The sequence below is a fragment of the Pelodiscus sinensis genome, chromosome 1, assembly GCF_052426305.1.
Source record: "Pelodiscus sinensis isolate ZL-2025 chromosome 1, ASM5242630v1, whole genome shotgun sequence".
Classification (NCBI taxonomy): domain Eukaryota; kingdom Metazoa; phylum Chordata; order Testudines; family Trionychidae; genus Pelodiscus; species Pelodiscus sinensis.
In genome coordinates this window covers 292,573,803-292,679,801 of record NC_143052.1, presented here as the reverse complement: position 1 = coordinate 292,679,801, position 105,999 = coordinate 292,573,803, and the positions used below count along the sequence as shown (strand labels likewise).

The 105,999-nt window shown below is 45.3% G+C and overlaps 1 protein-coding gene across 2 annotated transcripts; it reads left to right on the top strand.

Moving 5' to 3' along the window:
• The first annotated feature begins 43,263 nt into the window (after positions 1–43,263).
• On the top strand, positions 43,264–86,577 carry RUBCNL (rubicon like autophagy enhancer). Of its 2 annotated transcripts, none has more exons than XM_025182108.3 (16): positions 43,264–43,464; positions 56,591–56,692; positions 58,830–58,950; positions 62,640–63,329; positions 70,834–70,919; positions 73,007–73,214; positions 74,856–74,960; positions 75,575–75,617; positions 76,342–76,474; positions 77,301–77,446; positions 79,200–79,264; positions 80,753–80,991; positions 81,932–81,993; positions 84,567–84,720; positions 84,824–84,914; positions 86,086–86,577. In XM_025182108.3, exons 2-16 carry the CDS (start codon positions 56,621–56,623, stop codon positions 86,193–86,195), a joined length of 2,325 nt encoding a protein of 774 aa, XP_025037893.3. In that variant the 5' UTR covers positions 43,264–43,464; positions 56,591–56,620; the 3' UTR covers positions 86,196–86,577. The 2 variants fall into 2 exon arrangements, with proteins under 2 accessions (XP_025037893.3, XP_075775137.2); XM_075919022.2 differs by lacking the exon at positions 43,264–43,464 and adding an exon at positions 45,306–45,591.
• Positions 86,578–105,999: the final 19,422 nt, after the last annotated feature.

Genomic DNA, 105,999 nt, shown 5'->3' with positions numbered 1-105,999 from the left:
GGCCGCCGCGTCTGAGGTTGCCAACTGGTCCGCAGCATGCGTACACCTGGGACAATGCCGGTGCACGCCTCCACACCACCTGAACAGGGCGCTTGCCGCGGGGGCTTTAGGGTGGGGTTGCGGGGCCCCATCACAGTGGCAAACCCGGCAATGATGTTGTCCAAGTCCCCAAGACAGACAAGCCTCTTCAGTAGCTCCGCATTGATGGCCCTCACCACTTGCAGCATGAGACAAATAGACAGACAGAAACCAGGGAATTAGGTCACCTAAGTGCTTGGGAGGAGAACCCTCCCACCCCCACCTCCAACCCACCCCTTCCCTTGTCAGGATGCTCCCCTTATCTGCATCAGTGCAGGGGTGGCCAAGGAGCGGTCTCCAAGTGCCACTCCATCCCCCATTCCCTCTTGCCCTTGCCTGGCAGTCCCCCTTTCACAAACCCACCACTCAGCAGGACCTGTCCCCTGAAATTGACTTACCTCCATCAAGAAGGCCCCAATGATAGACCTCCCCATGCCAAACTGGTGTTCCATGGAGTGGTAGCTGTCGGGGGTGGCCAGCTTCCACAGGGTGATTGTGACTCTCTTTAGGGGGATGGCGCGCTGCAGGTGGGTGTCCTGGTGTTCCAGAGCAGGGGGAGCCAGGCACACAGCTCCAGGAATGTGGCCTTCTACATCCGGAAGTTGTGGAGCCAGCGGTCATCATCCCCAAGCTGCATGACGAGCTGGTCCCACCAGTCCGAACTCGTCTCATGCCTCCAAATCTGCCTGTCTCTGAAAAAGTTGGCGGACAAGGGCAGAGCTCCTGCATCCCAGAGGAGGGTCTCCTCGGTGCGGTCCGGGTCCATATGGGGCAGGAGATTCATGACAGAGTCATGCAGATGCAGCAGAAGCTGCAGTATGGCAGCGTGGGGCCATTGCCTGCCATGGGGCAGCTCAGGCTCCATGGCCAAATAAAAGGTGAAAAAAAGCAGAAAAAAAAAACCAAAAAATAAACTGCTGTGGTGTCCGAGGAAGCAAGGCAACCAGAGCAAGCACTGCAGCAGCTTTGCTGTCCCTCTAGGAGAGAGGCAAGCCAGAAGCAGGAGCAGAGCAACGGCTGTCCAGAGGGACCACTTTAAGCACGCATCTGTGCAAAGGGCAGGCAGCAGCACCTGGAAATAAAGGCTGCCCCCATGCCCTACCAGAAGCTCTTCCGGGTGTCTTTTTTTTTTTTTTTTTGACAGAGTGTCCTGGAGTCTGGGTGCTCTTTTTCAAAAAAGCAGATTGATTTTTCGATCCGCATAATGAAATCTAGACACTCTTTTTCAACAGAGGCTTTGTCGACAGACACTGTCAACAGAGGGATGCAGTCTAGACATAGCTCTGGTGTTTACCCAGCTTATGACTGCTAATGTAGAAACAACTATTCCCAATAACAAAGTTTTGACAGGTGTTAATTAGAACAGGAGGCTTTACACTACTGGGGCATGTCTACACTACAAAGTTAGTTCGAACTAACGGACGTTAGTTCGAACTAACTTTAATAGGCGCTACACTAGCGCTCCGCTAGTTCGAATTTAATTCGAACTAACGGAGCGCTTAGTTCGAACTAGGAAAACCTCATTTTACGAGGATTAAGCCTAGTTCGAACTAGCTAGTTCGAATTAAGGGGTGTGTAGCCCCTTAATTCGAACTAGTGGGAGGCTAGCCCTCCCCAGGTTTCCCTGTGGGCCACTCTGGCCAACACCAGGGAAACTCGTCTGCCCCCCCTCCCAGCCCCGGACCCCTTAAAGGGGTACGGGCTGGCTACGGTGCCCGTGCCAGGTGCAAGCCTGCCAGCACCCAGCCAGCAGACCCTGCACCTGGCACGGATCGAGCCACCCACCTGATGCCCCCCAGGCCTCCCCCTCTTCCCGGGACCAGGCTGGTGGCTCCCGGGAGCTTGCCCGGGACTGCAAGAGGCGGGCACCCGCCTGGGCTAGTGCGGACATCATGGACCTTGTCCACGACCTCCGCACTAGGCACAGGAAAGTGGCCGGCTAGGGCACGATAGCTGCCATCCTGGCCACCCAGGAGCAGGTGTGCATGAAAATCAAGGGGGTCCACTGAGACCCCCGACCCTGAGCCCTGAGCTTACAATGGCCGTCCCGGGTCAGACCAAAGGTCCATCTAGCCCAGTAGCCTGTCTGCCGACAGCGGCCAACCCTAGGGACCCTGGAGGGGATGGACCGAAGACAGTGACCAAGCGATTTGTCTCGTGCCATCCCTCTCCAGCCTTCCACAAACCTTGGGCAGGGACACCACTCCTACCCCCTGGCTAATAGCACTCCATGGACCCAACCTCCATGACTTGATCTCACTTCCCTTTAAACTCTGTTCTAGTTGTAGCCTTCACAGCCTCCTGCAGCAAGGAGTTCCACAGGTTGACTCTTTGCTTTGTGAAGAACAACTTTCTGTTACTAGTTTGAAGCCTGCTACCCATTCCTTTCCTTTGGTGTCCTCTAGTCCTTCTATTATGGGAACTAATGAAGAACTTTTCTGTATGTACCCTCTCCACCCAACTCCTGCTTTTAGAGACCTCTATCCTGTCCCCCCTCCGTCTCCTCTTTTCTAAGCTGAAAAGTCCCAGTCTCTTTAGCCTCTCTTCATATGGGACCTGTTCCCAACCCCTGATCATTTTAGTTGCCCTCCCCTCTCCCATCCTCTCTCTTCCCCTCTCCCACCTCCTTTTCCCAGTCTCCCCCAGTTTTGTTCAATAAAGACAGATTCCATTTTTGAACACAATTGTCCTTTATTTTGTATATCAAGAAGAGGGGCTAGGGAAGGGTAAGTGGAAGGAGGTGAGGGAGGAATGGCGTATGCGCCCCCAATGGGGAGGACTGGGCTAGCTCTGCGGGCTTCTGGGGGTGGAAGCTCTCCTGTAGCCCCCCAATTGCCCCCTCTCCCCAGATGGCAGCCTGCGGCAAGTGCAGCTGGTCTGATGGCCGAGTGCTGTGATGTGCCCAGTGTGGGTACTCCGGGCAATCCAAGCCAGGACTGCTTTGCAAGCAGGACACCCCTGAGAACTTTAAGCACAGCCCTCGGCTAGCCTGAGACAGCATCTCCACACTCTAAGTCCTTCTCTGATGCCCTGCCGGCACTGCTTCCGGCCATCCTTAAGCCTGGTTCAGGGTCCACTTAATGTGGACATGCTAGTTTGAATTAGCAAAACACTAATTCGAACTAGTTTTTTAGTCTGGATCCGTTAGTTCGAATTAGCTTAGTTCGAATTAACTAATTCGAACTAAGTTAGTTCGAATTAACGTTGTAGTGTAGACGTACCCCTGGATACTTGCAGAAATATTCTCCATTGCAAGTACAGAATTTCTTGATGAGTCTTTTAAACACTTTGAGTAACAGCTTTTGTTCATCTAATATTTGGAATGACTAGAATCATACTATCACTTTTCTAGTGAGTGGTAGTTGATAGGTAGGTCCTGCAGATCAGCATCCCAGTGAAGGCGAAATCAGAGGTGCAGAATCCGGATTCTTTCTTCGTGCAACTTGTTATTTTACACTCTTCACCGGTGTTTCTCAAAGTGGTCTGTGAAGCATCAGATACAGAACTTTTTCCCCCTTCCTGTACCTCAGTTTATATTTTAGGTGCGCAACTGTAGACTAAGCCGAAATTTAGTCTTTTCAGGAGTGTGTGTGATTTTATATATATAGATATATATATATAGAGATAGATATATATATATAAAATCACACACACAGTTAACTCTGAAATTACAATGACAACATATCTAAATAAAAACATTTTCTCTCTCTTTCTATATATATTGTATCAAAGTTCCTTCTAATCTTTTCCATCGATGAGCAGATTTTTTCCATCCATGTGCAGAATTTTTATGTGAACCGAGGCATGTACAAAAGTGTACCACCAGCAGAAACAAAAAAATCCCTATTTGTGGGCACTCTGCTAATCAACTGGGCATCATATGAATCTCTCCTGAGCAGCTGTACAGACACACAGCTTACAGGTGTAAGGGGACTGTTAGCCCCTTACTAAAACTCTGTGGGAGTTTTTGGTTCACTGGCTCCCAGTATCAAAAGGGGAAGGGTCCATGAGAAATCAGGGCCCTGAGACTGACAGACCCCAGAGACAATGGAAAGCAGCCAACACTCCAGCTCGGCCTGATTGACAGGTTGGACAGGCCAGTGAGGAAAGCAAGAGGCCAGGCCCCGTCCTCCCTGTGAGCTGGGACATGTTCTGGGTCTCTCTGAGCAAGGAGAGAACTGAGACACAGCTAAGAGGAGCAAGCTGTGTGGAGAAGCAGTCCTGCAGCAACAGAGCCAGGTACACACAGCCCAAGGAGTGCAAGTTGTGCTGAGGGGCAGTCCTACAGGAACAGAGCCAGGCCCACACAGTCCAAGGAGCGCAGACCCTGTATTGAGCAGCAGACTGGCAGTGCTCAGAGAGCCAAAAGGGACAGAGAAGCAATGCAAGGAGCTGGAGACTGGCAAAGCAGCACAGCCTGCAGCTGGGTGTGGTGAGCAGCTGGGACCAGCAAAGTGTGGGGTGAGGCTCTGGGCAGGGAGATATCACCAGCCAAGAGGCCCAGTAGGCCAGACTGGGAGAGGGGTCTGGCCACTTAAAGCTTGAGGCTGTGTGGTCATTGCCAGAGCAAGTGTGTCCAGCATGCAGCCCCCTGCAGCACATCCAGGGCCTCTAAGGAAGAGACTGTGAACTGTCCTTATACAGTAAACTTCCGATAATCCGGCACCTTTAGGACCCAGGGGGTGCCGGATTATCAGCTATGCCGGACTATCAGAAGGGGGGGCTATGAGGGGTCTGGAGTGGGGTGGGAGGGGATGCCACCCCAGACCCCTCATAGCCCCCCCTTACGATAGTCCGGCTCTGCCCCAGGCGTCCCTGATTCAGCTGCTGCTGGTCAGTTTCAGCAGCAGCTGAATGGGGGAAGCCTGTCGGGCTGCCCCAGCACTTCCGGGTTCCTGATGGTGCCGGACCATCAGGAGTCCCGGAGCATTGGATGTCGGACTAATGGAGTTTTACTGTACTCTGCAGACTGCTGTTTTGATGTCCCCATATCTCTGCATCCCATCCTGAGGTGATGTATACCCAGTCAATATGGGGATAGTTGAAATCCCCCACTATTCATGTTTTTTTTATTTTTATAGCCTCTCTAATCTCCCTTCGCATTTCATAGTCTCTATCCTGGTTAGATGGTCGATAATATATCCCTACTGCTATATTCTTATTATCAGAGAATGGCATTACTACCCATAGAGATTCTACGGAACATTTTGGTTCTTTTAAGATTTTTACTTCATTTGATTCTATATTTTCTTTCACTTATAGTTCCACTCTCCCACCAGCACGACCTGTTCTCTTCTGATATAGTTTGTACCCTGGTATGACTGTGACCCATTGATTGTCCTCATTCCACCAAGTTTCTGTGATGCCTGTTTTATCAATATCCTCCTTTAATACAAAGCATTCTAGTTCACCCATCTTATTATTTAGACTTCTAGCATTTGTATATAAGCTCTTCAAACATTTCTCACTATTTATCTGTCTGCCATTTCCTGATGTGTTAGACTCTTTTTCATTTATTCTGCCTACCAAGAGCTCCTCCATGGAGCCATAAGCTCTTCTAGCTCTTCCAGAGCCTCTTCTTCAGATTCTGGCTGCAGTTTTCCCCTCCAATTTGTTTCTCCTAGCACACCTTATCTGCAGCCCCACAAAGTCACAAGACCGCCTCATGAACCTTGTCCTAGTACTGGCCAAGATGGTCAGCCATCACAGCAAGAAGAAGAAGTTGTTCAAGGGAGTGCTATGCCCTGTGGGGCCTATAGCCAGTCCCTTGTCTGATCATGCCTCCAGGCAGAGTTTCTCTAGGCAATGTCCAATGATTCCTCAGATACTTTGGAGGGGCTGTGGGCACAGTCCAAGGTTCTTTGTTGTGCCTCCTTCTGATTCTCTCTTTCGGCTCGTGTCCCTATTTTTTCCATTTGTTGCCCCAGGACTGCCATTGTGTTGGGTTTCAATGGTTCATCCTCCTTGGTTGAGGGGATGCACCTTTAATTCTGTCTCAGGACCCACAATAGGTACATTTGGTGCTTTTCCTCAATTTGTCCTTTTACCCTCCAGCAAGGAAAATTCTGACTTGGCGTCTTTCCTACCATGTGAGAGAAGGCGGCATACATCCTGGCATCAGTTTCAAAGTTCAGCCCAGTTAGCTGAGTGAGAGAGGTCAACCTTGCCCTGCCTACCATGCCGGGCTCCTAATTCTATGTCCTTAAAGATATAGTGATGGGATTTGCTTCCAACACCACTTATTCCTGGGACTGCTTCCTCTCTACCAATATCGCCTTGGTCCGTATTTGTATAATATCACATCTTTAAAATCATAATGGGCCAACCCATGTGGCAAAGGTAGGCTGACTTCTAGGCTTCAATGCCCTTAAAGGGGCTGACTTCCTTGTCACAACATCTGTAAGTTCAGCTGACAAGCATTATATTTCTATAGCAGCTATGCATTGCAGTCACACAGCCCCTTTACTTTCTTTGGATAAAGCCCTGCAGGATTTATCTAAGCAGAACCACTGCTGATGTTGATGGGAAATTTCCCTGTGTAAGAACTGAAGGATCTGGCCCTCCGCTGAATTTCAGAACAAACATTTTAATCCTTTATCTCTTCTGTATTGAAATCAACTATTCTATTGGGTGAAGTCCTGGCTATTCCTGTATTTGAAGAGGACATTTATACCTGCCTTAGTTTCCAAAGAAGGGATGTTTCCAGTCCTCAAAGCATAGGAACAATGTACTTACATGCTGTGCTTTTTTTTTCTCCATGGCATCCTCATCAGTAGCCTAACTGAGGGTTTAAGAGGAGCAACACAGCTGGTTCTGTTTTGTGACTCAGTCCTCCTTTCCCACCTCTCCCTGCCATCCTCTGTGGGCCTTAGTGGTGGTCTGCTACTCTTTATAATTCAGCCCTCACAAAACACCACCATCTTCACTTAATGAAACCTTGCTCCCTTCTGTATACCCACTAGAATACTTTTTTTTCATTCCCATTTGATGCAATCAACTTGGAGTCTGTCTGCATCTCACCCAGAAGAGTTTGCTTTGACATTGCTGGGGGCATTCCACAGCCAGCAGTTTCAGAGCCAGCAGCTGCCTCCATTAATCCATAAGTGATAAAAGGCCTTCCTTGTATTCATTTTAGAGATTCAACATTCATTCAGTGGCTGATGTGTCAGTACATTTCCTCCCCCAGCTACATAATTTCTATGAGGGCTCATGATTCACTTGCTCACAAGCAGATTCATGTTTTCCTGATATTTATAGTCATAACTCATTCTGCTTTTATGCTAAACTACATGGTGCCTACCATCATGATCTTACCATATTTCTCCATGTATGTGCATCCAAGTAGATTATGAGTTGTCAAGCATATAAATGTTCTTTTAGACATCTGGCTGTTGGGATCTTATATGAAGATAAAATTATTTTTATTCTTAGGCTTCTTTATGACACTCATCACTATCCAAGTGAGGCACACTCACACATGAATTTGTCCTCTTGAGGTAAGGAGCTGTTATTATTCCTATGGGGAACTGAGTCAGAGGGAGATTTATGACATTCTCAAATGTCTCCATTGATTTGGGTACCCAAGCTGGGATAACTGGTATAAGGTACCACTCTTCAGCTTCGAGGATTGGAAACTTCCCTTCTTTGGAAACTAAGGCAGGTATAAATATCCTCTTCAAATACAGGAATAGTCAGGTCTTCACCCAGTAGAACAGTTGGGTTCAATTCAAAAGAGATAAAGGACTAAAATGTTTGTTCTGAAATTCAGCAGAGGGCCAGATCCTTCAGTCCTTATACAGGGAAATTTCCCATCAACATCAACAGTGGTTCTGCTTAGATAAATCCTGGGGGGAGGGGGTTATCCAAAGAAAATAAAGGGGCTTTGTCACTGCAGGGCAGAGCTGCTTTAGAAATATTATGGGATATTCTTTTTAGGTGTGAAAACAATGAGTAGTCCTGTGGTACCTCTGTGACTAACAAAAATACATATAGTATCATGAGCTTTCGTGGGCCAAACCTACTTCTTCAGATGAACTGGAGTAGAAATAACTGGAACCCAGAATTTATAACAGAAGGGGGGGGGGGGAGAGAAAAGAAAGGGAAGGCTAGCTTCATAATGCAACATCCAGTTAATGTCTTTGTTCAACCCCGGGGGAACAGTGTCAGATTTGCAGATGAATGCCAATTCTGCAGTCTCTCTAATTGGCTGTTGAAGTTCCTTTGTAGAAGAATGGCTACTTTTAAATCCGTTAATGAATACCCAGGTAGGTTATAATGTTCCCCTTCAGGTTTCTCTGTGCTACCATTTCTGATGTCTGATTTGTATCCATATTAAATGATGATCACATTAACACGATCTTATACGGGAAACCTATCAACTGCTATTCTTACCTACATGCCCCTGGCTTTCATCCAGGACACATCACAGGATCTACTGTTTACTGCCAGGTCCTAAATTTAATACCTCATTTATATTGAAAGCAAAGTATGGGACGTGACCAGCCCACTTAGTTAGCCTCGCTTGCCCCAGCCCTACAATTGACAGATGCTTTTTTTCTCCCCCTTCTTTTTCTGTTATAAATTCTGGATGTTGCTGGACCAGACAGTCCCAGATTTGGGAGGTTCAACCTGTACTGGACTTGGAAAAGGTTCAGGAAAGGGCAATAAACATTATTAGGAGTATGGAATAGATTTCACCTAAGGAGAAATGAATAAGACTGGGACTTTTCACTTTGGAAGAGAAATGATTAAGGAGAGATATGATAGAGGGCTATCAAATCATGACAGGTGGGAAGAAAGTAAATAAGGAAAGATTATTTATTCCTCATAACACAAGAACTAGGGGGCACCAAATGATTTAAAACAAACAAAAGGAAGTATTTTTTCACACAATGCACAGTCAACCTGTGGAACTCTTTGCCAGAGGATGTTGTGAAGGTCAAGACTATAGCAAAGTTCAGAAAAGAATTAGATAAATTCATGGAGAATAGATACTATTTTGGATGAGCAGGAGTGGTGTTATCTGGCGCTGGCTGCTGTTGTAAGACAGAATACTGGGCTAGATAGACCCTTGGTCTCACCCAGTATGGCTGTCCACATGTAAGTACACGTGATCCATGTATTTTTGTTAAATTCTACCACATTATATTAAAGCATCCTATTGCAGCTCATTTGAGGGATGGCATTGGCCTCAGCTCAGAAGTGGAGAAAGGGATAAAGAGTACATGTTTCCGCATTCAGTTATGTGGTGAGGGGAGGGGAAAAGAGGATAAGATATTGTATGCAAAAACATGTTTGATGGACATTTATTTAACATGAGAAGCCTGTGGGTTTTTTCACCAGTCCATACACCAAAGAACACTCTCCAGTCATGTGATTTCAATCCCTTTCTCCTTCAGGGATTAAAGTGCAACAAGACTCGTTTTTGTGTTAGTTTTATTCCTTTAAAATTAAAGTATTTAAGATTTATTAGATCATGAGCTTTCATTGACAAAGTCTAATAAATGTGTAAGTCTAAGGTGCTACAAGACTCCTCATGGTTTTACAGTGACAAACATGGCTACCCCTCTGAGACTATTTAACAGAAGTTCAACGTGTCAGTCATGTCCTTTCTCCCAGGCCCTTGGGTCTTCTGCAGAGATCTATTTCCTCCCTGCAGGATTACACTCCCCTGGCCACGGGCCAAACCCACAACTGCAGTTAAAAACCAGCCTGAAACATTAGTGCCAGTGTCTAAGTATGCACTAAGAGACAGCCTAGTCAGACTCTGCCCCATCCCTTCTCCCCCATGCCAGCCACAACACCCGTGGAGCCATAGGGGTACAATCCTTCCCCCCAGCAATACCTTCCACAGCATGAAGGCAGTGATTGGTACAGACATGGCTGCCATGAGTGTTAGGGAGGACAGGAGTAAACCCTAGATAAGGGGACACTTGATTTACCTGCTGAAACCACATGGGGGCCAGGACATTCTGAGCTGCTCTCCCTCCCTTCTTCTGATACCATTCCTTGGCCTATCCTCTGGACATGAACCCCCTCCCTCCCCCCCAACATGGGGGAGGGTTCCCTGGGTTATTTACCTGCCTGAGGTGGCAGTGCCACTCGTACTCGAGGAGAGACGACACTGCTCTACTGCTACTGCTGCCTCAGTGGGTGGGAGTGGGGAGAAGCCCCATGGCAGAATGGGTGAAGACAATGGGTCACATGAACCAAGCTGTTCACATAGACCCTCCCATTTTTAGTGGGACTGGTGGCCCACCTACAGCTACCCCATGCTTTGAGCAAGAGTAACTCCATACCCACCTCGGATTGAGGTGTCTAAATCTAAATTCTAGATGATATTAAGATCCTCAAAACCAGTACAGTGCTGCCACCTAGACATGTAAGCTAAGACCACTGCAGGATGGCTTTTGTAGATGCCATTCTTAGGTGCCTCTTTCTCCCCATGCATTGTATCAGGAACATCTTTTGCTTCCTTCAAGCAGGATTAATCTCAGGCCTTCTATCTGGGACTCACATGTAAACAGAGTTCTTTCCCCTCACCAGAGACATCTTCCTACTCTCTGGGTACAACCTCACCCTCACTTCTGAGGTGTTTGCTGGCCTTATATAAGGCTAGGTAGTCTTTAAGCTAGCCTCAGGCAGCTGATGAGCAGATGGGGTTGGTAACTCCCCCATTGAACCAGCCACCCTGTGACAAATTGTTTCTCAAAGGTGTGTCTACACTTTAAGCAGGGGGTGTAATTCCCAGTTTGAGACAACATACTCATGAAATCTGTCTACAAATAGAATGTAACCATAGCAGTATGAGCTGGGACCAAGATATGTACCTGAGACCCTAGGCATTTTGTATCCATGTGGGACTCTACTCGCAGTCTCTTATGTGGAAAGAACCTTCCCCCCACCCCAGTTTGATGTCTAGATATAACAATGGTCAGAGAAATTCTAATGACGTGTCGCTGATCTGCAGTGGAATATACTATACTTTCTTACTATTATTTGTAATATCAGCTCTTCCCTTAATATTAAAAAAAATTCAAGGTTACTTTATGACAGGATGTATCAGTACTGTAAACAATTCAGTGTTTTATTGTGATTGCTTGCTGGGTTCTGTAAGTGACTATCCTTCAACATTCATAGCTTCAAACAACAAATCACCCTGTCAAAAGCTAAGGCTGGAGGCCAAGCTTTTAGGCATATCCCAGCAAATGTAGATCAGTAAAAATTATTCCAGAAATGGTATAAGCTGGCTCAGTGTGACTTCAGCTAAGGAGACAGGCTACATATCTGTCACATTTCTTCCACTGTAAGGTAATTTGGCAGAAATCCAATAGCTCCAAACTACCATCAAGCTCTTTTTCAGAATAGTGGATGCTTAAAACAAATTAAATGTTCCACAGGTTTTTTTTCCTCTTGCCACTTTTAGAAACAATCATTGTTTTCTTTCTTCCTGAGAGGCTATGCTGTGTGGTAAGTCTTATCACATTTAGCTCCATCCGTCAGGTCACGTGTCAGCACAAGGGCAAAGGGAAATTCAAATCAACACAGCCCTCACTCAGAAGGCCAGCTTCTGAAACAATGCTCACCAGCCAAAGCTCCTGCTGTAGTTTGAGTTCTTGCAATGCCTCATTGTCTGTCAGCCCCAAAGTAGACATGTTGGTCAGCAAAGCCCTGCAAATATTCTCCTATTAATCAAGGTTTACAGTACCTCATATAATTGTCCTTCAGGAGATGAGGGTTAAGTTGGACCATACAGACCCAGGCCAGGATCCACAAGGAGAACTGGGCATTGTGATGCTCACAATCTCAATACATAACTTGTAAGTGCCTAGAAAACTCACTGAAAGAACATTGTGATCCATAAAGCCGGAGTCAGGCACCAAGGCCCCTATACAATGAATGGGGAGAGGCAAGACATCAAAAATGCAACCCAGAAAAGTCCACACACTAAGAGGGGAGCTGCCTAAGCTAGTAAATGGTAGATGCTAATTAGAGAAGGGTGTCCTGCTCCACCAGTGACACTAGGACATCAGGCTCCACCAGTGACACTAGGACATCAGGTTCCAGTTCATGCCAAGCCCCCTGGACATCACTGAACACTGCATAGCATGAAACCAGTCTGGCTCGCCTGTGCATTCACATTGCTAAGATTGGGATGTGTTTAAGCTTGATGAAATGTTTGTAAGGTGCCACATGTATTAATCTCACATCTATCTGTAGTCCATGGTATATGGTATTGTTTAAGTGTTCTCTTTGTAACTATAAAATGTTTGCTTAGACTGGAAACCCCCACAGCTAGGAGAAGCATTGCCAAGTGTGAACTACCAGTCCATCACAAGCAGTGCCTTCTCCCCAACAAAGGAAGTGCTATATAGAACCTCAGTTGCAGAATGTCAGCGAACAAAGGACTTTGTTGATTGCTTCCCCCACACCCACGAAGAGTGTACTTGCACAAGCTCTTGTCCCGCAACAGCTTGAATGATGGGGAAGGGAATACAAATCTCTCTTACGGAGAAATCATCATTGTAATGGGTTGAATCACAGAAGTCCACTTGGGGTTATCCGCTGGTGTGCTGATCATGCCACCAATGCCCACCTTCCTGATCTCTGCAACTCCACATGACCCTGTCCTTCTGGGCCCAATCCTCTGGTCTCCCCACCAAGCAGGAGTTGGGGTAACCACCCCCCTGCAGAGCAACACAGACACTGAAACAGTTCAGCTCTGGGAAGGCTCAGCTATAAGGGCTTACCACTCAGGAAACCAACCCTCTAAAGGAGCCAAACCCCCAAACAAATCCGTCTTACTATGTGTAAAAAAATGTACACAGTGAAAGCTCATAAGGCCCACCCACTTTATCAATGAAAGCAAGATATGCATTCTGGTCACTTCACTCCCCCCTTCCAGATAATTATTTACACTGATCTTGATACTAAAAGTGTTCTTATTAAATATAAAAGTAGGATTTAAATGACTGCAGTGAAAACAGTCAGATCCAAGTAAGTTACTAAATTAAAATGATCAAAAAAAACTTCGCTAGTTCTAATCCACTAAGAAATTTGTTGTGTGTAAATTCTTACCCTAATAGCTCTTCTTATCTCAGGTAAAAAGTTTCAAGTCAGAGTTGATCTTTACTCTGACTTGGGTCTACAGCTTTTCATAGTTCTTCATTGTCAAGTATCCTCTTCAGGTGTGTCAGGCAGTTTCAAAAGCCAGCTGAAGACAAAGACCAACGGCTTCCCATTGGTAAAAATTGTCTTTTCCCCAAGGCAGGAATCTTTTGTTCCACACTCCCCCTCCCTATGGAAAAATACCAGGTTCAAGAGGGATTCCAGTACCAGGTAGCATGATCACATGTCTTTCTAGGACCAACCACAGCTTGTGCTTACAAGACAAACACAACCATCCACAGGTAATTGGTTTGAGTACCTGAAGTATCACTAATGACCCTCATTAGCACATGTAGAACTATTAACAGATCCACACTTCAAGTTTTAACTTCACATACAAGAATGATATATCCACAAAAATAGGATACACACATTCAGCAGATTGTAACTGTAAAACTAATATGTTACATGATCTGTTTTGCATAAAGCATCTTCAACTTATTCTTATTCATAAGTCAATTCATATTCATATTCATAGTCAATTTTCATACAGCATGAGAGGTGCCCTGTGACTATCACTATGCTGCTTGGAGTTTGGAGACTATTCTAAGTATGAACAATGGATCCTCAAGCTGCTTAGCTTGAAATAGCTAAGAGACTTATGGAGCTTACACACTGCAGCAGCTTCACTTACATTTTGGAACTGTAGTCTGTCACTTATTGGGGTGTACATTTTCCTGTTTTAACCTTGTACATAACTCCTGTTGCCTTTTCTTGGTCGATAATGTTTTAGTTTGTTTGTTACTGGACTGGCTGCAAACCTTGTTTTTGGTAAGAGATTTAACATACAACTGACCTGGGGTAAGTGACTGGTCCTTTGGGACTGTAAGTAACCTGAATGTTGTTGTGATTTTTGGAGTATGGTACCATCTATCACAAAGGCAGGTTTGCCTGGGTGATAAGGTACATGGGAGTGCTCAACAGAGCTGTTTGTGACTCCATGGTTAGGCTGTTACTGTGCTTGAGGAGCTCACTCTTGATTATGGGTTGGTGAAATCTAATTATAGAACACACAGCCAGCTTAGGCTCTGGTCTGTAACAGTTTTCAGTGAAATTAGCACCCATGTTTGTGAGCCACACAAGGCAGCCTGATACCACCCCTCCGAAGGAGATAAGCATTTAAGTATAGGCTGCAAGGACGCACCTATCTACTAGCAATCCACAAACAGAAACGCCTCTCCTAAAGTCAGACGGCTTAGACAGTCTCACATTTCTTGGGCAAATGATTTAGGCTCCTTCCCCACTCCACAGCCAAAGGAGGTGATGGTGACTTTACAATTTTTTGCAGTTTAGAGCAGTCACCTGGATTGTGGGAGACCTGGGTTTAATTCCTTGTGAGGAAGAAAGGCTTTAAACAGGGATTTCCTACACACTCAGGAGCTTGTTCTAACCACTGAACTATGGGGTTGTGGTGGGAGTGTCCCTCAATTACTTTTGCTGAAGCTGTTCCACTTTGGATAACTACTTGCCTCATTGGAGCAGGGGAGATAGACCCTAGGTTACCAGCTCCCAGATGGTTGCCATAACCACCAGCCTATAGCATCATTCTCATGTACTCACTGTCTCTCTGCCTGGTCTCATATCTCTTTAAGTATATATACACAATGCCACTGTTTCAACAGAAGGGATTGGGGCTGTGTCTAGACAACAGAGTTTTTTCTGGGATACCTCCAGTACCCAGGAAAAACTCTGCCATATCCAGGGAACACATCTACTTTTTTGGAACAGTTTCCGAAAAAGTGGACACATTCTTTTGGCATCCCTGTATTCCTCATTTTATGAGGAATAAAGGGATCTTCTGAAAGAGATTGTTTTCCCCCACATTTGGCCCCACGTAGACGGGCCAAATGTTGGAAAAGCCTCTTCTGAAAAAACAAGTGGAAAAAAGTATGCAAGCAATTTGCTTATCTTTTTCTGGAAACCCCCCTGCAGTGTAGACAGCCTGGAAGAACCACCTTTCACATCAGACTATGTCCTAGCCAAGTGATTAGAGCATTCCTGTGAGACTAGAGCTACATCTTTCAAAAGAAGCATTTCCGGAAGAGATCTTCCCAAAAATACTTCCACACTGCCAAAGCGCATCAAAAAGCAATCTGCTTTTTTGAAAGATAGCGTCCACACTGAATGGATACTATCTCGCATTTAAGCTGTGATTATTATGGACAGAGCGGCCACCAGGGCACCTGTGTTTTTTCCTCTTTCCTCTTCTTTTGAAATAACTCCTTCTTCCTCATCCACACACGCATTTTTCTGAAAGAGCTCTTTCGGAAAAGGCTTCTTCCTCGTAGAAAGAGGTTTACCCCTCTGTTCTTTCAATTTTTTTCTGATTGCAGTGTGGATGTGAGTGAAGTTATTTTGGAAAAACTGAAGTTTTTCTGAAAAAAACTCTGCAGTGTAGACATAGCTTAGGAAAACTCTGGTCAAATCCTATCAGGAAGAGAAGCAAATTTAATGTGGGTCTCTTGCAATCCAAGTGAGTATTCTAACCTTTGGGCTAAAAGTTATAAGGTGTGCCTACTTCCCTCACTTCCACATTTTGAATAGTACTGGGGTAAACACCTTTAGATTGGGCTCCATGGGTAGTTAAGGACTCCTCTGCCTACTTTTCCTGGTTTGTGGATAGTGGCAAGGCTCAGGTAAGATATAGGCATATGGACACCTAGATGGAGGCAGCAGAACACATGTTCAGAGGTGGCAATATAGGGAGGCAGGGAATTTCTATCTTGAAAGTTTAGGCATCGAGTGAGTTTAGGCACCTCCAGAGTTAGCCAGCAGCTGAGACACATTTTTGTGGGACTGGGACTCATGCCTAAGTACGTCTGTGGATCTGCACCCAAATCATGCCCAAAAATAAAAGCCAGGGATGTCTGAGGTGGTTGGCTGCTGCTGTGGGGGCTATAAACAGCTATGCCTACACTGCTGGCTTTTGCCGGCAGAGAATATGCAAATCAAATGCTGATTAGCATTTTGCCGTGTTTCATTTGCATAATGAATTCAAGCCATTTTTGCGCAAGGGGTTTTTGCGCAAACACAAGCAGAGTGGACACTTCCTTTTTGTGCAAGACTCTCTTTTTGTGCAAGATCCTTATGCCTCTCCTGGCATGTTTAAGGGGCATCATTGACTTGAAATAAAGTTAATGCAAAACAACCTCCCCAAACCAACCAACCAGACAAAGAGCCCCAAAGCTGAACATAGCACCACACCTGCCACTGAGTCCTCTGCCAATTTTTTTGGTTTTAAAAACAACATTTTTCTATCTTTTAAAAAAGGGGTGGGGAACTTGAAGCTAAGGGGCTGGATGCAGCCCTCAGCTTGCCTGGATCCAGTCCCAGAGGCTCAGGGCCTTCCTCCCAGCCTGCTTCTGCACTCTTCCTCCCACCCAGACCCCACAACCCAACACCTGATTCCCCACAGTGAACCCCTTATTTTTGGCCCCACCCAGAGCCAAGGAGGACTCAGGAAATCTACTAGCCTGGGATGACCCTCCCCAGGCTCCGGTGTGTGAGGGGAATGTGGAGAGTGTCTCTGAGTTGTGCACCCCACCCCCAACTGGTTCTGGGTGGTGACTTCTGGTCCTGGCGACGTGGCAGCAGGCTCCGACCTTTGACTTCAGCCTTTCAGCCTCCTGATTGCTTCGCAGCAGGCATTGAGCCCTGGCTCTGGCCACATAGGCTTCCCCTGCCATTGCCCGGGACCTTTGCTGCCTTCCCCAGTTCCCTCCTCCCCCTTCCATAACATCCTAGGCTCCACTGCCTCCCCCTCCAGCCCCCATCTAAGCTTAATTTAGCCTGAGGCTTGTGAATATTAACAAACATGCAAGTATCATTGTGACAGACTCTCCCTGAGATGCCACCTGGAACGGGGGTACCGCTGAGCCCTCTGGCCCACCACCCTAGGCTCCCTCTCACACTGTGCTGCTGTGTCAAGCTGCAAAGCCTTCCAGCCTGCACTTTCACCAGTATTTACACAGGTAGGGGGACAGCCACATGCAGTTACATGCAGGCTCACTAACCATCAGCTTCTCAGACTGCTAGGACCCTAGAACAGTACACCTTGTCCTGGTCAAATCTGGCCAGTATTTGGATTTAATACCCGGTCCGTCCCTTCCTCAATTTGAGTAGAACAATTCACACTTGAGATAACCAAGCAACGATTTTCCCCAACACTCCAGTCAAAGCTCACTGGCTTGAATTAAAACATAAAAATAAGTCTATTAACTACTAAGATAGGTGACTATAAGGGATAGCAAACAGATCAAAGCAGATTACCTAGCAAATAAAGAAAACCACAAACTGAGCTTAACGTACTCGACAGGATGAGAATTTGCCAATTCATATACAATCTGAGTGATGAACACGCTGGCAGAATCGTAAGGCACAAACAACCTTTGCTTTGCAGCTTGGATTTCTCAGGTTTTCATACAGAGGCTAGAAATCTCCTTAGCTGGGGACCATCACTTCCCCCAGTTCAGTCTTTGTTCCTCAGAAGTTTCCCGGTGTGTTGTAGAAAGCATGAGGGAGCATTATGATGTCATTTCCCCTTTTATATCCTCTTCCCACTTGCTGGAAAGCTCTTTTGCTGCACCCTGAATCAAACAATTCCCATTGTGCAGTGCTATCGTGGAGAGGTTTCTATTGTACACAGTTCCTGGTAATCCTTGTGCTTTTGCATATTTCCTCAATAAGTCATTCACATTGTTTGGCCTTGTTACTCTTGTACCTGAATGGCTGCTTGTGGGTATTTTCAACCTTACAACATGTTTCAGTAGCTCATACAGAGCCAAACTTCGTAACTTCACACATGATGATAGCACACACCATCCAATGAGATGTTCATGTCTAGCAGATCAAGACTTTTAGAATGGTGCCATGGTGTCACAATCACTTTTCATAGAAGACTTAATAGCTAGCAAGCCCAAACCACACTGATTCATGAAAGAAACTCATCTGTATCCCATTCTGCTTAATTCTGGTGATGACAATGTCTTTCCATAACTTTTTGATGGTTTATATATTATCTCTTGGGATACATTATATTTGCCTGGAAACACATTATCTACACCTAGCAGATGATGTAAATAACACATAATTATAATGCATATGCTCATACTTCAGTATGACAAGCTACCAGTAAAAGGCATAACAGTTATAAAACAGCTACAAAAATGCACTACCGAGGACTGGAGTGAGACAATCACACAATGAAAATGCACTGTTCCTGGGAGTGACTTAAACTTACCAGTGTCTTTCAGCTACTTTTCAGTGGTCACAGATGCAGAACTCTCATGCTAACATTATCATCTATGGATGGATGGATGTTAAAGCTAACAAATAGCAATGCTTCTAATCCCAGATAGTTTAAATGTGCTCAATCTAAAAGAGTTAAAGTACATAGAGATATAATAGGCATTTAGCTAATCTGTAATTCTACAGACCTTATGCTATAACCCAGGGTTTCCCAACCTATGGGTCAGGACCCACATATCGGTTGCCATTACATTTCAAAAGGGTTGCCAGGTATCTCCCCAGGTGGCTCTTAAAGCGCAATTCACATTTTTTGAATTTCTCTGGGTCACCAAGTCTTCCTGAATTGTCAAAATGGGTCCCCATCTGGAAAAGGTTGGGAACTGCTGATATATCCTTATGGGAGACACCCAGCTGATGGTCATCTTCCAGTGCCTAATGTTAAGATCTGTTAAGATAGCATCAATGAGGGAGACATTGTATTTTATGCATTTTCCCACGTTATCAGAATTACAAGTGCTATTAATGTATGTAAATAATGATCCACTAGGAAAATGTGTATTGCTTATCTATCCTTACGTGGTCTATTATTCATATGTTAAGCTGCATTATACAATACTTAGGGATATTGGACCTCATTGTGTTACCCCAGCACTTTGTGCAGTCACTTACATGAGTGCAGAGCAGGTATGAAACATGACCAAATCAAAATGTATGTGCTGTCCCATCCCGCCTCATGGCACAGGGCTTTCCCAGAAACAAAGGTGCACAACCAGGCCACTGCTTTGCTTTGGCTATCTAGGCTCACAGGAGGTCTTCTGGGGACAGTGGGTAACTGGGTGTAAATTGGGACAGCCTCTGGCTATCCCCAGAATCTAGGGGCCACAAATGTGACATTTGCCCTGCCATTGCACTTTTGCTGAGCTGCCCTGAATGCAGCAACTTGGCCCAAGTTCTTAGGCCATAGCTCCAACAAGGCATTTGAAAGAACTTTGCCGTAAGGAAAAAAAATTCTATCACAGACATGGCTGGAAGCCCTGTTATATTCTTGAGCTGCCTCTGCTGTGCAGCATTCATACTTCTGCCAGAAAGCATTGCTAAGAGGAAGAAATATGTCTAGAAGAATGTTTTTAAAAATTACATTGGTTTGGTGACTATTCTCTAAATTAGATTTAATTCAGAATCTTTTTCCTTTTCAGAACAAAGTGTTTTGGTGTCCTTTTGCTTTGAAGAAGGGGAGAGAGATGGGTGAGAAGTTATTCTTGCTTTGAAGGCAAACACCATCAATCTCAGTGTCAGTGTGGCAGCTGTGCAGTAAGCATGCTATGGGAGACCAGAGCAGAGAGAAAGAGAATGATTTATTGCTTCTGTCACATATCCATTGGGCCACTATGAGCTGTATGATGCTTAACCGTAAGCAATGGAAGACGTGATGTGCTTTGGACTTTGTTGTATTTTTTTTTTAAACTTGTTAACTTACTAGAAGTGGTTTGCATGGGAACTTTCACACTTAAAAGACTGATTCTAAGTCCCCTTTGTTTTCTGTAGCCTTTATAGTTGCCCCATGTATTGTTAGTTGTATTGCTATGTATACAGGAGTACAAAAGCCTTTGCTGTCTTGTTCGGAGCAATATGGTTCACCCTTCATAGAAGTAGGTTGGAAAGACAATGTTGCTTGGCTCATATTTCCAGGGATGGATTAAAAGACCCTTATTTACACTGTGACTTTCAGGGCCCCATGTTATTATGCCTGCTGGTAATGAAAGGCCCAAATGCTTTGTGAAAGTAGAATTAAGGATGCTCTTTGCTAACTCCTACCTTTCCAGAATGTGAAGAGTGACTAAGCTTTGACTTCTGAAAACCAACAGAATCAGAAGTTATGATGGCATCCATTTAAACCTAGAAAATCTGGCAGGGTGGATGTGGGTCTCCTGGTTTAGTTCATCAGAGGGCATGTTGTGACCCCTTCCTGTCACTTCTGTTCTTGATTTGAAAATTACCAATGATGGTGAATCCACAAGAACTTTGGTAAGTTGCTCCACAAGGGAACCCGGGCCCACCCTGCTCCACCGGGTCCCAACCCAGGCTCAAAGAGCATTGGGATTACCTACTGCTCCCTCTTGGTGGGGACTCCTGCCGAAACACATCAAGGATACCCTCCCTGTTCCCCGGTGGTAGTTTTTCACTGGATCTCCGTAGCGGTCGCTGCCTCTTGGCCTTTCAGCTCCCTCTATCTGGACCACGGGCTGTAACAGTACTGGAGCTCCTTCTAGGGAACCTTCCCCTTCACTGCCCAGCACAGACTGAGCTGCTCCCTGGCCTTTTATACTGCCCCAGCACTTGGAGCATGTCCAGTCTGCATGAAGGTGCAGGACCTCCTCCGCCCATAGGGTTTTCACTCCTCCCATTCTAGTGCAGGGTCTGCCCACCCCGTCACACCTACCCTTTTCCCAACTGACGCTGTCTATATTCTAACACAACCCTCATCCACCATTGTTTTCTTTTGAACCAAATTGGGAGGCAGCTGAAAAGTCACAAATGAACAGGCTGTCTTCTCTCTTGAAGAGCTACTGTCCTCCTGTGACACATCTCTCTGTTAAACTAACTGGATTGAGCTCCTTGAGTCTAGCATGCTTTCCAGTCCTTTAATCACTCTCATGACTCTTCTGAACACCTCCCAGTTTTTCAGTATCATCCTTTAATTGCTGACATGAGAATTTGACACAGTATTGCAGTATTGGTTACACATGAGTCAAATACAGCGGTAATATAACCTTCCTACTCCTACTTGGTATTCCCCAGGTTATGTGTCTAAGGCTTACATTAGCCCTTTTGGCCACAGTGTTGCAGGATAGAGTCCCTTATCGTGTAAATATGGCCTATGTTCTTTTATCTTAGAGGAATCCCCTTACATTGCTTATGCTCAATTTACCAACTGATCTATAACATTCTGTAAAAAGATAGTCCTTGTTTCATCTGAAACAAAATACAGGACTATGTAGCACTTTAAAGACTAACACGATGGTTTATTAGATGATGAGCTTTCGTGGGCCAGACCCACTTCCTCAGATCAAATAGTGGAAGAAAATTGTCACAACCATATATACCAAAGGATACAATTAAAAAAAATGAACACATATGAAAAGGACAAATCAAATTTCAGAACAGAAGGGGGATGGGGGGGAGGTAAATGTCTGTGAGCTAATTATATTAGAGGTGATAATTGGGGAAGCTATCTTTGTAATGGGTAAGATAACTAGATCCTTTATTCAAACTCAGGTGTAAAGTGTCGAATTTTAGCATGAATAACAGTTCAGAGGATTCTCTTTCAAGTGCAGTCTTAAAAGGCTTTTGAAGCAGGATGCAGGTAATTAAGTCGTTGAGACAATGTCCTTTCTGGTTGAAATGGCAAGAAACTGTTTTTTCTTTGTGATCCTGTCTAATATCTGTTTTATGGGCATTGATCCTTTGGTGAAGTGTCTGAGACGTTTGTCCAATGTACATAGCAGATGGACACTTGTTTCATCTGAAATTTATATCTGTAATTATTGTTTTTTTCCAGGTCATTGATACAAGTATAAATCATAAGACCAAGAACCAATCCCTGTGAGATTCTACAAGAAACACACTGGCTTGATTACAACAGCAGATTTATTAGATACCCAGTTTTGAATCCATTTAATGTGTTCCATGTTGAATCATTCGAGTCTTAGTTTAAAAGATACTAATCCAATGCCTTACAGATTTCTAAGTAGGTATTACTTGTGTATCAGCCAAATTTGTCATCTCATCAAAACACACATATGTACACACTTACAATATCAAGTTAGTCTGGCAAGATTAATTTTCCCATGAACCCATATTAACTTAGATTATCTTTATTGCCCTCTTAATTCTTTATTCAACTGAGTCCTAAAGCAGCCATTTCATTATTTTGCCCAGGATTAAATTAGTTTTGCAGGCTTCTAGTTACTTAGGTCATCCTATTTACCCTTTTAAAATTGGTAACACAACACTAGCTTTCTTCATGTCCTTTGGAATTTTCCCAGTGTTCCAAGACTTACTGAAAGTCAGGCACTGTTCAAAGAGCACCTTGGATAGCTCTTTTTAAAGTCTTGTATATAAGTTGTCTAGAGCAATTGATTTTAAATTGTTTAACTTTAGTAGCTGTTGTTTAATATCCTCCTTAGTTACAGATGAAATGGGAAATACATCATCATGTGATATGAATACCTTGTCTGACTTTTCCTCAAATGAAGAAAAGAACTATATATTGAACAATTCTGCCTTTTCTGCAGTATTATTGACAATTCTATTATTTCCATGTGTTAATGGATCAAGCCATTTTTAAAGTTCCTATAATTCCTAGTACTCTTAAACTCTCACTCTTTTTGTCCTTGATTCTGGTGCCTAAAGATGTCTTCTTGTATCCTTTTAAAGCGACGAGGAGTCCTGTGGCACCTTATAGACTAACTGAAGTGTAGGAGCATAAGCTTTCGTGGGCAAAGACCCACTTCGTCAGATGCAACTGACGAAGTGGGTCTTTGCCCACGAAAGCTTATGCTCCTACACTTCAGTTAGTCTATAAGGTGCCACAGGACTCCTCGTCGCTTTTGCAGATTCAGACTAACACGGCTACCCCTCGGATACTTGTATCCTTTTGCATCTCTTATCAATTTTCTACTATTTCTAGTTTCTAATTTATATTCATTGCTATTAATGCCCCCCTCTTTTAAAAAATGTATCTTGCTTTCTCCATTGTGGTTTCTTGGACATTTAGTAAAATATTCTTAACTCAAGAACTAATTATCATTCACATTTTTGTATTGATATTTCTCTCCCAAGTGACTTGACTTGCAATTGTTTACAGTTTTATGAAAATTGGCCCTTTCAAAGTACCAAATATATCTATTACAAAATGGAACTTTATCCCGGATGCATATCATGAAAGTAAGTGTTGATCATTTTCACAAAAGCAAGCATTAATTTGTATCTGTGTATAGTTCTTCTTTATCTGTCAAGATGAGGTCTAATATAGAATTCTCCCATCTTGGTTGAAATACTTATTGAGTTAAGAAATTGTCATCTGTAATATTTACAAATTCCAAATACATGTTAGTGCTGACACATTGCAACAGATTCTTAAGGAGTCGTCCTGTTCTCTAGTGTAATTTTTATGCAATAGGCAACAGATAATACCCTATCTTTAGTGTTAGCTGCTAGAACATTTATCTATGGACATTCAAGATCACTTGGTTCTGAGTTATCAGTGAGTCAGAGACAGCTAATTGTGTTTTTGACAGAGTGTCACTGCTCATCCTCTTTTGCCCACTTGGTCCTTCCTAAATAGGCTATTATAATGAGTGACTTAAACATTCCAGTCATGTGCATCATATTCCACTAATACCAACTAGTGAATTTATGCATATATGTGAGCAATTCCAATTCCTCATTTGTTACCAAGGCTCCTAGCATTGTTGTATAGACAATTAAAGAACCTTCTCTTCTGGTGTCTTGATTAAATTTTGTTCTTTGATATTGTGCTAATTATTTGTTCACCTTTTCACCTTCCCCTTTGGTTGTGAGCTGAACATCCCCCTGATCAGTTTAGTCCCCTTGTCTCTTTCTGTTAAAGGTGGAGGCCACCCAAACTGTACAATGCTCTCCCCTCATAGAAGATGGGCCAATATGCCACATAAATAAAACCCTTTTCCCTCTCACACCATTTACCTAGCCAACAATTCACCTTGAGAATTTTCTGCCTTCTCTCTTCCTTCTCTCATGACCCAGGAAGGTTCTCCGAGATGATCACCTAGAAATTCTTTCCTTCAACACCCTTCAGTTATAGGGTTTCATGTGAAGCTTTGAGGTAGCATGCAAAGCCATCTTGTTAGTTCAGTTATGCACTACCACAGCTTTGCTTGCCGACTTCAAAAGCATACTCAATAATGCACTTCTCATCTAACCTCTTGGTTCTGGGAAGAAATCTTGATTCCCATTCTGGTCCCACACTAAAGCAGGTTGGAAGCACTAATGGACACAGAATTCAGAGCTCCACAAGAAACGATTGGAGCTTATAGCTCTATATTCAAGGGAGAGGGCTTATTCCACTAAGTCACCATCCAATATGGTATCCACTGACTGGATAACAATAGTTTTCCAAGGTATGAACTGTCAGAAAGCAGAGTTGCTAATGCTTTTATAATACGGTTACTTTTGAAATATTTCTAAAATGCTCTTTGGTACTAATCAATAGTAAATCTCTAGGGCAGTCTACTGTATATGAGAGTTGTTGCCTTAGAAGGGCTTCCCTGACTCTGCTAAATAAAAAAAAAATTTAAGTTAAGAATCTGACAGTGTTATGATCAACTCATTTTAGATGAGGCTGTATCTTGGGAGCCCAAATTTTCACAACACCCTACCACAGCCCTCTTGTGACATACCAGTTTTCAAATCAATGTATGTGGCTTTTAAAGTGATTTGAATATTAAAAGCAGGGCCTTATGAGGGAACCTATGATCAAATGATGTAAAATTTGACCACTAATTCTACCCAGGCCTTAATTAGGCGTAGCAATTTTTAAAATAACTTGTCTGCACATCGATTTTTGAACACCTATGGTGTCACCTCTTCTGCAGAAGCTTTGGTTTCCAGGAAAAACTTCCAAAAAGCGCCCCCACAGAATGCAACTAATGTGCATTATACCCATTTTTAAGAAAGACACCTGGACTAGACCAGAACTCCAACTCATATTGCATGGTGACAGCACAAGTTTGCTCATTGAAGTGTAACCGCCACTGGGCAGATTTGAACCTGGGACTTCTAAAGCAGAGTATAGGAGCCTCTACCCTCTGAGCTAAAAGCTGGCTGGCTGTTAGCCCATGCTGTAGAGGCCTCTTGATCTTAACTGTTGCTGTGGTCTAGGTACTCCTTGCATTGCTCAGTAACCATACTAGGGCTATGTCTACACTGGCGGGTTCTTGCGCCAGAAATATGCAAATGAGGCTAAGTGTGGAATATCGCTGAGCTTCATTTGCATATCTAATGAGCCACCATTTTTCGTGGAAGAGGCTCTTGTGCCAGAAGGAGTGTCTACAGTGCCCTGTCTTGCACAAGAAAAACCCTCTTGCACAACGCCGTTATTCCTGAAAAATAACGATTTTTCTATTTTGGTGGGGGTCGGGGAAGGTTGTACTGCTCACCCTTGAGTACCACACGGAAAATATACATCTCGTTTTCAAACAGATTCAAAGCCTCTCTTGTTAGCACATTTATCTCCCAAAATAATGGCATGGTCCCCTCCTTACAACATCTGTAGCAGCCCAGCCAACAGCCAGCTCCTCTAGAGGTCAGGCGACGCCTCCTCCATTCTCCCTGCCAGATCATAGATTGTGAGCTTCCCTTCTTTCCCCATACCGTGTCACTTCTACTGCCCTCCACCCCCACAGGGTTCTCTCACAAGAGAGTGAAGGAGGCCCAGGCCCTCCCACTCCACCAGCTCCCAGCCCAGGTCCTAAAAGGCTGTTGCCATGCCCAGACCACTCACTGGTCGCCCCAAGTTACACTCCCCATCCTAGATCACTTCCTCCCAAGCTGTGGCTTCCCCATCAGGGCACAGTCATAGATTTAGCAGTATCACTATAGCTTGCTGGGGAGGAGAGATATAGGAGGGGGTAGTTAAAATGGATCCTTACTTCCAGAATGGCCTTACTGATGCTACCAATGCTCTTCCCACATCAGCCTCAATTCCTAGCACAGCCTGTACCTTCCTCTTCCTTACCTGGGGGCTCCCTGTACTCATTTACATTGTCCCTTCACTAGTGCATGGCTGGCAGCTACTGAGGGGTGAGGCCTTCCTGCCCCAGAAGTGCCCCATGCCTTTCTCTGATTTAATGTTGTGTCTGTAAACCCCATCATAATGTTGTGTCTGTAAACCCACACACATAGGGTACGTCTACACAGCAGCATTACTTCATAATAACTAACATTATTCTCTTCAGGGGGTAGCCGAGTTAGTCTGTAACTAGAAAAACTTTAAAAACAATGAATAGTCTAGTAGCACCTTAAAGACTAACAAAACATGTAGATGGTATCATGAGCTTTCATGGCTCGTGATACCATCTACAATTCTACATGTTTTGTTGTTTTTTAAAGGTTTTTTTTAACATTATTCTGTTAGTATAACTTTAAAAACAATGAGCAATCCTGTGGTACCTTAGACTAACAAATATATTGTATCGTGTATATTGTATTGTACAGTATTTATTGCTTTTACTCTTACATATTCTTTGGATTCTCTAATTTCTACTCTAGGGGTACGTCTAGACTACATGCCTCTGTCGCCAGAGGCATGTAGATTAGGCTACCAGACATAGGAAAATGAAGCGGCGATTTAAATAATCGCCGCTTCATTTAAATTTACATGGCTCAGCGTGATAGTCTGGACACGCGGGGGTCGACATCAAAGGTATTTGTCGACCACCCAGATATACCTCATCCCAGGAGGCACACCTGGGTGGTTGACAAATACCTTTGATGTCGACCCCCGCGCGTCCAGACTATCGCGCTGAGCCGACAAACAGCTCATCAGCTGTTTGTCGGCTCAGCGTGGCAGCCATGTAAATTTAAATGAAGCGGTGATTATTTAAATCGCCACTTCATTTTCCTATGTCTGGTAGACTAATCTACATGCCTCTGGCGACAGAGGCATGTAGTCTGGACGTACCCTAGCTCATCTAATGAAGTGGGTTTTACCCAGGAAAGCTAATGATATGTTAGTTTTTAAACATAGGACTGCTCGTTATGACTATTTACTTTTGAGTAGGTAACTGTTTGAGCACCATCTGAATGAAGTTTGTTTGATTTTCAGATATTCAGTAGCTAACCCTGCCATCAGTAAGCAGTTTAGAAGTAAAGAGACTGAATCAGTGCTCCTTATCCAAGTCTCTGGTGCTGGATAATATGCATGGATTTGATCTGTGTGGCGTGGCTTTTCTTTAAATCACCCAATACTAAACATACACTGCAAATTTAAAAGGGTTCATGGTATGATGCCACCGGCTTCTCCAGGGCAGTGAAGATATAAGAAATAACATGCTCATTGCTTTTATACCTGCCATTAATTTTTGCACAATGCTTCATTATCCTTCTACATGCTGAACCACTCTAGTTTGGCACCCTTGGGACCTGATCGATGCCGAACCAGAGAATTTACTGGACCACAGGAGGTCAATGTTGTCTAGCAACATTACCAACACTTCCAATGCTTACTGGGCTCTTAGAAGATGTTTAGGGATAAATTAGAGCTAAATAACAGCACAGAACACTGAGAGCCAGGGCTGGTGGCTGTAAACAAACTTTATGGGACCACAGCAAACTTGTCCACTCCATGATAAGTGGACATCCGGCAAACTAAAATCATGCTGGACCACAGATGTTGCCAAACCAGAGAGTGCTGGACTAGTGAGGTTCAACCTGAACTTTTAAAGTGTGTTGGAGACATGGATTCTTTGCTTACTTCCTTTTTAAGGGCATGAATGCGATTTACATTAAACTAGCTCAAACAGTCCAGTGACACATTACAGTTGATTGGGTACCTGCAGTATCAGTGGAGTCTGGTTCCCTCTAGTGGACAAATGTAATAAAGCATTTCAGAGGGTTTGTTAGTCTGTTCCAGCAAAATCAAGGCGCCACAGTGTTTTATCCTCAGCAATCTTCTGAAGCTTAGAATTTTCCTCCTCCATCCCACCAGATTTGAGCACGAGGGAGTTCATTTTCTGGGTATGCATACTTCAGTGACCACATATCTTTTAAAGACGCGCTATCCTATTATTCCTAGAACATCACAGGTGCTACCATAAATTCAGTGTCATACCTTTATCTCAAGTATTGTAAGCCACCCTCTGATAACTGTTCTTGTGAAAAATTAATATTCAATTTCAGGTTTTCAAACATTTCCACTTTTGATAAAACTGGTTCTTGTTAAAGCAGCCTGACAGATCTTTGGTATGAAAAATGATAGAGTAAACAAAACAATGTTCTATTCTGTACAGATTACAAAGTAATTTTACTAGACATGGAAGGTGAATATTAGTTAACATATCAAGACTTTTAAACAAGGATGCTGCTGCAGTTTCCCCAGCTGACATTTGATATGCTTCCTTCAGACTTCAGGAAATGTGTAGCAGGAAGAATAGCAAAAATGGCTTAAGACTGGATTCCCCTTCAACTCACATTGAACAGATCAATGGACTAGCTTGTGGAATGAGTAGAACTATCATAATTGGACCCTCAGAGAGGGTAACAGTGGGCATTTTACCACTCAAGTACCATTGAATGGTCAAGATTACCTCAGCCAACCTCTTCAGAACATGCTTGAGAAATGCAGTATGAGCGGAGGCTTCCTCTTACGCCACAGAGAGATGTGCTGTGTAATTAGGTAAATTACCTCTGACTTCTTAGCACTCCTAGAAGACATTTTGTCCCCTAAAGTTGAGACAGGCTCGATTGCAACCAGAGTTATTGCTGACCACAGCCCTTCCAACTGGCCCTCCAGAGAAAGATTCAATATCTCATCCACATCTCAAGGAAAAGCCCCATGGTGTTCTTCAGTTTTGTTTTGTACATTGCATTTTTATAGGTTTATGCACACAACGTAACATTGTCAGGTTAGTCACATGGAGGTCAGACAATTTTTTCTGTTATCTCCAAATACCAAAGGGTCAAACAGCAAGTGATATGTACGATCAGCCCCTCAGGGCTTTTCTTTCCTCTACCTGCCTTCTAGTTAAGTCAGAAAATCTCTTAAGTAAAACTATGAACCCAATGCCCTTTCTAATCTCAGGACATCCAAATGTTTTGTGTCACGGGTTCAGCAGAGCACGTGGAGTCAGGTGCCCATTACAATCAGGGTGTTGTCAAAAACAGAAAAGGAAGCCATACAAGCTGAGTCCTTGGAGGCTTAATCTTTGTTTACATATAGATGCAATAAAAGGAAGTCATACCTGAAAATTATTGTCTGGTTGTTTGTAATGTTCAAAATAATTGTCTGGTTGTTTGTAATGTTCAAAGGCCAGCTTCTCTAGTCCTATGACTTTCTGTGACCTTTACTTATCCGCTCAATAAATCCTCCAGTTTGCTGTTATCAAGCATCTTGCTGCTACTACCAGTGTGAAATAAGTGGATTTTTTTTTCTCCTCCCATATACCTCCTTAATCATGGCCTTGTAAGACTGGAATGGGCCTTGAAAGGTCATCAAGTCCAGTCTCCTGCACTCGTGGCAAGACTAAATATTATCTAGATGATCCCTGACAGATCTTTATCTAACTTACTCTTAAAAAGCTCTAATGACAGAGATTCCACAACCTCTCTACACCACCCTGACACTTAGGAAGTTTTTCCTAATGCTCAACCTAATCCCCCCTTGTTGCAATATAAGCCCATTGCTTCTTGTCCTATGTTTAGAGGTTAAGGAGAACAATTTTTCTCCTTTCTCTGGTAACAACCTTTTATATACTTGAAAGCTGTTATAATGTCCCCTCTCAGGAACAGTTTCATTAATATTTATTACTAGGGACTGCCTTCCTGTAGTGCTCAGCCTTATGAGAGTGATTTAAGTGTCTTTGCCTTAAATGTATGCCTTTAATCCCAAAGGACTTTACAAGATATGTTTTATATAAGTGTACCACCTCCCCATCCAGTGAAATGCTTCCATCTGTATGGATGTGCTAGTCATTTAAAACACACAGAACTACTACACCACAGGTCAGAGCAGGAAATAAACACGTTCATAGCCACACTACAGTAACAATGTAACAAAGAGGGGTAGGTGGGCTTATAAACTAATTACTCAAACTGGAATTTAGCCCTAAAAAGGCTAACATCCCACTTCTGTGAAAAATACAGTGAACACACACACACACACACACACACACACGGTGTTCCCTCTAAGCTGTGGACTTGAGCAGCTACCCAAGAGATTAGCAGAATGCTCACAGCTGGCAGCAGGTATTTCTATTGGTGGTGCACATCTGCACATGCCTTGGTGCTCATAACAAAATGTATTCTGCACATGGGTGGAAAAAATTACAGGGAACATTCATAGAATCCTAGGGCTGCAAGAGACCTCAGGAGGTTATCGAGTCCAGCCCCCTGCCCAAAGTAGAACCAACCCCCACTAAATCATCCCAGCCAGGGCTTTGTCAAGCTGGGACTTAAAAATGTCTAGGGATGGAGAGTCTGCCACCCTCCTGAGGTAACCCATTTCAGTGCTTCATCACCCTCACAGTGAAATAGTTTTTCCTAATATCTAACCTCCCCCGCAGCAACTTGAGACTATTGCTCCTTGTTCTGCCATCTGTCACTACTGAGAGCAGCCTCTCTCCAGCCTCTTTGGAACCTCCCTTCAGGAAGTTGAAGGCTGCTATCAAATCCCTCCTCACTCTTCTCTTCTGCAGACTAAACAAGCCCAAATCCCTCAGGCTCTCCTCATAAGTCATGTGCTTCAGCCCCCTAATAATTTCTGTTGCCTTCTACTGGACCCTCTCCAAATGCGTCCACATCCCTTCTGTAGTGAGCGGGCGGTGGGGAGGGGAGAAAGGCCAGAACTCGACCCAATACATCAGCTGTGGCCTCACCAGTGCCCAGTAAAGGGGAATAATCACTTCTCTAGATATGCTGGAAATGCTTCTCCTAATGTATCCTAATATGCCATTAGCTTTCTTGGCTACAAGGGCACGCTGCTGACTCGTATCCAGCTTCTCATCCATTGTAACCCCCAAGTCCTTTTTTGCTGAACTGTTACTTAGCCAGACAGTCCACAGCCTGGGTATGTCTACACTACCCCCCTAGTTCGAACTAGGGGGGTAATGTATGCATACCGAACTTGCTAATGAAGCCCGGGATTTGAATTTCCCGGGCTTCATTAGCATAAAGCGGCTACACGCGGCACGGGCTAGATAGTTCGAACTATGTAGTTATTCCGAACTATCTGTACGCCTCGTGGAACGAGGTGTACAGATAGATCGGAATGGCTACATAGTTCGAACTATCTAGCCCGTGCCGCGTGTAGCCGCGCAGCACGGGGTTCGAACAAGCCGGCTTTTAAAAATGGCGGAGCCAGCTTTATGCTAATGAAGCCCAGGAAATTCAAATTTTCCCATTGAAAATAATGGAAAAGGTGGGGGTTGCGTTTCAAGCAGTGGTGTCTGTTGGGACCAGGACATAAGCTTGGGGGAGAAATGGGACTGGGTTACAGCAGGGAGGGGAGGTGTTTGGCTTTGGGGAAGGGAAGGAGAGGAGAGGGGAGGGGGATTGGGTTGGGAGTATGCCCCTGTGATGGGTCTGCTGGGACCCGCACTGTGTCCGGCGAGGGGGAAGTTGCCGGGGAATGGCGCGGTGAGCGGCGAACCCTCCACCGTTTTGCAGGGAGGTGGGGAAGCCCCGCACAGCCACCAGCAACGGGCTGGCTGGTGAAATCATGTTATTCTGGGGACAGTCGTGTAATTCAAAAAGCGTTCCCTAAAAAAAAACCCATGCTATCACGAAAACGTGTTAAGCGGGCACATGTTAAATGAGGAATTACTGTATTGTCAACTCCCAATATCCCCTGGGCCAGGAGTCTTTCTCCCCCATGTCCCTCTGCTACAAATACTGGGGGAGAGTCGCTGGAGTTAGACCCTCAGCTCCTTCTGTCCCAAATGGATCCTGGAGCAAAGGGATGTGGGAAGGGCCCTTCATGAAGATATGCTCCCCTGGCTGCTCTAGGAAGACAAGAAGGGACCCACGGCCAAGCACAAACCTGGCTGGAACTGTGGTTGAAACATGATCCCCTTAAAGTCCCAAGATCTTCACTGAATCAGGAGAAGACAGACTTGAGTCGAGTTCATCTCATTCCCTGTTCTTACTCTGCCTTCCCAAGGGGAACACTCCCAACCCACAGCCTCTGGCAGCCTATTGGAGCCAGCCTGCCTGACATCAGGAAGCTGGGATCAGAGTTTACTTACATCAAATTCAGGGAGGTAGATGGTGAATCAGAAAAGGGCTCTGCTGCTCCTTACAGCCTTGGCTCTTGTTATGCTTAAACGGAGCACACGAGATCTTTTATGGGGGAAAAGGCAGTATGCCGCATTTATTAAGAATACAACAGTTGCATATGCTTTTCAATCATACACACACAAGACATCATGCATACACAGTTCTGCCAGATGATATCTTAGGGTATGTCTACACTACAAAGTTAGTTCGAACTAACGGACGTTAGTTCGAACTAACTTTCCTAGGCGCTACACTAGCGCTCCGTTAGTTCGAACTTAATTCGAACCAACGGAGCGCTTAGTTCGAACTAGGTAAACCTCATTTTACGAGGATTAAGCCTAGTTCGAACTAGCTAGTTCAAACTAAGGGCTGTGTAGCCCTTTAGTTCTAACTAGTGGGAGGCTAGCCCTCCCCAGGTTCCCCCTGGTGACCTCTCTGGGCACAACCAGGAAAACTCTTCTCCTCTCCCTCAGCCCTGGGCTCTTAAAGGGGTAGACTCTGGCCAGACGGCACTAGTCAGCCAGTCCTACTAGCAGTCTCTGCCCCTGAGCCAGTGGCTGCATGATGAGCCAGGCAGCCAGTGCCAGCGAGACGTCCCCTGCCCAGTCCCCAAGCACCCAAGGGCCAGCCAGGGGCCGTAGACGGCGCGCGGCCTCCTGGTCTAGTGCAGAGGTCATGGACCTCATTGAGGTTTGGGGACAGGCCCCCAACGTCCATGATCTCCTCACTAGGAGGAGGAATGCGGCCGTCTATGGGCGCATAGCAGCCGCCATGGCCAGCAGGGGTATGTCTACACTACCCCGCTAGTGCGAACTAGCGGGGTAATGTATGCATACCGAATGTGCAAATGAAGCCCGGGATTTGAATTTCCCGGGCTTTATTTGCATAAGCCGGCCGGCGCCATTTTTAAAAGCTGGCTTGTTCGAACCCCGTGCCGCGCGACTACACGCGGCACGGGCTAGATAGTTCGGACTAGCAAGCCATTCCGAACTATCTGTACACCTCGTTCCATCTTGCTAGTCCGAACTATCTAGCCTGTGCCGCGTGTAGCCGTGCGGCACGGGGTTCGAACAAGCCGGCTTTTAAAAATGGCGCCGGCCGGCTTATGCAGGTGGCTCCAGCTGCGTGACACCCAGGGGCCATTGCCCAATAGGCACATGCTTGTGCAAAGAGACGTGACATGCTCCTGACCCCGGGGCAGGACCCAGCAGGATGCTTTCCCTTCACATGTCCCCTCTACACGGAGGCAGGGGACATCTCCCCTTCCTCCCCACCGCCCCGGCCACACTATACATGGCACAGGGACATGGGTGCGGTCTTGGGGCAGCTCCCAGTCCCGGGGAGAGCCAGACATCCTGACCATGGCCTCTGTACAAGCACAGCAGCTGTGACGGTGCAGGACATGGTCACCCTCACGTTGCGGAGTTGGGGAGGGGGCTGGGCATCATCCTCTGCGTCCCCAGGGAGAACTGACCCCTTCTCTTCTTTCTCTACAGCTGCACCAGCTGCTCGTGCAGGGCGCACCACCCCGCCCGGGACATGCTCCCGCACCCGCAGCCTGCTCCGGACCGCCAGCACAGAGCAGGAGTACAGGGACCAGCACCTTGGGGCCCTGCGAGCTGTGCACTGCACATTACAGGCGTGGATGAGGGAAGACCTGCAGTTCCGCCACGAGCTGCTGGCTGAGCTCCGAGGGCAGAGCACCAACCTGCAGCTCCTGCTGCAGAGCATGGTGCCCGTGCTGGTCCTGCACCTGCTGCCCCCCCCAACTGCTGTCCCTCCTCCCACTCCTGCTCCCCCTCCCACCTCTCCCTCCTCAACCCCCACAACCTCTTCCTCAATGTCCACACCCCCCACCTCAACCTCCGCACCCTCCAACCCATCCCCCCGGGGACGCCAAGGCCCCCTCCCTCGCCGTGCTGGGAGGCAGTTGGCCCGGCGAGACCCCCACCCCTGATCCTTCAGTTTCCCCACCCCCTCCTTTCCCTTGCTTCCCCCTTTCAGCTCCCTCCTCCCAGTTTTCCCCCTCCCCTCTCCCAGCCTCTCTCTTCCCCTCTCCCACCTCCTTTTCCCAGTTTCCCCGAGTTTTGTTAAATAAACAGAGTTTCTATTTTTGAACACACGTGTCCTTTATTTTGTACATCAAGAAGAGGGGCTAGGGAAGGGTAAGTGGAAGGAGGTGAGGGAGGACTGGGGCACGAGCCCCCGATGGGGAGGACTGGGCTGGCTCTGTGGGCTTCTGGGGGTGGAAGCTCTCCTGCAGTCCCCCAATTGCCCCCTCTCCCCAGATGGCAGCCTGCAGCAAGTGCAGCCGGTCTGATGGCCGAGTGGTGTGATGTGCTCAGTGTGGGTAGTCCGGGCACTCCAAGCCAGGACTGCTTTGCAAGCGGGGCACCCCTGAGAACTGTCTGTCCGGGGTGGGGGTCGGGTCCCTTTAAGCGCAGCCCTGGGCTAGCCTGAGACAGCATCTCCACGCTCTAAGTCCTCCTCTGATGCCCTCCCGGCACTGCTTCCGGCCATCCTTAAGCCCAGTTCAGGGTCCACTCTGTGTGGACATGCTAGTTCGAATAACAAAACGCTAATTCGAACTAGTTTTTTTAGTCTAGATCCGTTAGTTCGAATTAGCTTAGTTCGAATTAACTAATTCGAACTAAGTTAGTTCGAATTAACATTGTAGTGTAGACGTACCCATAGTTACCAGTCTAGAGTCTGTGTTAATCTAGTGGCCAGCTAAATTGAGCACAGAGTGGAGCAGGGCCTTTGTTGGTCGCGATCCGATGCTCCTCTCAAGATGGTGGCAGACGAACCCAAGTTCCATAGCAAAGCATCCTGCTTTTTATAATCCACTTCTCTTGTTGAAATCCATGGATTCCGCTCTGTCAGCTTGTGACTGGAATGTTATCTTGTTGATGTCAATCGTTCCCAAAACATCTATCGATGGCTCATCCTGTAATCAATCATTTTTTTGGGGTGCTTGGTCCGCTGTAAGGTCGTCAATCTGCCAATTATCCAATCATCTTGTGAGTAGGGGGTATACATCAATGGTTATAGATGGCTTCTCTGCAGTCAGGTTGTCTCGTCCTCTGGCCTTCGCCCACACTCGCTCAACCCCCTTCTTTGGCCATCTGGTTCTGAGCCGTATAACTTTGCATCTTATCTCGACACATTCACACTCCTCTCACACACAAGTAATGTTACAAGGACTTTCGAGGTTACAGATCTGCAATTGTAAATCAAGCAATTAAGGCTTTGGCCTTGCACATTAGCAGTATTCCTCTAATCTTATTAATATAGCCACAAAACCGAGAACTGTTTTTCTACTTTAGGACATTTACTAAACTTCAGAACAAAGAAAATAGACCTTCAACTGTAAGGACTTAATTTAAATGCAAAATATTAAATGTATGTCAATATATATGCCTTATATTGCTATATTATTGCTACATTACTACTATATTACTATATGATTATATATATTACTTACATTACTAAACCTAAGATAAGAAATATAAAAAGAATAAAACTTTCAACCCTAACACTCTCTCCGGGGACACTCTAGAGCTTATACAGAAGTTGACACATTGTAGAGGAAGGAAGAAGGTCAGGCTCAATAGACCGGTGCGCATGGTGTGCAAACGAGCCCACCCCCATTCCCAGTGCTCAGGGTGAAATATCTGATTCACTGAACATGGTGCTTGAGAAGGGAATTGTCAAAATGTGTCTTTGTCTCTCTAGACTGGGACAATATTCAGAGTTTGGGCTGGTCTCATCCTTTCATAACTCCTGACTCATGAACAGCTCCTCAGGATGGAAACAGACCCCTTTTGCCTCATTGGCTCAAAAGTCTTTGGTATGACAAAAGGAGGGATTGTGAGGACAGTTCCCCCTCACACACACACAATTTCAGCTCCATAGGAGAGAAGGGCTGGTTTCCTTCAGACCCACCTGGTTGTCTAGAAAGGTATCTGCAACTCTTCTGTGAGGACCATTTCCTGAATCTCACGGCAGGAGCAGGGGAGGATGAGCAATGGGTGTAGGAACTGAGGCTCTCACTGCCAAAGCTGTCCATGGCCCTGACTGGATGTTTCATCCCTTTGCCCTGTCCCTGAAGGAGGAAGGGCCCAACACACCACTGCCCTGACCAAGGACGGCCCACTGGGGTGCAGGTTAGGAGAACAGACTGGAAAATGGATTTCCTGTCTCTCCTTTTCAGTTCTCCCCAGTGCTAAGGTAAAGCTGCTCCTATCCCTCCTGACTATGCTCACCTTCAAGATGTATTGGAGCCTGTCTCTGTCTGGGGCTCTGCCAGCAGGTTCCCCCATATGGCTGGCCTTGTGCAGAGCCTGCAAAGGAAGGGACAGCCATGGGTTACAGTTGGGAGACTGACTGAGCAGGGAGCTATTGAGAGGGAGAAATTTCCCAATTAGCATCGAGACTCTGAGAAGTGGGAGGCTGAGAGGTCTCAGCAGATGTCCAACAGGATGGCTCAAGTCACCACCAGAAAGGATCAGTCTCAGAGCAATTCCAGCCCCACCTCTTTGTGAGGGCCTCCCACAAAGCCATGGAAGGGGGTACCTCTAAAGTTTCTCCTGCCTGCACCTCTGTACTGATTGGCTGATGTCGGAGTCTCTTTGTGAGGTCACCACCACCCTTCCCCAATAGGCTAAGGTCCTGCAAAAGGCTTTTGTGATATCATTGTCACACCCACCTCTCCCCTGAAAGGCTGATGTTCTGACCCTAGCCAGCCCCTCTTGGCACACTGACTGACAAGAAATACAGCATTCTCAAATGAGCTACCGAGCAACAACTGTTCATACTCATTAGTCAGCAACTATTTGAGAGGAACTGACACATTAAAGCAGTGGTCCCTAACCTCTTTACACCCAAGATCACTTTTTAAATCTCAGAACAAGCGAAGATCTACCGCCCCACCCTTTCCCCAACAGCCTACCCCTTTCGTGAAGCCCTGCCCTCTCTATTCTCCTCCTCTCCATCACTTGCTATCCCCAGCCCTTATACACTCTACTCTGCCACGTTTTTCCCCCAATTCTTATGTAGGAAGAGGTTTTTCCAACATTTGGCATGTCTAGAAAACCCCCTTCTTTTGGAATCCCCCTTATTCCTCATGGAATGAGGAGCATAGGGGTTACTGAAAGAGCATGTTTGCTCTTCCACTAAAAAAAGTGGAAGAACATCCCTGGATGCAGATGAGTTTTTCTGTGAGCAGGGGACAGAGTGCTGGGGTGGGGGCAGGGTTCTGAAGCTGGGGAAAGGGTTCTGCAGCAGGGAAAGGGTGCAGGGGGGGAGGAAGGAATGGGAACAGGGTGTGTGGGGGGAGAGGGAGTCCCCTGCACCGGCCTCCTCCCAGGTCTCCACCCCTAACCCTCCTCCCCTGCGGCGCAGGGAAGCCCCCGAGCACCTCCTCCGGGGCCAACTCACCCCTCCTGCAGCACAGGGAAGCCCCCGTGCACCTCCTCCAGGGCCGACGCCCGCTCCCGCAGTGCGCCCAGCATGCCACAGACCTCGGGGAAGGGAGCAGTCAGCGCACTTCCAGAACCCCTGGAAGTGGCGCGAAACTGAAGGATTTCCATTCACCCCGCGGGAAGCCGGCACTTCCTCCATTGTCACTGGAGGTAGGTAGTGGGACTTCTTGGGGGTGGAGGGAAAATGGGGGGGCCCGAACGCCTCGCAATTGACTGGTCGAGGCCTTGCGATTGACCGATTGATGACTACAGCATTAGAGAGAATCAGGAACCGTGTAGAGAAAATTGCCAAGCAGCACAATCAATCAAATACATGATTGCTTGTGATTTATTTGTTTGGTCTTAAGAGAATTAAAGGACCTCCATCTTCCTTTTCAATTACCCCCTGCTCTGTCAATCAGCACTTAGACTCTCCAAAGCATTCTCAGCAGATGTACTAAAGGATGGCCCAGGTCACCACAAGAAAGGATCAGTTTCTGAGCACTTTTCCAGTCCCATCTCTTTGTAAAAGTCTCCCTCAGTGTCAGCAACCCCTCCGACACACACACACACCTGTTTGGAGGAGGCAGGGAGGAATGGAAGATAGGGGGGGACAAGAGAAGACGAGAAAGAGGGAGGGAAAAAGGAAAGGGGAAACCTAAAAGAACAACCCCTCAATGTCCACAGTGATTCTACCAGATAAAACCCTTGGTAGGAAATTAAATCATCTTAATCTAGTGATTTCTATTCCTAGAATTCAGCTGGTAGCAGGTGAATCAGACTGAACAGAATCCAAACCTCTCTGAGACTTTTACCTTCCACACAGGGACTACAAAACTAGTAGTAGGGAAGGAGAAAACTCGAATGAGGTTCCTCCTCATGCTCACGTACATTAATCCTAATTCTTTCTCAATCCTCAAGGAGGGACCTTGAGAAGGAACCTTGCTACTGCAAAGCCATAGGAGTCTGTGAGGTTGGCCCTGCCTTGCACCTCTGTTCTGTCTGGCTGATGTCAGGGTCTCTCTATGAGGTCACCACATCCCCACCACTGTTCCACAATAGGCTGAGATCCTGCAACAGGCCTTTGTGATGTCACTGCCACACCCATCTGTAAAACAGAGATGTTCCTTTGAGACTTACTGATGAAAACTGCTGTAATAGGGTGAGGTGTTAATTATTATTGTCAACATCCTGAAGTATGGGGGCAGGCATGTTTGCTGAAATGTGAACATATACTAATGGATACTGCACCTCACGTCAATGAAGTACAGTTGTTCTGAGATTAATTATCAATAGCTATGAACAGGCATACTCATTAGGGAGTATAGTACATGGGGAAAGACACAGTTGGTGCCTTCTGACCCATCACGTAATGGGCTCCTTAGACGCAGCTGGTTGCAGTATTATTATGATAGCAGTTAAAGGAAAATAAATGTATGGATTGTACATAAGTGTATTATCCATGAATCATCAGAGCTCTGCCCCAATGGCAAATTCTCGTTATATGAAGGTGGCAAGGAAAGTCTGTGCATTTTCTTACTGCGGCCCCAAAACCACTGAGAATTGAAGAGGAGGGAAATATAAAAATGTGAACAGCCGTGTCATCTTCACTCCCACCCATCCTTGTCTGTGTATGAACCATACTTACCTCTATTGCTGTTATACTCAGAGACCTCAATCAGCATCAGAACCCCATGAGGTAGGTGGGGCAAGGACGATAGTTTTGCTTTTTTGGGGAGAAGCCTAGCACATGTTTGGGTGTTCAAACAAAGAAAACATCTGAAAAGAAAGGTTAAAATGAACACAAGCGTTCAGGCCTCTCCCCACTAATTGACACAGCTCCCCCTGACCTCAGGCAGCAGGAGTAAGATTGGGACTTAAGACACAAAAATTTTGGTGTAGGTTTAAGAGTGTCCACATGTGGAGCTATACTGGTAAAACTCGTGTGTAATAATTATGCCAGTAAATTTCCACCTGAAAACAAATGCCTCTCTCAAGCCTGGTTTCCATGAAACAAACATCTTTTTGTTTCATTCTTAACATTGGTTTTTCCCTTAATTTACCACTGCTGTTAAAATATCTTTTGTCCTTCCATTTTCAGTTATGGCCCCCTAGCTTTGGTTATTTCAGTCAAGTTTGGTGAGGGCATTCTTCCAAACAGGTCATTTCCCAGTGTGAAGTATTACAAAGTTTCACTTTACAATAAAAAAGAAAAAGAGAAAGAGGAAGCCCTTTCATAATGTACTATGTCTTACAGACAGCTGCAGTACAAATATAACAATCTCGTAGTCCTCAGAACAGCTTTCCCAAACCACTTGAAAGTTAAAAAGTTTATCTAATCTGGTGTCTTTCTAAGTATTTATATGGACTCCATCAACACAGTAATGTTTGAGTATGTTTCTATATATTAAATATACTAAAGACACAATAATTATTTTATAGTACATACATTAAGGAAAATATAACTTTTCAGAAGCAGGAACTTTAGGCCCCACTCCTGCAACTGGAACTGCACAAGAGGTCCCAGATGCCTAAGAAGTCAATAAATATTGTGGCTTCTATTTCAGGAATGGAGCCTTAGGCTTTGTCTGTAATAGACAAGTTGCGCCAGATTTTTAAAAAATCTAAATAGGTGCAAATGCCCAAATGTAATGCACTTACATCAGTTTAGCCCTCAGTTAAATTTGTTTAGCTGAACTGAGTAATTTACTGATGGAAATATTTTAAAACAATATAAAAAAACTGTCCTTAAGAAATGTTCATATTACTACTGAAGGAACACTAGGTATTTAAATACAGGAACTCCTGTTTAAAAATGAAATACAGAAGTAACCAAATGACTAACAGTGTGTTTCAAAGCTGCTGAACTGTGAACATCTGCATTTTGCTCAGCTGCAACCCATACAATAGCCCAACTCTAATTACATACCAGGTTACAGTAAAAATAAAGGGGTCCCAAAAAATTAGCGCAAGTATTGTATGTACGACAAAAACAAAGTAGGTTTGATTAAGAAATGACAACAACCAGGAGGCTTGATTTCACTGAAAATGAAGCAATGGGCAGCAATCGGCTATTGCACACCAGGAGTTTGATTGTTCTTTTTTCTGCTGGAGATGCTTATAATATGCTTCCAGAATAATTTCTTTGTAAAGGTATTTTCATAACAAAAGGAACATCATGACTCATCTTGGAATAAAAACTTTCAAGAAGTCATGAGGGTAAAAGAAATAGCGGAAGGGGCATATAGCATTATTGGGTATGCCTTTCATATACTAATGTAACCCACATACCTAGTGTGGTTCATAGTCCCATGCAGTGGCACTTAGACCACAGCAACAGATAAGAACAAGAGACCTCTATAGCCTGAGCTTTAGTTCAAAGGGTAGAGGTTCCTACACTAAACTCCAGAGGTCCCAGATTCAGATGTGCCTTGTGGTGGTTACAAGTGGGTCTCTGAAGCTTGGGATGTGCTTCCTCAGCTAGGGGAAGTATGTAACCCACACACCTAGGGTATGTCTAGACTACATGCCTCTGCCGACGGAGGCATGTAAATTAGACTGCCCGACATAGTCAATGAAGTGAGGATTTGCCTTTGTCGACCGCTCCTGTAAACCTCGTTTCACAAGGCACAAGGGAGCGGTCAACAAAGGCGTTCTCTGTTGACCGATCCGCGTCTTGACTGCCGCGCTGTGCCAACAATCAGCTGAGCCGGCACAGAGTGGCGGCCATTTTTATTTTAATGAAGCCGGGGATATTTAAATCCCTGCTTCATTTACTATGTTGGGTAGTCTAATTTACATGCCTCTGTTGGCAGAGGCATGTAGTCTAGACATATTCCTAGTGTGGTTCACTGTCCCATGCAGTGGCACTTAGACCATAGATAAGAACAAGAGACCTCTACAGAACGGGCTGAGAGCCAGCTGGCTTCATAGCTCAAGCTGTAGATGCTCCTATACTAAATTGCTTCAGATCTGCTCTGTGACGGTTATACTATCTATTGTGTGCACTCTAAAAATCCACATAATAATAAGGGGGCAATAAAGTCTAGAGCAGAGGTGGGCAACCTGCAGTCTCCTTCCGGGTTCTAAGTGTGGCCCTTGAGACATTTTGTTTACTGTTGCCCACATGCAGGACTGAAAGATCATGCTGATTTCCAACTGTATAATATTCTTCCTACTAAAGTGACACGTGCGTAACGCAAGGGCATGTGAAGTGAGGTATGTGTGGATTGTACACAACATTGCCTGTCAGAGCTGCACGCTCCCGCCGCATCCAATCAAAGTGCTGCTATGGTTCAGTTGGTGCAACCCACAAGATAACCCTATCTTGGGAGACCATCTTGGTTATGACAATCTTGCAGCCCACTGAGATGAAGGAGAGCCTCTCATGCAGCCCATTCACTGGCCTCGGTTGCTCATTGCTGGTCTAAAGTATCCTCATGTTCTGTTGCTCCATCATGACACTAGGGCTACGTCTAGACTGAAAGCCTCTTTCGAAAAAGAGTGTCTAGACTACAACCAGTACTTTTGAAAAAGCAAGCCGCCTTTTCAAAAGAGAGCACCGAGGCAGTCTGGATGCTCTCTTTCAAAAAAGCACAGTTTGCATTACATAGTGCTTTTTTTCGAAAGAGCACTTCAGCACTGGGATTCTGACAGCTCCATAGACCTTCAAACCACTGTGAAGGTCTATTGAGGATGGATCAATGCAGTATCTAAGCTGAAACTGGTAGTCCTTCATGTGTACATCCAGGATAACCAAGCCAAGGCCTTTATCTGTCATTCCACCTCCCTCAGCAAGGGCTCTGGTCAGTGTTCCCTCTAAACTGCCAGTCAGCACAGCTTCACAGGTGATTAATCAGCCACGGCCAGGGTGGGGCTGATTAATCACTTGTGAAGCTGTGGTTCCCTGCAGCTTAGAGGGAACATTGGCTCTGGTCCTTTTTGTTTGCATAGATTCTTAGATCTTAAACCAGGGGATAGTTTGAAAAGCTCCTAATCTTGGAGATGCTACATCATATGCAGTCTTCTAGAATTTTTAACAATTGGACCTCAGGGAAGAGGGGGTTTACAAGCTGGTGTGCATTACAGGAGAAGACAAATGGAAGACGGCCTTTCAAACCCACTATGGGCATTCTGAATATTCAGTAATGCCATTTGGTCTCACCAATGCTCCTGGGACCTTTCCACACTTTATGAACAATGAATTTAGACACATCTTGGAGTAAAATGCAGTCATCTGCCTTAATGAGTTACTTGTGTTTTCAGATAAACCTGAGTAACACTGTTACCACATTCACCTGGGAAGACTATGACATGGAAAGATTATATGTGAAACTGGAAAAATGTACCTTTGACCATCATCCACAATGTTAGAGAAGAAACAGGCAACCCAGGAGCAGAAGGGGTAAACGGAACTGCTTTATTGCCCACACACATTTACCTCAGACATTCAACACAACGTCTGAGTGGCAACCAACAGGTACCAATTAAATCCTTTTATCTGTTTTAGTATGTCTATGATAAGACATGTCTATCACTACTTTTCCTAAAACCTTATTTAGTAATGTTAACTCCCATAAAATGAATATTAATAAGCAGGTGATGAATATTATTATACCTGCCCCTAATTACCATTTTCAGAATTTTAACTTAAATTAATACTTTTCTACGAACACTACAAACCTTCTAAATCAGCAGGTTACAGAGATTACAAGAAATTGAACTCTGAAGATATTTTATACAGAGTCAATAAGGATAAGCAAAAGACACAACAAAGAAGAGCAGCTGCATGCTTATCTATTTTTCTAGGCTGCAAAAAAGAAGGGAAAGAGCATGTTCAAGGGTAATGCCTACTGTGGCTGAACTCCTTACCGCTATCCCAGCCCCCTATTAATTATTACATATCCCAACACACAGCATTTTTGAATAATATCCTTTGGCAAGAGGGCAATAGGATGTACCACCAGAAGGTGAAGGACCTCCACAGCTGGGCAATGCCTTTTTCAAAGGAGTACAAAAGAGTATTCATTTTTCTGGGCTTTGCAAATGTTTACTGATGATTCAATCATAGAATCAGAGCTGGAAGAGACCTCAGGAGGTCATGAAGTCCAGCTCCCTGCCCAAGGCAGGACCAATCTCAGCTAAATCAACCCAGCCAGGGCTTTGTCAAGCCAAGACTTAAAAACTTCTAGGGATGGAGATTCCACCTCCTCCCTAGGTAACCCATTCCAGTGCTTCACCACCCTCCTAGTGAAATAGTTTTTCCTAATATCCAACCTAGACCTCTCCCACTTTAACTTGAGACCATTGCTCCTTATTCTGCCATCCATCACTACCATGAACAGCCTCTCTCCATCCTCTTTGGAACCTCCCTTCAGGAAGTTGAAGGCTGCTATCAAATCCCCCCTCACTCCTCTCTTTTGCAGACTAAACAAACCTAAATCCTTCAGTCTCTTCTCGCAGGTCACGTGCTCCAGCTCCCTAATCATTTTGGTTGCCCTATGCTGGACCCTCTCCAATGCATCCGCATCCTTTTTGTAGTGGGGGAGCCCAGAACTGGACACAATACTCCAGATGTGGCCTCACCAAAGCCGAATAAAGGGGAATAATGACATCTCTGGATCTGCTGGCAATGCTCCTCTTAATGCATCCTAATATGCCATTAACCTTCTTGGCTGCAAGGGCACAATGTTGACTCATATCTAGCTTCTCATCCACTGTAACCCCTCAGGTCCTTTTCTGCAGAACTACTACTTAAGCTGGTTGGTCCCCAGCCTGTAACTATGCTTGGGATTCTTCCGTCCCAAGTGCAGGACTCTACACTTGTCTTTGTTGAATCTCATGAGATTTCTAGTGGCCCAATCCTCCAATTTGTCTATGTCACTCTGGACCCTATCTCTGCCCTTAAGCGTATCTACCTCTCCCCCCAGCTTAGTGTCATCTGCAAACTTGCTGAGGGTGCAATCTATCCCCTCATCCAGGTCATTAATAAAGATATTGAACAAAACCGGTCCTTAGAACCGAACCTTGGGGCACTCCACTAGAAACCTGGAGTTTTGAGTTCAGGATGTGCAGATCCAAATATTGCCTGGCTGAGTTGGAAGGAGGATGTAATAGGCCCCCTGCAGCCCTGCACTCAAGGCGGGTAATAGAAGCTGTTGCTTTGGGGGCAGCCTGACGCCCAGGAGGCAGCCCTGCACCCAACCTGCAAGCGAGGACCTGGAGGGCTGTAGGCTGGGCGGGCGCCGGTCCGCATCGGGACTGCCCCTGCCCCGCCCCACGCAACCCGCTAGGGAGCAGCAGGAGGTCAGGTCAGGGCGGGCCGCGGGAAGACTTGCGAGCTGTTGCTAGAGGCGGCAGCAGCCTGTCTGGCCGGGTGTGTGCGGCAGCGAGCGAGCGCCCCCCTCCCAGCCCGGCGCTGCAAGCGGGACTGCGCCCAACCCTCACAACCTGCGCGCGGGGCAGAGGCTGGTTGCCCAGCGAGGCTGATGCGCGGGTGAGGGGCCAGGCGGAGCGGGGGCAGCGCCGCGTCGGTCGCTGCTAATTCCAGTGGCGGGGCTCTGGGCCGGGGAGCGGCGTCGGGGCGCGACTGCGGAACCCGGGACAGGTAAGGAATTGCTGGGAGGAGGGGTGCGGGTCGCGGGGGGGGACAAGCGGAGGGGGGTGCCGGTCGCTGGGGAGGGTAAGCGGAGGGGGGTGCGGGTCGCTGGGGGGGTAAGCGGAGGGGGGTGCAGGTCGCTGGGGGGGTAAGCGGAGGGGGGTGCAGGTCGCTGGGGGGGTAAGCGGAGGGGGGTGCAGGTCGCTGGGGGGGGGGGTAAGCGGAGGGGGGTGCAGGTCGGGGGGGGTCAGGGGGGCTGGGGGGGTAAGCGGAGGGGGGTGCGGGTCGCTGGGGGGGGGGTAAGCGGAGGGGGGGGTGCTGGGGGGGTCGCTGGGGGGGTAAGCGGAGGGGGGTGCAGGTCGCTGGGGGGGTAAGCGGAGGGGGGTGCCGGTCGCTGGGGGGGGGGGGTAAGCGGAGGGGGGTGCGGGTCGCTGGGGGGGTAAGCGGAGGGGGGTGCAGGTCGCTGGGGGGGTAAGCGGAGGGGGGTGCAGGTCGCTGGGGGGGTAAGCGGAGGGGGGTGCAGGTCGCTGGGGGGGTAAGCGGAGGGGGGTGCGGGTCGCTGGGGGGGTAAGCGGAGGGGGGTGCGGGTCGCTGGGGGGGACAGGCGGAGGGGGGTGCGGGTCGCTGGGGGGGTAAGCGGAGGGGGGTGCGGGTCGCTGGGGGGGTAAGCGGAGGGGGGTGCGGGTCGCTGGGGGGGTAAGCGGAGGGGGGTGCGGGTCGCTGGGGGGGTAAGCGGAGGGGGGTGCGGGTCGCTGGGGGGGACAGGCGGAGGGGGGTGCGGGTCGCTGGGGGGGTAAGCGGAGGGGGGTGCCGGTCGCTGGGCGGAGGGGGGCTGATGATCGCGGCGGTGGGGATAGCGATGCCGCCGTGTGAGTGGGCACCGCGTGGCCGCCCGGAGCAGAGGCGGGCATTGCAGAGAGCCGGAGGCTTGAGGATCCCGGCCCTGCAGCTCGGCTGGTGCGCGCGGAAGCGGAGGCTGCTGCTGGGGTTCGGTTTCGGAATGACCCAGCGAAGGTTCCCGTTCTGCAGGGAGTGAAAGCAGCGCCTGGGGGGCTGAGCCGCGCCTTCGACCCCATCCCGAGAGCAGGGAAGCGCTGGCCAGGGGGAGGGAGGGGATAGTGGCTGGAACTGGACAAGATCAAAGGCAGCTCTGGCTTCCAAGTCTCTTTCTGTCCTGGCTGCCAGCCTAACCGGGTGCTTGCCCCAAACACTCCATTTCCTCCTGCCAGTGCTGATCAAAGCCTGCTCTGACCTGTGCCAGAAGCTGGCTTGCACTGGGGCTGGGTAAGAAAGGGCTCAAAGTAAATAGTCATAGCCACATTACCTGTCATTGTGTGGCATGGAGTGGCTGGACAGGTATCCTTGTAATTTGATTGCATCAGCTAATAGTCAGAAGTGGATGCTAGGAGAATCAGTCATAAGAAACCTGCAATACTTGTGTGAGATTAAAATGCTAGGAGAATCAGTCATAAGAAACCTGCAATACTTGTGTGAGATTAAACCTGTCCCAAAAAAATATCAGCTAGACTCCCAAAAGATATAACCGAGTCAGCAATGACTGCAAACAGTGTCAGTTAATGCTAGCTGAATTAGGAGTGGTACTGGAACACAACGGTTAAAATTTGCATTTGTTTTCTCAGTAGTGTGTTTTTTGTTTTTTGTTTTTTTACTTTAGCCTGTAAGTATTTTTATAAATTTCTTGCAGGAGGCTTACATGTTTTTGGTTGGTGAGAGGTTGAATTTCTTTTGTCAGTAAGATGCACACTAATATAATAGCATTTATTTAGTGTTTTATGTAACTCCGCCCCCCCCACCCAACTTACTGCACTTTATGCAAAGTTAGTGGCTTTCTTTATAGGTATAATATCTACTCAGTATTCCTGATCTCTAGAATCAGTTAATGTTTATCGTCCGTGGTCTGGAGGGGAGGAATGCAAATGGAAAGCAGGAAACAGGTGTGTTTGTGTGTGTATGTGTGTGTGTGTGTGTGTGTGTGTTAGTTAGCTGTCAATTTCTGAAGAATTTAAACCTGTGGGATTTTGCGGGGAGGGGTCTTTATGATGGCAAAGAATGTGGTAAATCTGTGGAGATATCCAGTCCTACTGTTGCCTCCTGCTTTTCTAAGGGCAGCAAAGACAAACTGGCCTAATTTGGTCAGCTTCAGTGCTGCTGCCCAGAATCTTTTGAAGGTAGTAAAATCATCAAGAATAACATAAGTCTCACTCTAGTGCAGCTTGGGAAAATTATGAAGCGTAGCAGAGTCAAGCTCTGAGAGTGTGTCTGAAAAATGTTGTGTTTTTAACATCTTCAGAGAGGTAGCTGAGTTAGTCTATAACTGGCAAAACTTAAAAAAACAATGAGTTGTACCATGAAAGCTCATGATACCATCTACATCCATGGTCACCAACTGGTCAATCACAATTGACTGGTCGATCACGAGGCCTCAACCAGTCGATCGCGAGGCGTTCGGGCCCCCTATTTTCCCCCTCCCCCGAGAAGCCCCACTACCTACCTCCAGCATAGTGCAGGCTTCCTGCGGGGTGGACGGAAGTCCTGTATGCAGCTTCACGCCACTTCCGGCTGTTCTGGAAGTGCACTGGCTGCTCCCCTCCCACAGCTCAGTGGCGTGGGCCCCGGAGGAGGAGTGCGGTGGTTTCCCTGTGCTGCAGAAGGGGTGAGTCGAGTGCAAGGGTTTCCCTGTGCCGTGAGAGCAGGGTTTGGCCCTGGGGCAGGTGTGCGCGGGGGTTTGGCCCCGGGGCAGACGCGCGTGGGGAGGAGAATCCTGGGAGGAGGCGGGTGCAGGGGACTCTCTGACCCCCTGTTCCCTCTCCCCACTCCCTTCTCCTCACTTCCGTGTTCCCTCTTCCCTCTCCCCACTCCTCTGTTCCCTCTCCCCACTCTCAGAAACCTGTCCCCACTGTCACCCTGTCCCCAGCCTCAGAAACCTGTCCCCACTGGCATCCTGTCCTCTGACCTCCCGGCACCGTGTTCCTTCTCCCCACTTCCCAGCCTCAGAAACCTGTCCCCACTGGCACCCTGTCCCCTCTCTCCTGTCCCCTGTCCCCAGCTGCAGAACTTGGTCCTCACTGGCACCCTGTCCCCTGCAGAAGCACCCACTAGCACCGTTCCCCAGTACTATGTCCCCGCTCCCACCAAAACAGTTGGGGCCACATTAATGAAGCTTCTGTCCTACAGAAGACTTGGGGAAAAAAGCAACATTATAAGGGTCGTCGATAGCAAGTGATGGAGAGGAGGAGAATAGAGAGGGTGGGGCTTTAAGGAAGGGGTAGGGCTGTAGATCTTGGCTTGTTCTGTCATTTAAAAAGTGACCGTGGGTGTAAAAAGGTTGGAGACCGCTGATGTTTTGTTAGTCTTGAAGGTGCTGATAGACCATTTGTTGTTTTTAACATGTTTGTCTACACTAGGACTTTTAGTTCATGCTAGTAACTAAGTAGTTGTTAGTTGAGAGAACCACATTTTCCCTAGCATAGGCAAAGCTTGAATTTATTCAGAGGAAAGCCAGGGTGAGGTACAAGCTATTGGAGCCACACTCTAAATTCCTGTTTTAATAGGCAAAAAGGATTCATTTTCAATTAGGTTTGCTTAACACAGTTAAAAAAACTCTCATTAAGGTGCTTGAAGTCCTTTTATTGCTGCCCTGTTGTTGCCAAAGGGTGTGTGTGTGTGGGGGGGGAGCGGAAATAACAGCTAACGCTGTTTCAAACATGTTAATTTGCATTTTAACTAAGGTTAAGAGGTCAGTTCAGTCCAATTGAAAAGTGTGTTGTTGGGTTGTTGGTTTTTTTTTACCTGAGACAAAGTGGGCTAGGTAATACCTTTGGTTGATGAAAATGAAAAGCTTTTGACTTAGACTTTGTCTATACTTCACAACTTTTAGCCACACAGCTGTGTGGCTAAAATTCAGGCAATGTAAACACAGTTTATTCACATTTTTGCTGACAAAATACTTCCAACCCCAGGAGTGGTGATTGCATTGTTGGTAGAAGGGCTTTTCTGTAGACAATGAGCCCTTTGCACTATTACTTGTCTAGGGGAAAACTTTTGTCTTTCGTGTGTGTGTGTGTGTGTGTGTGTGTGTGTGTGTGTGGCACCTGTGAACTTTGACAGTGACCAGGGTGAGGAACCTAGGGCCCAGGGGCTGGATGCAGCCACCTGCTTGCCTGGATCTGTCCCTGGAGGCATGGGGCTCCCCCCAGCATTTGGGAGCTGGTACTGGTGTTCCAACCCTGTGCCTCCACCCCCTTTCCAGCCCATTATTGCATCCCCTCTCTGCTCCTGCACTCTTACCACCCTCCCAGATCCACCACCTGCCCAAACCTCAAGCCTGCTTCCCAGCACCCACCTCCCACACACTGACCCCCTCATTTTAGGCCCCACCCAAGAGCCTGGGTGGGACACAAAATCTACTGGCTTGGGATCTCCCCAGGCTCTGTTGTGAAAGGGGAATGCGAGGAGTTCATGGGCTGTTGGTGCAGCTGGGGCTGGGAGAAGCAGGCTTCCAGCCCCACCTACAGTCCTGCCCCCTCTGCTGAAGCCCCACCCCCAGCAGGAAGGGGAGGAGGCGGGGTAGCACCAAGCTCACACACCTCCTCCCCGGCACAGGGAGGGGAAGAGATGCATGTGTCCAGCCTCCTCAGCCTCCAGAGCACCAGGGAGGGAGGAAGGCACATAGCTTGGCTTGCTCCTTCCTGGAGCACCAGAGGTGGAGAGAAACTATGTAGTTCCAGCCTCCGCAGCCAGGCGCATGGGGAAGGCAGGCACTGCGGGCAGAAAGACACTGCCTGCAGCAGGTGTTCTGGGGGTGGAGTGAGGGGGTGGCCGTACCTGGTGGTTTGGGAAGATAAAGCCTTCCCCCGCGTAGGCTACTGGATGCGTGTAGGTGTAGTTACTCAGGCAGCTGTTCAGCAATGCTCGCATATCTCTGACTCCATCGATGATGATAATCAGAAGGCTGCCTGCGTGTGTGCTCAGTGATGTGTGCTGTGTAGACTAGTGCACTTAGTCTTCACAGCAGACTCCAAGGGAGCCTCCAAAGACCACAAATCAGATAAGGATCGAAGGTGCCAGGCTAGGTTTATTGTTAAGCAAAATACATTAATAGTTGTCAGTAGACTCTACTGAACCACTGTGCATTTGTACTCCGTAACAATGAATGGCTCAAAATAATGGAACACATCCATTGCCCCCCGGGCCATTCAAAGACTGTCCCCCAAGACACCACCTTATATACAGGTACAAACACATCACTGCTGACCCACCCTCTGATGCTGCCAGGCTATCACCAATCACCTTGTGCCTCGTGATCTTATTAGACCATCTCCATCCATCATGTATCAGCCTCAACCTTTTCTTGACCCTGAGTTGGTATCCAGGGAAGTAAACATCAAGCTGTTGTCTTAGATCCTTTTCCTGAACTGAGAAGCAGACTTCCCGACCCCTCTCAGTGAGTTATGTGCTTATAATTCATGATAAGCCTCCCCTCCCCCCATTACTGCTCTCCAGGGGTTATACTGCATCAGCTTGTTTCATGTCTAGTTAAACAAACAAGGTTGTTTCCTGCTTATCTTAACAAAACATGGCTAAAGGAAAGTTCATTATTAGCTAGGTCTTAGGCCACAGACCAGACCTGTCCTTATATCTTATGTCCTCATCTTACTACTGTGGGGAGTGTCTTTCTGCTTCTCAGTTGTCAGCCATGTCAATGAGGTTTTTTTGGGTTTGCGGTTTTTTTGCTTCTCACTTCTGTGCAGCACCTGACAGATTTTTTTTTTTTTTTTTTGTGGGCCAAGGCCCCCTGACCCAAAAGAGGTCCTGCATCCCGTGTAGACAGAGTTTTACTCAGAATCTTCTTCATGTCTGGGAAAGGTACTCAGTTTCACAGTTAAACACAAGGTGGAACAGATGGTTTATCATAAATAGTTAACACCTATTCTAAGGGACCATTGAAAGTGAAGTGTCTCGTTAATACTCCCCCAGTCATAGGACAGAAAAAGGGATTGGGGGGTTACAGAATGAGATATAAATCCAGTATCTGACCACCTCCAGGAGGGGAGCTAATAGCATTGGGTGCTTGGTTCCTAGCTCTTATGCCCCAGTTTACACTGATGCTTTACAGAGCTGTACCTTGCTGCATTCAGGGGGCGTTCTCACACTTCTGAGCTGGAAAGTTGCAGCACACACACAGTAAAGCTGCAGTGTAGATTTAAGACATGATTTTTAGTGTGTAGTAGAGTTATGAATTGAATTTCCCAGACTTTTTTTTTTGGTGTTACACAGGCTTCCATTAGGACGTGGACTGACAGATCAGATACAGATGATGGTTTTGTGAAGAATGTCAAAGGGTATCATAGAATCATAGGTTTGGAAGAGACCTCAGGAGGTCATTGAGTCCAACCCCCTACCCAAAGGAAGACCAATCCCAACTAAATCATCCCAGCCAGGGCTTTGTCAGACCAGGACTTTAAAATCTCTAGGGATGGAGATTCTAAAATGTCCCTAGGTAACCCACTCCAATGTCCCCCCCCCCCCAGTAAAATAGTTTTTCCTAATATTTAACCTAGACCTCCCCCACTGCAACTTTAAACCATTGCTCCTCATTCTTCCATCTGTCCCCACTGAAAACAGCCTCTCTCCATCCTCTTTGAAACCCCCCTTTAGGTGGTTAAAGGCTGCTGTTAAATCCCCCCTCACTCTTCTGCAGACTAAACAAGCCCAAATCCCTCAGCCTCTCCTGGTAAATCATGTGCTCCAGCCCCCTAATCTGGTGTAATATGGTGTGTTTTGTCTCTTATTTTTCCTCTGTCAGTTAATACAACAGGGTAATGATTGTTTGGCTTAATATTGTTGGATCATTTAATGGAATGGACGAGATACACCACATATTGTACAAGGCTTGTACCAAATGACATTAATAACTCACTCCTTGAGTATTTTCCATTTTGTTAGAAATGCTTCATGGGCATCTGTACTAGGGTCATTATTCCCATGACCACTTGTTGGCTTATACTCAGCGCAATATTAAGCTGGTTTAACTACTGAAGTACCACCTGCTTTATACCAGGGCTGAATCTGTCCTAATCTGCTTTTTAAAGATGAACAGTGATCAGTGTTCTCTGTAAGACAGGCACTTGTGTGTCCGCTCAGGAGATATTCAGATGCTGCCCAGTTGCTTGGCAGAGCACCTGCAGTTCGGTTTTATTTCTGCTGGTGGTGCACATTCACACATGCCTTGGTGCACATTCGGGATATACAATCCCAGTTAATCAGTTAACATTAAGCCAGCCTAATATTTTCACTAGTTAATTGACTAAGCAGGATTTGAGCTGGGGACTGCTCCAGCCTATGTGTGCGGTGGGCTGTGGCTCCTCGCAGGCAGACGCTGCTCTGGATGCAGGAGCAGTCCCTGCCTGTGGGGCAACAGGGCCTAGTCTGGTTAACTGGAACCGGTAAGCCAGTGGTCTCCAACCTTTTTAAGCACGAGATCACTTTTTGAATTTAAGTGCAATCCAATATCTACCTCAGACCCAAATACCCTAGACCCCTGCTCATTCCTTCCTCCCTCCCTTTCCCACCCTCCCTCACTTTCACCAGGTAAGGGCAGAGGGTCGGGGTGCAGGCTCTGGTCTTGGATTAAGGGATTTGAAGCGTAAGAGGGGCTGATCTTGGGGCAGGCAGTTGGAGTGCTGGAGGGGGTTCTAGGTGTAGGCTCAGGGAGGGCATTTGGAAGCTGGGTGCTTGGGGGTGGGGCAGGAGCTTGGAGCGTAGGAGCGGGTTCATGCCTGGGGTAAGGTTTCTGGATGTGGGCACCAGCTGGGCACTGCTTACTGCAAGTAGCTCCTGGGTGGTGGTGCAGTGGGGCAAAGACAGGCTCTCCCTTGTCCTGGCCCTCCACCATTCCCAAAAGCAGCCAGCAAACTCCATCCCAAGTCTTGTTGTGCCCTGCGTCTGCTCTGTGGAGATAGGATACAGAGTGCCCTGACATCAGAACTCCTCCTCTCCCTCCCCTGCCCTGCACAGAAAGCAGGAGGCTCCTGAGGAGATATCTCCAAGGCAAAGGGCAGGAGATGTGCAGCAGTCTGAGGACGGGGCAGCTGAAGTGTTGCGCTTGATGGCCTCTTGGCCAAACCAGTTAGGAGCACCTGTCAGAGGCTCCAAGATCTACCAGTAGATCCTGATCTACTGGTTGGTGACCACTGCGGTAAGCATTACCCATTTAGGGTGATGCTCACTGGTTATCAAGCTAACTTTACATATCCCTAGTGCACATTAAAAAAAATTTCTGCACATGGATGAAAAAGATGAGGAAACATTGACAGTGACCCTTATCAGAAGATACTTAAGCATAAATCAGAGGCTATTTCTGCAACAGTACTTCTTTAAGTTAGCTTTTATGACGCCCTAGTCCTGCAAATACTTGTGTACTTTTAATTATATGTATCTGAATAATTATTTTGAAACCAGCCGTTGAAGTTATGCATTTATATAAGCATTAGGGTGCTAGATTGTAATCTCTGGGTTTGAAATGGATTTATTAATAAAGTACAGCATACATCCATGGCACTGTACAGACATCAATAAATATATACTGGACAATAAATTGGACTTTTGTAGCAGCTGATCTGGTTTAATTCAGTCTTCAACAGTGTTTTTAAGGCTTTCAGTATTCTCACATTGTATTCTGTTGCATGCAAAATAAAGATGATGATATCTTGTTTAACTACATGCTTTTGAACTTCTCTTTTCCAAACCACAGAAAGACCTGCAAGCCCAAAACTTTTACCTCCTCTACCTTGTCTCTTTAATGATTTATTTAAAACATTTTTATTGGAACATGATCTATTTCTGTGTCGTTTAATGGCTTCTTCTAAGGTTGGATAGTTTCACATAAAGTACTACGTAGATCTGTGAATACATCTATGGGTTACAGAATTTGATTTTTTAAAAATGTTTTTAATGGATAATACTGATTTTTTTTAAAAGCTTTTAAACATTTTGTTTGTTTGATTTAACATTTTCACAGTTGTGGGAAATTGGCGAGAGGTCAGACAATAATTATTTCCGAAGAGTATATGTTGAGATTCAAAATTTTAAAGCTTCATAAACATTAAAACACAAATGGTGAACATCATATGTCAGAATGTACCAAGTAAATTAAATATTCTTAAATCAAACTCATTTTCAAGCAGTATTTTTCTTATTTTCCTATCTATACATTTTGATTATCATTGATGGAAATAATGTTCTGTTTGTGTATACACAGTGAAATTGACATATACTGACAACATATTTATGTCAGTAAATGTCAATTTCACTCTGTATACACAAACAGAACATTAAAAAACAAACAAGCCCATTATTTAAATAAATAATGGACTTGTTTATTTTCAATAGACTCTAATTGGTTGCACTAGGGCAGTGTTTCTCAAACTGTGCTCCGCGGAGCCCCAGCGCTCCACGAGACATCTTCAGGGGCTCTGCGAGGTTGACAAACGGGAAACATCGATAGGTACAACACATACAATCAGTGGACCGCTGGGGCTCCGCATAAATTTTTATGCATGTAAAGGGTTCCAGAGCCCAAAAAGTTTGAGAACTGCTGTACTAGGGTGTTCTGAGTTCAGTAGATATGACACAATAAGGCCCTAAAGTGTTGTCAATAATAGGTTTTGGGGTTTGGGTTTTTTTAATGTTTAAACAACATCCACTGTTAATACCATGTTGTCCATGTGAGATAATGAACAAGGCTGAATAAATTAAAGCAACCTAGCCATTTAGACATATCACACATCAATGGAAGTGGGTTTTAGAATTAAGACGATTGGGGCTATTCAGATTGCTTGGAGCTATTTAGCTGTTTGTAGACATCAATTACATCCAGTTCACATTTTCAAGCTTTTCTTTCCTATCAGCAGGGCTAGAAACTTACTTTTAATGTGAAAACTGATTTCTTCATGTGACCCTTAAGAGCTGGACCTCATAATGCCTGTTCCTTAATTCAGCTCTGGTACTAACTGAGAGTATCACTACAGACTGGTGGCTAGTACATTAACAGCTGCATGGTATAGACCTGCTAACTGCAGTTGAAAATATTGAGTGCAGATAGGAAAAGATAATTAAAGCTGCAAAATCTTATTTACAGATATCCTCAACAAAAGAACAAGTGTTGAAATACACATCAGTTATTTCTTTAATAATGAGAGACACAGACAGACAGACACAATCAATTCCAGTAAGGCATCTTCTATCTCTTAGCCCGGGCATGTTCTAAATTAAATGTTTTTCAAAGGTTTCCATGAAGCAGCAAGCATAAGTTCTCTAAGTTAACCGCTTACATAAGGAAAAACTTGCTTGCCTGCAACAAGCTTTGTCCTATCAAATTCCCTTAACACAGTTAGATTTACAATAATGTTTGAGAAAAATACTATGTTGTCATACCCATTACCAGTAAATCCTATTTTTTGTAACTATAAAGGAGATTGAGTAGGGCTATCACATTTTAAACATTTTTCTTTATAAAAATAAAACATTAAGGCTATGTCTACACTAACTTTTTTGTTGGTAAAGTTTATGTTGCACAGGGGTGTAAAAACACACCCCTGATGGATACAGGTTACACTGACCAAAGCACCAGTGCAGACAGCACTATGTCAGTTGTAAGATGCTTGTTAGTGGTAGTTTAACTATATTTTCGGGGAGAACTCTCTCCTGTCAGCATAGACCAACTACATGGGAGATTTTAAAGCTGTGCAGCTGCATTGCTATTGAAGTGCCTCTGTAAGATCTCTAGTGTGGAGAATGTGTATGGGAATTTATATTATGACTGAGTCTTTTTTCTCTTTTTATAGTGAAAATACAGTCTCAACTCACCTACTGGACCCATTACATTTCTACAAATGTCATTAATCTAGCTTGTATTTAAAGACTGCAGAACAAAATGAAAGCATGATTAAGTTAGTAACGGTTATCATCTTTTCTCAATTGTTTCCAGGTAGTTTAAAAAAATGAAGATTTTCCCATAATGTCTCTCCAGGCAGGATCACTAACTAGCTACAATAGAACACAGGGCTTCAAACAGCTAAGTGCTCAAAAGGTAAGGAGAGAGATTCTTGTTTCCTATTCTTCTTCTTGTTCTTCTGAAATGATTGACTAGAAATAACTTATAGCATTTAGTTTAGTTGCAGTAGGTGCTAAATCCATAAATTGCTATTGGTTTCATGATGAACTTGGATTTTAAGCCCAACACAAATTGAAAACCAAATGTATTATTTATTTTATGAAAAACTAAAATTGGTTGTGATGAGTTGTTTTGATTAAAGTTGTGCACTCTACTATTGATAAGTTTGGCTCTTGACTGACTGATTTCTAAATAGTTAATGTACTTGTAAGAAATGTTGGGCTTGATAGTGCTAGTTTATAGTATATTTGCATGTGTTGGAGGGTATACAAATATGGCATGTTTGGAAATGTTAATTTTTAAAAATGTGGTGCCATTTTGTGAAAAAGGGACTAAAGCAAATAAGGTGTTTAACAGAATGTTTTCCTAACTTTGAGGTTATTGAATTCAAAAGATGTTAAGTATAACTTAATAGGTAGTTGTTCTCATTAGCTATTCTACAGCTAACATGGAAATATGTGAGTTTTGCTTTAGATACCTATTAGGATGTTAACCTGTACCCCAAGCAGCCCTGACCAGTGCCTCGTGCAGGGCAGCTGGGGGAAGGGAGGATGGGAGAAGAGGAAGAGGTTTCTGGCTTGCAGTCCAAACGGGTTTGAGTGCTGGGAGTCACCACATCACTGCGGCCTGCAGTCCCACCCTCCTCAGCCACTGGGCTCCCTCTCTCCCTCCGTCCCTCCCTTACCAGTGCTGAGGGCTGCATGGCCTCCCCGGTACTGGGGAAGGGGGCAGCAGCCACACGGCTTCCTCGGAGCGTTGTGGGGGATGGTTTGGGAGTTGTACCTCCTCCCCCTCATGAACGGGGAGGGGGGCAGGGAGCTGCAAGGCCTTCCCCCCCCACAGCTGGAGGGAGAGAGCCAGGTCTGCTTCAGCTCAGCCCAACTCCCTGACGGCCGTGGGGAGTGGCGGGGGGGACGGGACTGAAGGGGGGGGGAAGCAAAGAGGCAGGGGTGAGGCGGCAGGGGCAGCTGTGGCCTCTGGAGGCGTGAGGGAAGAACCAGGGCAGCCTCGGACCCGCCCTGGTGGCCAGCGGGGAATGAGCCAGGGCCATGGTGGCCTCGGTCCCAGGCCATCTGTGCCTGCTGGGGAAGAGCTGGGCCTGGCACAGCTTTGTCCCTGCATCTCCTGATGCCTAGGGAGAGAGCCAGAGCGGTGCTACCTCACCCTGGCCTCCCTCCCTGGCAGCTGGGGGGGGAGAAGCGAGGGCAGGGGGGCCCAAGAGCTGGGGTCCACTTGTGAGGAGAGGGCTGGGGGAAGAGGGGGCGAAGAGCACGGGGCCTACAAGGCCACTCTCGCCCCTGGTGACCAGAGGGAAAGAACTGGGCCAGCCTTGGGCCAGCCCAGCCTCCCAGTGAGAGCTAGCCAGGACTGGACTGGCCTTGGAGGTCCTGGCGGCTCAGGGAGGGGAGAGAGTTGGTGCAGGCCAGTCCTGCCAACCTTGGCCTGACCCTCCCTGACAGCCAGGGGAAGCTGGGGCTTCCTACCCCCTGAGATAAGGGGTTGGCGAGCGTAGTGAGCAGGGGGCACTGGTTCCTAGTTAGCTTACAAAAATCACTGTTCCTCTTTCTTAACACTTTGGCTGTTATGCCAGTGTACTTAAACATTTTAATTCAGCCCAAACTAACCTATTCCTATAAAAGCTTAGATACCTTCGTAACTACTCAAAGTAAAGTTAAATAGAAATACATATATTCATGGTAGTAAAATAAGCATGTGCGTAAGTGTTAACAAGGTTGGGGCCTAAGAAAAGCGTATTTCTTCCTCCTTCTCTCAGAGATTTTGGGACTTTTTTCCAGGGCAATTTTAGTAACTTTGTTTTCTCAAAAATAATTACAAATAAGATAGTTGTACTGGCCATTACATTTGTGAAGCATGTTGGTGGTCCTGGACTGTTATATGTTGTGATCTAAAAGCCAGGAATGCAACAATATTACAAGGGGTAAGATTAGAGAATTTTTGTAAAAGTTTTGATTAAGATCTATTTTTCTCTGCTGTGCTTAATAAAATATTGTTATTGTGCATGATCAATTGTCTTTTTGTTTTTTTGTCTTAGTTGACCAAACAAAGCAATAAAGTAACTGTCTCCAAATCATTATGTTCATGGAATACTACAGTGTTTGTTCCAGAAAAAATAAGCTGTCTTGCTCAGACGCCTCAAATTTCAGTTCTCTCAGGTATGACTTTCATAATAAATGTACTGATTTATATTCTGAATGACTGCTGACATGGCAGTTAGATTATTAATAGAAATGGTAGATATCTGTTTATTCCTTTTAATTATTGAGCTCTGACAAATTAAAAATGTATTTGACTTCAACAGACTACTAATATTTTGCAAGATGAATATCAGAGGAGTAGCCATGTTAGTCTGAATCTGCATAAACAACGAGGAGTCCTGTGGCATCCTATAGACTAACAGATGTATTGGCTCATAAGCATTGGTGGGCAAAAACCCACTTTGCTCACGAATGCTTATGCTCCAATAAATCTGTTAGTCTATAAGGTGCCACAGGACTTCTCGTTGTTTTTGCAAGATGAAGTCGTTACTCGGAACAGACTACAGATTGGACCTCCCTGGCTTGACTCCCTCAGGACGTGACGGATCCTGGACAAGGGAGTTTTCCAGATTAGGAAAGGACTTGTGGGTGGAGTGTCAGCCTCTCTGCTGGGCTCCTCTCCCAAGCTACCTGCCACTGCTGCCCTGGCCCCTGACTGCAACAGCCCTGCTGGCTCTGTAGTCCCACGAGAGCCAGTGGACCTACTGGGCCTGTGTGCTCTGGAGGCCCAGCAAGCCCTGGTTGATGGTGGGTTAGCCAGTTTATGGACAAAAAGGATTTTACTCAATGGTTACCCAAACCAAAACCCAAGCATTGGAAACACTCAGTTTTTAGGCAACAATTACACTACTTCTGCTTGTACTGACTCTTCCATTGTTCACTTAAGATTTGCTTTAGATGATGTAGCTAGAAAGCTGAAGGAATCAGTAGAGACCATTGAAAGAAAAATAATCTCTTTATTATTACTGTAGTGTCTAAGGGTACATCTATACAGCAACATTATTTCAAAATAACTAGCATTATTTCAAAATAACTGCCTGCTGTGTATATGCGGATTAAGTTATTTTGAAATAATGTTGAAATACTGTCAAGCTGGAGGACAACTTACTCCAACTCCTGTAACCTTCATTGTAAGGGAAGTCGGAGGAAGAGTGCTCTATTTCGAAATAAGTGCTGTGTAGATGCTCCCAATTTTGAAATAAGCTATTCTGAAATAAGCTACACAATTAACATAGCTCAATTTGCATAGCTTATTTTGAGTTAAGCCCTGTTGTGTAGACACACCGAAGGAGTCCTACTTACATGCTAAGACACATTTTTGCCAGGTGCTGCAGAAACACTGAATGAGAAAACAGTTCATGCAGTGTAGATATAAGACAAGAAATATCTAATGGATACAGACAGATGGGAAACAATGAGACCATGTTGGTGTGCATGATAGATAGTGGTAACAATGGCACATGTTTCTGGAGAGTTCCTTCCCCATGCATGGAAGTGAGTCAAGATGACAAAAAGGCAGCTAGGTTGTGAATGTGGGATTCAAATGAACAGGAGAGATAGAGCTGTTTAGAAAGAATGATGGCAGCACTGAAGGAGGAGAGAACTGATTTGTAGTGGAGGAAGTCAGCCTGGTTTTGGGATTTCCATCTGAAATACAGCCGCTCCCCAAGTTGCGAACAGTCGAGTTATGACCATTCGCACTTACGACCAAAGCTCCTATGGAGCAGTCATAAAGGTGGTCCCCGAGTTACAAACGCGACCCGTGCTTACAAACAGCACAGTCACGTGTAACTCATTGGGGTCCGATTTACGAACGGATCGAGTTACGGCCAAGTGTTTGGCCCATAACTCGTTTGTAACTCGGGGAGAGGCTGTACTCTGAAGGGCAAGAGCAGGATCGGAGGAAGAGGGTGTGGGGAGGAGAGCCAGGGAAGGTGAAACTTGGCAGGTGAAACTTGTGTTTGAAAGGATTGGCAAAAGAAGCAAAGGTAGATCAGAGGCTGTATTTTGAATGTTTTGTACAAAAGATGATGTGCATTTGGGGAGGGTCTCATGCAAGTGCAACCTATTGAAGTTATTAAAACTGCTTCTCATCTCTCCCCCCCCCCCCGCCCTTCCCCACTAAAAGAAATCCAAGTACAGTAGTAGAATCTCAGGCTACGTCTACGCTGCAGGTATTTGTTGCTCATTAGCATTTGTTGTGCTGTCATTTGCATATCTCTGCCGATGCTTTTTGCGCAAGAGGATTTTGCGCAAAAACAAGCCATGTAGACGGGTCCGTTCTGTGCAAAAACCCCTTTTGCACAAGATCCTTTATGCCTCAAAAAAGGAGGCTTGCCCTGCCCACCCAGCGCTCCGGCTGGGGAGTGAGGTTGGGAAGTAGGGGCTTCTGAGAGCAGGGTTATTTCCCCAATGGCCTGACTTAGTTCCCAGGTAGAAGCACAGGGTGGGAGGAGTAGATTGGAATGCAGGGGCATCAATTTTTCCAGGAGCATCCCATTTGGCCAGAGTCTCCGGGAATGGGCCTCATTGTTACAGTGTCTAATTCATCACTGGCTGGGCAGCGTAGTCTTTAATCTGCTAAAATGGCTGAGCCATCCTTTCAGTTGGTGCCTCCTCTGGATTCAGTGAGAGTATAAATGAGTGTGAAGGCTGTCTGCAGAGAAAGCACCCCCTGTCCTTGCTTTCTTTTCCCACCAGCTGGGGTTTCGTCTGGACCTAGCAGATGTATTAGTGAGTGGGGAAGTGCTTCAAGGGGGCTAGTTTTTTCTTTGAAAGAGAGACATGTCAAAACATGTTAAGGTTTTGGTAAAACACTGTATAAGTATCTATTGCTGCTTTTTAAAAAAATGTAGTCCTATTTTATGGTTCAAGAATAATTCCTTATAATCTGAATTTGGTGCTTGTTTCCATTCATTTGCGGATTCAGTGTCTATAAAGATGACCTTTGAAACTAAAAAGGAAGTAAATGCAGCTCCTTAAGATGAAAGTTTAACATTTAGAATTATCCTCTTTGTCTACTAGTAATCTTTCTTGCTTGCTTGCCTACACTTATAGCACTGCCGTGGGAGAAATTCTCCCATCATCATGTGTACTCCACCTGCCTAAGAGATGATAGTGATGTTGGCTACAGAAGCCCTCCCATCAACATAGTGCTGTCTACATTGGGATCAGTTAGTATAACTGCATTGCTAAGGGATATGGAGTTTTCCATACACCTGAACTCTGTAGTTATAAGGACACAAGTCTGTAGTGTAGACTAAGCCTAAGACTCAGCCTGCCATTGAGTTTGGATGATTTGCTGAAGACTTTTTCTTTTTGACACAAAGCACAGGACTCCTCTGCCTTTTGTTGTAATCTGTATTCCTCTGCCTTATTAAACTCTTATGTACCATTCTTGCCTTAATGCAGGAGGTAGTGTAAATACTGGAGCATTGTGTATGTCGTTTTTGTTGTTTGTTTTTTCTCTGTAGAATCTCCTGAAGGTTTGTTCTTTTTAGCTCATGCGTAATTTTAAACAGTGACACATGGGAACATACTGGGACAACCAATTGCGGTTGAAATGTTTGCTAATTATACGTGGCTGGCAATGAATGGCTTACCTTACCTTACAATTAATGGTTGTATGATCTGATCAACAATAGAAACCTTTCCTGGTTGCAAGATCCTTAACATTCTGGGGTAGGAGAAGTGGTCTGGATTTCTTTTTTTTTTTTTTATTGAAGCTGTTCTCCAACTTATTGTTCTCAATAGTAAACTTTTATGATGACTTCCTAACGTCTCTATCCTTTACTTTTTCTAAACAGATGAGTATTCCAGGCCAGCCGTGATTGGGCATTCAGGAAATGTTAGTTCATTCCTGGACAGTACTGCAGCCATTAAAGAAATTCTTGTATCAGTTCTAAATGCATCTGATATTAAACCATCTTCACTACCAGAGAAAACTGCATTGCAGAAAACTGAAGATCCAGACAGTGATATGGAACACTTGGAGGAGGGTAGTGATGGTGATTCTAATGATGACACTGACTTAGATTATACACCTCATAATATTGCTTCTACACAAATGGACATCAGATTTGTAAGGCATAAAGCATCTTGGGATAATACCCAGTGTAATTCTTCTAAATCTTCACTGGATTCATTATCGTGCCCACTTTCTCCTGGCAGAAGTCCCATCAGTTCCACTTCAAATAGCATCTCTTATTCAGAAATGGCTCCCCTGCAGGGTGATTACTTTACTCAAGTGACATTAACTGGAGGTACTGTGACATCATTGGCAAAATCTGCTAGTATGTGTTCAGAAAAAGAACTTAAAAACTCTCCAAGTTCACCAGACCAGCCTTTGGCTTTTAAAGGAATCTCTCCAGATTCAACAGCTAATGAGCTGTCAGCACCATTTAGAAATGTTGAGACTTCAGAACCTGTGACACTTCGAGACGAGGACAGCAGTGTTCTTCCCCTGAGCGCCCAGTCAGCACCCTCAGATCAGCAAGGTAACTTTCATTTAATCACTTTCAGTTTGATTTTTATAGTACCAGTGGATAGACCCTAGTGAAACTGGTCTCACTGTGTGGATATAATTGACAACGCAAACTCTGCCACTTGGGGCTTGTCTACATTGTAGTGTTTCAAGTGTAGACATTACCTACAGCAACAGGAGAGCCCCTCCCATCAGGGAAGGTAATCTACCTCCTCAACAGGTGCTAGTTACATCAACAGAAGAATTTTGTTGTCCTGGTGCTGTCTACACTGAGATTTAAGTCGACTTCCTGTGCTACTTAGGTGTGGATTTTTTCCATCTTTGAGTGATGTAGCTGGGTCAACCTAACTTTGTATTGTAATCCAAGCCTTGGAATGGGACTTAGTAAAGATGGAGGAATAACAAATTCAGAACTTCTGTTTTTTGGGGGCAAAACCATCAATGAAACTCTGACTAGTTAACGTGTGTGTTATTTGCTTGTTGTAAGAATGCTAACTGATTCTAATTTAGTATTGAATAACTAGTAGAACAGAGGTCATTTAACTCTTAATAATGAAGGTAATGTAACTTAAGAGACTATCATCTGACTTTTTCTTATCTCAGAATTTCCCTTATGCTAAAAGCAAATAAAGTAAATCATGGTGTTTTTTTTGCTTTAGCTAATGATTGACAGATGTGCTGGAGAGGATAGGATGCCTTTGAGACCCTTATTATGTTTGACACCAAGCTGCAGACAAGAAAGAGGGATTGTTTCTCTGACTCTGTTGGGGAGTCATCTCTTCTCTGGGTACTGCTATATGCCACACTTGACTCATACCTTTTTCAGAATTTATATTACATTTTACCAAAAGGCAGGTATTGTCAATGGGATGGTGTCTTCAGATTTAAACCAAAAACATTTCATGTTGCATCCACCTTCTTCAAATTACATGAATCTTAATACTGTGGTTTATTTGCAATATGCTCATATCTTGTTCCTTTAAAAAACACATTTATTTCTACAAAAATGCGAACAGTAAGTTTGCTTGTTCCTGGGGCATGGCCTCTTAGAATTATGATAAATAACTTCTGTTTTATAGGAATCTATTTTCTCATCAGATGCTCCCCACTTCTCTTTGTGAGCACATGAACAGAATCAGGAGCATTTTATAGGAATCCCTTGCTCTAAATATAGCATGCACAACATTGCTGATGTTAAGCTTCAGTTTTTGTTTGTCATATGAAGAGTGCAGTCCCAGACTGGCAAAGTTTTCTATTATCAAGGTGCAGGACAAGTTGTGACTTCAGGGGCGATGGCATGATCTAGTGGACAAGGCACTGAACCAGGAATCAGACCTGTCTCTCTTTCTCTCTGCCACTGGTCTCCTGAAGGCAGGTTGCTTCATGCCCCTATGTCTCCTCCTATCTTTGTCTGTATTGTCCTTTAGAGTATAATGGGCTGCTGATTGCAACCAGGGCTGTCTCTTCCCATGTGTTGGTACAGTGCCTAGCACATTGGGGCACAATCTCAGTTCAGACCTCTGTCTGCTACTTTAATACAAATAAAGTGAGCGTGAAGGGAAAGGGTGCGTGGTGGTGGGGGGAGGCTGTACTCTCTTCTTTACGATTTAGTACAAAGATTTGAAGTGTCAGAGCCTTGGTCTTCAGAATTTGATTTTTTTTTTCCAATTTTTACTTTAGAAATCTCAGGGTTGTCAAATCTTCCATACCTAGTTTTGCTGAAGCTTTCAGAGGACCCAGAAACATGGATTGGGAATCTCCTCAAGGCCTGTTCTAAAAGGCATTTAATGAGAGCTATTGACTTCAGTGTGCTTTGGATCAGGTCTTCAGTTACTAAATGAAATGGTAGAGGTCTTGAATCTTCACCAAAAATGATTCTTAGTCCAGTAATTAGTCAGGCACTTTGAATTAAATAGGTGGAGCCTTAAACAAAAGTAACAATGTGAGTAAAAGTCATCCTCAGTCCTCAGTGAATTGGGGTTCCTTTCATTGGTATAATTGTATAACTCCTCTGTTATCCTGGAAGCATAAAGTTGGTGAAGATGTGAATTTCTGGTGTGGCTATTTGGCCAGTTGAGTGTGCATTATAGCAGTAGCCACTGCAGTGGCTTCTGTTTCAGAACTGGTTGGACACCATGGTTCTAGTCTCTCCCAGTTGTAAATGGCTAATATTATGTTAATTCAAAACATGTCTTGATCCTGCAGTGAGCTCCTAAATTGGCAAATCCCACTACAGGATCAGGGACTTGAACAATAAGTTATCTGGGGGACACAGTTTCATAGCTGGGAGCAGTTGATTGGTGTGGCTGTGATGATTGCGGTTTGCTCCAGTTAGGTACTTTGTTCACTGAACCAGGTATAATGTATTTGGATTCTGTCCGGAATAAACAAGGGAAGAAACAAACTACACCCATGTTTGTAATCACATACAGCTAGTCGTGCAGGTTTGGCTAGTTTAATCCTGGCCAAGTCTCCAAACCATTTTGCCAGGGTTTGTTGTACATTAAGTTGCATGCAGCTCTCTGTCTTGTTGCTAACAATGGAGGCTTGTAGGATGGCTCATGAATCTGATGTCATTGGCTAGTGTAATGGTCACCTGGAAACAAATGCTAAAATGAATTGAGGGGAGAGGAGTGGCTAAAGATGTAAACACTTTTAAAAAGTCCTTCTCTTTGTTAATACTTTAGATCCTGCTCTTCTCCCCCTCCCCAGTTTCTCTGCAGAGGTGGGTAGGGCCCTGGAAATTTGTGGAAATCTGTATCTGTGAATGTAGATGCAAATAACTTTGGATCATTTTTGCAGCTCTTGGACTGGTTGCAGGTACAAATTTTGTATCCAGAGCCCTGCAAATCTGCTGATTCCTGCTTTATATCCTTAGACCTTCTTTGTAGATTGTGGATCGGATGCGGATACAAATTTTGTATCCACGTAAGTGTAACCCACGCATCTAGTGTGGTTCATTGTCCCATGTAATGGCACTTAGACCACTTATAGCAACAGATGAGAACAAGGGAGCTCTACAGCCTAAGCTGAGAGCCAGTTGGCTTTATAGTTCAAGCTGTAGAGCAGTGGTCTCCAACCTTTTTACACACAAGATCACTTTTTAAATCTCAGAACAGGCGAAAATCTACCACCCCGCCCCTTCCTTGAAGCCCCGCCCTCTCTATTCTCCTCCTGTCCATCACTTGCTATCCCCAGCCCTTATTTACACACTCTGATAAACAGTTTATTTTTAAATTATGTGATACATTCAATTAAAATCACGTGTTTATAGTTATGAAATAAATGGTCTGTTTTTTATTCATGCTATTTAAATCTAAAATGAAGCATTTATAATTATACATTTTGTGGGGACAGAGTACTGCGGCTGGGGGCAGGGGAGAGGGAACAGGGTGCTGGGGGGGTAGGGGAGAGGGTTCTGCAGCAGGGGACAGAGTGCCAGTGGGGACTGAGTTCGGTGGCTGGGGACAGGGGAGTGGGGACCGAGTTCGGTGGCTGGGGACAGCATTCTGTGGCTGGGGACAGGAGAGTGGGGACAGCATTCTGTAGCTGGGGAATGGGGGCTGGGGAGTGGGGTGCCAGTGGGGGCAGAGAGTGCCCTGCATCTCCCTCCTCCCAGCATTCCCCCCCCCCCAGGGAAACCAGCAGGCGCCTGCCCCAGGGCCAACCCCCCCTCCCATGCAGGGAAGCCCCGCGCACGGGCGCCTGCCCCAGGGCCAACCCCCCCCATGCAGGGAAACCCTGCGCGCGGGCGCCTGCCCCGGGGCCAACCCCCCCTCCCATGCAGGGACGCCCCGCGCGCCTGCCCTGGAGCCGACCCCCCCCTCCTGTGCAGGGAAGCCCCGCGTGCATGATATCAATGGGTTCCTCCCGTGCAGGGAAGCCCCGCACGCGCCTGCCCATAGGGCCGCGCCCCCCTCCCCTCCCGGTGCAGGGAAGCCCCGCGGGCGCTTGTCCCCACACAAACCCCCCCACGCCGGGAAGCCCCGCGTGAACGCCTGCCCCGGGGCCAACTCTCCCCTTCCCCGCCGGGAAACCCCCTGCACGCCTCCCGCGGGGCTGACTCACCCCTCCTGTGCAGTGCAGGGGGCCGGCAGAGCAGCTAGCGCACTTCTGGAATTGCCGGAAGTGGTGCTAAGCTGCAGGACTTCTGAAGCTGACACTACCTCTTGAGGTAAGTAGTGGGGCTTCTGGGGGGTGGCCTCGAGATCGACCAGTAGCTCGCGATCGACCTGTTGGTGACCAGGGCTGTAGAGGCTCCTATACAGAGCTCCTAGGTTCAAATCCACTCACTGGCAGTTACACAAGGCTCTATCTGTCATGCATAATTGAATTTGTCTTCATCAAATTATGATTTCTGTTTTTGCAATCTCTTCCATTATGTTCTGTGCTGGAAAAAACATTGTCAAGATTAGTCTTTTGCACTTATTCCTGACAGGTGCCCAGTCCAGGAATGACACCTTGTTGAATGGTTTTGATTTATAAGCTCTCAAATCAACAACTTTGTTTCTCACAACTATACCCAATCCTGTGGAATAATGAACTCTTTCCTCAGAAGTCTGACAAGGGGTAGGAGCTAGAATTTCTCAGTTTGGACACCTGCTGTAGATCAGACTTCAGTCTCTACTAGGGATATAAGCGAGTAATCGACTAACCAATAAGCCTAGGCTTATCAGTTAGTTGAGCCAACCACTCGCTTTCTCCCTACCCCATTGCTGCCTCTGTTTCAGAAGCAGCAAAGGTGAGAGGAAGCAGGAGCCAGCGCTAGGGGGAACGAGCTTAAAAGTTAGTTCCTACCCCAGTACCATCTTTGTGGTGCTGTCTGCCCCCACCGCCCCTCTGCTGCCTCTGGGATGTGTGGAGGGAAGGCTGCCTCAAAACAGCCCCATTCAAGGCAACCTGAACTGGCCACGGGCAGAGGCTGCTTTTGCAGCAGCCCTTGTCCTGTGTGCCTGGCTCTTATTACATTTAAACTGCAGAGCAGCAGCGGGATAGCTCCTTGACCTGGTGCAAGCTGGGGCTGAGTGCCTTCCCTTATCAACTAATCGTATAGTCATTAAAATTTGTATTGACTACTTGATTAGTGAATTACCCACCTCTTAACATCCTTAATCTCTACATAGTCCAGATGTATCACTGTGAACATTTTTTTGCTCCCATTAAATTCTTTATTTCAGTAAAGGATGAAAGCAGCTGCCTTAGAGAGAGAGAAATGCAATTAGATTTCAAAGTAGTTTTCATTCGTTTTTTTTTTTTATTCATGTCATAAAGAGAAAGGGACACACTCTGACCTCACTTGCAACCTGTACGGGTTCCCATTGACTGTGATGGGAATGGATGGGAGTTAAGAGGGCAGAATTTTGCCAAATCAGTTATGTCTATCTGACATTTATATGACAAACCTCAACCTGTGCTGTCTGTTATCTTGCTTGACGAGAAAGTTGGCTGTTGAGTAATCCAAGTGTGAGTGTTTCTGGCACTTGAGCAGTTCACAGGAAGGTCTGTTTCTCAGATAAGAGCAACCTTTAAGGAACCTTTAAGTAGGCTAATAAATTAGCTGCATCACAGCTCCCCTATATTGGGGCTAAAACTGACAATTCTTGGGCTGCTGTTTTTTAGAAGCAGGGAATGTGCTCCAGAGATTAATAGTGCATGTACAAAGAGGCTGAAGGTATTTTGCCATGCCCTGCTGTAGCAGCAACTGGTATACATAGCTATATTTTTGAATATACTCGCTGAAGTTTCACAAGGCTTATAGCCAAATAAAAATGCTTCATGTACTGAGAAATATTCAGTGCTAGTTAGTTGGAGGGAGTGACATTCGTAAACCATTCTTATATGTTTGGGGGAGTCTCTGTTCTTTATAATTTTAAGCAGAACATCTGTGGTGGAAATGATCTAGTTTGAAAAAGACAGACCATTTGCCTGTCTGGATGTTCTAAATCATTTTGTTGTGGTAAACTTAGAATGAGCCAGGTGCTGTGAGTACATAAGAAGACAGGCCCTGCCCCAAGGGGGTTTTAATTGAAACAAGCCAATACATGCAAGGCAGGGAAGAGAGAGACACCTGTTGTGCTCCTGTGTGTCTTATCTTCCAGCCAATGGCTAACAGTTCTGAACAGCTTTAACTTGCCATGTGCTTACTGTAGTACCATAGAACAGCAGTTCCCAACCATGGGTGTGTGAACCCCTCTCTGCCGGGCTGTGGTACGTTGCCAGCCCATGCCCCCAGCTTTTATTTAGTCTGCCCACTGGGGTTCCCCAGAGAATTCCCTTTGCGCCCATACCCATGTAGCAGCTGGGTGAGTGGAGCAGCGGGCAGCCGGGTGTGCTGGAGGTGGGCTGTGGTGAGGTTGTCCCTACTAGGGCAGCCTCAGCGTGGCCCTGGTTCTAGCTCTGGTGGCTGCTACGTGGCAGGGCTGCGTAGAGCGCGGCTGCCCCGGCCAGTGAGGCCAACCATCCTGGGATGGGCAGTTGCCCTTGTGACCCTATTCTCCTTCCCCCCACAGAGATGGTGCTGGGGAGGAACTAGCTTTTAAGCTGGTTTTTCCCCTAGCACTGGCTCCTGCTTCCTCTCACCCTTGCTGCTTATGATACAGAGGCAGCAAGGGGGTGGGTAGAAAGCGAGTAGTTGGCTCAACTACTTTAGATGCGCCTAGCCAGCAGGTACACACATTATTAATTATTATTATTATTATTATGCATCATTAAGCGCATAGGAAAATATGAATGTGCAGAATGTGTCAGCACTGTCAGACCTGTTAATTGCACCAGAATTAAAGAGGCAATAGTTGAGGCAAAAGGTTTGGACTGGAGAATACTCTTTAGCAAGTATTAGAAACAATTTTAATGTTTTTTTTGTAAATGTGTGTGTGCCCAGCAGTTTTTCAAATTCTTGTTAATCATCATGTCTCTCCCCGCACTTTGATTTGCCTGATAGACCATGGGCTAAAATTACCATAATGAATATGCAAATATTTCAGTGATGACCCACCAACAGTTTTTGAATGGGGTTGCCAGTCTGTGGTATAAAAAAAGTTGGGAACCACTGCCATAGAGTACCCTCGCTTCACCATGTTTTTTTTTTTTAAATGGCTCAGGTCCATACTTCTCTTTTTGTAGTTCACTGTGGTGGTATTTTATGCACTTGGCAGTGACCTAAGTGAACAGCTTTGGGTTTTGCTTAGAATTCTGAGGCAGGTGTAAAATGAAGCTATGTGTTGAAGAGTATTTAAGTTTTCTTTCCCCTAAGCTTGACATTCTGTCTCCAGGTTGCCTGGATAACTTAAGCACTGTCTATATTTTCAAAAGACAAAGGCCTCTCAAACCATCTCTAACTTTGGTCATTCCTACTCTCTCTTTCCTCTCCCCAGTTGACAGTTTTGGAAAATGGGGCAAGTTTTTCTCTTAGGCTAAGTATAGTTTGTGTAGCTTTTTCCGATTGCTTTTCTGGAAGAGGCTTTTCTGTCATTTGGCCCGGTTGGGGCTAATAATAATGCTTATTGTTACATCTACAGGTGCTACTTCAGCTTTAACCATTGGAACTGTTTCCCGGAACCGTTCCTTGCAGGGTATCGTCACGCTTCCTATGGACGTGGAGAAGGTGAGAACACTGTATTGATTGTACCAATGTTCTAGTGCAGAATAATCACTTATGAATAATTATGCTTGATTGTTTGATAGTCTATGTAGAACCAATTCCATCTGATTGGTGTTAAGAGGAACAAGCTCTAGTGATGCCAAAATTAGTCTTTACAACTTGCTATTTTTTTCTTTTTTTAAAATGCCCTTTCATTCTGTTTTAGGATGAGCTCTTCATAGGAATTAAAATCCAGTACAGTTTTTCAATGTTTTTCATCTATACTCCATCCTTTCACTTACTCCAGAGAATGTAATACTTTAAAAAACTCTCTTTTTCATTCCATGTTTTTTCTAAACATCACATTTCCTCAACTTTCAATTTATCTGCTTTATTTCACACTGTTTTGTGAAAGTGTAGCACAGGATTTGTATCGTGCTTGTGCCATGTGAAGGAGTAAGTCATGTTTCCTTGTTCACTTTCTCCATATCAGTCAAGATTTCATAGATCTCTGTCATAACCCCTTTTAGTCCTCTCTTTTCCAAGCTAAAAAGTTGTCAGTTTTTTAATCTCTGCTCTTAGAGACGCTGTTCTATTTACCAAATCACTTTTGTTGCCCTTCTCGGTATGTTTTCCGGTTCCAATATATCTTGTTAGATGGAGTGAACAGAACTACACAGAGTATTCAAGGTCTTGGCATACCATGGAATGATATAGAGACATTATGATATATTGTCACCTTATTTAGCCCTTTCCTAATGGCTCTTAATATTCTGGTAACTTTTTTTTTACTTCTGCGGCATGTTGAGTAGATGTTTTCAGAGAACTATTCTTAATGATTCCAAAATCTTTCCTGAGTGTCAACAACTAATTTAGATTCCATCATTTTGCCACTGCCTATCAGTGGGAAAGCAGAGAGTAGAGCCCAGATTTCTTGAATTCCAGTTGAGTGCTCTGTCCAGTAGGCATCACTGCCCCCCTTCACAAATGATCAGAGGAAAGATCAAAAGAGCTCAGTCATGATGAATGAGAGATGGGAGAAAATAATAAATATTAAAGGGTTCAGACATCCAGGATGAGACCAGATGTTTAACTAGAAGTATAAAGCTAAGAGGGTGGGATAGAGCTTAAGAGGATAGAATTAGGATGGATATCAGGAGACTGTTGACTTCTGTTAGGCAGTGAAGTAGTCTCCCCTGGGAACTGGTAGAACACTAGACAAAGCACTAATCTACGTATTGAAGATTACAATCTTGCCTTGACAAGGAGAGGTAATAGATAATTTAATAGGTCTTCTCTACCTTCCTTCTCAAATTTTTAGTGGATTATTTGATATATGCCACTCGCGAGTTGCTGCTCTAGATCCTGAGGGTATTTTTAAGCCATGGGCTTTCCTATGAGACCTTGAAGTTGCGTGCAAGCAAGGAAACAAGCCACTACATAATGAGAACCAGCAGATTTGTGTTCCATTTCTGGCTCTATGAACAACTTCCAGTGTGATCTTTGAGCTAGTCACGCAGGTTTCTAATACATGCAATTCCCCTCCTGTAAGGGATTAATTATACCTTGCAAACATCAAAGAATTAAGTCTGAGAGATAGGCACGTGCTTTTGCACTTCTGTTTATGTCTCATCTAAGTAGTAATATTAAAGCCTGCCACTCCTTCTCACTTCAAAATTAACATGCACATTAAAGTATCTCTGTATACCTTTAATTGGTCCTAGTAAATAAGCTACATGATTAACACATACTTACTAAAACTTATGTTGTTGTAATCTTGCGAATACATCATTAAAAATGCTGAATGTACACACCTGCCAAGAGACTACTCAATTAAGCATTTGAAGCGTCCTCCTTTTTGGTTTAAAAGAAGGAAAGGACATAAATACAACATATGCTTTAAAAATTGACAGACATAAATTGAGTTTCTTAGATACTGCATCTCTTATCTGTATTGTTTTATACTAATTTTCTTCCATTTCATAAATTAAAGTCCAGGTATGCTTTAAGTTTGCATTTCTTGGCTTGTAAAATGTTGGAAAGAGAAGATAACACTAATTTCCAATTGATCAAGTAAACTAATAATAAACATGCCTCTCTTCTGTGTCCAGGAGAATGCACACTTCTTTATTGCAGATATGATCATAGCATCTGTAGAAAAAATGAAATGTAATATCCTAAGTCAACAGGCAGAGCCCTGGAATGCGGTGGAAACAAGTGGATCAATAGGCAGCTATCAGACTTATTCAGAAATATCCTCTTACACCAGAATGAAGACACAATCTGCTTCTTCTGCATCTTCGGACAGTGGCTGTGAAGGCAAGTTATTTCATTTTTACCCATATTGCAGTATTTCTTGCCAGTCTTTGTCTCGTTAGCCTACAGAAAGATTCCCTGTCCTGTCTAATGTCCACCGACTCCCCAGACAAGTTGTCAGGAATAACATGTTGCTTGTCCCTATGAGATTTATCATGGATAAATCTGAAATCTGATTCTCCAAATGATTCCCAGGCTTGCCCGTTCTTCTCTTTCAACATTCACATCTTTTATGGTTTGCATCTCTCTTTGGAGTGTGCACAGGGGTGTGTGGTGTTCTTTGTGCTGGGCTGTGATTCACTAGAAATTGTAGTTCATGGTTTTTGTTAGTAAAAATGTCAAGTTAGGATTTTTAAAAAACCCACCTTCCAATGCAATATTTGCAATGTGTGGTTTCTGCATCTTCCCTTTTTTGTATTAAGGGGGTAGGGAATCTGACTATCTTCATTAGCTGATGTATCAGTCACTAGACATTTGAGTAAGAAGAAGTCTGAAGCAGTATCTGTGGACATATAGCATGTCAGGGTAGCAAGTGCCTGTGCTAGTGTAACACTGTACAGTACATGAATTTGTGAAATGGGCATGTCCCAAAAGGGATTTTAATCTGTTGTGCAACATGAATTTAAACGGTGTCACTTCTTTGCAGAGGGAATATAAATGGAGTAGAAGTGTATTGGGTGGAGGAAGCACATTACTATTAAATATTTATAATTGCAGGATCTTAACACAGGCTTGAACCAGCTCAGACCCCCTAGTGTCACTCAAAATAATATGCACACTAAAGTGCCTACGTCTACCTCACTCCTATAATTAAATCTTAGTGAATATGCTACATGGTTGAACATATGCTTTCTAATATTTATGTTGTGATCTTGGAAATACACCATTAGAAGTGCCTAAATATACCTGCCAAGAGACTACTCAATTAAACATTTTAAGTTTCTTCCTTTTTGATTTAAAAGGAAAGAAAATAAATGCAACATATACTCTTTAAAAAATTAAGATGCACATAAATTGAGCTTTACAAAAGAAATGACCGTCTCTACCCTACAGAACATACAACCGAAAAGCTCATTGTACGTTGAGGCTACGTCTACACTGGCATGATTTTCTGGAAATGCTTTTAACGGAAAAGTTTTCCGTTAAAAGCATTTTCAGAAAAGCGTGTCTAGATTGGCAGGACGCTTTTCCGCAAAAGCACTTTCTGCGGAAAAGCGTCCGTGGCCAATCTAGACACGCTTTTCCACAAAAAAGCCTTGATCGCCATTTTCGTGATCGGGGCTTTTTTGCGGAAAACAAATCTGAGCTGTCTACACTGGCCCTTTTGCACAAAAGTTTTTCGGAAAAAGTCTTTTGCCCGAATGGGAGCAGCATAGTATTTCCGCAAAAGCACTGACAATCTTACATGAGATCGTCAGTGCTTTTGCGGAAATTCAAGCGGCCAGTGTAGACAGCTGCCAAGTTTTTCCTCAAAGGAGATGATTTTGCGGAAAAACTTGCCAGTCTAGACACAGCCTGAGTGTGTGGCTTTTGTTTGATGGAAAGGGAGAAGACCGTTTCTGAAGGTTTAAAATAGGACATAAGATCCAAATGTATTAATCTCCCCAGAAAACTCATGTTAATGGGTCACTTACTTCGTTAAAGGTTGTGCTGTGCTGCAGGTCAGGTCATCAGTAAATCCACCGTCGTATCATGAGACTGTCAGATTTCACTCCGAGAGTGACTCAGATGATGAATTTGTAATTATTGGTAAGACTTTCAGATTATGCAGATGCAACTTGCTATGAGTCTGGATAGATTTACTAACAGCTTCAGTGCCACTTTTCCAGATCTGCATGTATAGTATGTATTTTATAATACAAATGCCCCGGAGAATGATAAAATTTCTCTCAATAATAATAATAGTGGGAAGAGCTGTAATAGCTTTGCATAAGTGCTAAAACTCTGTCATACATAATAATGATACAGGAGTTCATATCTACAGCAAGAATACTTTCCACTGCTTGATGTGTGTGTTAATGTGCACATGCCATATAATGTGGTAGTGTCCAAAGCGCACACATCACAGACACCCTGTCTAGTCACTGAGACATCACTGAGTTCAATTCCCTATTCTGCCACAGGTTTTATGCATAACTGTGGGCAAGTCATTTAGCATTTCTGGGTCTCCATTCCCCATCTGTAAAATAGAGTAAGAGCACTTCCTTACCTGACAGCACTCTTGTGAAGATAGATATATTAAAGATGCTAAGATACTGAGGTAATAGGAGCCATATAAGAAGTTAAAATAGATAGAATACAACGATAGAAGGTGGAGGTTTTTGCTTTTTGAGGGATAACAAATTTTTCCTCCTTTTCTGCAGAACTTGAAGACTGGGAAAATATTGCAGCATCTCCGGGTAAAAGGTAATTTTTTGTAACCTAGTAAATAGGCAGATGGCAATACTCTTCCCTGCCACATGGGAGATCAACTTTTACAGTTAACCTTACCAGGGAGCAAGAGCCTCATGGAATCACACTATGTGTCAGAGAGAGAGGCAGGAAGGGACCATTATTGCCTGAGAGCAAATCTCCACCTCATTTTGGAGATGGCTTTGGGCTCAGAATGGAATCCTTAATCATTGCCAGTGGGGTACAGGGATCTTTTAGGGTATTTCAGGAGTGGGCAACCTCAGGCCCAGAGGCCAGATGCAGCCCCTGGCTTGCCTTGGTCTGGCCTCCGAGGATTGGGGAGCCTGTACTGGTGCTCCAGCCCTCCTGCTACCCCGCTCCTTCTGTGGGGCTGGAGCACAGAAAATCTACTAGACTGGGCCCCCCCCCCCAGGCTCTGGTGTGGGAGAGAAATGTGGGGAGTGTTCTCCTTTCTGCTTCTCAGTTAGAGGTCACATCAGTGAGAGGATTGTGTTTTGTTTTTTGTTTGGCTTCTCACTAGTGTGTGGCCCCCGACTGTTTCTCTGTGGGTCAGTGGCCTATAACCCCAAAAAAGTTCCCCACCCCTGGCGTAGGTGTATCAAAGTGGTTGGCAGTTGTGGGGGAGGAGCAGGAAGTAGGAAGGGTGAGGAATCTTCAGGGATGTGGAGGACACAGATTTACTTATGAAATGCTGCCATTTGGCTTGCTTAATTTTCAGATTATCTTTTGATCCGGGCTGCAATTCTGCTGAAGTCACAGCACAGAAGCTTTACCAAGCATTCAGGAAACATTGGTTACAGACAGAAACTGACATTCAGCTGTCTCGCTGCCTGAATACAACTAAGCAGAAAGTAAGTCTCTGAACAGAACACAATGTGCTTATTATTTAGACCATTCAGTGCAGCTGCCTTATTGGCAAGGTGAGGAGGAGGATATTAGGAATGATATAAATGTGTTCAAAGTTTGGCTATTTTTAAAGCAATTTGGGGAAGGGGTCTGTTTTGGTTAGAAAGCGCCACTGCATTTAATGCAAGGTAGCACAATCATATAACTGGGATCTCTGCACACAGGGGCTACGTCTAGACTGGCATGATTTTCTGGAAATGCTTTTAACGGAAAAGTTTTCCGTTAAAAGCATTTTTGGAACAGAGCATCTAGACTGTCACAGACGCTTTTCCGCAAAAGCACTTTTTGCGGAAAAGTGTCCGTGCCAATCTAGACGCGCTTTTGCACAAAAAAGCCCCAATCGCCATTTTCGCAATCGGGGCTTTTTTGCGGAAAACAAATCTGAGCTGTCTACACTGGCCCTTTTGCACAAAAGTTTTGCTCAAAAGGACTTTTGCCCGAACGGGAGCAGCATAATATTTCCGCAAGAATACTGACAATCTTGCATGAGATCGTCAGTGCTTTTGCGGAAATTCAAGCGGTCACTGTAGACATCTGGCAAGCTTTTCCGGAAAAGTGGCTGATTTTCCAGAAAAACTGGCCAGTCTAGACACAGCCAGGAAGTCCTTTTAGAGTTGCTACTAAGCATGACATTGGGTATGAAAACTGTGATCGCGTTGACACTTGTTGGTGTGTTGATGGTGACACTTCACTGCATGAACTGCAGAGCAGGTTCACATCTGCTCATCTATTAGGTTGCAGACTAAGTCTCTGTCTTTCTGTTTTTAATAGTTTGTCAATAAAGAAAATATTCCAAAGGAACTTGAGTCTAGTGGGGATCTGGCAGAAAAAATAAAGGTCAAATCCAGATTAAGAGGAACCACAGGCTGGGCCCCACCTAGATTTCAAATAATATTTAGTATTCATCCATCACTCAAGTAAGTCTCAAATACTTGTTTGTCTATGTGACTGTCATTTTGTTTCTGTTATACGCTGAACCCTCTCCAAGGCCTGTTGAGATCCATGAAAAGATTCCTGTTGATTTCATTGGGCTTTGGATCAGGGCTGTTCAGTACCGCGTTCTCCAGTGTATCACTGGATGTTATGTAGTAATTCCTACTTTTGCACAGTCATTATGTCCTGACAATATTATTACTCAATACAGTGAGTCACTTTTTAAAGGATTGTGGGGGGCGTTTGTTTGAGTTTGTTTTACTGCCATGCAAGTTATTTTCAGCAAGCAAAAGGCTCACTATGCAGAACTGAGAGTCTTACTATACTTGAAGTGCTGTCAAATTCCCAAAACTAAGAATATCTGCCAACTTCTGTTAAAACAATCTGGAGTATTATTTGTAATTTAATAACATGTACAAAATGCTCAGACAAATGAAACTCAGTTCACAATATCCCTTTAAGCTTTCTCAAAGAATAACTGGGAAAGTATCTCACTTCTCACATACCATGATCTCTGGTAGCAATATCAGACGGGTAGCCGTGTTAGTCTGGATCTGTGTGACGGCGCGTTGGGGGTCCCCCATCTCCTGCACCCCGAAATGACACAAACAGACTCCACCAGCCAGTGGAATTGAGGGTGGTTTATTGCTCCTCCAGGATACAGCACAGATGTAATCTGGTTACAGGAACTGGGGCTAAGAGGCCTCAGTGCTCCCCTTGAGATAGGGGAGTCCTAGCCCCCCTCCCCAGCTCCTTCTCCCCTGCTTTCCAGACAGGAACTCACTAACCCTCTTCCAGCCCTGCCCCCCAGCCAGGGCAGCATTCCACCTTCCTTTGTTCCTCTCCATGGGGGGTGGCTGGCCATACTCGTTTGCATAGTGACTCATCCTGTTTTGCTGGGTCGTGGTACCCACGGCAGCCAGTGGGGGTTACCCCAGAGCCAGCAGCATAGAAACCAGCCAGGTACCCCCACTACGTCACAATCTGCAAAAGCAACAAGGAGTTCTGTGGCACCTTATAGACTGACAAATGTATTGGAGCATAAGCTTTCGCGGGCAAAGACGCATCTGACGAAGTGCATGTAGTGGAAACTTCCAGAGGCAAGTATAAATATGTAGGCCAGAATAAGGCTAGAGATAACAAGGTTAATTCAGTCAGGGAGGGTGAGGCCCACTTCTAGCAGCTGATCTGAAGGTGTGAACACCAAGAGAGGAGAAACTGCTTTTGACAACATCAGTTTAATATTAAACGAAGACTGTGAATGGCTAGCCAACTACAAAAGCAGTTTCTCCTCTCTTGGTGTTCACGCCTCCAGATCAGCTGCTAGAAATGGGCCTCACCCTCCCTGACAGAATTAACCGCGTTATCTCTAGCCTTATTCTGGCCTACATATTTATACCTACCTCTAGAAATTTTGACTACATGCATCTGATAAAGTGGGTCTTTGCCCACGAAAGTTTATGCTCCAATACATCTGTTAGTCTATAAGGTGCCACAGGACTCCTTGTTGCCTCTGGTTGCCTCCTTGTTGCCTCTGGTATTCTACAAAGACTAGCTTAAATTTCCACTGTAAAATAGTACACAGGACTTCTCTTTTATAACTGACTTCTGCTCTTCCAGACTTCAGAGTTGAAAATATTTGTAAGTCTTAGTGCAGGTGTCTGATATTCTCTCAGTATGACAAACTGATCAGATATGCTTTTGGATAGTCGGAATTAATTTTGTCCATCTATACAGGAGAGATGCTGTGGTAGCTGCACAAAACTTTACTTGTGCTGGTTGTGGAACCCCAATAGAACCGAGTAAGTATTGAAACACAAACATCCCCAAACATAGTGCACCAAACAAAGCCCAGTTATTTGCCATCCTGTATTCTTGCATTGTTGGGATATATTTTACAGTTCTGGCAATATGTTAAGTAGAAGAAAACACTCCAGATTGGCGATGCAAGTATCATATTGCACAATAAGATCATCCCACAACCTGAAATGTCAGTACAGCCTGAACACAATGCCCTGCTCCATCAGCTGTAGGCTACTTCACTGTGCTCCTATATAGCCACACTTGGAAGTGGTGGTGACTTTCAACAATAAAATAGGAAGCACTATTTATGGTGGTGTAAACTACCTTGAGTTTTTAAAAGTAGGCTAATAGTAAAATATAAATTCAAATTTCCAGGCTGTGAATTGTAAATTTTAATTAGAAAATATTTTGAAATTGAATTCATAATCCTTGCAGTTGATACTGTCAACTGGCCTTACAAAGAAAGGTGGTATGAAACTGGCTTTCTTATTTTTTTGAAGACTTGATCACAAAACTCCATTGAATCTTAGGGATGCTTTTTTCCCACAAACTGTTTAATGCCTTGTAATATGAAGATGTATCCATTTCATCAGGTATCATTGTATAGGAAATCTCTGACATGACCTATATTGGGTCCATTATATAAGGAAAGGTACTCACTCATGACTGGCAGAACAAAACTAATATTTGAATTGACATAGATTCAGAGAATGATTAACAATAACTATGCAAAGGAATTGGGAGTTACTGGTATAACCTCACTAAGGGTATGTCTAGACTACATGCCTCTGTCGCCAGAGGCATGTAGATTAGGCTACCAGACATAGTAAAATGAAGCGGCGATTTAAATAATCGCCGCTTCATTTAAATTTACATGGCTGCCGCGCTGAGCCGACAAACAGCTGATCAGCTGTTTGTCGGCTCAACGCGATAGTCTGGACGCGGGGGTGTCGACATCAAAGGTATTTGTCGACCACCCAGGTAAACCTCCTGGGATGAGGTTTACCTGGGTGGTCGACAAATACCTTTGATGTCGACACCCGCGCGTCCAGACTATCGCGCTGAGCCGACAAACAGCTGATCAGCTGTTTGTCGGCTCAGCACGGCAGCCATGTAAATTTAAATGAAACGGCGATTATTTAAATCGCCGCTTCATTTTACTATGTCTGGTAGCCTAATCTACATGCCTCTGGCGACAGAGGTACGTAGTCTAGACGTACCCTAAGACCAACTCCTGAACTTGTAGGGGAGGGGGAAACAGTATTTTCAATAAGGCTCTATATAAAAATGTGATAGTGGTAAATGTGATCTGTCTTGCACAGGCAAGAGAGAGGCTTCCATATTTAAATCATTATCTTAAAAAAAATAACACCTCCTGCATCCTCTCCCCCCTACCTGTTTCTGAAGCTCTGAACTATTTAGTATTGGGTTGAGGTACATGAAAGGCAATACAGCAATTCTTTAAAAAGCCATTCTTCCCTCCACAGAATACATCAGGAGACTCCGCTATTGTGATTACTTGGGGAAGTTCTTCTGTGACTGTTGCCATAGTTATGCACAATCTTCCATCCCTGCCCGAATATTATTGAAATGGGACTTCAAAAAGTACTATGTCTGTAACTTCTCCAAACATCTCCTGCACAGCATATGGCACAAACCCATCTTCAATGTGTCATGTATCAACAGAACCCTCTATGCAAAAGCAAAAGAACTAAACCGAGTCAGGGTAAGTATGGCATCTTTTTAACTGGAATCATAGAGCTGGAAGAGATCTCAGGAGGTCATGAAGTCAAGGTGTTGTCCTGGACATGTCCAGAAGAAAGACTAGGTGCCATGAATCTGATTTAATTAGCCTATTTTTTTATTGATGTAGCTGGAAACTATCCAGCAATAACTCATCCAGTGCAGGCTATTCTTGATTAGTTATCTGTACCATCTGTGTGTGGTCTGCTGCCAGCCTCCCTACTCTTCCCCATGTCCCACCTCGTAAAGAGAGACCCTCTCCTAATCCACTTTCAGTTCTAGTTCATCAGGGAATTAGATACCTGTGTTGAACAAGTACTTGCACTAGGCACCTAGCACCAGGAGACAGAAACAGCTTAATTGGCTGCCTCTCCCTGCCACTGAGGGAGCTGCCCTTCATGTGGGCACTCCGACTTCCCCATGGGTTGCAGGGGGCATGCTCTATAACTGACTGGGCAGAAGGGTGAGGAACAAGTCTATTGGTTTTTTGTGTCCTCAAAGGAAGAGCTTACAAACCCTTCCCCTGAGGCGGGGCAGTTGGTTCTGTATAGTTCTCGATCCTACCGTGGAACAACTTGCAGCACTGACCGTTCAATACTCACTTGCAGCCCAGGCCTTTTGGTGCATTCTATAACTAATCTGTCTAAGTCCCTCCTGTATCTTTCCTGATTTTAAACCAAAACTGCTGTATTGGTGAAACACTACATTTAAATAAACTTATAAAACAACACATAGTCTGGTAGCACTTTAAAGACTAACAACAAAACATGGAGATGGTATCGTGAGCTTTCATGGGCACAGCCCACTTCTTCAGATGACTGGAGTGTTGTCTTTATTGCTGCTGTTAAATACTTCTCAATGCTTACATATGTTGCTCTGCTTTTCATTTTAAATGCTACGTTTTCTTATCCTCTATCCTTTAGGAGATACAAGAACAGCTTTTGCATATTAAAAAGCTACTGAAAACTTGCAGGTTTGCTGAAAGGTATGGAGCATGATTTACGTGTAGCAAATCCTTTGTCAAGGAAATGCAATGGGTATTACTGGAGCTTTCCCCTCCAGAAGAATTTTTCTTCATGAACTTTTTAAAGAAGTTAGTTCTATATGACCATCAGAAATTCTGATAACATCATTTTCCTTTCCCCCATATGCTTATCTATTGCAAATGTCAAGTGATGGTGTACAGTAATTACTCATTTAACATGTTTTTGCGATAGCACGATTTTTTTTTTAAAGGAACGTTTTTTGAATAACATGACCGTCCCTGAAATAACACGAAAAAAATCAAGTGGCGGACTACTTTGTGTGGTAGTATAAATTGTGAAAACAGTGGTAATACAGTAGAGGTACTATACTAGGCGGCTGTGATGGGTCTGCTGGGACCTGCACTGCATCCAGCGAGGGGGAGGTTGGCGGGGAACCTTATAGAGCGAGCTGCAAACCCTCCTCCGCTTTGCAGGGAGGCAGGGGAAGCTGGGGGCACCCATTCACCAGCTTGAAAGCGGGGGTGGAGGAGAGGGGGCGAGGCTTCCCCCGCCTCCCTGCTAAGCAGTGGAAGGCTCGCCGCCCTGTTCCCCTCCGCCCCCCACTGGATGCAGTATGGGTCCCGGCAGACCCGTCACAGGGGCATACTCCCAACCCAATCTCCCTCCCCTCTCCTCCCCTTCCCCAGAGCTAAACACCTCCCCTCCTTACTGTAACCCAGTCCTTTTTCTCCCCCAACCTTATATCCTGGTCTGAAGGCAGCTGCCTGTGCTCAGCAGCCGGTTGCTAGCAAGTGCAGGCTGGAGCCGCGAGCGCACATGCGGCTCACAGAAGCCCTGCCGAGAGAGTGGCTGCCTGGAGCACTTCCGGGTTCCAGTTGATGCTGGACAACTGGATGCTGCACAATTGGAGTGTTAGTGTACAGTACATCATCTAATGTTGATGCTGACAACTCAGCACCAACAGAAAATTGATTTCGACACCACCACTTGAAACGCAACCCCCACCTTTTCCATTATTTTCAATGGGAAAATTGACCCCGCATAACACATTTTCGCTTAGCACGATCATTTTCTGAAATGTATCTACCATGTTAAATGAGGAATTACTGTATTTTATAAGGCAGCTGGTAGGTTTTTTTCAGCACCTTTGTAGAAACACTTATGAGATTTGATTGATTAGTAGATGTGTTTAATAATTTTGGCAGATTATTTTTTATTCTTCTTATACTATTCCTCTTAGAGAAATAATGTGAGTATCCTTGCTCAGTGATATAGTTTCTGTTCAAAAATTTTCTAAGTGGTTATTCCATGTATTGCTGAAACAATGGCTTTTTAGTAACTTCATTCCATTTTCACTTAAGTAATGACACCAAACAAGCTGTAAAAATGTACTTATTCTGCTTAGGTTAGGTAGCGCTGACTACTTTCTCTCATTAGTCAGCCTAACTTCTCTGTGGCTTTAGAAAACACTGGTGGTTTTAAAAAAAAGTAAAATGTTCCTCCAGCAAACGTTATTATTTTTGTCTAAATCAAACATGTAATTGCAAAATGCTTAATTTGATGGAAAAGTAAATGGGCGTCTGCTTTGTGCCTGCTGTTATTTATGGGTGTGCACAATATCACTTGGACATTGAGCTGAGTTCTGGGCTAGATATCTAAATGCTATCACTTACACCCATCGAACTAGAGGTCTTTTATAAACCAGTCAAATAAATACAATTTTTTTAAAAAAGTAAAAGTAGGTTTTTAGCCTCTCCCCCTCCTCTCTAATCTGGGGCTGGGGGCAATAATGATTTGATGACCGATGAAAATAGAATTGTCAAAGCTAAGCGTTATTTATACATTCCTTCTCCCTCTCGTTATGGTTAGCAAATGAAAGTTGAAATGTACAGCTCCCTAGCGCTCACTTTGCACTTGTTGCAATGGCTGCATAGTAAAGGTACGGCTAGACTACGGGATTTTTTTGGGATACTGGAGGTATCCTGAAAAAACTCTGCTGCTTCTGGGGAACACATTTGCTCTTCCGCGCAAAAAAAAAAAAAAAAAAAAGCAGAAGAGCAAACGTGCTTTTTCGGAAGCCCCTGTATTCCTTGTTCCACGAGAAAGAAGGGGGGCTTTGAAAGAGGGTTTTATTCCGAAATTTGGCCCAGTCTAGATGGGCCAAATTTCGGAAAAGCCTCTTATGGCAAAAGTATTGGAAAAAGATACGCAAAATGCAGAGCGCTCTGCATTTTGTGTATCTTTTTCCAATAACTTCTCACAGTCTAGCCGGATCCTTAAAAAGTTTTAAAAAACCAAACAGTGGTAGCCTCTCGGAGTATATGACTTTCTTCTGCGATGTTTTATTCTAATAGTGGCCTGCACAAGACCAATAATTATCTATAAGGTTTCTGGTTTTGTTTTTCTTACAGGTATACAAATATTCTAAAAGGCTTTAACACCCACCAGCATCCAAAAACCTGTTCTTCCTGGTTGATTAGACTTAGCTACTTCCACTTACGTGCTTTGATAAACATGCTCTTGATATACACATTACTTTGAAATTTAACTTTTTTTTTTTTTAATTCTACAGTCTATTGAAAGAATTTGAACAGGTGTCCAGCCACCTGACGACAGAGCTGCATCTGTTCTCAATGGATGACTTGGTAAAGATTAAACAAGGGGTGTTAATTCCTACTCTTAGGGATATTCTAAAAAGCTCCATATCTCATGTAGAGAATTGTGAGGTAAGGAATACAGCCTGCTGAATAGCCACAACTGACCTTATTCTTTTATAAATACGCACTTTATAAACTTCAAAAAAGTAATTAACTCTTTCAATTCTTCTAGCTTTGTCAAGCCAAAGGATTTATTTGTGAATTTTGCCAGAGCTCAGATGTACTTTTCCCATTTCAGATTGCCACATGTAAAAGATGTACAGGTATGTTCCAGCCCAAACATATTTCTTTTTGCATCCACGTGCATGTGTACGTACAATGTTTCAGGCTCCAATTCTGCAAGGTAATTAAGTATGTGTCTAATTTTAAACTCACAAGAAATCCCACACGTATCAGTGAGTTTATCATATATTTGAAAACTTAGATGTGTCTTTGAATATAACTTAACAAAATTGAAGAGTGTTATTGGTGTGGGTTTACATTAGTGGTTCTCAAAGTGTGTGGTCTGAGGATCACTAGAGGTTCGTGACCATCTTGTAGGTGGACCTCGGGACTCCTCCTACCCCCCAGCAGTGAGGAGCCCACACTGCTGCTGGTGCTTCAGCTCTGCACCACCTCCCCCCAGCCCACACTCCTCCCATCTCCTCCAAAGTCAGAGTGCCAGTGCTGGCTCCCTGCCACCAGGAAGAGAGGGGGGCGAGCCTTGTGGGCTAAATCCTTGTGGGAGGAGGAAGTGATTGCATGCTGCTGCTGCTCCTCCCTCTCATTGTAGGAACAGAAGTGCAGAAAACATCTTGCCTGGAGGCTTTCCCGCTGCTCCCATTGGCCGGAATTCTGGCCAATGGGAGCAGCAGGGGGTAATGTTTAGGGGTGTGGACCCAGGTAAGTGCCCCAGCCCCATCATGCCCTGACCCCATAGTTCCATCACCCTCACACACACCCTTCCACAGAGACTCTGCACCTCCACTCTGCTCCTGCATCCTCCCTTCTGACTAGATCTCCCCACCCTCAGTCCACTCGTGCACCCTCCCTCCCATCCAAGGCTTGTACCCTCTTCCCCTCCTGCACCCACTTTGCCGTCATGGGTGGTTAGCTGGTGGTCCATGGAAAGATTTATATTGAGTGGGGTGGGCCATGGGTCAAAAAGTTTTAGAACTACTGGTTTACATATATCAGGATTGAAGAGTAAATATATTGTTGTCATCAGGTTTTATTGGACCTAATCCATTATCCATGGAAGTCAATGGAAAGACTCCACTTGGCTTCAACGTGCATTGGCTTGGGCTCAAAATATGAAGTTAACCTTGTTACGTTGTGTTTCGTTGTCCTGGTCATGAGTCTTCTTCAGTTACTTTCATATGTGGATAAACTATTAACCATCAAAGAATACAATTATTGATGCCATTTTCCCCACCTACTTGTGTGTTTAAACAGTTTGCAAAGCGTGCTTCCACAGTCAGTGTTTCAAGTCTGGAGAGTGCCCCAAATGTCTGAGAATAGCTGCTCGGAGGATGTTTGCAGAATCTCCATCTGTGGTTATGTGACGCTGAATGATAATGATGAAACTCATAGATCACTTTTAAGAAACTAGATAGATATTCATATGGTGTCTGTCTATAAGCCGGGTAATGTTGTTTTAAACATTTCTACTTTTAAATTATCCTATTACCTTAAGCTATTTTAATGTGACTTTTTTTAAAAACAGCTTTTAATATTATCTTTGAATACCAGTCCTGAGAGAAAGTAGTTTTAACTGATCACATTAAACTGTATGTTAATGCCCTCATTAATATTTTGGTGCTATTTGGTGTTTTATTCTTTTGTTTCGGAACTTAAGTTTTTATTATTTTATATTTGACATGTTGACAGTTCCCATCTGTAACACCGCATACAATGTATAGAAAATAAACAAGATTGAAAAACTCATTTATTTAATGTTGTCAGATTTTTATTATCAGCAAGAGATGATTAAAATAAGGAATTTTCACTTCTCTATTGAAACAGTAGTACAGAAATGCCTTGACCTGAAAATGTTATGCTGGTAAACATCCTAACTCAAAATGGTGGGTCAGCTTTATTTTTAAAGGCCTGCTGTAATCGCTAGGGTAGTACTTTCTAACCTGTAAAATGCCAGGCTACTTAGGGACAGTGTGTTGAGAGAAGGAGGAGAGAGATACATGACCCTGAATTCACTTTGTTCAACACTGTTGGCTGATTACTGTTGCTGACTACTAAGGTCAAGCACTGACTATTTCTTTGAAAACTGACTGCTTTCCTTACTGGCTTCTGCAGTTTCTTCTAATGAAGCCCCACATGGAAGCAGCTCATTCACATGACTGTGCTGAGCTATTACTTGAACCTATATCACTTCTACTCCTGTAGTAGTTGCCTCAGTGGTGACAGCAGAAACGCCCACACTTCACTACAACAGCACTGGACACCCCAATGCTTACAAGAAGGATTATTGTGAATTTTATTGTAGATGTTGATCTGGATAGCATGTCCCAAAATACTTGGTTACTTTCAAACACCCTTCCCCCTTAATATCCATTCAAACACTACCGCTGTACTATATCTGAAACTGGGATCTGTGGCAATTTGCTTCCAAGCAGACCATCTTTCATAAAACACATTACAAGTGGGCACGCTTCATATATAGTTCATATCTTCCTGTGACTGGAAACAACATTTAGCTGCTTATTGCGTAAAGGTAAGATTATCATCTATTACTGTTATCTAAAATCTGCAAACAGGCATGAAGCTGCTGAGAAGTGAGTGGTGTCTGATGGTGAGATTAGGTGATGGGACACACCTAGAGTTGGCTGCTGTTAATGTGATGCAAGTGTTAATTGCAGCATCTGCATACAAAACTGAATAAGGTGCATTAATGGATTTGCGATAGGGATTTACAGTTGATAAAAGAAGTTGCCTTAATCCCTGGATAGAACAACTTGCAGGACTACAGGATTTGTTTGAATAAGGTAAAAATGTCCACTTAAACTTTTTTGGCTGTGTGCTTTCAGTGAATAAGCTAATGAATGAGTTTTCTTGCCCACATATTTGCAGAAAGAGGAATGTTAAAATGAGTTTTGTGCATGTGTGCACACAATCTATGCCAGTGGCTTTCAAACTATGGGTTGCAACCTAGTACTGGGTCATGGAATGTCAGGCACTGGTTCTCGGTGCTGCAGGGTGATCAAGTGACAAGTGGGGGTGCTAAGGCAGGCTAACTACTTGTCCTGGCGCTGCAGACGCTGCTGTGCCCAGAAGCAGCTGGCAGCAGGCCCAGCTCCTTGGAGGGAGTGTGGGGGAGGAGGGGTGAGCACACAGGGCTCCACACACTGCCCCTGCCCTGAGCACTAGCTCAGCACTCCCATTGGCTGGGAACCTGTTGCTGGCTGCTTCTGGGGCATGGCATGTCTGCGGTGCTGAGAGAAGCAGGAAACCTGACTTAGCACCTCCGCTGTACCACTGACAGGGAGCCGCTTAAGGTAAGCCTCTCCTGCCCCATCAGTGACACGCCCCCCCCAAGCTGGAGCCCCATCATATATCCCAAAGCTCTCATCCTCAGCCCCACTCCGGAGCCCACGCTCTAGTCAAATTATGTTGGGTCATGGGCATCAACAATTTTCTTCAACTGGGTCATGAGAAAAAAATTTGAAATCCACTGGTTTATGGTAATTTTAATCAGACTCCATAAATATTACTTGACTTCAGCATCACCACTTGAATTCAAACTTTTTCAACAGTTGAGTTTGAAAACAAAAAAGCCTTTGAATAAATTTGAAAACACAAGCTACTTGTGGACAGCTAGAAGGAGGGAGAAGGTAAACCTGTTTTAAAAACCTCATTACAAGTCTTTTCATTTAGCCTATCATATATATACAATAGCTCAATGTCTGTCACCCTGTAACTCTGAAATGCTGGCTGTTCCCTCTGGGTGGCGCTCCCGCCGTGGCACTCGGCTGACTTCTGCGCCGCTCAGCTGGGCCGCCGCACAGAAGCAAGCGGCACAAGTGGCTGTTTGGGGTCTGTGCTCCCCATGCAGCACGGATGTGCTGCATGGGGAGCGCAAGGCCCAAATGGCCGCTTGCTCCCATGCGGTGGCCCAGCTGAGCGGCGCAGAAGTCAGCCAAGCGCCATGGTGGGAGGCAACAGTGCCACCTAGAGGGAACAGCCAGAGGCTGGGGCCTGGATGAGCATGTGTCTCTGACGTCAGGAAAGGGTGCCGAATTCGAAAGGAGGAAAGCGGAGCAGACACAGAGGATGCGGAGGAGACAGAGAGGAGAACGGAGAAGACAGAGGACAGCGATAGAGAGAGAGCGATTCAGCAGGAGGAGGAAAAAAGAAATAGAGTGAGAGGCAGGAGGGGAAGAAGAGAGAGAGAGAAGGGGAGAGAGAGGCAGGAGGCGGATGAGAGCTGAGAGAGAGAGAGAGAGGGCAAGGCAGTAGTAGGAGAAAAGAGAGAGAGGCCGTTTGCGCCATTTGCTCCCATGCGGCGGCCCGGCTGAGTGTTATCAAGGTTATCAAACTACAGAACATTGATAACCTCCCCATTAACACCATCCTTGCCACCATGGATGTAGAAGCTCTATATACCAACATCCCACATGAAGACGGATTACAAGCAATTAGAAACACTATCCCAGAGGACACCACTGCCAATCTGATAGCAGACCTATGTAACTTTGTTCTCACCCACAATTATTTCCAGTTTGAGAACAACTTATACCTCCAGATCAGCGGCACAGCCATGGGTACACGCATGACCCCACAGTATGCTAATATCTTCATGGCTGACCTAGAACAACGTTTCCTCAACTCCCGTCCTCTTTTACCCCTTCTCTACTTACGCTACATCGATGACATCTTTATGATCTGGACGCATGGCCAAGAAACACTGGAGACATTCCACAGAGATTTTAACAACCTACACCCCACCATCAATCTCAGCCTGGACCATTCTACATGAGAGATTCATTTTCTGGACACCACAGTACAAATTAGCAATGGAAAATTAGACACCACTCTCTACAGAAAACCCACTGACTCATACAGTTACTTACATGCCTCCAGCTCCCATCCAGAACACACCATATGATCAATCATCTATAGCCAAGCCCTTCAAAACAACCGCATCTGCTCTAATCCCACTGATAGAGACCAGAAACTTCAGGATCTCTACCAAGCATTTATAAACCTCAACTACCCACCCGGAGAAATAAAAAAGCAAATCAGAAGAGCTAGACGAATACCTAGAAACCATCTACTTCAAGACAGACCCAAGAAAACCAACAATAGAACACCACTTGTCATTATCTACAGCCCCCAACTTAAACCTATCCAACACATTATCAATAAACTACAGCCCATACTGGAACAGGATACTAAACTTCGAGAGGCTCTGGGAGACAGACCCTTAGTCTCCTATAGACAACCACCTAACCTCAAGATGATTCTTACCAACAACCACAGGACATACCACACTAATACCAACCCTGGTACCTTCCCTTGCAACAAACCCCGTTGCCAGCTTTGTCCACAAATTCATTCTGCTGATACCATTATTGGACCCAACCAAGTGAGTTATAAGATCAAGAACACATATTCCTGCGCATCCAGAAATGTAATTTATGCAATCATGTGCCGAAAGTGTCCGTCCGCTATGTACATTGGACAAACATCTCAGACACTTTGCCAAAGGATCAATGCCCACAAAACAGATATCAGACAGGATCACAAAGAAAAAACAGTTTCTTGCCACTTCAACTAGAAAGGACATTGTCTCAACGACTTGATTAGCTGCATCCTATTTCAAAGACCTTTTAAGACTTCACTTCAAAGAGAATCCTCTGAACTGTCATTCATGCTTAAATTCGACACTTTACACGCAAATTTGAATAAAGACGCTAATTACCTTACCCATTACAAAGATAGCTTCCCCAGTTATCACCTCTAATATCATTAGCCCACAGACATTCACCTCCCTACCCCTCATCCCCCTTCTGTTCTGAAATTTGATTTGTCCTTTTCATATGTGTTCATTTTTTTTTAATTGTATCCTTTGGTATATATGGTTGTGACAATTTTCTTCCACTATTTGATCTGAGGAAGTGGGTCTGGCCCACGAAAGCTCATCACCTATTAAACCATCTTGTTAGTCTTTAAAGTGCTATACAGTCCTGTTTTTTATTTAAATATTAGTGTCTGTTCACAGCCCTGTTTCATGCCAGTGTTGCAGACTTGCTAGAACAGGTAGTTCCAATAGGACATTATGCCCTAAGGCAAGAGTGGGCAATAATTTTTGATGAGGGGGCCACTCCAAGATTTTTGAAAGTGGTCAAGAGCTGCAACTTTCGTGGTGCAGAAGGGGACATGGGGTAAGGGACTACGGTGCAGGAGACAGTGTGATGAGAGGGAGTTTGGGTGAAGGAGGGGGTTGTGACCTGAGTCAGAGGATTGGGGTGTTGGGTAAGGGAGGAAGTGTGGGTGCAGAAGAGGTTTCTGGCCTGGGGGAGGGGCTCGAGGAAGAGATGCCAAGTCTGGGAGGGAGCTATGACCTGGGAAAAGGGCTGTGCAGACTGCAGAGGGTTTGGGGGTGACCAGGGGCAGGGCATTGGGATGCAGGGTCTGGGAGGGTGTTTGGGTGCAGGAGAGGATTTTGGCCTGGGGGAGGAATGTAGGAAGGGGGTACAGGGCCTGGGAGGGAGTTACCTGGGGGGAAAGGGGACAGAGGGTTTGGATGGTGACCTGGGAGAGGGAATTGAGTTGTAGGAGCAGGTGTGGTGCCAGAGACAGGCTCTGGCTGGGAGGCACTTACCTAAGCAGCTCCCAGCCACCAGCTTTGCAGCACCCCCAAGGCAGATTGGGCTCCCTGCCTGCTGCAGCCCCAGTTCACTTTAAACTGCACACTGCTCCCTCCATGTGGCTCTGAGAGGGGGAAGAGGCTTGCGCTGCCCCCATCCTCCAGGCCAATCAATCAGCTCCTATTGGCTGGAGTCAGTTCCACCTGGCCAGTTGTTTCCGGCCAATAGGAGCTGAGGCTTGGGCTGGGGGTGGGGAGATCACACACAGCCTCCCCCTGCCTGCAGAGCAGAGAGCCCATGTGTGGACTGCTGCCTAAGGACCCTGGCAGGGTGGTCCGTGGGCCAGATCCAGCCCCTGGGCCATATTTTACCCAGGCCTGCCCTAAGACCTTCACACGAGTGTTGTAAATAGTTCAGTTTCCCTCAAAGCCTCACTCTGGCCATAGAGACAAATTACTAGTTGGAGGCAGTTTTAGTGATGCCTTGTTGATAAGACATGTTTTCTGAGAGGGCTGCTCAAGTAAACTCAGTATACTTTTTTTGCTATTGGTATTTTGAACCATAGGAAACAAAGCAGTGAATGGGAGAACATTAGCACAGTAAACCCCAAATCTTGTCCTCATGTTAGAGAGACAAGACAAAATAAGCAAAGGAGTTTATCAGTAGCAGTAACATATGGAAAGAGAGACGGATAACGCCCATACAATTGTCTGTGGAGCATCTGTGCTGGAAGTAGTTCATTGTAATTTGTCTTGAGTGTAATTAACGTATCCCATTACAAACTGTAAAATGTAGGCCCTGTCATATAAGCCTAACTTGTAATTTCTGCTACATGCCACAGAAGTTGCCAAGAAGCTTGTCACAATTCTGCACAAGGTTATAGAGACTGTTACTTGTTGGTAGTGGAAAATGTTTTCCTGCAGAACTTGCCACCAAGAGATCAAGACTCCAGTGCTAAGGTGCATGCTAATTGTGGTTGTCACTTTTGATCATCCTTCAAATGTGCCCATCTGCTACCTGTGTGGGCCCTGTTCTGGGCCCTATAATAGCAGTCCACTCTGGCAGCTGACAATCACCTGAACACAAGAGACTGCTTGACCCTTTCCCATGCTCCATCCCCTGACTAGAGGACAGGGTATAGTTGATGTAGGTCCTCTGTGTCAGCAGGGGAGTGCCCAGTTAGTTGTAAGCAAAAACCAGCCAGAACATGACTGAAAATGGTGCTCAGCCAGTCTTATTTGGGGATTAACACTGGAAAATGTTTGTCTGGGATAGAATGAGCTGAAGGCATTAGTCTGGGTCTGTGGGCATTAGGAACCAGGAGCTGTCTCCATGTCCCCTCCCCCCCCCCCCCCCACACACACACACACAAAGCCAGCTAGTAGGGGCAGAAGCAGCTGAATTTCCTTTGGAGAACTTTACGGTTTTGACCAACTTCCTCCTCCCAGTGCTGATTTGCTGTTGGCTCCTCTCTCTTCTTTCACAGTCTCATCAGTGAAGATCCACAAAGATGCCTTATGTGCCCAAGGCCCAGGCTCAGTTCCCAAAACCACCACCTGACCTGTATGCATTTAAACTTCTGGGCTATGTCTAGACTGGCATGATTTTCCGGAAATGCTTTTAACGGAAAAGTTTTCCGTTAAAAGCATTTTCGGAACAGAGCGTCTAGATTGGCATGGATGCTTTTCCGCAAAAGCACTTTTTGCAGAAAAGCATCCGTGGCCAATCTAGACACGCTTTTCCGCAAAAAAGCCCCGATCGCCATTTTCGTGATCGGGGCTTTTTTGCAGAAAACACATCTGAGCTGTCTACACTGGCCCTTTTGTGCAAAAGTTTTGCCCGAACGGGAGCAGCATAGTATTTCCGCAAGAAGCACTGACAATCTTACATGAGATCATCAGGGCTTTTGTGGAAATTCAAGCGGCCAGTGTAGACAGCTGGCAAGTTTTTCCGGAAAAGTGGCTGATTTTCCAGAAAAACTGGCCAGTCTAGACACAGCCCTGATGTAAAAGTCCCCTTGGAACCTACATTTCTGCTGCTTTTTAAGCATCCAGACACCTGTCTCCTATACAAGCCTGAGAGTAATCCACAAAAAGGCAAGTGAAGCAGAGGAATCTTTGGGTGCCCATCCAGTAGGTGTGCCTAATGAATCAGTTTCCATTCAAAGCCTGGCCCAAGGAGGAGCCAAACTTGAACACCTAGCTCAGCTCTTAGAGCACTCACCAGGAATGTGGGATACCTGGGCTCACTCCCCCTCAGCGAGGGGACAGGATTTGAAGAGGAGCTGTGCTCTAAGCACTAAGCTATTGAATAGTGAGCTGCGGGGGTCCCATCCATGTTTCCAATTGAAGCTATTCCACTGTGGATAAATTCTTAGTCAATCGGTGGGTGAGAGAGCAAGATCTTAGCTCTGGAACCTGACCACTAGGGTACCCACCTCCTCTGCCAGAATTCTGTCCAAATTGGAACAGCTTCAAGAGGAGAGCCCCAGCTCGGAATACCGTGTCATGCAGCGAGTAGAGCACACACTGGAGAGGTGACACACACTTGTATACTTTGTTTCTCCTGTGGTAGAGGAGGGAATTGATTCTGGGTCTCCCATATGTCAGATGAATGCTATAACCACTGGGAAAAAGTTGACAGTTATTGCAACGAACTGCAATGGGTTTTGGACCATACAGTATTCTAGATTATACATCCCTGTGTATAATCCATGGCGAATGTATGTAACTCCATGGGGGCAGAGTTACATCAATCCCTCCAGGAACCAAAAATAGGAATATGTGAAAGGGCAGGGCTAGCCCCAGGGAAGGTTTACACATACTGGTTCAAATGGGGGTTTCCTAGGAATGTATGGATAGGATGGGGGGGGGGGAAACGGGGTGTTTGTGCCAACAGAACTGGCCTTCACTGCTCTCAGTAAAGCCCATCCATGCAGGCTGTGGGGCAGTAGTGGGAAAGGGCAAAGAATGGGGGAACAGCCGGGGCAATTCTTAGCTCGCAGTGGTCTCTTGGGAACTACGGCAAGTGTGTGTTCGTGAGAGAATCCCCCCAGCAAGGAGCCAGGACTCGGAGGAAACTTGAGGTCAGTTCTGAGCCCAGTATAATGAGGGCATGAGAGATTCTGGCCTGTGGTGATTGTGATTTGTAATGGACTGTCCTGAAGAGTGAGTGGAACGTGCCACACCCGGGCCAACACAAGACTTCACATTAGTCTCTTAATGATTTGCATCTTTAGTAATGTTTCCCAAGAGCAAGACGTAAGCACGTTGCCAGCAGTCATAGGGAGAAAGCAGAAGTCGCTGCACAGCTGTCCGGACAAGCTTCCTCTTTCAGAGCCAATGTCTGTTTGGTTAATGCACACTCTTCCCCTTTTACAGGACGAAAGTGCTTGAACGGGTGGTTTTGAATTCAGCCTGTGTCTATTGTTAGCAATGCACCAACTCTGAAAGGGGTGGTCAGATCCCCATTTGGGTTAAGCTGGAAGCTGAATCTGGGCTAGGGGTTGGCCTTTAATGGCACTGAAATCTTGGAGCTATTCTAATGAGATTTTGGCCCAAAATGAGAGTGACCATTCCAGCTTGAGAAATGTTGGCGGCGATTAAGACTATAGCTCAAGATTTGTATCCATCTGCAACCTGGTTCCTAAGTGCTAGTTTGGTTCCAAGGACTGTAATTGTTCCTCTTGAAAAACACGTAGTTCTAGAATTCAAAGGGCAATACTGTGACTGTTCTACTACTGACCCTTCTTAACAAGTAGGAACCTTGTTCTGATGTAGCTGCTCTTTACTGACAGACCCCATCTGCTTTAAGAGTTTAGAATAGTGAAGTGAGTCCTATTTAGTGTAGCAACCACAATGCACAATACAACCTCTTAGAACAGGGCTACTCAACTTTGGAAGCCCCAGGGGCCACAATGATACAGCACAAGCCGAGGGCTGCAACTTAAGTGTGGTTGCATATACATGAAAATATTTGCAAATAGCCTCTTTCACACTGATGGGCATGAATACAAAGATTAAGACTAAAACCGTGGTGTCAGACCCAAATATAGCCAGTGTGAGCCAGTCAGCTCCCAGGCTGCCCACAAAGCAAAGCAGCCAGCACATCCCACAATGCCCTGGTGCTCCAACCCTGGGGGTTAGAAACGCTGACCCCCTGCACCAGTCTGTTCCAGCCAGCCCATCCGCTAGCGTCTTTCAATGTTCAGCCCGTCTAGAAGACACCTCACCGTTGTGGAGCGTGTTCCCAGTGGAGGCTATGTTCAAAGGATCCCACCCACGGGACCTGTGTTGCGCTGGCCTCAAGCAAATGACCCGCTGGCTGCATGTTGAGTAGCCCTGATTTAGAACAAGAGGGGAAGAAGAATCACATTTAAGCAAAATGCCAGGAGGAATTCACAGCAGACAGTGGGATAATTGAAGGGAAATAGATTTTGTGCTGAGAGAGTCTCTGGATGATCCCATGGCTTTTGCTAATTCGTCAAGCAACATCCATCCTTTAACCACACATTGAACCCTTTGAACTCCATTCGTGCAATTCGTAGATTAAATAGGGAGCTGGCATAAGAGCCACATGAGCCTCACCTCAGAAATGTGAGACTTGTATTTAAAAGACAGATGAGAGGAAAACCAATGAAAGCTTCCACACTAGTTGTGACTGTTTATTGTAACACTGCCTTCTTCAGACACTCTATTTTTAAATAAATCTGCCTTTGAGGTTGCATGGGTTAGCAGAGGCCACTGTAGTCTCCTGAGACATATAAAGCTGGTTTGAGCTGAGCCTAGCATGCTTTGTTTGGAAGAAAAGAAAGAAAGTAGCATGCAAGGCATCATGATGGCGCATCAGTAAAGCAAGAGTTGAAGAATTGAGGTACCTCAGTCCACACAAGAGGCATTGATAATATGATTATAATGACACAATAGAAAAGCAATTAGGGTTGGAATAATCCATATTTTTGTTTTGTTTTCATGCTAATTAGTGGCTGCCTGCAAATTGTTGGGAAGCACATCAGAGTTTTTCATGTAGATCCCTTTTCAGGAATATCAGCATTAAAAGCAGTGCTGGATCCAGGAAATTCCAAATTTAGAGTTAAAATGATAAGAAACAAAACTCTGAATATACAGAAAGGCTACGTCTAGATTGCATCCCTTTTTCGTAAAAGAGATGCAAATTAGACGTATCGCAATTGCTAATGAAGCGGGGATTTAAATCTCCCCCATTTCATTAGCATAAAAATGGCTGCCGCTTTTTTTAGGCACGGCGCTTTGCTGGAAAAAAGCGCCAGTCTAGACACAGATCTTTCGGAAACTAAAGCCTTTTCCGGATCCCTTATCCCTTATTTTAAGAGGGATAAGGCATCTTTCAGAAAAGGCTTTATTTTCTGAAAGATCTGTGTCTAGACTGGCACTTTTTTCTGACAAAGCTCCGTGCCGAAAAAAAGCGGCAGCCATTTTTATGCTAATGAAGCGGGGGAGATTTAAATCCCCGCTTCATTAGCAATTGCGATACGTCTAATTTGCATTCCTTTTACGAAAAAGGGATGCAATCTAGACATAGCCATTAGGCACAGTGATGGCAGGCAAACGACCTTAGCTATCTGCCCCGGAGAGATATCAGTATACTGTAATCTTCCCATTTGTGTATCTGCTGCCTCATATATGTGCCTCTGTGATCCAGAAACCTCTTTGTGTCAATTTGCAGAGGGCACAAGGGATACAGAGTTTTGGGCATCCCAGGGTCAAGTATATGCACAATCATAGAATCATAGAATCATAGGACTGGAAGGGACCTCGAGAGGTCATCGAGTCCAGCCCCCCGCCCTCAAGGCAGGACCAAGCTCTGTCTACACCATCCCTGACAGATGTCTATCTAACCTGTTCTTAAATATCTCCAGAGAGGGAGATTCCACAACCTCCCTTGGCAATTTATTCCAATATTTGACCACCCTGACAGTTAGGAATTTTTTCCTAATGTCCAATCTAAACCTCCCTTGCTGCACTTTAAGCCCATTACTCTTTGTCCTGTCCTCAGTAACCAAGAGGAACAAATTTTCTCCTTCCTCCTTGTGACACCCTTTTAGATATTTGAAAACTGCTATCATGTCCCCCCTTAATCTTCTTTTTTCCAAACTAAACAAGCCCAGTTCATGAAGCCTGGCTTCATAGGTCATGTTCTCTTGACCTTTAATCATTCTTGTCGCTCTTCTCTGTACCCTTTCCAATTTCTCCACATCTTTCTTGAAATGTGGCGCCCAGAACTGGACACAGTACTCCAGCTGAGGCCTAACTAGTGCAGAGTAGAGCAGCAGAATGACTTCACGAGTTTTGCTTACAACACACCTGTTGATACAACCTAGAATCATATTTGCTTTTTTTGCAGCAGCATCACACTAATAATTCACCAAAGCAGCATGAAAGCTGTCTGCTTGAGAGCCTGTAGCCAACTAGTCATCATAATCATTTTAAAATGTATGACTAGATGATATTCAGGCATTATATGTCCATATTGGTAAATGTAGGCATATAATGTAGACATTGGTAAATGTCTAAGCCTTGGAGACAAAGCAAGTTAACAGGAGAAGACACGTCTCAGACTAGTGCCTTCCAAGGAGCGAGTAGCAGATGCTTATCAAATTTTCTGAGCATGGTGTGTTGTTTACATCACAGTATCAGTCTCTTTGGATACAGAGCCAAAATGCTAATCGAAATCATTGAGGGAGAATGTTTACAAGAAGAAACGAAAGAGCAGAAATGGATTGTCTGTGGATTGTCTGTGAGTAAAGACTGTGGATTTGTTAGACTATATCGAAGGGGGCAGAGAGAGGCATAGGGAGACAGAGACACGTCCTGCATCCTTCACCTAGGAGACAAGTTGTCAGCATTGTTTGGATCACAGCTAGGGTTGCCAGGTGTCTGGTATTGACCCGGACAGTCCCGTAGTTTTGCCTCATGTCCGGTAAAAAATTTAGAAAATACCGGACATCTGAAATGTCCGGTATTTTCTGATTTTTTTCCCAGGCAGGAGATGAAAATACTGGACACCTGGCAACCCTACACACTTGGCAACTGGGCACTGGGCCCAGCCCCCACTCCCGTGGCCTCCCCCCTCCCGGCCCCCCTGCTTACCTGGTTTTGCAGGGAAGCTCCCTTCTTCCTGCTCAACCAAAAAACCAACCTGGCTGCCAGCAAAAAACCTCAAGACCAGAGCAAGGGGAAGCAATGCCTCCCCCTGAGTCTTTTTTTTTTTTTTTTGCTCAACAACTTTGGTCTCCCCCTCTCTTTTTTCCCACCCTCAACAGAATTTTTTCCCCATTTTTTTTGGGGGGGGGAGATGTTCGGTATTTTTATTGAAACCACCTGGCAACCTTAATCACAGCCTACCTGGCTGGAAAGCAGTTCTCAAATGAAGAGGAGAGTATTATTGTCAGTCAGATTTTGGGGTTTGCCCCGATGAGTTCCTGACAGGTTCTCTAGTCCATCAATGATGATAAACTTTCAGCTGCGTGCATGCATGTGTTTGCTCTCCTGTCTCGTGTGTTAACCATGAACAATTAGTCAACACGCCAGGCTCCCAAGAGAGCCCCCATAGACCACAAATCAGATAAGGACTGAAATCACCCAAGCAGGATTCTTGTCCAATGAAATACGATAATAGCTGTCAGTGAACAGACTTGCCGCTGTACCACTACATCTTATGTAAGCTATGGCAATGCGCCATCCAGCGCTCCCTTCCTCCCTTCGCCCGGTCAGCCGGTGATCGCTCTTCGAGGTGCACTTTTATACACAGGTACAAACAAGCCACACATCACTGACATATCAGGTTTCTACCCTCTTGTTACCTGATTACCGCCCCTTACCTTGCAGAAGAGGGGCTGGCTTACTATTCTTCATGCTGTCAGCTTTGACCCAGTCTTAAACCTAGGTCAGTATGTACTTTATTTGTGGGGAGGTGGTTGGTACCAAGATGTTTCTTAGCAAGGCGTTCTGCTATGACCCCTCAGGAATGTGCTTCCAGCCTGTGCTTGGTACCTATACCTGGTACTTTATGCTTGACCAGGCTTATACTATTTCTCGTTAGCCAAGACTCTTTCCTGCCTGTAGTTTCACTGAGCCAAAATCTTGCTCACTAGATTTCAGGCCTGCTGTTTTTATGTTACAGACCCTCAACTTACTATAAGTATCTTGTTAGTTAGCTCCCAAATGCATGTTATGATTTTATTTGTACCATTTGTTTCTAGTATTTCTACTTGCTGTTGCCTGCGTCTGTGCTTTGTTAGATAAACTTTTACTTCTTTCACTATGATCTTATTCCAGTCCTGTGTGTGCAGTGGAGCAGTGGTCAGAGGGCAACTGGGAAACTGGGGCGCACTGTTTCTTTGGTGAATCAGTAAATACTGGAGCGGGCGCAGGGTGCTGCAAGGAGATACTCAGAGGGCTGTAGGGTTGGCCTGTGTCTATCACTAACCTGCAGAAGAACAGCAGAGCCTGTGTAGACTGAGAGGGAGTGCTTGTCATGCCCATGGCACCAGGGAGCTGACCCATCCCAGGCCCAAACAGACCTTCTTTATGCTAAGCAAGGTGCTTCACAACTGTAGGGACACACGGGAAGCACCACGGCTTCCATGATCAAGTGTCCTGCTTTGCCACCACCCGTAGTTCCTCTTTTCAGAAATGTGATCTAGTTCTGTGGACTGAGCAGTAAAATATATTATCTCACCCACCTTGCTGCTAGGATACATGGAGACATGGTAGCTCTGTGTTTAAAGGCGCTAAATTACTAGAGCCCTGCACGGATACAAAATTGGTGTCTGCACCTGCAAAACTGACCTGCAGATACCTGTGTCCACATCCGCGATGCGGCTACTCACAGATATCCATGGCTTTGCAGGGCTCTATGAATAATGGCCTTAGATGTGAAATTAGAAGGTCAGCCCCTTGCAGGACGGAAGTTTATTGACTAGTAGGGCTGTGAAAGGTAAACTGGGTGAGGCTTACTGGTTCCAGTTAATCAGTGGGGGCTGGCACAGCTCCCTACCCGCCACAGGCAGGGGCTGCTCCAGCTCTGCAGGGCCTGCCACAGGCAGCGAATGTGGTCAGCAGAGGCCCCTGTTTGAGGTGACCTCAGGTGCTTTGCAGGCCGGGGCTCCTCCAGCCAGGCTTTGGTAGATGGGGGGCTACTGCAGCCCAGCTGAGCTGGAGTGACCTTCCTGTCTGAGGCACCCCTCCCTCCTTAATTGGTTATTCAGTCAAACATCAAGTTTAACCAATTAACCAATTAATTGTGATTTTATATCCCTAGTGTCTGGTGGGGCATGGCTGCCCTCAGGAAGCTATTTGTCTGATCAGCAAATTGCAAGAGCTTTTATGCGTTCAGTGTACGGCCCTGAAAGTGGCTTTAAAGTGTTACGGCCCCTATACCAGAAAACCCCCACTCACTGCAGTGTCCTTCAAAGGATGACTGCATTTTACCCATAGCTGTATCACTGTCGTAATTCTACAGCAGGTGGCAGCAAAACTTGCTTTCCACTTGTGCTGATCATACAGCCGCATTTAATGCTGAACTTCTGCAATTTGTTTCAACCTTCCGCCTTAATATTCTTAGTAATAAGATTAGCCTGTTAGCGACAAACCTCCTCACTTCCTGTTGTGCAAAAGGCCCTTTGATTTACACCAGGGGCCTCTCCCACAGCTTTGGCCTGAGCCAGGTGAAGTAGGAGCAAGAGGAAGCAGCAAGCTGAGAGAAAATGTTTTCCTCACAATCAAATGTGGTGAATCACGGGGGCTGATGGGATTGCCGGGGTTCCTGGGCGATGTGTGTGGGGGTGGCTCTGTGCTCCTGGAAGGGGCGGGGCCTCAGGGTAGCCAGATGGCTTAACCAAAAATACCGAACACATCTCCCCCCCCAAAAAAAACACGTGGAAAAAAAATCTGTTGAGAAAAAAAAAGGGGGAGACCGAAGTTGTTGAGAAAAAAAAGGACCCCTGACAGCAGTTAAGCAAATAAATAAATAAATTAAATAAAATCAACATAGCCCCTTTAAGAAGGAGAAGCTTTTTTTGCTGGTGGCCATTTTGTTTTTTTGCCACCCACAAGACAAGCCCCTTCAGAACCAGGTAAGCAGGGGGGTGGTAGGGACCTGGTGGGGGAGTTTTGGGGGCCGGGGTTGGGCCTGGTTGCTGAGTGTGTCGTAGGGTTGCCAGGTGTCTGGTATTTTTGCCTCCTGACAGGGGAAAAAAAATCAGAAAATAACAGACATTTTATGTGTCCAGTATTTTCTGAATTTTTTTTTTTACCAGACAGGAGGTGAAAATACCGGACTGGACTGTCCAGGTCAATACCAGATACCTGGCAACCCTAAGCAGAAAGGGTGCCACCTCTCCCCTCTTCCCTGCTGCCCTCTGAGTTGCTCAAAGCAAGCTATGCAGTGTTCCTGTGGGAATTTAAACGCTCCAGTGTAGTTGACCCCTGTGCCTCTCTCTGTCAATGGGTCCGTTGTGGGCTCTATTACTCCTCAGAGTGGCAGCACATACAAATAGCTGAGGAAATGACTTCCTAGGCATTTGGTTACTCTGGTAAAGTTATTTGTCCAGCTGGTCTCACAACACTTTTATAGCATTTTTCAGACAAATTGCACGCAGCTATTTTGTGGGGTTAAATTCTAGAGGTCAGCACACCACATGGGGCTTCCAGAGCCTCCCACTAAAACATTTGTGAAGTTACCTAACTTATTTGCGCATTCAGTTGCCTTCTTGCTCATGCAAATTGGGGGCTTGCACATGTAAACAGCCACTGAAGTAAGTGCATCTGCACAAGTTCTGCTGATGCACCTAAAAATTAAATGCACAGATTCTGAAGATCTGGCACTTATATAAATCGCAGAAAACAAGACATTATATCAATACTTATGTCTGTGTCCTGTTCAGTACTAGGTACATTACTGATCCTTAACACAGAATAATGAAATACCCATTCAGAGCTAAATGGTCGAAATAGGAAGAGAAATTAAGAGGAACAAGCAAAGGAGAGAGAATATATTTTCAGTTGCAATTTACAAAGTGTCAGCTTTGCCTACACTGGAGATTTGCTCTGGATACAGCCGTCAGCAGTCTTCAACCTGGATAGCTGTGGCAATGCAAACAAGGACTGCTGTGATTTGAAATTGTGGGGACTGCATTGGTGAAAGCAGAATAAACGTCACCAGCAATTTTCCTTGTTTACAAGGGGGATTCGCCCTGATGCAGCTAACCTGGCTGCTGGCCTGGCCTCGCTGTATTGAAGCCAACTGCTTATCATAGGCAAGGACGGCAACATAGGGGAACAGATACTCACAAGCTCATTAAGGCTTGCAACTAGTGAGTGAGAGAAAGTGCAGTAGCTGGAACCATTTTATTGACAGTTCTATAAACTGGATGGGACAAAGGTATAGTAGTGTTAGGCATTAAGCATAGAGCTGTCGTAACTTTTCCTGTTTTAAATGTTTTTTCTCAACAGCTTGCTTGCCCAATACATACGTGCTTGTAACTGCACTAAGTTACAGTCCTGCATGTTTGTAGAGGCCTATAGAAGATGATCACAATGAGTTCTAGGATCTACCAAGTAATCACTGGCCCAGTTCTTGAATGGAAGCGAACTGGGACAAAATCTGCTAACAAAGAAAAGCAATACGTGTTGGAAAGAAACTACTGCGGGCAGTCATGAGTTCAGATTCCATCCAAACCTAAAGCTTTTCATGTAATGTTGCCATGTCAAGACTATAGCATCAGGGAAAAGGGACCATACAATTAAAAGCAGAGGAAGTGAAAAGATAGGACCATCATAAGAGTCCTGTTGCCCACATTGGACGTGCTGCTGTTGTGTGCTGCAGAAGCTTTGCAAACCGGTGTCAAAGTGTTACCTGTACTAGGTATACAGATGCAGTCTCCTGGCACAAGCAAATAAGTAGGACATGGTCCCAAAACACAGGCTTGTCCTATTTAAGCAATGGGAGGTAAGTGTGTAAGTTTTTACCTATGGCCCAGATTTTCTTTCCTTTCTCCCCTCCCTACCAATTCTCCACATGGAAGTGTGGGTCTTCCATGCACAGATCTCCACCTGTGTACAATTCCCCCTCCCTGGATCCTTAAGTTCTTTCTAACCTACAGTGAACCATTAGGGGGGTGGGAATTGGTGCTGTCCATATTCATGCATGTATCAAAGGGCTTCCTCGTGCTTAGAACTGCTTCAGTTTCTCCTTTGCAGCCCATTTACCCCAGACTGATAAAGGGCTTTGGCTGGAGTCTGCTCCTTCCAGTGCAAATGCACAACCAAAGCAAAATCAAACAGAAAGCAACAGTGCTGGCTCCCATGGAGCCACTTGTTCCCTATCCCACTGCCTCTGATGCAGAGGCAGCAGAGCTGTGAGTTGGGAGGGAAATACATGAGCAGAGGGAGCCAGTGCTCATGGGGAGCTGCTTTAAAAGCTCAAACTGCGGCTGATCATAGAAAGACACATGGCCAGGTCACCTGATACTGAAACCCATTTTGGAAATTGTATTTTTCCACTCGAGGTGAGAAAAGTTTGAACCTAGCACAAAGAATTCCCACCTTGGGCAAAAGGGATATAAGTGGGGAGTGGAACCAAATAACAGGGATGGTTGCCAGATGCCAGGAGACCTCCCCACTTACCACCTAATATACATGCTGGAAACCTCTAAGACTGAATGGAGGGGGATCATGACCAAGTGAAGAGACTGCTTAGCTTGTGAAAGAGATGTTTAGAACAACTGTTTAGAGTAAGAATTTGCATGAAACATATGTCTTAGGATATTAATATTAGCTGGCATTTTTTATCTATTTTAATTTAGTAACTTACTTTGATCTGTCTGTTTTCACTTGCAACCACTTAAATCCTATTTTTATGCTTAATAAAAACACATATGTTTATTATCAAGCACTGTGTAAATAATTATTACCGGAGGCAGGAGGTGGAGTAGAGCGACCACTGTGCATATTTCTCCTTCAGACATGCTTAGACTTTGCGTAAAACTTTTACACAGGGTCAGATGGATTGGTTGGGGTTTTGGTCCCTTTTAGGAATTGGTTTCCTGTGTACTGAGCCCTCCCAGAGCTAAACTGGTTCAGTGTCTGCATTGCTCTGCAGGGTGCAGTAATACCAACTCTGTGCCTTGGCTGTGGGAGACTAGTGTTTCTGGACCAGCAGAATAGGGTTGCCAGATGGTTTAACTAAAAATACTGAACACCTCCCCCCAAAAAAACCCACTGTTGAGAAAAAAAGGGGGAGACCAAAGTTGAGGAAAAAAAGGACCCCAACAGTTACAGTAAATTAGAGAATACAGCATGCATCCAAGTATAACATGCACTCCTGTATTACCCGCAGTTTTTCTATTGTATATAAAAAATATATTAGAATACCCATGGACATACATAATCTGCAGGTTTTTGTAAAGAACAATAAATGACCAAAGTCTGTGTTGGTTTCTTTTCAGTAGGTATAAACATAGTATAGAATAGTAGGGTATGGTGAAACATCCTTTCTGTTTATGGTACTATTGAAACACTTGCCACCTATAAAAATTGATGATTACGATGTCATGCAGCCCAATAATACTGGGTCTTGGTATACTGGTAATCAACCACAGCTGAGGCTGCAGAGCTATTAAAAAGCAATAAGCACGACCCTATTACCAGTATATAAGACCTACACCAACCACAAAGTTTTAAAAGCCAAGTGGCCAAATCTAGAAGAAAACCTGGTGAAGTGGGTTCTTGCACAGAGAGATAGCCAATGTGCGGAAATTAGTCTTTTCAAATATTACTACAATGTGATACCTGTAATATGAGTAAAAATCAAATTGCATAATATGTTGACATATTGTGACGGGGCGGCCCCGCCCCGCACTCAAGCCCAGGGAAACCACCTGGGGCCGGGGGCGGAGAAGGCCCCACCCACACAGCCCTACTGGGCATGCTCCAAAGGGAGCAGAGGTACAAAAGGCTGCTGGCCTGCTCAGAAGGGGCAGACTGCGACCCGAGCAGGAGCTAGCGACCACCGGCCAGAGAGGGAGTCGCCGAGGGAGCTGAGCGTGCTGCTGCCGGACCTCCGCCGGGCTCGGCCCCAACGCCGGAGCCGCCGACCGACCACCCGAGCGCCGGACCGGACTCCGCCAACTCTGCGGCTGCCAGGGGGAGGACCCCTACAGCCCGTCGACCGACGCCGACAGGTGGGACCGCGGCAGGCTGCGAGCAGGGGGTAGGAAGCGACCCAGGGCAGGGAGCTGTAGAAGCCCCTGAGGGCTCGGGGCGTTGCGGGGAGGAGTCCCTGCCGAGCCAGTGGTGGGAACCACCCGAAACTACTAGGGCCCTGGGTCGGGGTCTGGTGGAGAGGGAGGGCCCGGACCCTCTACCCCTGCTGCCCGAGACCCTGGCAAGTGGGGAGCAGGGTAACAAACCCTGCAAACTGAGGGCTAGGCCTCTGGGCCGTATTTCCCCTAAGAGAGGGGCATTGTACTTTGGAACCAGGCCAGCGGGCCATATTTCCCCTA

What these genes read in the sequence shown, in the direction of transcription:
- RUBCNL (XM_025182108.3), top strand. Translation starts at nt 56,621, where the DNA reads ATGTCTCTCCAGGCAGGATCACTAACTAGCTACAATAGAACACAGGGC. An exon ending in TGGAACCCCAATAGAACCGA is followed by an intron (nt 79,265 to 80,752) that starts GTAAGTATTGAA and finishes TTCCCTCCACAG; the next exon opens with AATACATCAGGAGACTCCGC. An exon ending in AAGAACTAAACCGAGTCAGG is followed by an intron (nt 80,992 to 81,931) that starts GTAAGTATGGCA and finishes TCTATCCTTTAG; the next exon opens with GAGATACAAGAACAGCTTTT.